Here is a 144,179-nt window from a genome sequence, read left to right as displayed (position 1 = left end):
TTCTAGAATCATGAGGTATCAATCTTGTCATCCAGCCCTAATGAGGAAATGGCAGGAGATTGGGGAGGCAGGGTGAGACTGAGGCAAGTAGCCTCCCCAATTACTGTACTGCAGAGGCCGCCCTATACAAGAGAACTCAGCGCTATGCAGCAACTACACTGAAGTCCTTCATCTGCAGTTAACTTGACCACAGAAACTAGAGCAGGTTTGGGTAAAGTGAAATTTTAAGTGCCAAGGGGCAGATTCAGTTAATGAGATAGGGTTCGATTAGTTTAAACATTGTACATTGGTTTGGAGGAGCAGCACTCAGAACTGGGACCATCTGACGGGCATGGCACATCTCCCCTGGAACACCCAGAGAGTCCAGGGGCTGAGGACAATGCTGTCCCAGGCCCCTCCAGCATTGGGGGAACTGGTCCATCTGACAGGGAGCCACCTCTACCTTCACTAACACAGGGGAGGATCAGCTGCAGATGGGCAGAGGCGATGAGAGACAACAGATCCCCTCTGATGAGGAGTAGCTGCCTCCTCCATGTGATCCACAAGTGTGGTGAGTGGAGCGGAGGGAAGCTCAGAGGAAGTCAGCAAGGCTGTTTGGGAGGAGGCTGCCCCCCCCACAAGAAACACTTGACTTGGGGTGATTTAACCAGAGGCCGGAGGAGAGTCCGTTCGTTGGGAACAACACTTTGTCTCAGCAAGCTCTCTCCTGACTTTTGGAAACCTCGACTCGTGGACTTCAATTCGTGTTTCAGCCTTTGCATTTGCATACCTTGCTTTGTGGACTCTGACTCTGGATTGAGGCTTATGGACCTTGTTTGGCAACCTCTGCACCTGGTTTGTGGACTTAGACTTTTTTTCCTCTTGGGGGTTTGATTCTGGTGACTAGTGAACCCAGCTGATGGGACTGGGTTACATTGACTGCGAGTGGTTGTTTTGTGTGGGTGGGAAAGGAGTGGAGGTTTATCAATACCACTGGTTTCAAGATGCAATAAAAGACTTTATTGGTTACTATATTCGCCTAGGTGACCTGGTTCAAAACATTGTAACTTTAGCCCTTTCTAGAAGATCTTCAGCTTGCTTTGCTGACTGCAATGGTCTTCCATTCCTTCTATATCTTTCTTGTTAACGTAAGCCCTTTTTTTAATCTGGTGTCACTGATCCTCACCATAAGGAGTGATTTATCCTAGCATACAAGGGAACCAGTTTGGTTTAGTGGTTAAGGTACCAAACTAGAAACCAGAAGACTGTGAGTTCTAGTACTGCTCTAGCCAGGAAAGCCAGTGGATGACCTGGGGCCAGTCCCTCTCTCTCCACTCAATTTACTTCACAGGGTGATAGTTGTGGAGAAAACAGGAGGAGGAAGGTGCACTGCCTTATTTGAAAAAATAATAAAAGTGGATGCAATGTATACATAAACAGAAGCCTCTTAATCCTCTGTGGAATCCTCCCACATTTGATGTTCAGCCCCAGCTGTTACCTTCAACAGGTGGCAACATGTAGCTGAGCTTGCTGGAGCCCAGAAGCTAAGCAGAGTCATACCTGGCTAATGTTCGGATGGGATTCTTCCAGATATCTATAAATCTACAAGAGGAGACTAAGAATTAAAAAAAAAAAGAAATGACAAATTACATTGCTGAGAAAACTGTGTGAATGTGTCTATGCTGTCACTAGGAGTCAAGCTGTCAAAGAAAAACTTATCTTATCAGCTGCCTAGTTTCATTTGCTTCCGATTAAGGGCAGCTGTTTGTACATAGTTACATTTATCCCCCCAAAGTTCTGTGTCTAGCAAGCCTGAAATGCAATATTTTGATAAGACCCATCAGATACGTTTTAAGAGAAATGGAGTTGCTTTGGATCAATCTTTGTGGCTCCTTAAAAACAAAATGAAATGCCCCGTAAAGTGACCCAAACCAAATTGGGCGGTCATAAAATGATCTTTGCTAACTGATGTTGCAGAGCACTGTGGAAAAACAAGCCCAGATTGTCAAAAGTTCCACCCATCCCTACATTACCCCACCCCATCCCACCCCACTTCCCACACACAAAAGCAAGCAAGAAACTCAGACCTATTAAAGCTTTTGTTTCTCTATAAAATGACAGGCTGGAGAGAAAAAAGAATTCTATGAACCAGCTGTCTATCTCCTAACCCAAGTTTTGATTCATCATTAATTCTCATAGTGCTTTGAAAGAGGGATATTGTGTTTTACATCATGCTTTGTTTCGCAACAAAATCTAATTCTAGGTCAGTGGTGGCGAACCTATGGCACGTGTGCCACAGGTGGCACTCAGAGCCCTCTCTGTGGGCACGCGTGCCGTCGCCCCAGTCCTAGGCCTTCAGCTGGGTTTTCTAAAACCTTTTTGCTTTAGGCCTCTGTCGCCGTGTGCAAAAAAGGAAAAAAAGGTTCAATCAATTAATTTCAACTTCTTGCGGAAAAAAAATCTCGCAAAGTTGGAATTGATTGATTGAACTTTTTAGTCCCACCCAGCTTGCCATTATCACTGCAGCCATGCCCACCCAATGGGCCACGCCCACCCAGCACTCGACGATACAACAGTGGGTTTTGGGTTGCAGTTTGGGCACTCGGTCTCTAAAAGGTTCGCCATCACTGTTCTAGGTCAAACAAAAAAAAAAGTATAGATACTTCCTGGTTTTTGTTTAATAATAAAGAAGAGTTTAAGGCAGCATAGTTCCAAAATCTCTTCATCTGTTCCTTTTGACAAACAAGAAAGAGTAAAGCAAATATTCCCCATTCAAATCTGCTACGGTCCAGTGCCTTCCTATGTCTACTAATCTGAAATGGAGCAGTCTTGATCTTCAAGAAAAGATGTCCGTTAATTCTCTTCTCAAACAAGGCAAAATCCATTTGAATACATTCCAATGAGCCTAGGTACAAAATTACTATACGAATTTCTCTGACACTGGTGCCTGCAAATTTTATTCTATAACCAAGTAAAAAGTGAACAAAACCTATTATTTCCTCTTGAATAGGAGACAAGAAGTTAAGAGGTAAAACAGCACTAGTTTCTGATCTGGTGCTGAATCTTTCTACAACCATGATGTAAATATGTAAAGCAGTGGTCCCCAACCTTTCTGTCTTGGTGGCCCAGCAGGGGGGGGGCAGGGGAGACGAGATGGTTCCTTGTGAGAGGCAGGAGCTTCACATGTAAGCATGAGCACCTGCTGCTCACGCAAGTGGAGCTATGTGCACGCACGCTCAACCGCCACTGGTGCGGCCTGATTCCAAACAGGCCGCGGCTCAGTTTTGGGCTGTGGCCCAGGTGTTGGGAATGTAAAGTACAGTACTGTTTAAATCAGCGGTTCTCAACCTATGGGTCGCGACCCCATTTGGGGTCGATCGACCATTTTTCTGGGGTCGCCAAAGGCGGCGATCCGCCATTTTTCGCGGCGCCGTGCACGCGCGCCGCGCATGCGCAGAACGTTTGTGTGATAGGGGTCACCGTCACACAAACGTTGAGAAGCACTGGTTTAAATTATGGCCAAACATCTTTTTTTTTTGGTCCTATGAACTGTATTATAATGCCTCTACAGGTAATGAGAATTATAAGTAATCTAACATGGCCTATTAATATATGTGCACAAGTACAAATGTAAGCAACTTGGGATCACACCAGTGGTGAGATTCAGCCAGTTCGCACCACTTTGGCAGAACCAGTAGCTAATTTTTTGTTGCCCAAATCCAGGATGGACTTCTAGAAGCAGCATCCTCACAGAGAACCGGTTGTTCACATATTTGAATCCCACCACTGGAACAAACCCTTCGTATAATCATGCTTCTCCGTGATGCAGAGCAGAAGGGCATTGAGAGAGAGAATTCAAACTTTAGAAAAAGAGGCCTGAAATACAGCAGGGCTGGCTTATTAGATCTTTATAAAAGTAAATTAATCCATGTTAGCAATTTGTGCAATGATGTTCAGAATCTTAATAATGCATTTTACTGCACCCCAAAGGACTTCCAGCTGGTCTCCTTTTCTAGTGCTTTCTAACTAGTGAAACCTTTTAATACCACAGAGAAAGAAGGATCTAGGGTTTGTTCTGAATGTTGATCTAAAGCTTTTTTGATGCATAGGATTAGAATCAATCCAGTATAAATATAACCACATTAGTTTAAACATATAGGTGTAACTAAACAGAGAAAACCCACATTTGTACATAGAGGCACATTCAAGATCCTCTGCCTAAGGACAAATACATTACTGAAGATGATCATTTTGTTGAGAGGATGCCGTGAAATACATATGCAGATTGACTAAACCAATGTTTGTCAATCTCAGCCACTTTAAGATGGATGAACTTCAACTCCCAGAATTCCCTAGCCAGCAACCACCCAGGCTAGCTGGAGAATTCTGGGAGTTGGAGTCCACACATCTTAAAACGACTGAGATTGAAAAAACACTAGACTAAACTCTGAGGGAGAAGATTTTTGTACTGTATTAAAGCAAAGAAACCTAAAAGCTAAAGTGATATATAAATCGGAGTAGATATAATCTGGCCTGTCAGTTATGAAATGAGATTTCCCAGATGTTTTTCCTCTCCCTGTTGAGATTTTTTTCTTGCTTTCTTTTTCACCTTTCATTTTCCCTTGAATGGAATTTGGTTTCATTTAGATCACTGTCACCCTTTATAAAGAAACTCTGTTCTTCCTGAAGCATTGATACAAAATAAAACAACTGGAAGGAATTCAGTTCTGGAGTAAAATTCTTCCTGAAGTCTTAATCAATAAACTGCCCATGAAGTTTGGTGTGAGACAGAGCAGATGTGACCTGACTTCATTTATGGAGCCACTGCGTTGTGTTACTTGACAGCAGCTGTTCCCCGACTATCAATATCCATCCAAGAAGGACTCCCAAGCTGACTATCCCTATATGGGAAGACTTTGGCTCTCCAAAACATTTTGACAAATTGAACTAGGGCTATTTATCTACTTGATTTATACAGCTGGCCATTTCACAACAGTGGCTCTGGCCAGCTAACATAAAATGGAAATAAGACCTCATAATGCAAAGTAAACGACCAAATAAAAAACACAGAATGGCTGCTGAGGACAAGATCAACTTCACAGCCTCCACTAGCTTCCCGGTCCACATGTTCACATTTTTTAAGACTCTGTGAAAGCCAGCAGGACAAAGATTGACCAAATATTGGTGGTAGGTGAGAGGGAGAGGAATGTGTCTCAGAGGACTAGGGACTGTGACAGACAAGGTTTTAAATGTCCCTTCTCTCCTGAGAATAGCAATAGCACTTAGACTTATATACCGCTTCATGGTGCTTGACACCACTCTCTAAGCAGTTTACAGGATCAGCTTATTGTCCCCAATCTGGGTCCTCATTTTATCAACCTTGGAAGGATGGAAGGATGAGTCAACCTTGATCTGGTTGAGATCAAACTCCAAGCTGTGGGCAGAGTTAGCCTGCAATGCTGCATTCTAGCCACTGTGTGGCTCTTGAGTAATGCCATGGAGCAGACAGTGAAGAGTCAGCTGATATCTCCTCTATTTATCTTGGAAGACTTTCAGGCAGGCTGCAAGAAATCAGGAGCCAGGATAGGGTTCAAAAGTACTACAAGTTTACTCCATGACATCTATATACAAGAATCTGATCTACTAACAGGCAAGGCAAATTGGTGCCAGATAAGAGTCAATGAACATCAAGAGGGGGCTGGATTTAGGTCTCTTGTGGAAGCGCAGTGACTTCAAACTGAGGAAGTATTTCACCTGCCCTTGGGCTCAGCCTGGCCAGTCCCAAAGCCCACCCTGAGGCTGAGAGGACCCTCTCCTATAGCACTGGCCCCCTGAACTGTTTAAGGACACTTTTATCACTTCACTGAAGTTGAAAAAACATCCCAGAATAAAATAGACAGCAATAAAATATTTTTAAAATTTTAATTTTGAGAGATTAAACTGGTTTTTTTTTTTGCTTAGCTTCACAGTCACAGTTCAGGCAAGTGTGCGCACACCTACCCACTGATTTTCTTCCTTTGATTATGAAGAAGATAAAATCAGCATTCCCTAGCTGTATTTCTTTATTTAACTTCAGCCAGCATTTTACATTCATGCCTTTACAAGGATCTTTAAAACCTACATTAACCCATAATGAGTATGGATAATGGTTAAATACATTTGATTAGATGACATTATTTATCTTTCATTTCAGTGAATTATTGATAACTACTTTCCCAGGGCTGAGGGAGATCAATCTCAGCCAGAAATTGCAATAAGACGAATGGTGATGTTATGCTGAGTGACCACAGTTTGTCAATACTACCTCATCTAAATGTTGGACTATAATATGAGGTTAGGAACCAGCTCATTTTGCTCATTCTTGCATTGCATTTTTGCCTTTCATTTATATCTATATCTATACCTGTATCTGTATCTGTATATCTGTATATCGTCTGTCTGTCTGTCTGTCTGTCTGTCTGTCTGTCTGTCTGTCTGTCTGTCTGTCTATCTATCTATCTATCTATCTATCTATCTATCTATCTATCTATCTATCTATCTATCTATCTATCTATCCAGCCATCCATCTCACAAAAGTGATTCCCAGAGTATTTCATCTTCCTGTAGAGTATTATGACAAGATGGTATTTGCTTTTTAAACTGTGAACCTAGAGATAGTTGCCATGACAACTTTTTTCCTATAATTGCTGTTGTGATGATTTCTTTACAAATCACTAGACAAATACAATGAAGTAGAGAGATAGGGTATTGGCTGGGTGACATTTTTTTTATGCTTTCCCATTGGTCAGCTGGAGGACCCTCGATTGGCTAACACGGAATCTTCAGCATGGCAATGGTGAAGATCACAATGGGACAACTTGAAATTGTTTATGATTGTTTGGGGAGTAAAAATAATGGTGGAGTGGAAGGAACATTATGTAAATAAACATTTCAAATGACCTCAGAGGGAGACAAAAAACCCCTAAATAAAATCTTTATTTTGTTGTTCTTTCCTGGCCAAAAAATACTGCATTCATATGATATTCTGATGCTGGAGCATTCCATAACATCAAATAGGATAGCTCTGCCTGACTGCCAAACCAATATAATTTACGCTAACAGTAAACCTATTCTCTGAATGTCTATTCTCATGTAGCCAAATCTTTCCTTTCCAGACGGAAGCATCAGCTGGTTTGACATAGCCTTAACCAGCCAAAGAGGGGGAAGGAATAGATGAGAGGGTGATCAGTTGACATTCTGAACAAAAAATACTCTATCCTGTATCATGTTCTTGCAAGTTCCACTCTTTTTATACTAATTCTGAAAAGCACCATCAGGCTATTCCACAACTACCAATATAATCTTAGCCAGAGTATTCTATTTTCTACATATAGCCCAACTGGGTCACTTCTTCCTAAGGCTGTATCCTTCTTCTTCTTCTTGTGCCATATCCATTATCGGACGTTGGCAATCATGTTAGCGATCCTGTTTTTATCAGCAGCCGCACGAAAAAGTGCTGTTGAGTTTTGTTCAAACCAGTCCCTTAGATTTTGAAGCCATGATGTTCTGCCTGGACCTCGTTTGCCTTCAATCTTTCCCTGGAAGATTAAATGGAGTATGCCATATTTTTCTGGGTGTTGCATCACATGTTTGAAATATTCTAATTTTTGTTTTTTAATTGTTTTGATGATTTCCCTTGGCTTTCCCAGGCGGCTGATCACCTCCTCATTTCTGATCTTGTCAACCCAGCTTATACATAACAGCCGCCTGTAAATCCACATTTCAAATGCTTCTAGTTCTAGGCTTCTGTCAGAGACCAACTCTCTACTCCATAGAGCAGGATAGAAAAAAATATAGCATCTGACAAGCCTGATATAGCCTTAAAGAGGCAAAACTTCACTGAGAACTTGGCATTCCTGTAGCACTCTCTGGTTTTCTAGCTAGCCTTCATCTTTTCTAGCTTTGATAAAGCCCACTATCAGGATGGAATGGGACAACTCACTATAGCCAACTCGCCATGGCCGTGGTGAGTTCTTGCAAAGAACAAGAAGGTAATATCCCTCTCATCTTACTGTTTTTCAGTTACTTTATCCAGAGGCATGCTGCATGGTAACCCAAATGGACATTTTACGGTAACCATTAATGCATTTGTAATTCCCTTTTAAAAGCACTAAAAATGATGGCAAGCTTTGTGTCTTGGATTGTTGTTGTTAGTTGCGAAGCTGTGTCCGACCCATTGCGAGCCCATGGACAACATTCCTCCAGGCCTTCCTGTCCTCTACCATCTTCTGGAGTCCATTTAAGCTCATGCCTACTGCTTCAGTGACTCTATCCAGCACCTCAATCTCTGTCATCCTCTTCTTCTATTGCCCTCAGTCTTTCCCAGCATTAGGCTCTTCTCCAGTGAGTCCTTCCTTCTCATTAGGTAGCCAAAGTATTTAAGTTTCAACTTCAGGATCTGGCCTTGGATTTTAAGTCTGTAAAAATGCTTCCTTTTGCCTGTCAGGAGTCCCTAGCAGCTAGCTTTTTCTTTTTTTTTTTTTTAAAGATAAATTGAGTTCTTTACTGTGAGAAATGAGTTGTTCCTTCCAGTACTTAGCATGGCCAATATTGGGGTGTGGAATTATGCATTGTTTTTTTTGAAAATTGTCTTTCATCTCTGAGCAAAGATAGCAATCCCTCCAAAGCACTGAATAAGGATGAAAATGGTCCTATTGCAGATTCTGTTGATTGAATTCGGATGTTCGGCTCCCACTGGATTTTGCAGCAAGAACTTGAAAACTACCATCAAGTGGAGTCAAGTAGCCCATTTCTTTCCATGATGAAATATTCCCACAAGTACTAAATTTGAAGTAGTAAGAATAATAGTTACATTTTAAAGAAGAACTCACACTGGAGAAATTTACACTAAGAAAAAAGGAGGCATCGAAGCAAAAAATTGGGGTAATTTTCATATTTTTTTTAAAAAAAGGTACCTTGGCTATTTTCTGTTGCAAGCCAAAAAGAGTATGAGTTTTTTTCTATGAATTAACACACACATAATCACACAAATACAGTCAGTCAACAAATAGGCTAATTTACCCATTCTGTTCTTGAATTCATTTGGAAAAATACTCTAAAACTTTCAAGCACACTGTGACTTCCAAATCTCTTTTTTCTTACTAGCGTTTTGTCAGCCCCTAATGAATAATACATTACAATAATAGCAAATTTCTCCCTTCAGTGCGCTGTGCCTCTCAGTTTAGTATGCCATTTTTGCTGCTATCTGCAATATTAATAGCTTACATTATGTAACTGTCTTCTTTATAGGGTTATGTGCCAAAGAGGATTCTAGGAAAATTTGTGTGAGTAAAATGTGCATAGGGAAAGGATTTGGGACTTAGTTTTCAAGACCCAAATATAAATTATTGTTTTATTAAAAAAAAAGAGCTATCATTTTTTAACCAGGACATTATTTGTTCAGGGCCTAAGTCATCACCAGACAATTTGAGGAACCTGTCCTTTTCCCAGTTTTATGAGGCATTTTCCTGTTCTTTGCTCTTGCTTTGAAGAGGAGCAGCAAGCCAATGGATGTCATTATGTTCCAAGTGTGAATAGTGAATAATAAATTATTGGACTATAGCAGAAGGGAAGGCCAGAAGCAATGGGTCTGGGGGAGAGACAGGGAGGAGAAAGATCACATAGTCTTGCCTTAATCATTGTTGGTTTAGCACAGTGGTTCTTAACCTTTTCGAATGAATCGCCCCCTTGAGCCAATGAGGAAGTTGTCATTGCCCCCTTCCTCCAACATAACCTCTCAATCACAACATAGCAAATAATTCTTCAATTTATGCAAACCCTTTTTTGTGTGTGTTCTTTAAAATTGTCATCAGGACATATCGATGCAAATAATTTATTTCCAGTCTTTTCCCCATATCTCCCATATTCTGGCCAATGGCGCGCCACTGTATGGGTAGAGGCTGCTGCGCAACACGCATGAAGATAAGCGATGTGTATTCACATATGTATGGTGTTCTGTACTGAAGCTAGCTGGAGGAACATTTGAAAACACAATTCAATCCGCTAATAGCGAGCGATCTGATGTTTTTGTACGACAGATATATAGCGATTCACTGTACGAAAAAGTCTCAAAAGTGTCCCCAAAATTTCTCACTCCATCGCCCCCTTATCGCCCCCTTTTCGTTCCTTCACCCCCGCATTGCCCCTTTTTGTTCCATGGCCCCCCTGAAAAACGAAATCACCCCCTGGGGGGCGATATTGCCCAGGTTAAGAACCACTGGTTTAGCACTGAGAAGAAGAAATCTGGAGCTACTGAATGCTACTTTTTCCTGACAGCCTCTAGGCTACAATCATCCCTTCATCTACACAGAAAATTCTGAACAACTGTTTTACAACGATAGTGTAGGCATATAATATACTAAAAGTTATTGGTCTGTAATCTGGTTCCATCATTCAAGAGCTAATTGTTCTAGCTATGCTCTCTCTCACTGGTTCACCAATAGAAAGAAGGTAAAAGAAGGCAATATGGAGTAATTTAGGACACTGATAAAATTCCTCAATTGCTCTCTTCCCCATCAGATTGCAGTCTCTTAACTGACTGCATAATAAAACTTACAGAGATCAGATATCCCCCAGTTATGCGCAGTTAAGGGACAACTGTGCTATTTGGAGCTGTAGTGATATGTATAAAACCATTTTGGAAGAGGATGGGCTGGAAAAAGAAAAGCCAACAATGTATCTGAGTTCTGAATCATTCCTTGACAGTGCCAATGCATCTATTTCACATGGTACCTAGTCCAGGGGTCTTCAAACTTGGCCCTTTTATGACTTGTGGACTTCAACTCCCAGAATTCCTCAGCCAGGCATGCTGGCTAAGGAATTCTGGGAGTTGAAGTCCACAAGTCATAAAAGGGCCAAGTTTGAAGACCCCTGACCTAGTCATTATATTGGATGGCTTGGAGTTGCTTCCCATTTTTAGGATGGCTGAAATCCCTCATTATTATAGATGCTTTGCACTAGAATCATACAATCACAGAACTGTGGAGTTGGAAAGTACACTGAGAATCATCTAGTTCAGGGATAGGCAACCTTGGTTCTTTTATGACTCGTGGACTTCAACTCCCAGAATTCCTGAACCAGCTGACTCAGGAATCCTGGGAGTTAAAGTTCACGAGTCATAAAAGAGCCAAGGTTGCCTACCCCTGATCTAGTTCAATCTTCTGCAATGAGTATAAAAATCAATCAGAGCATCTTTGAGAGATGGCTGTCCAGCCTCGTCTCAAAAACCTCCAGAGTTCTGTGAACTAAAACATACCCTATTATTAAAATGAGAAAAATAAAATAATATTTCAAATGCTGTAATATTTCAATATTACTTTATACTTCGAATATTAACAGATAAATATAATATCAATGAAAAAAGGAGAGAAACAGAAGGAACTTTTAAAATGTAACCACAGTAGTCCATTCATACTCAGGGCCATGCATCAAGAACCTGCATTGGCCCTGACATTCCAGCATGGATCCGTCACATTAAAAGACCTACCTGTTTACTATGGGAAACCAACTGTAAATAATCTGTTGACTGAGCTAGCTATGTTTCTTTTTATAATACAATTGATGGAGGTTATAATTTTATATATAAGTAATTCAAGGTAGTTAACACACTATACTATCTATTATTTGACAGACTGAGTGAATACACACATACACATATATACATACATATACCATGTTTTCCCAAAAATAAGACTCAATTGGAAAATAAGGCCTAGCATGTTTTTTCAGGACACTTGTAATATAAGCCCCACCCCCCCAAATAAACCCCTATTAAGATTGTCAGCCAGCCGGACGCATTTAGTACCGTATTTCCCTGAATATAAGCCCTAACCGGAAAATAAGCCCTAATGCGTCTTTTGGAGCAACATTAATATAAGGCCCAGTCTTATTTTTCGGAAAACACGGTACATATGCATATATACTGTGTGTATATGTGTGTTTATTCATTCATTCGGTCTCTGGAACACACTGTAAGGTTATATAGAGTTTTTAATTTTATTTATTTATTTAATTTAAAACATTTATATGCCCATCTTTCAGCCAACTCTGGGTGGCTCCCAATCATAAATCCAGATAGATAGATAGATAGATAGATAGATAGATAGATAGATAGATAGATAGATAGATAGATAGATAGATAGATAGATATGGTTAGATTATACAGAATATACATGTACATACATTAACATACGCCATATAAAAGTATAGTGATTGTACAGTGAAGAGCTGATATGCTCATCTAATCATCAAGGCATAAAAAAACCAATAATAGAAAGTTTTCAGTTACAGCATCCAATATATTAAAAAGGTATGCAATCTGTAGAACAATTATTTTTACAGAAGGAGCAAACCATTTGGCAGTTGCAGGTTCAATAGATCAGATAGCACTCAAGGAAGTAACACATGAGGCAGAATGGAGCAACTTGTTACCCATCTCTTTTCTCCTGTTTTCTGTTTTCAGAATTTGTCAATATATTGTTGTTTTGCACTTGAAGAAATTCAGAGTGAATTTTGGGATTGTCTTTCAGACAAAGTCCTCCAAAGAAGCCCAAGATCATGGTGAGAAATTTCTGTACAATACATAAAACTAGCACTACTTCCTTGCTTGGGCCAGTTATATTTAATTGCCATTCTTTAATTGTCATTCTTCCCTCCTATTCCAGACTATCTCATAAAGATGTCATTGTCTCTAAATCTGCTGTTACCTTTCTTATTTCTCCCTATTCTCATTGACTTTTGTATTATATTTCTTCGGCTGCACTCCATTGAACAACTGCTATGTCTTTTAGAAAAGTCATCTCTATTAAAAGATCTTCAGTCAATTAGAACAGAGATGGAAGGGAACTTGAAGGTCTTATAGTCCAACTCTCTGCTCATTTCAGACAAGTGTCTGTTCAGTATCTTCTTAAAAAACTCCAGTGATGTAGCACCTACAACCTCTGAAGGCAAGCTGTTCCACTAGTTAGTTGTCCTCACTGTTAGTTCCAGGTTGCTTCTCTCCTTGATTAGTTTCTATCCATCCATTTATTGTTTCTTGTCCTGCCTACAGATGCATTGGTAAATAGCTTGACCTCCTCCTCTTTGTGGCAACCTCTCAAATACTGGAATACTGCTATCATGGACCCCTAGACCTTCTTTTCTCTAGACTAGCCAAACCCAAATCCGGCAGCTGTTCTTCATATGTTTTTATCTCCAGGTCTTTTAACCATCTTAGTTGCTCTTCTTTGCACTTTTTCCAAAGCCTCAACATCTTTTTTGTAAAGTGGTGACCAAAACTGGATGCAGAATTCCAAGTGTGGTTTTACTAAGGCTTTCTAAAGCAGTACTAATACTTTACATGATTTTGATTTTATGCCTCTGTTTATACAACCAAGGACTGTATTAGCTTTTTTGGCTGCTGCCGCACACTGCTGGCTTATATTTAAGCGATCGTCCACTGGGACTCAAAGATCTCTCTCACAGTTACTGTTTTTGAGCCAGATTTCACCTAATCTGTAGTTGTATCTTTGGTTGTTCCTGCCTTGTTTTTCTCCACATTAAGTTTCATATTGTTGGATAGACCCCATTATTCAAATCTGTCAAGATCCTTTTGGATCCTAAGCTAGTCTTAGCTAGCTGGCTAGGTGTTGGCTATTCCTGCCTGCTTAGTGTCATCTGCAAATTTGGTGAGTTCCCCTTCTATTCCCTCATCTAAGTCATTTATGAAGATATTGAAGAGTACTGGGCCTAAAACAGAACCTTGTGGCACCCCACTGCTTACTTCCCTCCATGTAGATGTAGTATCATTAAGGACAACTCATTGAGCACAGTTTGTCAGCCACTTACAAATCCATCTGGTGGTGATGCTGTCTACCCATATTTTTCTAGCTTACCAAGAAGTAGGTTGTGGTCTACTTTGTTGAAAGCCTTGCTGAAGTCTAAGTATACTATGTTCATAGCAATTTGCTGGTCTACAAATTTAGTCATTTTGTCAAAGAATGAAATAAGATTGGTTTGGCATGATCTGTTTTTAACAAACCCATGCTGCTTTTAGTTATAACTTTATTTGTTTCTAGATGTTCATAGATCTGTTTTTTTATTATCTTTTCCAGTATCTTTCCAAGGATTGATGTTAGGATGATTGGTCTGTAGTTTCCTGGGTCTGTTTTTTTTCCTTTTTTTTGAAGATGGGAACCAATCAGCTCTTTTCCAATTCTCAGGTAATTCCCCGGTGCTCCAGGATTTTTGAAAGATATGGTACAATGTTTCTGAAATAACATCTGCCAGCTCCTTCAGAACTCAGGGATGTAAACATCAAGTCCTACTGATTTATATTCATCAAGATCAGATAGCTGTTCTCTAACCAGTTTCTTGCTTATTTTAATTTTTATTTCTAGTCTCGCTTTTATAGTTAGGTTTTTGGTAATTTGGGCTATAGTTTCTTTTTGCGTGAAGACCAATGCAAAGAATGATTTAAGCAGCTCTGCTTTCTCTCCACTGCTGGTTACTTCCTTGCTATCCTCTTTCTTAAGTGAACCTATTGTTTCCTTGACTTTTTTCTTGTTATTTATATGTTGAAAGAAACGTTTTTTAAAAATTATCTTTTATTGCAAGTCTTTGTTCATTCTGAGCCTTAGCTTTCCTGACTTCATCTTTGCAGATTTGGGCTATATGCTGGTATTCTGCCTTAGTTATATGTCCCTCCTTACATTTTTTGTACTTGTCCTTTTTTTCTTTCAGTTTCTCAGAGAGATCTTTGTGCAACCATGCTGGTTTTTTCTTGGATTTCTTGTTTTTCTTTTTCAGTGGTATTGTGCTGGACTGGGCTTTTATGATCATATTTTTCAGAGTTTCCCATGCTTCTTGAGTTATTTTCTCCCTTAGGATTTTCATCCATAGAATTTTTCTTAGGCTCTCTCTGAGTTTGTTAAAATCAGCTCTTTTAAAGTTCAAGACACTGATGGTATTATGTTCTGTTGCTTGTGTTTGCATTACATTGAATTCCTATATGACAACGTCACTCTTGCCCAAAGTTCCAGCAATTTCAACTCCCTCTATAAGTTCTTCTCTATTAGTAAGAATTAGGTCTAGCATAGCTTTTCCTCTAGTTTCCTCCTCTACCTTTTGGATGATGAAGTTGTCAGCTGGGTTGGTTAGGAATCTGTTTGATCTCCCATTTGCATGTGACTATAGTATAATACTGTACAGTATATAAACTAAAGTACATACATTTGTCAAGAAAGGTTTCCATACATATAGACAGTGCTTTTTTTAAAGGTGCCGGAACTCACACACATCATATAACCCGCCTTGCCTACCCTACAAGGTTCCATCCCAAAAAAGTGCCGGAACTCCGTTCTGGGCGTTCTATGACAATAAAAGCCCTGCATATAGAGATCACCACTGAATTTTGCCTATCTACGAATGCTAAAATGAAACAAAAAATCTCTCCTTCGGCAAGTCAGCTGAGCAACCTTAAGGGCAGCCCTTAAAATTCCTTCAAAACAAAATGTCTAAGAGAGTATCTGTCACAACCCCTGAGGGGGTCACTGGATTTTTTTTAACCCAAACCAAAATTTAAAATAATTAAGAGTAGTAGCTATTGGCAAATCTTCTAATAAAGCTCAAGGGAAGCATTTTGATGAGACTCAATTCATCTCCTTCCTGCTCCTCTACATTTTCTAATAAGGTTCAGGTATTGAATCTACTGCTATGTAGCTCTCCACACCTATTCAATATTGCAACAAAATGTGCTTGTACTAACTAGCTACAGAAACAATGAAAAAAAACACATTTATTTATTTATTTACTTAGTTAGTCTTAATTAGTTTGCATACCATTTAATTCCCAGTGAATTTGGGCAATCCACAAAGTAAAATCAATAAACATTTGCAACAAAGGCAAAAAGAACAAAAGATGGCAAAACTGGTCAGCAACAAAAACAACTTAGAAGAGGCTTCAACTATCCTAGTCAAAGGCTTGGGTAATGAACCATGTTCTCAAGCTTCTCAAAACACCAGTAGAATGGGAGTAGCCTGGATTTGTGGTGGGGGCGGGAACCTCATTCCAGAAAGCAGATGCTGTGACAGAGAAGGCATTCTTCCAAAGTACTGATAAATGGCATTGTTTAATCAAGGAACCCAGAGCACACCAACCCTGCTGGAACAAATTGACCAGGTAGATACTATGGGAGATAGGCAGTCCCAGGTAGGCTTTATAAGTAATTCTTTATAAGAATTGCATTAGAAGCAAAATGACAACCAGTGCAGCTCAAAAGATGATGTTACGTGGGCATATGGAGTCACACCTATCATTTCCTGTGCCAGTTGAAGCTTCTGATGGTCTTCACGGGCAGGCCCATGTAAAGTATATTGTAGGAGTCAAGCACACAAGATAACCAGGCCACGACTGACTGACTGAAGATCCTCCTGATCTAGGAAAGAACACAACTGGCATATCAGATAAAGCTGGGGAACAGCCTTTCCTGCCACAGTTGGGAAGACCCTCATATCTCCAAGAAATATAGAGACTTTGTTGTTTAGTGGATTGCAATAATAATCATAAAATCAATGCAATAGAAAGGACTTTACAATTGTGCAAAAGCTTTTGGTAATTTTGTTCCATGTAGAGCCAAATTTTAAATTCTGAACAAATATTGTCACTTTGAATGTGGGCCTAAATCATAATTTATGATTCAGCAACTAAACAAAATGGACTTAAAACAATTTATTATAGACAAATAGCTAAAAGAATCGTAAACAGAGATTTTACAGAAAATTTTAATGTTAAAAAAGGCACAAGACAACGATGTATCCCCATTATCCCCATTATTATTTATACTAACACTGGAAGTATTGAACAGAAATATTAGGCAAGACTCAGACATGAAAGGAATGGAGATAAAAGATGAAAAATATAAATTACAAACATTCATGGATGACTTAGTTTTTATATTAGAAGAGCCTCAAGCTTCTGAAAAAGACAGAAGAATTTGGAGAAGTGGCAGGACTGAAAATAAATAGAGAAAAGACCAAAGTGATAACCAAAAAACTCACAGATAAACAAAAAAATTAACTGTCAGAATGTGGGCCTACATAATAGGATGTTTTCTCCTTCTTTTCCCTCACAGGTGAATATATTTTCCAATAGTAAGATGCGGCCTCAGAGGATCACCAGCTTTTTACCATGTTTTATTTTAGTTGAGGTAAGAAAAAGATTGAAATGCTTTTGTAGATTTGCCCATTTATGGGGGGGGGTTTGAGGGGAGGGGGATTCCCATAAAAGGAGCACACTGTATTCTTTGTGAACTGAAATAACCGTTTATCTGCAATGACAGAGCGCTATCTATTTTCTGTAATCACCTTACACAGCTATAAATGTTATCATTCATGCCTTATGCTGCAGTCTTGGTAGGGATGAGGAACAAGTGAGCTTTGTTCTCTGGCATTGCCCATTGGCGATTTTGTCATTAATGATGAAAGGAGGTGATTCACTGTAATGTTTATGAAGTTCTTGAAATCAAATGCAGGGAAGCCAAATCATCCCAGAAAAGGACAGGTAAAGCAGGTAGATACACATGTGATTCATTGTGGCAATGTTGCACAGCCCAGCTGTATTATTACCATGCTAGTTAAGGAAGGTACATAAATAAGATAAAAATAATATCTGATATATGACATATAATACAGGCAGTCCTTGACTTACAATGGTTTATTTATTGACTGTTCAAAGTTACAACGGCACTGAAAAATATGACTTATTTTTCACAGTTATGGCCTTTGCAACATCCCCCTGATCACGTGATCAAATATTTATGACCCACTTATATATGTGTCCCAAGGTCATGTGATCACCTTTTGCAACCTTCTGACGAGCAAAGTCGATGGGGAAGCCAGATTCACCTCACAACCGGGTTACTAACTTAACAACTGTGGCAAGAAAGGTCTTAAAGTGGGGCAAAACTCAATTAACAAATGTCTTGCTTAACAACAGAAATTTTGGGCTCAGTTGTGGTCGTATGTAGAGGACTACCTGTAATAGAATCTTGAAAGTCTGACAGAAATTCTGTCTCGTCCCTCTTTATACTAAAGAGAAAGAAGATGGGGCAATCTCCATTTTGTTTTCTTCCCCTTCTCCTATTTATCTGCGGTTACATTGATGTATAGAGATAGCAACTGCTGAATTCCTTCTTCAAAGCCATCTATGCATCCTGCTATAATACAAGTTAAGAATTATACTGCGTTTCCCCCAAAATAAGACCCAACCGGAAAATAAGTCCTAGCAAGATTTTTCAGGACCCTCGTAATATAAGCCCCACCCCCAAAATAAGCCCCAGTTAAGATTGTCAGCCAGACAGATGCGTTTAGTACCGTATTTTCCCCAAAATAAGACCTAATGGAAAATAAGCCCTAATGCGTCTTTTGGAACAAAAATTAATATAAGACTGGTCTTATTTTGGGGAAAACGTGGTAGCTTATTCCACTATGAGCAAATTCTACCTTCTGGGTTTTCCTTGTAAAAAGAAAGGCAGAATTCTTGATAATGCCAACCAAATATAGGTGGAGCCATCTGGGTTTGTTTAGCCAATCTTACTGACAGGTGGAACCAAGTAGGGATTTAGGATCATTCATTTGTCTGATGGCTTGACATCAATCCTTTTTTCCAGGAGCTCAAGGCAGCATAGAATAATGTCTCTTAGGTAAGGCATTGTTCTTAATAACTTTGGCATTTTATTCTAGGCGAAGACAACCAGTAAGTAATACATAATAAGCTATAATAGTACAAATAAGTTATATTTGTTTAGAAAAATACTTCAAAGAAAACAGGACACAATTGAACATTTGCCCTGTTTTTATTAGATTAGAAAAATGTGTATTTTGCTGTTTCTATAAATATGCATTGTTAGCTTCCACCAGACTTTTTCAAACTATGTTCTGGAGAGCCTTCTCAGATGTTTACAAAACAGTATTTATCTGTAAATGTCAGATGAGCATTTCTAGCAAATAGCTAGTACTACATTATCTTTTTACAGAAATGAGTACCAATGGAAAATAATTAGGTTGCACAGTATGTGTTTTTTCATCATACTTTGCTCCATTAAACCCTCAGCAAGCTACAGGGAAGTTTAAAAAACTCCTAACTGGCCAGGCAACAAAACAGGAACATCGGCTCCAAATTCTCTGCTCTTTGTAAGGATTTCATGGTAGATGTTCAGAGTTGCCTGACTAGAAAATTTGCCAACCCTGTCATCAAGTAGCAAAATGCCTACAAAGCACAGTAGCAGAGCTGCCTAGCGTCTGCCCTTCCTTCACAACACAGCAGTTCCAATGCATGTGTTAGGAGGAAGAGGTTGATGGTATTCACCTTAGTTCTTTTGCCTTTAACCTAGTTAGGGGCAAGCAAGAGAGGAATGTGAATTGCTGGCCTTTCCCTGTGAAGTCATTCCTCTCTCTCCTCTCCTTTCCCCTGAACTGATCTACTATTCAATTAAATCCTAAGGAAAGTTGAGTCTTCCAGAAGGTGGATGTCATACAAGACATAGGGTATCTGAGGTGGAGGAATTGAATATCTTCCCCCTTGGTATAAAAAGCCAGCAACCTTATATTGGAAGCTGACATATAAAAGCCCTCTGAAATAAATTACATAACCAATAATCCTACTCTTAGCTCGACAGCATAACTCAAGCAAAAGATGCATCCTTACTTCTTCTTTCTGCCTTTCAAGTGCAACATGAATTAGGCAGCTCCATGTTTTTATTCTCAAACAGGTTAAAATCCTCCCACAAATAGAGCTTAGCTATATGACTTCTCCATAGACCTTTTGGGGCAATAGTACAGAAGTGATGATTTGCCAAAGGAGAGTGCAATTTTTTTGGGGGGGGGGGGAAATACATGCACTTATAGCCACATACCATGATTTTACAATTAAGCTTGACTGGCATCCTACAATATTGGCTAGTGCAATTTCTCTGGATCAAACAGGGATCATGAGATAAACCATGTGCACTCTGGATGGTTGTTCCTTATAAGTAAACTGCAAAAACAAAAATGTTTTTGCAATTGATTCAGAAGTTGAGATGCCAGGAGTCCTGAGATACTATCTGCACTCCTTAATCTGGTGGAGCTGATATGAACATTAAGTCTTGCCTTCCTCACTTCTTAATTACTTTGGAAAGTAATTAATTTACAGATAAAAAGATATTTGCTCTGAGACAAAGATAAAGCTATTTGTGGTGAATGAACCCAGCTTTCAGGATTAAAAGTAAACAACAAAAAGAGAGACTTTGATTTAAAGATTAAAAAATCCTTTGCAAAAAGCTGAACAAGGAGAAAATTAAAGAAAGTTTTAAAACAGATAAGTGGACTATTTTTATTTTTCTATTTTTTTAGTTTTGACAAAAGTGCTTTGATATAAATTTGCACTAAGCCAGTTAAAGACACCCGTTCTGCATGGAGATGCTTGCTATTTATTCTTAAAGAGTGTAATTAATTAGTTAACTTTACATAATAAAAGATAAGGTACAGAATCAAACTTTGAAGTTTAGTTGCCATAGAGATATGATGTGTGTGGTGGCTCCAGCTATGGAGTGATACTAAAATGTCAAAATCACACAAAGATAATAAGTGAAAAAAAGCAGTGACTTGTCTTTTTATTTTGCTTGTTTGAGACACTTTCATTTTGGGAATACTATTAGAGAAATGGCTGCTAGAAAAATGGCAAGAAAGAGCAGGAGTAGCTTGCTAGAGCAACCTGCAGAAATAATTGTTATATAAGATATACTTCAGAAGTTGTTTTAATAGGTAGGAAATACATCGGAAGCTTTGGAAATAAGAATGCATGAAAGATTTGTAAAGTTGAGAAAGGAAATTAAAGAAGATCTTGAAAAAGATGGGAAGTTATATAAAATAAGTGACTGGAGAGATGAAATCAATCAACGCAAAGTGGAAATTCTAGAGAGTAAGACAATCCGGCTTTATTGGAATTCAGAGAAAAAAAAGAATTTTGTTTCAAATTCGGAGCTGTTCCAGAGGTTTTAGAGAATATACTTTTTTTCCCCAGAAAGAATAGACATGATTTGGATTTTGTGATCCGGTTATTAGAATTTCCAAAATTGAGATTTTGCCAAAGAATTCTTCATGCCATGTTCCTGTGAGTCTGGTTTATAAAAGAAAATCTAATATTTCAAATGACTAAATGAAGCATTGTTACCAAAAGAAGAAATGGTTTCTTTGCAATTTGCAAATAAGCCAGATAAATGATTTGATTATAAACTATAAAGAGAAAGAGAAAATAATATTGACATTACAAGAGGGAGATACTGTATTAATGGATAACGTAGCTATACAAAAAACATTGTATCAATATTATTCTAATTTATATAGAAGACATTATATATCATTGGAGAAAATTGATGAATACTTCAGAAAACAAAACCTACCAAATATGATAGAAGAAAGACAAATTATGAATGGACCTATAACAACAAGAGATGTTTCAAGAGCTATTAAAAAGAGGAGAACAGGTTTTAAGTGCCTGGACTAGATGGGTTATCAAGTCTGTATTGTAAATATTTTGAGAATTAAATTTTACAACCTCTAGAAAGTACAATGAACTCTAGTTTATAGGAAGGAAAGATACCAAAGATTTTGAAAGAGCCTGGCCTAACACTAATATACTAATGAGGGACAAGATTTGACGTTAACAAGAAATTGCATTTATTTATTGAATAGTGACTATAAGTTGTTTCTAATGATTATAGCTGAACGGCTGAAAATAATTTTGCAAGACTTTATTAATGAAGATCAATGTAGATTTTTATCTAAAAAATAGTAAAGAGATGTTGTTAGAAAGGTGTTGAATATTTTGGAATACTTGGAACTACAGTACATAATGAAAAACAAGCTGTATTAATCTTTTCTGATGCAGAGAAGGCTTTTGAAAAGTTTCATTGTTTTTTTCCTTCTAAACATCATGACATTCTAGTGCTGCATCTTCTTCTACCTTAATCAATAACAAGTAGCAACGACTTCTCATTTCCAGAGTCATCCAGTTCCAGGAGAAAGATGGTTCAGCAATGCCCACTCTGAGGAGCACAAACTGCCTCTGATAATGTATCTTGCATTTTGTCTTCCTTGTAATTACATCAAAGTAGGTTCGGGTTTTCTTCTGCTATTGCTCTTTGTGTTATTTATAAACTCAAGTTAGACTTCATTCATTCATTCTGTATTTCAGTTCTTTGAAAATATTGATATCTAAACTATTCTGGGTCTACAGATAGTCCATAACTTATAACAGTTCATTTAGTGACCGTGACTTATGACTTATGCCTATTTTTCACACTTAAGACCATTTGCAGCATCCCCATGGTCACGTGATCAAAATTCAGTTACTTGGCAACTGGCATGTATTTATGACGGTTGCAGTATCCCAGGATTAAGTGATCCCCTTTTGCGACCTTCTGACAAGCAAAGTCAATGGGGAAGTCAGATTCACTTAGCAACCGTGTTACTAACTTAACAACTGCAGTGATTTCACTTAACAACTGTGGCAAGAAAGATTGTAAAATGGGGCAAAACTCACTTAACAAATGTCTCACTTAGCAACAGAAATTTTGGGCTCAGTTGTGGTTATACGTTGAGGACCACCTGTATTGATTATATTTGCAATGAAGTCCTTGAAGCTCAGGGCAGGTCATTTTGAATCTTTCTTATCCCTCCAATAGATTCCAGGGAGGAATGTTGGAAAGTTCTATCATCAGAGCATAGTTCACACACTCACATTTATCAATCAACAAATGGTTATGAAATGCCAACTTGCATGTATGGATTGTTCTGCTAAAACTAAAGCAAGCTCAGGTGGCATCAGTCTTCCAGTCTAGCCAGTGGTGGGATTCAAATATGTGAACAACCACTTTTCTGTGTGGATGCCACTTCCAGAAGTCCATTCTGGGCCTGGGCAACAAAAAATTAGCTACCGGTTCTGCTGAAGTAGTGGGAACCAGCTGAATCCCACCACTGAGTCTAGCCCATCTCCTGGAGTGGAATGAATGCATGCCTATGGTTTCCAGCTACCTGGTACACTATTATTCATCCCAATGTATTTATGTGAAATTAAAAAAAACCCAATGAAAGATCATTCGGGAAGATATATTTGAATGGAACTGTAGGGTTCATTTATGAAAAGCACATCTGTTTACTGCACATTTTTGTTCCTTTGCTGCAGGCAATGTACAATACCTGTAAGAAATAATCAAAAGGACAAAAATAGAGAATCTAAATTAGAGAGCTGCTAATAGTTTGCATATTTTAGCTATACATCTGAGGTTACTTGCGCTAGCCAAAAACAGAATAGCAACGATTAGGCATTGACCTTTTCTAGTTATAGACTAGAAAGAGTGACATTGGGATTTTTGACTAAATCAAGGAGAATCCTCCTTGTGTGAAAGAAGATCTATTTTCCAAATAACTGTCTTGCCTGGGTAGGAGGTAGCATTAATTATCCCTGGATCTGTCTAGGGCAGCAGCCCCCCAACCTTTTGGGGACCAGGAACTGATTCCGTGGAGAGAGGTTTTTTTCACAGATGAGAGAGGGCGTGATTTTGCGTGCTGCCTGCATCCCGCGGATGGGGCTTCCCTTGTTTGCGTGGACCTGTTTCTGGCATGCCGTGGACCGGGGCCAGTCCACAGACCATGGATTGGGGACCCCTAATCTAGGGCAGGTTGAGCTATACTAGAATCTGAGATCTGGCTTCAAAACAATTGTATCAGTTTTTGTGCAGCCTCTATAGATACCTCTCTGCAAAGATTGTTTCATTTATTTATTAATGTACACTTAAACGGAGACAGGTATGTGTCCACGCTAAGATGCAGGGAAGGTAAACTGACTTACAAATAGTCCTTGCCTTACAACCACAACTGACCCCAAAGTTTATGTTGCTAAGCGAGACATTAGTTAAGTGAGTTTTGCCCCATTTTACAACCTTTCTCGCCACAGCTGTTAAATGAATCATTGCAGCTGTTAAGTTAGTAACCCAGTTGTTAAGTGGATCTGGCTTTCCCCATTGACTTTGCTTGTCAGAAGATCACAAAAGGGGATCACATGATCCCGGGACACTGCAACTGTCGTAAATATGAGACAGTTGCCAACAGTCTGAATTTTGACCATGTGACCATGGGGACACTGCAACGGTCATAAGAGCGAAAAATGGTCCTAAGTTATTTTTTTTCCAGTGATAGTTATAACTTTGAATGGTCCCTCAATGAATCGTTGTAAATCAAGGACTGCCTGTATTTGACTTGACTTGCATCGCCATACTGGGCATATCTGAAATTTTGCACTACTGCAGAACTACACAAATTCTCCTTTGCAAAGCAGGATTCCATGCAGTGTTCACACATAGGGAAACGCAGGCATTTATTTTTGTAGCTGGTGTTTGCAGGGACAGGAGAAGCAGATGTTCCACATCCTTGTGATACTTATCAAATGTGGGCAATGACTGCCAGATTGAGATGTTAATGCTTCCAGGAAAACACTGAAAGGTCACCTCTCTGCTACACTTAGCTTTTTGTTGTGTATCCATTTTTCACTGAACCTTAAAGAGTTTTTTCCCCCTCCTATGCCAAGAATCAAATTAATTTGGACAACTTAGACTTGATTGAATGGTGTGTAAGGTGATATTGTCCTTGATTTAATTTTGAGTTTCTCTGAATCTTCCTCATGGTGAATGACATCTGGGCAGAACAATTTAGATAAGTTCTCTTTCTGGTTTCAATTCTTGGGCTATTTTTCCTTTTTCTCAAGCTAGAAATGGATGTTGAGGGAGTGGGGGGAGTTGGTCCATATTTTATTCTCCATAATACCGCAAACCACTTCATGGTTTGGAATATGGATTTCTCGCATCATAGATATTTTTGTATTATTACATATTATAGGAGAAGACAAAGTTAATCCTGGTGTAAGCCTTATTTTACCTTCCCAAACTGTCTCATCTGTACTGGGAATGTCCAAAACTCTTATACATACTGTAGTTTTTAATCCTAATACATTTAGTGGAGACCAGGTTATGGAAGGTGAAATAAAAATGAATACCAGAGGAATGTTCAAAATCGGCGATAAAAATTGGTGTACAAAGAAGGAAGCTAATATGTATTAATAACAATATGTAAATTGTTGTTTTATCCCACTGTTTTCAGCGCATTCAAATGTAACTTTTCCAATGAGATGTTAATCTGTAGTTGTATTCATTGCTAAAGCTAATTGAATTTGATAAATAATACCTTTTCTCTCCCTTCCTGGAATGAGTCAGCATAAGATTTAATTTGATTACATATTCCTGCAATTTGTTGATTTGTTTATTCCTGCAATTTATCTGCCACCTGAAACCTGCCAGCTTACCAAATTTGCAATACAGTCTTAATAGCACATGAAATGATAAAACCCAAAATTTAACTCACAATTCAATAATAAGAGTAACAGTTAAAATGTCTATGGAGATTCTCTTGTCCCAAAGGCAAGAGAATTTTTTTCAAAGGCAACTGGATTTTGTTTTTCCTCAAAGATATTTCACTCCTCATCCAAGAAGCTTCTTCAGTTGTGACTGAATAGTGGAGAATGAAAGGATTTATATTCCTTGCAGGCAGCTGGTCATTGGCACTCTTTCTGAGAGGCCACTTAGAGGTTTATCAGTGCCCACAGGGTCACCAGAATAGTGCAAATGGAACCTTCTTGGAACAGCTGAAAGGACTGTGTTGTAAACAGAGGATAGCTGGTGTCATATCCTTCCCCCTCTGTTGAGAGAGGGCTGTTCAATCTTAATGTAGAGATGGCCTCTTTGACCTCCTCTTTCAATTTCAGTTAAAATTTATTTTGAGATGTATTATGGCACTGTTTGCTTGCAATCAATCTCTAAAGGACTTCTTGAAGATATATGCTTTTATCTGATTCTGGAAGGCCAGAGAAGTGGGGGTCTAACTGTTTTTTGGGGGGTCAACTATCCAAAAGGGGGGAGCTGTTACAGAAAATATCCAGTCTTGCCCTCTCCTCTACCGTCTCTCCTTAGCTCCTAGTTGTTTGGGTAGGATGGCAGAAAGTACTGGGAAAAGGGCAGTTTCTAAGATGTGTAAGGACCTGAATCATATAGGGCTTTATACATGTAGGTAATGACCAGTCCCTTGAACTCTACTTGGAAATTACTAATAGCCAGTGTAGCTCTCACAGCACTGTTGTAAAGTGGCAGGAGAGTGACTGATCACTGAACATCTGTATCGTTGCATTCTGGATCTGCTGAAGTTTTTAGGTAGTCTGTAAGGGCAGTCCCATGTATGTGACTGTAATCTAATCTAAGGGTGATAAGGGGGGTGCTTAGCTGCTCTCTTCAAATGCATTCTGTTCCAGGTAAGGTAGCAAATAGTGTACCGGGTGTAGCTTTGCAAAAGCTATCAAGTAGGAGATGTGAATTTAGGATGATCCCACCCCCAAAATTCTAAGCCAATTTTTCTGAAGGATACAATCCCACTAAGAGACAAATATGGAATCAGTTGACTTTGAATCAATAGCCATTCCATCTTCTTTGAGTTGAGTCTAAGTTAGCTTTTCTCCATCCAGACTCTGACAGCCTCCAGACACTAGACTATGAATTCCACTACATCTCCCAAACAGACTGAGATGGAGATATGTAACTCGGTATCATCTACCTATTGATGATATTTCATCCCAAATTGGCACATGACCTCCTTTAGCTATTACATGTAGATATTAAATAGGATGAGGAAAAGAACTGAAATTTGAGGCACTCCATAACAAAGTGCCCATGGGACTGATCAATCTCCAATACAATCTGAACCCACCTGCTCAGGTATAAATAGAACTACAGTTGAGCCATGTCCTCAACTTCCTGCAGATAGTCTGGAAAAATACTGTGATGGACAGTATCAAAAGCTGCTGAGAAATCATTCTTGGGAGATAATCTGGGTTAGAAATGTTAAATTTACTCAAGCACAAAATTTGAGGGAAAACTTTTATAAAATGTTTTATAGATGGCATTTGGATCCTAAAAAGTTATCTTGTATGTATCCGAATTTGGAACCCAAATGTTGGAGATGTGGTTCCTTGGATGCAACTTATTTTCATGTTTGGTGGACTTGTAAAAATATTAAAGCTTTTTGGATTATGATTTGGTGAAACATTCAAAAGGTTTTTAAAAGGAAAATTAAATTTACTCCCCAATTATTTCTTTTGGGTATTTTTGTGGATTTTGATGTTAAAGAAACTATTTTAATGCTGAATTTAATAACAGCAGCAAGACTATTGGTGGATCAGTATTGGAAAAAAGATTCTCTGCCTTCTTTGGAAGAATGGGTGCTCAAGGTTTCTAATTTAGCAGAAATGGCTAAAATTTCTGCTTACTTAAAGGATCAGTCACAAAAGAGATATGTTTCTGTATGGAGAAGATGGATAGAATATATTCAGAAGAAGTATGGAACAACAAAGTTTCATTCATTTTATGAATAATGGATTTTTATTAAATTATGAATTCAAGTTTGCAGAGAGTTAAGGGTTATTAGGATTCCGGTTATTGTATAAGTAGTAAATTTAAGTTGACTATGTTTAGTTTTCTTTTTTTTCTTTTCTTCTTCTTTTTTTTTGTAACCCTGTATGGAGCTCTGGGAAGTCGGGGGGGGGGGAAAGGGGGTGGGGGGAGGGGGGAGGGGAGAGTATGGGTAGTATGTTCAATAGTTCAGATTTTGGTGATAGAGGATTGCTCGGGCATTTTCCCGCAGACCGCATCCGATTGAGAAGAAGAGGAGAGGGACAAGTAAGTAGAAAGATGGAGGAGAGAGAGAGGAGAGGAGAGGAGGAGGTAGAAGGAAGGGGGAAGTGAAGAGATGAGAGGGGGATGCGGTCTGGGGGGAAATGGGTGAGCAATGTCAGAATTTGTGTATTGTATTTTAACTTCTTATGTATCTGAATTTTTTTTCTTATGATTGTAATGAAAATAAAATAATAAAAATTAAAAAAAAAGATGCTGAGAAATCTAAGAGGACAAAGTTGGTCATACCCATCCTATCCAATCCCACAAACAATTGATATGGTTTCTGTCCCATAGCAAGATCTAAATACTGATTGATGAATGTCTAGATAAGTCCTATTTTAGCATTATCTCAATAACCTTTTCCAAAAAGGATAGTAGTTATTCAATTTTGTTCTATTCCAGCTGGGTCTTTTAAGGGCATCTGGTATCTCCTTTTCCCTCAAAGAAGTATTGCCTATAGCCTGAATCAACCTCTCAACTCCTTAGGCACTTTTATTAGCAGGTGGAGCACAGGGAGTGGCAGCATTAAGTTATCAAAGGATACTCTGGGATCCACAGTGTAATGGCATGTGGTATAGTCTTATGAGATAGGAGGAAGAGCCGCAGACTACACAACCACAAAATGGAAAGATTTCAGAAAAGACTCTCCCTAATTTTCTCGAAAGTAAATACAAAGAAGAATAAATATAAATCTCTGGAAAAGCAGAAATATTTATATAAATACAAAAAGCAGGCTAGTTAGAGCCATAGTCTTCCCTAAAATGATGTATGGGTGTGAGAGTTGGACACTAAGAATGCCTGATCGAAGAAGAATTAACGCCTTTGAACTGTGATACTGGCACAAATTATTGTGTATATTGTGGACAGCCAGAACAATCAACAGAGAGATGCTGAATCGTATAAAACTAGAAACATCACTAGAAGCCAAAATCATAAGGTTTGTCTTAATAATAATAATGATAATAATAATAATAATAATAATAATAGTAGTAGTAGTAGTAGTAGTAGTAGTAGTAGTAGTAGTAGTAGTAGTAGTAAAGTTGGAAGGGACCTTGGAGGTCATCTAGTCCAACCCCCTGCTCAGGCAGGAAACCCTATACCATTTCGGACAAATGGCTGTCCAGTCTCTTCTTAAAAACTTCCAGTGTTGGAGCATTTATCGCTTCTGGAGGTAGGTTGTTCCACTGATTAATTGTTTTCACTGTCAGGAAGTTTCTCCTTAGTTCTAGGTTGCTTCTCTCCTTGATTAGTTTCCACCCATTGCTTCTTGTCCTGCCTTCAGGTGCTTTGGAAAATAGCTTGATTCCCTCTTCTTTGTGGCAGCCCCTGAGATATTGGAATACTGCTATCATGTCCTTCTCTTCGCTAAACTAGACATACCCAATTCCAGCAACTGTTCCTTATATGTTTTAGCCTCCAGTCCCCTAATCATCTTTGTTGCTCTTCTCTGTACTCTTTCTAGAGCAGGGGTTCTCAACCTCAGCAACTTTAAGACTTGTGGACTTCAACTCCCAGAATTCCTTAGCCAGCTGAGGAATTCTGGGAGTTGAAGTCCACAAGTCTTAAAGTTGCCAAGGTTGAGAACCCCTGTTCTAGAGTCTCAGCATCTTTTTTACATCATGGTGACCAAAACTGGATGCAGTATTCCAAGTGTGGCTTTACCATTGTAGAGTGGTATTAATACTTCACGTGATCTTGATTCTATCCCTCTGTTAATGTAGCCTAGCACTGTGTTGGCCTTTTTGGCAGCTGCAGCACACTGCTGGCTCATATTTAGGTGATTGTCTACTAGGACTCTGAGGTCCCTCACACAGTTACTACTACTGAGCAAGGTGCCACCTATGCTGTACTTGTGCATTTGGTTTTTCTTGCCTAAATGTAGAACCTTGCTTTTTTCACTTTTTTTCTGATTTACTTTGGCCATGTCGTGTGGGCAAATTCATTGGAGAAATCAATGATGCTAGGAATGCTTAGTGGAAGGAAAAGAACGGGCAAGCAAAGAATTATCTGGCTTAATACCATCAAAGCTGATACAAAGATGAACATCCAACAACCAAAAAAGCTGTGCTTGGCAGGGTAGCATGCAGTGCACTTGCCTATAAAATTGCCAAGAGTCGGACATGACTGAACGGTTAAAACTAACTAAATATAAAGTAGAGGAGAGATACTTTCAGACTTGCAAAATTCTGTTACTGTAAGCTTACAATAAAGGTAGCGTTGTTGCTACTCATAGTGTGCGCTTCATGTCTGGACTATTTTGAAGGGCTGACAGCAGGCTCAAAAACCTTCTAGGTAGCACCACAAGATGTCACCTGTGAAATCTTCATAGATTCTGTCCGTCCAGTTTCTAATTCAGAGTGAATTTGAGTGATTTTATCCAAGAAATGCTCAGCCCAATGATCACAATTCATACTGATTGGATCTTCTAATCCATCCTTTTCCTGTCAGGCTTTCAAGATTCCATTAGTATAGCTTATATCAATTACGTGGACTTCCGAGGAAGAAATGGTAAACTGACGACAGCCCTGCGAAAAGCACAACTGACAACCATAGCGGAATGAAGAGCCATTGTGTAGACTGGCTCATCATATTTCCCTGACATTTTGCAGATACAATTAAGATGCAGAAGTCACGAGGCTTTACCACTTTTCCAATAACTGGGCTGTTACATATGGGGTGTCATTCCAACCTAACAACTATATTTGATAGTTGATAGGGAAAAGGATGAGTCCCTGTTAAGTGCCATAAGTGCCTATGTTCTAGAAGTCAATGCAGTGTCTAATACTGTCATCCTCCAAATCAGGGGTCCCCAATTCCTGGGCCATGGGCTGATACTGGGCCGTGGCATGTCAGAAACTGGACCACAAAGACAAGTGAAGCCCCATCTGTGGGATGCAGGCAGCACATGAAACCAAGCCCCCTCTGGTATGCGGAATAAACTCTCCACAGGAACTGGTCCCTGGTGCCCAAAAGGTTGGGGACCACTGCATCAGATCACTGGGAAACTCCTCAAGTACAATTAGAAAATCTACCAGATCCATCAGATCTCTGGGTGTTTTCATAGGTTCTTCCTTCCTGCGGAGTTTGATGATTCCAGTTAATCCCATCATCCTAAGGAAGGTGATCTGTCCATGAAAATAGACTGATGGAAAAGCCCCGCAGAACCAGATCATGGTACACCTGTTCCATAGTGAACATCAGATCTAAAGCATGGTTAGCTGTGTGAGTCAAGACAGTGATGACCTGGGACAGGGCTACATTATCATAAAATCTGGAACTGCCTTCTCTCTCCCAGAGGAGGAGATTAAAATCAGCCAATAGTAATTGTGTGGAGGAATACATAAATACCCAGCAATAAAATCAAGCAACTTGATAAATATCAAGATCTGTGAGGCTGGAACAAGAACCTCTTAGATTTCTGAAAAGCTCTTTATTGCTTACAATGTAAAAGAAACTTGAAAGCTACTCCTGCTAAACTTACACCTAGCATAAATAAAGCAGAGTTGCTTTGAATCATTTTCTCACTGTTTCCTCCTTTAGACTGAGATTTTCCCTTTGCAATGATCTTGTTTTTTCCTCTACTTTCCTAAAGTCTATTAAACATTCCATCAGGTAAGGGATGTAGCCATGTAGCTAGGATGAATTAAAATAGTGCCACCTCCGTCTTATGCCTTTGGCCCAACTTCACAAATAAGGCCTCACTTCTGGCCAAATGTTGACATCAGAACACCAGAACAACAACAACAACAACAACAATCTTCTCTACTAAATCCACAGCTGGAAACTATCTGGAGCTGTCATCACTCAATGATGTAAGAGTTATGATCTGTAAATAAATGATCATTTTTGGTTTGGAGCAGGAATGTCAGTGCTCATCTCTGCAGAAGGCCTGTGCTATGAATAGATTGGACAGTTCCTCTAAAATGCATATAAAAATTATACATAAATACAAGCATTTTAGCCCTTTAGAAAATAACAGAACTTGATGCTGGCCCTTCCTTCCTTCCTTCCTTCCTTCCTTCCTTCCTTCCTTCCTTCCTTCCTTCCTTCCTTCCTTCCTTCCTTCCTTCCTTCCTTCCTTCCTTCCTTCTTCTCCATAAAACTCCATTCTTCTGAAAGGAAAATCTGAGAAAATTTCAGTTCAGCATTAAATTGGGTAGGTACTTGTTTTGTGCCATTTATCTGCTATACCAACAGACAATCTAGTTGTGCAATTTACTGACAAAATTGTAATAGTGTCAAGCAGCCTAAATCAAAAAGCCGGGAGTTGTTTGATGAATTACGATAAGAACGATGTTCTGCAGTGGATATTAAAGCTAGCAATCTGTCGAATGGCAAATGTGTATGCTGCAGAGTTAGCAAGAAAAACCCATAAAACTGTTGTACAAATAAACATGTTGTGATAATTGATCAACTATTGCTAACAAATGCAGCTTTGCCTCCAATGGTACCCTAAACATTTTCTCATGCAAAATGACAACCCTTTCTTTCCAGATTTCTTATTTACCAAAGTAATGTATAATTGGACTTCAACTTGCCTCCAACATTGGCAGTTTTAAAGAATAGTTTGGACAACCATTTGTTTGAAATGATATAGGGTTTTCTGCCTGAGCAGGAGGTTGGACTAGAAGACCTCCAAGATCCCTTCCAACTCTGTTATTCTTTATTCCACCCTGTGTGAAAAAGACCTTTTTCCCCCAGTTAGAATTGCTTCTTCAAACAAAATGCCTAAGGTCTCCCACAAAAAGCGAGAGGAAAAAGGTGGATTTCAAGGTCTATCCCCGATTTAAAAAATGTCACTCGTTTTAAAAAAGTTTAGACCGATTCAGCAGAAACAAATGTTGTGAACATGCTGTGTCTGAGCAAAACAGACGACCTCTATAAGTATTATACTTATATAAGTATACCTGCATACTCAGATATATAGTACTACCTGAGAAATGTGCAGGATCACCGTACGCATCTTCCTGCAAAGCATAGATTTGCCCTTTACCATGCACTAGCACAGGGGTAGGCAACCTTGGCTCTTTTATGACTCGTGGACTTCAACTCCCAGAATTCCTGAGCCAGCTTGGCTCAGGAATTCTGGGAGTTGAAGTCCACGAGTCATAAAAGAGCCAAGGTTGCCTACCCCTGCACTGGCAGAAAAAAGATTCAAGACTATATGACATTGGAATGTGCTACCCAGAGATACAATGTTATTGCAGCTTATCTGATTTAACCAGTAGTATTGGTCTAATGGTTAAGGCACCAGGTAGAAACCAGGAGACTGTGAATTCTAGTCCTGCCTTAGGCATGAAAACCAGCTGGGTGACTTTGGGTCGGTCACTCTCTCTCAGTCCAATCCACCTCAAAGGTTTGTTACTGCGGGGGGAAAAACAGGAGGAGGAAGTTGTGTTGGTGGATATGTGTTATTTATAAAGGCAGGATAAAATTAAATTAAATAAATAAACACAACATCAGTGACGGGCAAACATCTCCTTCCTTGTATGCAAACCTCAGTCAAATATTTAGCATTTTTAAATAACGTGATCCTTGAATTTTATTTTATTTTTTTAAAAAATGAAGATAAGGCACTTTGGAGACTAATTGTAGAGGTGGTACAAATTCTAGTCTTTCTTGTTCTGGTCTGCTTCTGTACTAGCAAAGAGATAAGAGTTTTAGTGGTTGTGATTGAGTATGAGAAGGTTGTTAGATACCAGAAAGATTTCTGTGAAGTGATAGAAAATGGTGTTCAGATATCTTCCCAGAAATAATGAATCCAGTTTCCTTAGTTACAGCTAGTTTGGTGTCAGACATTTTTCTTCATTTTTCTTATAATTGGTTACGCCTAGGTATCAATTTTTAGGAACAGGGCTTCAGACCTCTGTGTAGGTGTCAGGAATGGAAAGTTAATATGTACCCATAGATGGCTACATTCCGAGAAAGAACATAAATCTGTGCAGCTATTATGGGGACCAATTTTTCACTTGCTGGAAGTTTCAGGGATTTTTTTTTAAACCGATTCTATTTTTGTAACCATGACAAAATGTAGCTGCAAGACATTTATATTCATCTGTATTGTAACTATGTAAGTTGATTAAACTACTTGTTGCATTCATATCTGCCTGTGTATAAAGGGAAAAAACTCTAGTGTGTGAAGGACAAAAAGTGATCAAACTTAAAGGCATCTTTTTTCTAGAATTCCAGTTCTTTTTTTTTAAATAACAATAACTTTATTACGGTCATAGACCAGCAATAGACATCACTTTTTACAATATATTAAGAAAAAATAAAGTAAAAATAGTACTGACATTAATAGTAAATAATAACATCCTTGTTAAGAAAATACATGTTCTCAAAATGTTAGGGTCACTCCCTAGTTTACGTGAAAGAAAGCCGATAAGTGTGTGAGTAAATATAATGTTCCAAAAATTATTAGAGATATCTCCCAAAAATTGGCACAAGTTGACGGCTATAAATCTGTAACCATTTTTTTTTCTTGTGGACATTGCCGCAACACAGTATTTTGCCACTGCAGAATTCCAGTTCTACTATTTGCCTACCAGCCCTCGCCATTGAGAACGGTGATAGCGTTGAAATCAATGTCTGAATGGGCACAGATTCTCCCATCCTTGCCCTATAAGTTGACAGAGTCACTTTAGAAATAAGTTCTTCAAACTCGTATTTTTCTTTCTTAATAAGCATATGGCTTTACTGTTAAACCAGTTGAACTCAATACAGTGATGCTCCAAGAGCATAAGATGATCATTTACACACTAGATCAGTGGTTCTCAATCTGTGGGTTGGAACCCCATTTGGGGTCGAATGACCATTTCATGGGGGTTGCCAAACAACGCAGTCTGCCATTTTTTTCCCCTTTTCCTTAGCTGTGCTACTCCCTTTTATTCTATTGGCTTTTGAATGCCAATATAATAGACTCTCTTGAATAGAGTCCAATTCTATTGGCTTTCAAAAGCCAATAGGAATTGTCCAGGCTGTCTCTGCCCTGCTGAGCCTGCCAAAAGCCCCAGTCTGCAAATGGTGCTGCAAGTTGTCTGCAGCGAAGGTGAGCTGTCTAGAAGCTTCCACCCCTCCCTGCTGAACAACTACTAAAAATGTAAGTAAAAGAGGGCCAGGGGTGGGAGGTGGGAGGTCAGCGGGCGCAGGGAGGGTTGCTGGCATGAGTGGGGCCAGCTGGTAGCCCAGCCGGTGGTCGGCCTGCTCTGTCTCTGCCACTTGCCAGCTATGCCTTGGCTGGCGCAGGGGGCGGCACCATGCATGCACAGCGCTCCTGGGCAGGGAAAGTCCTCGACTTACGACCGCTTTAGTCCTCAACTTACGACTGGTTGTTTAGTCCTCAACTTACGACCGGTTGGGGGTCGCGGCATTAAAAAGGTTGAGAACCACTGCACTAGATGGTAATGGTGAATAATCTGTAAGTTGCACATGTAATACTCAACCAGGCAGAAGCCAAAAACATTGAATTTAGTGCCATATTAGAATCTAGAAAAGCAAGGGACACTTGTTTAGGAAAACATGTTTTTGAAGTATTCATAGCAAGGGATTATCTGCAAGATTTAGCACAATAAGTGTTTCACCCTTTTGGATATAAAGTGGAGTAATTCCATCCTGTTTGTGACATTGTTGGTACATACATACATACATACATACATACATACATACATACATACATATATATATATAAAAGAACAGTGACACTTGCCAGCAAAAATAAATCCAAGATCTATTGGGTAGTCCTATAGGAAACAGATAGGTCCCACCTGTTAACCTTTTCAGTTACACACATTTTATTGAATAAGGCAAGAGTTCTTCCTATGTCAGCTTCCCTGCTACCTCTTCAAACTCAGATAATATGAACAATCCCCAGGCCATTTCATGAATCCCAAGGGGCAAATTATTCAAGTTAAAGTACTTATATGTTTATTCAAAGCTGATGAGATTTGGGCCATTTCTTTTTAATTGCACTGACTGAAAATTCAATTTCTGCCTAACAAGCAGTGCCCAAAAGAACCAGGCTTTGACAAATGCAAAGCAATTTACAGTTTTAAGTCTAAAGCCAATTTCTGAATGTAATTCACTATTAGATTCACCCAATATCTCAGTGATTGGATGGGAATTGCAATAATGTTTCTAATTAATTTTCTAGTATCTTCTCCTTATACCAGACGAAACACTGGCTCCTTCGAGTCAGACTGTGAGAAGGTTAAAAAAAAAAGCAGTCCAGCAATAGTCTATTCTTAATGGCTTAGTGCTGGTTGGGGTTTCTCTTTCACTGCTGCTTAGAAGGGTCTAGAGAACAATTTTGGTCTATCTCAGGGGTAGGCAACCTTGGCTCTTTTATGACTCGTGGACTTCAACTCCCAGAATTCCTGAGCCAGCATGGCTCAGCTTGGAAATCTCTCCCTTTCCCCTCAGCATGGCTGGCTCAGGAATTCTGGGAGTTGAAGTCTACAACTCATAAAAGAGCCAAGAATTAGATATACCCCTGGTCTATCTAATTCAGTATATCAGGGTTTGGTCCTGGAAAACACTGAAGGACTGTGAAGTCCTTGGTTGTTTGCTTGCAGACATTTCATTACCCAACTAGATAACATTTTCAGTGCAAGTGAGTATGATGTTCACTTGCTGTTTATATACAGTAGCTTGCCTTGCCAGTTTTGGTAAGGTATATATGTGTATGTGGGTTCTCTCTGGTTCTTTTCAAGAAGAAAACCACATCCCACACTTGCTTCTACTGATGATGTTACTTAATTGGATAATGAAATGTCTGCAATAAAATGACCAAGCTCAAAGACTAAGGATTCCATGGTTCAGCCTTGAGCTAGAGATACTCTCTTTTATAGGGAGACTGAAGGATGTTCAGAGAGATTGTTTTTCCCTATGTAATAGCCTGGCTTTTTCTAGGAGGGCACTTGGGTTTTTCATAAACAAAATAATGCTCAACCTGTTCAAAATTTAGCATACCTATTTTGCTTCTTAATTTGGGGGAGGGACACATGTCCCATTGCTGCTGAATGTTGGTAAAGGCAATCTGGGTTTCTAAGAGATTTAGGAAAGGGGCTGGGGGGGGGTGTCTCACTAACAATTTGGTGATTTATGGAATGGAGGTTGTCTACCCCTGTTTTGCAGCTGATACCAACTTTCTTCCAAACTATCAGAAGGCATATTGAGATTACAATTTCCTTAAATTCCAGCAAATCTGTGGTGAAGCTGATGTATACAAGTCCCCAGCTCCATCTACAACTGCCAGTGTATAAATCTCTGACTACTTGGCTTACACACGTACTCTTACATTAAATTATGGCTTTTACCTGAGAGAAAGGTCTTTGGTGCTCTTAGATGACGATACTGAATAGCTGTAAAACACATGAATACACAACTTATCTCCTGTTATTATCCCTCTTTCCAATTTAGATGTCAGGAGAAGCTACTCATAGGAAATTGAAGGTGCTGGGGTTTTTTGTTTTTGTTTTTTGTTACGTGGCATAATGCCACTGTCAGTTTGGACCATGCAAAAGTGAGGTATCTCTACAAATGTGGTTTCTGAAAAAAATGGAAACTCTTTTTTGGGGGGAGGGGGAAAATCTGTTGGATTTTTTTGTTCTTTTGAAAACCTGGAAACATAGGAAAAACACAAAAGTTAGGAAAATTTCCCTTTTTTAAAAAAAAATTAAGTTGTTTTTGATGCAGAAGAAATTGCTGAATATTGAAAAATATTCACAGCTGGTAGTATACATGAGAAAACGGCATAGAAACCTGTCCTAATACAGACAAACTTTTAGTTTAAAGAAGTTTGTGAAAAGGATCAGAAGAAGGCAAAGTATTGAAAGTGACACTATTTCAGATTCAGAAAATGAGATTGATTGATTGAATAAAGTTATAGGTGATAAAACATGTCCAGGGATCCCTGTCATTCTTTTTCTTAGCTTTTTGTGAAAACTATTGCTGTCTCTAGCTGATAGAATGGAGTCCAAAATCCAAAATCCAGAACCTTAAACTTTCTTTGTTTAACTACAGTGCTAATGTCTCTGACTCTTTTCACAGCTGACTATATTTATTTATTTAATTTATACATTGCCCAAATCCTAGCAGCTTTGCAAGTGACTTGTTATTGACTGGGGGCTAGAATTCCCATCGTTGCCAGCTTGTTAGTCAATGCAATGAACAACATAACTTATTTTACAGTAAGTGGCCCACTGCCTTTGCGCTTGAATTTTTCCTTTAGCACCAGCACTTTGATATTTTGCTGCTTTCTATGCCACCGGGAGCTCTGTGCCACATTCCATTAAATTAGTTTTTATTCATTTTAAAAGAATAAAAGAATGATAGTCTTAACTGTGTTTGCTTGATTTCTTAATAATAATAATAATAAATGTGTGTGCTTTCCTGTTGTTACTCTTTACTTCCGGATCACCTAAGAAGCTTTGGATATTTTATAGTGTTGATTAATTTAATTAAGTGCTAAACTGCCAATAGATTACACATAGAATTTCAGTTCTGCTCATGGTAACTTTATCCTCCTTCTTTCTTTCTTTGTTATTTTCTCAGTCCTTCCTGCAATTTTATTCAAGGCCTTCTATACAAGATCTGCAGAGGTAATAATACCAGAAGTAGAAGCTGCAAAGGTTTTTTTTTTTAAAAAAAATGCCAAGTTATCTGAAACACTTCCGGTGGCTTCTACTGGTCCCCTAGACCTGTCTTGGAAAGGAAAGGAAAAGGGAATATCTTACTTGTGAAACAGGCAATTAAGAGTGGGAATTTTTGGTTGGTTGGTATCTACAGTATGTTCCTATGCCAATTTCAGATTTTAATAGGCATCACTCTAGATCTTAGTTAATGGTTGATCAGCTTTAAATAGCTTAAGAACTGCCGCTTCAAATCTCCCTTTAAGAATTGCACAGATGTCGATACAGAGGAAGCATAACATTTTTTCCCAGCCAAATGCCACTAAAAAGGAAAATAAATAATTTCACATCCTTAATTCAAAATGACGGCTGTCCTTTGGTTGAAAAATAGACCTTGATTTTAAATCCCATCTTATGAATGTAAAAATTCTTAAATGGGTAGGTTTTCTAACAGAGGAGAACAGTGATTATTTAATTTTAAAGCCATTATGATTACTAATGCATTGAAATGTTTTTTTCCCCATTTATTTATTTATGAGAGGGCTGAGGTGGTGAGAAAGTCCTGTCTTTTACTGGACAATCACCCATCTAGCAGTTTGCATTGTCACTAGCTTCCTTTCCATAAAGAAAGACTTTTATGGAATATCAACATCTTGTATCATACCACTGTCACCAAACCAAGTGAAAGCTAGTTTGGTCTCATGGTTAAGGTATCAGAGTAGAAATTAGGAGACTGAGTTCGAATCCAACCTTAGGCATGAAAGTTGGCAGGATGACTTTCGGCCAATCTTTCTCTCTCCGCCCACCCCATCCCACCATGTTGTTGTGAGAAAAATTAGAGGAGGAAGGAATAACTTTCTTGAGTTTTTTATAAAAATAACCAAGTTGGGAAATACATAAATATATTGTTGAAAGAAAAGTCTTCATCATGGTTCAGTCCAAGCAGAGAATAAACAACATGGTGACTGCTTTAGAAAGAAAGTTGCAGTTTATTGAAGAGGAGAGCCAGACAGAAAGAGGGCTCTGGAAGAAAAGAGAGTGAGCACATGTAGGGAGTGGGTTTTTATACCCTCTGGAGCCTTTTGTTTGGAGTTGTTCCTGTGGCATGAACTTTGACCTAAGTCTGAGTGTGCCCTTTGGTATCTGTGGGTTAATCCTATTATGTCCTGTCTAAGAGTTTGGGTGGGGTATGTAGATTTTAGGTGTCTTTTTCTTCTTAATCTTCTAGCTGGGGGCCTCCAACCTTCCTGGATTATTTACATCTGCATTTCTACAGAGCTGGTTTCTGCTTGGGGGAGGGAGAACTTAGGGCTATTAAGAAAAACTGGGCATGCTTTTCTGCCTCTTTAAGATCCTTTGAGGAAATATATTTTTCTGCCCTTTTAATATTCCCTTCTCTGGGGGGGGGGCTGACTTCCACAATATTAAGGAAAATTCCAAATCCCTTGAAACCAACCAAAAAATAAATAAATTCTAAAGCACATGGGCTTGAAAAGCAAAGCAACCCCTTCCCTCTTTGTTTTACAGGGGATGAAAACTTTCTGGATATTGGGTAGCATATTTTATATAGAGAGAGATTTGGTGGTTTATCAGCCCAGAGTACAGCATTGCCTTTTTCTGCATCAGAAAAGTTCTTCTGGGGAAAATCTCCCAAACTCTGCCTTGATGGAAGTGCCAAATAAATTAACAGAAGACTTGACTGCACCTCTTGCTCCCCCCTCCAGTTGCAGTAATGCCAAGCAACATATTTTTATTTTTCCAAGTATTTGTCTCTTATATCTTTTAGCTGCTGTTTCCTATTACTGTTCCCTTGTGGGCTTTCAAGTTTTCTGCCGCAAATATTTATCATATTTGCTTCCTCTTGATGTAGAATCCACTAGCTATAAGGCAGGCTTAAAATATTTTAATTGTAGGAAGTAAAGTATAGTTTGACTTTATGCCATTCCTCTGATTGGCAAAGGAGTCTGCAAGAGAGCATGTTAGAAAGAACAGTTGATTTAAAGGATTCAACTCACCTGGTTGGTTTATGGTTTAGTTTTATACTAAAACCATCCTTTATTTATTGCAAAATATCTGGAGGCTGTCAGGCTGGGGAAGGATGATGTAAAGAAACCCAAGCAATCTGCAATGCTTCTTCACTGTGGATTTATATCTAAAGCATGTAAAATAATAAAGCAGCATCATTTTAAGATCTGAATGTTTATGATAGCATTTTATGTTTAGTTATTTGTATTGTAGAAAGAAAAGTCTTCATTAGGGTCCAGCCCAAGCCAGGAATAATCAAAATGGAGACTGCTTTAGAAACAAGGTTGTAGCTTATTGAAGAGAAGAGTCAGACAGAAAGATGGCTCTGGAAAAAAAAAGAGAATGGCCACATGTAGTAGGGAGTGGGTTTCTATACCTTCTGGGGCTCTTGAGGTTGTTTCCTGTTCCTGTTTGAGGCTTTATATTTCCTGTGTCGTGTACTTTGTAGACTTTCCTCCTTTCTTTAGGATTGTAGGACTGATTTATGCCAGGTGACCACAAGGAAGGTGAGAAAAACACAGACCTTTTGTTTCAGACATGCTGGGTGCATCTGGGCCATTCACTATCACTACTAATCCTAAATACCTGAAAACAAATCCTCATTTACTTGCTCATTGATAAACTGCTTGGGGTTTTGTTTATGTGTGTGTGTGTTTGTTGGATGAACAAGTGCTTAATAATCATGCTGAGGAACTGGATGCTGATTAAATATACCCTTAATCCACGGGGGTCCATGGATAGATTTCAGGGGAACTTAGATGAAAATACAACATTTTCAATAATCTCTAACTGAAATTTAGCTTTTCTTTTAATAATGAATATAAACTCACAACATAAGATGCTGCGGACTCCAAAACAATAAACCTCACTAATTAAAATGATTGTATGGATGAATAAAAAAAGCACACATATTACTCATTATTTATTTGTTATTTTTAATATTTTGATAACTATCAAATATTTAATATTTTGATAAATATCAAAATTATTATCAGAATAATTGATCTTCTTTTAATACAGTTCATAATTTAGGTAATTTTATGCAATTACATACTTTTTTTTTTCTCAGCAGGCTTCCATAGATTTCACCAGACTTTCAAGGACTCAAAAATATCACAAATTCCTGGCTTAGAAAAATGAGTGACATAATCCAGAACACTGTTTAAGCAAATCAAAATTTGTGACCAAAGTTTAATTCTTCCAAGCTTTCCAGTTGTTCTTGAGCCCATCCTCATGAGCTGGAAGCTTAGAAGAATAAATCTTTGGTCCCAGTGACCGACTCAGATTGGACCCTTCAGCTTCTTTTCTATCCTTCAAGCCTGACTTACCCTAAGTAATAAGTTAATTAAGAACATTTTTTTAGAAATATTAGAATTAGAAATATTTTAGAAATACTTGCTGCACCAGCCTCAATGCATATTTTTTTTCTGCAATAAAAACTTCTTTGCTTTTTCAACACACATAAAGAACCCAGCATCTGTACGTCAGCATCCTGTTCTTCTTGTGATTGCTAAGCACTGTGGAAGTTGACTTAAATAGCTTGAATATTTTCAGGTTTGCCCTTTCTGTTTTGAAGTAAAGATGTGCTGCATAGTAAAATGTGAGAATCTAACAAAACCAGCTGAGATGCTGTTTTTTTTTGGCAGCAGCTGTCCGTGTGTGGCTTCAGAATGCCAGATCCATTTCAAGGAAGAATAACAAGCCACCAAGTTTATTCAAGGCAATCCCCTCTCCCCCTTATCTGAAATAGCCTAGGGGAAACATAACCTCTCTTTATTTAACACATAAACAGGAGCTCCTTATTTGGATATGTTTTCACATTGGATTAATCTCTTGCAAGATTAGATAAGGTTATAGTGCAGCCTTCCTCAGTTTGTAGTCTGCAGAACCTAGTTAATTTCCAACTGAAGATGGGCCCATCCATAGGGTAGTCTATGTAGCATCTGTATGGAAATTCCACAACTTCCGCTCCCACATATTATCTTCCAGTGCCAATTACTGTAAGCAATTGTGTAATAAATCTTCCACTGATTCTACTAGGCAGTATTGGGCTTTTTATTTTTTATTGTTCTATTCAGCTTGCTAGACTGTGTTATTTCTTTTTATCATGTGTGTGTGTGTGTGTGTGTGTGTGTGTATGTGGGTATATGCATAATTTTTGTCCTGTTTATGTAGTGTATATTGGAGATGGTTACCCTTTGAGAACTGAATGCAACGAAATTTCATTTTAGTGTACATTTAAAGCAGTGGTTCTCAACCTTTTTAATGTCGCGACCCCCAACTGGTCGTAAGTCGAGGACTACTCAACCGGTCGTAAGTCGGGGACTACTCAACTGGTGCAGCACTGTTTGCAGAATGGGACGTTTGGCGGGCTCAGCAGGGCAGAGACAGCCTGGACAATTCCTATTGGCTTTTGAAAGCCAATAGAATTAGACTCTATTCAAGAGAGTCTATTCTATTGGCTTTCAAAAGCCAATAGAATAAAAGGGAGAAAGCACAGCTAAGGAAAAGGGAAAAAAATGGCGGACTGCGTTGTTTGGCGACCTCCGTGAAATGGTCGTTCAACCCCAAATGGGGTCCCGACCCACAGGTTGAGAACCACTGATTTAAAGTGACAATAAAGTTCTATTCTATTCTATTCTATTCTATTCTATTCTGTTCTGTTCTGTTCTGTTCTGTTCTGTTCCGTTCGATTCCGTTCCAGGTTGTCTAGGTAACACTACATTTAAACAAAATATTTTCCATTAATCTTCCATAATAATCTTTAGTTGATGCTCTCACATCTAAATAACTCATTGACTGAAAACAATATAAGGCCGAGTCAGGTTCTACTCTTGGAGAATACATACTCAGAGCAGATTTTGACTACCATAAAGCTTTACTTATTACTCCTCACCTTCATTGAGGACGTCTTTTAAACTCCTGAATCTAATCCACAGCACTGGAATTTTCAGATAGTGATCTAAATTATCCAAATAGTCACCAGACCTGATTCCAATTAATTTTTATGAGGTCAGCCAAATTTGACTCACTGCTGCCAGTTGTTGAAGACACTATAAAACCAATTCCTTTTCTTATATAAAACGGACTTTAGAAAACTGATGGGGGGTGGGGGGTTGTGAGAGAGTAACAAAATGGATGGAAAAATTCCTGAGTTATAATCTGACTTTAATGGCAAAACTTAATAGATGGGTTTAGCTAAACCAGTCTCACGGTATTCAGTCTCATTTGCAATCAACAGAGGAATGTGTATAGTGGTTTTAAATACTCTACATCAGCAGTGCCTGGGGAGGAGGCCAAAATAGTCAAGATGGCAGCCAGAGCAGTATGATCAAAACCCGCCTTTTTGCACATGCATCCATTGAGCTGTGATGGCGCAGTGGTTAGAATGCAGTATTACAGGCTAATTCTGCTGACTGCCAGCAGTTCGATTCTCACTAGCTAAAGGTTGACTCAGCCTTCCATCCTTCCAAGGTCGGTAAAATGAGGACCTAGATTGCTGGGGGGTTTACTCTGTAAACCTCTAAAAGCACTGTGAAGCAGTATATAAGTCTAAGTGCTATTGCTATTGCTTTGATCACACAGCTGTGACTGTCAGCTTGCCTTGTTTGATTTCCCACTGCAGATATGCCTCCCCACTACAGGTGATCCTCAACTAACGACTACAGTTGGGACCAAAATTTTAGTTGCCAAGGAAGGCGATTATTAAGTGAGTCAAGCTGGACTTTATGACTTTTGCCACTGTTGTTAAGTGAATCATTACACTTGTTCAGTGAATCGTGCGGTCATTAAGCAAAGCGGCTTCCCCCATTGACTTTGCTTGTCAGAACTTGGCTTTGAAGATTGCAGATGGCCATCGCATGACTCCAGGACATGCCAACTGTCATAAATATGTGTTGGCTGCCAGCCATCTGAATTTTGATCACGCTGGGATGCTGCAATTGTTGTGAGTGTGCAGACTGGTTGTTAGTCACTTTTTATAGTGCCACTGTAACTGAATGGTTGCTAAATGAATGGTTGTAAGTCAAGGACTATCTGTAAATGAAACCACTTTAGTGACTATAGAGAGGAGGTAGTGCTTCCGAAAGGCGTTACTTAACCAGTGCGAAGGTAAGCCTGTGTAATTCAAGGCTTATGTAAATAGAACTACAGGTAATCCTCGACTTACAACAGTTTCTTTAGTGACCGTTCAGAGTTACAATGGCACTGAAAAATGTGATTGGTGACCCTTTTTCACAGTTACGACCACTGCAGCATCCCCATGATCATGTGATCAACATTCAGATGCTTGTCAACTGGTCCCTATTTATGACCGTTGTTGTGTCCTAAGGTCATGTGATCCCCTTTTGTGACCTTCTGACAAGCAAAGTTCAATGGGGGAAGCCAGATTCACTTAACAACCGTGTTCCTAACTTATCAGCTGCAGCAATTCACTTAACAGCCATGGAGAGAAGGAGTCGTAACATGGGGTAAAATTCACTTAGCAAACGTCTCATTTAACAACTGAAATTTTGGGGTCCATTGTCATGAATTGAGGACTACCTCTAGTCAATCTGCCTTCCTCAGGATTGGAAGCTGCAGAGAAATCTCTTCTAAATAATACGGTTAAAGCAGAAGTATGAAAATCTTTTCTTCTTGCCCAGTGGAAAGACTAGAGGTTCTGTTCCTTACAAGGAAACTAGGAAAGAAGGTGACATCCCGCATCAGTGGGAGCAGGAGAGATGATCCATGTGAAATAAGCTTAGTAAACAAATTGCTAATGGAGAGAGCAAAGGCTGGGAGAAAAAAACTTCAGAGGTGGCTAATAACAGTGGCTATAATAAGAGCTATCTGATGTCTAACAACAACAACAAGTTGGAAGGGACCTTGGAGGTCTTCTAGTCCAACCCCCTGCTCAGGCAGGAAACCCTACACCATTTCAGACGAATGATTGCCCAGTCTCTTCTTAAAAAAATGTCTCAGCGTTCCAAACCAGATCTGCACTTCATCACTTGCAGACCAGTCGATCACCTACTGTAATGAGTGGGAAAATTTTGCACACGTCAAAGCTAATATTTATCTTAGAATAAGAGAGACATTACTTTTATATAGGCATAGCTAATGACAGCTTTGGGTTACTGTATATCATGGCCTAGAGCAGGGGTAGGCAACCTTGGCTCTTTTATGACTCGTGGACTTCAACTCCCAGAATTCCTGGCTGGCTCAGGAATCTGGGAGTTGAAATCCACGAGTCATAAAAGAGCCAAGGTTGCCTACCCCTGGCCTAGAAATAAAGGCACTGCCATGGGGAAAAAAAACTGAGTAGAGGTAATCCTTTCAGTTACTGACTGTTAAAAGTCACAATGGCAGCAAAAAAATGGCTTCTACCTGGTCCTCGCACATACAACTGTTGTAGCATTCCCATAGTCAAGTGATTAAAATTTGGGTGCTTGGTAACTAGCAGGCATTTAACAAAAGTTTCTGTGTCCTGGGTGTTATATGATTGCCATTTTTGACCTTCCCAGTGGCTAGGTCAATGGGGAAGCTGGATTTCCTTAACAACTGAATGCTTCGCTTAACAACCATGGCAATAAGGTTGTAAATTTGGGAATGATTCACTTAACAACCACCTTGTTTACAACAAAAATTCTGGTTCCAATTGTGGCTGTAAGTTGAGGACTATCTGTATGGACAGGGCACCACAATGCTGTAGCTAAGTGTAAATTATATACAGATTGTGCATAAACATGTTTCTGTTCAACTGATGCACTAGTTGTCCCACTTTTGATCGCTCTGTGGCAGTTTTAATTTTGCATTTTGCAAAAAAAAAATAATCAGTTTTCTATGGAGTATCTTGAAAGCAGATCTAAGGAGTTGAAGCTGTGGCTTTTGGGGGTTGGGCTGGGGATGGGTGAATAGCCATTTCCTCCTCAGGAAACCACCTTGCTTAAGCCCAGGTCTGGGTTCAAGCAGAAAAGCATGCTTCTCAAGGGTGGCAGCAAGACCAGTGTTTGCAATTGTGTAGTTGTTGCAGGAAGAGGCGAGATCGCGCACATTCCAACTGACGCACGGGGTGTTACCGCTTCCGCTGTGTGTGTGTGTGTGTGTGTGTGTGTGTGTGTGTGTGTGTGTGTGTGCGTGCGTGCGTGCGTGTTTTAAGACTGAAAGCAAAATCCCTTACTGCGGAGGGGGGGGGGAGAGAGAAAGAGACAGAGAGGGAGGGAGAGAGAGAAATTTCAAGCACCCACCCACCTCTCTTCCCATCCCTTCAGCTCCCATGCAGCTTCAGAAACGGCGTCGGCGCTGCCTCCGCAACCGCGTTTCAAACCAAGGGATCGAGCGCGGAATTGAGGGTCGCGGCCGAGGCGAGCCGACAGGTGACGAGGTTTGGCTGCAAGGTGGGAAGGGCTGAATCCGCCCAGGGACGAGGAACTTTTCAGAAGCCGGCAGCGAAGCCTCGCCACCCCCGGGAGAGAAAAACCGGCCCGATTGCCCTTGAAGAGTTGCTGGGTCCCCAATCTCAGGAATGGTCGGAATTTATTATTATTATTAGTATTCATATTTTATTTGGCCTTCTTTCATGATTTCTTGAGAGTGCCCGACTGCCCCCTCCAGGGAGGCGATTTCGCAGCATGGAACCCGAGACCTCGGCGGCACCGCGTTAAGACGGCGGCGGCATTCAAGCCAGCCCCCGCTTTCCCCTCAAAGTCCCACTGAGAGGATCGCGCGGGAAACCGCTGAGTAAGCCGGCCGGCGCCTGGCGTTGCCTTCCCCGCCTTCTTGTCACGCTTGCTGCGCCTGGATCGCGGCGTCTAAAACCCGGCGGAGTTTCGGAGCGCGAGTCCCTCCTTCCTTCAAGCGGTGCGGGGGCTGCCAGCGCCGGGCACGTGCTCGCTGTCATTCCGAGGGCAGCTCTCCGGGGCCGCGTCTGCCCGCCGTCTGCCCGCTCCACGTGCTGCCGGTCCCAGCGAGCGAGCGACCCTCTCCCCTTCCCGGGGACTAGGTTGTACGCCCGCCGCTCCTCCTTCTCCTCCTGCTTTTCCTCGAGCTGCCGTCGCCGCTGCCGCCGCCGCCGCCGCCGCTGCCTGGGACTAGCCGCCGCCCCCTTCTCCGGTGGATGCCGCCGGGAAGCGGGCGGAGCGCGCAGCCGGGGAGGGGGGCTGCCGCGGCCGCCGGAGTACATGCCAGTGCCCTCTCCTCCTCTTCCTACCAGAATGCTCTACTTCCAGATGGTGATCATGGCAGGGACTGTGATGCTGGCTTATTACTTCGAGTACACCGACACCTTCACGGTCAACCTGCAGGGCTTCTTCTGCTACGAGAGCGCCTACCGCAAGCCTTACCCGGGCCCGGAGGAGAGCAGCGCGGTGCCCCCCGTTCTCCTCTACTCGCTGGTGGCGGGGGTGCCAGTCTTGGTGGTAAGCATCTTTGCGAGCAAGCTCGAACGGCCTCTTTTGCCTTCCTCTTCCCTCCGCTCTCCCCTTTCTCACGACCGCTTCGAAAGTGCTGCTTTCCAAGCCTTTCAAGTTGCTCAACTTGTTGCTAAGTCTCCCCCAGGCGGCCCGGGCATCCCGAACTGGGTTGGGCAAGATAGAAAGAAAAAAGAGGCCTCCGTATATCTATATGTCTTTGTGGGTGTAATCTGTCCTGGCCCGATTTTAAAACAGTCGGGTTCATCCATATACGCCTGGGATGATTTTTTTTCCCCCTCCCTGGTTTGATGGTGTATTATCTCCCATTTGCATGACCTTCTTTCCAGCTGAGATCAGCCCCGTTGCCTTTTCCTTATCTCGGGATTGTCCATCTCATTTTACTTGGGAGTTCCCGGCTAAATTGCCAGAGTGGTGGTGGTGGTGGGAGCCCTTTCTGGGTTTGCCTCAAACTGGAAGAGCCATTTTCTAAAGATCGCTAGTATCCTCAGCCTCCTCCCCCTTTCCTGAAGCTGGCAGCACTGGTTTTGGAAAGAAGATAACAGCACTGGATTTTTTAAAAAATGCTATTATTTCATTGCATCTTTATTTTGTTCAGTGCATAGGTTAGTCACTGATGAGCAGGCAGGTTCTGGTGGTGTGTAATCTTGCCACATGAAAATATTTCTGCTAGCCAAAATGACAGGCTTGTCTTTTTCCGGATGGTCAAACAGGAGACAGGAATAGGCATTTTTCTTACTTCTGCTTCAGCCCTTCCTGCATGGTGAGGGGATGCCAGAAGGTGAGGTACAGGCAAAATTTTTGATGTGGGGTTTTGCGGTATCTTTTAAAAGAAGATACATGAATTGGCTGTTGAATGGGAGCCAGCTGGCTTCCCAGGAAAAAGAATTATCAAGGAGCATCTGTCTTGAAAAAGCTCAGGATACAAGTTGTAATGTCATTAGACAAAAGTGTTTAAATAGTCCCTCAGCATATTGAAGCCATGAACAAAAAGGAGAGGGTGTGACCATTCAAAGTGGGATATATTTAGGCACAAATGCGCGCACACACGCTTAGATGTGCAAGACACTGATAAAATGATGCTACTGGGATTCTCCCTCCCAGCAATAAATTTAAGGCAAGAAAAATGGAAAGGGACAATTTGGAATGTGCAGTTTTATAAACACACTGTCCTATAAATTTCGGTCAGACAAATAATGCCACCAGGGCTATGCTAGAAATCTCATTGGTTATTACATCCTGGAGCCTTTCACATTAATTTAAAGCCATAAAGCCACTTAAGCCCTAACGATAAAGTATTTGAAGCTGAGCTGGTAGTTTTTCTTCCCATTGTATATTATGATTTCTCCAGTTGAACACAATGTTTTAGCCTATTCTGGGATAAAAAACAGCTCACATTACAATATTTTTGTTATAATATACATCCATTTCTGGAAAACCAGGAAACCAATGCCTCCATCCCATTGCTTTAGTTTAAATTATCACACCCATATTGGCACATAGGCACATAATATATTTTTACCAGTTACAGTTTGGTATTATGATGTCTTAAGGATGGGCACATATAATTTCTATGCTCATGCTTGGAAAAAAAAACAACACTGAATTCCCAGGCCCGAATTCTGCATAAACAAGCTTAAAATTGTGTTGTAACTTAGTCCTCTGAGTTTATGATGAGAGGTGTTGGACAGTGTCAGGAAAAGAAAGCTTTTTTATTTAAAGATGTCTTGTTTCTGACACATGTAGGCCTTTAAAGAAACAAATAGAAACTTAGAAATGTGCTTTGCCTTTGCAAAATATGTATCAGATTAATCTTGCTTTCTCTAGACAACGCCATTGTTGATGAACACTGCTGGAGAATTGACTGAATTGTACAGAGGGTGATGAGTTTTCTTCATGTTATTTTGTTAGCTTGGCATTATTTTCCCTATGAAATATATATTTTTAAGAAATCCTTTATTTTGGGGGGAAGTCATAATTATTTAAACATGTGCATTTCAGGAAAAATAGAATCCAGAGAATGTTTACAGTGGTCATTCTTTATTTCCCCAGTCCAGACTTTAATACATAATCTCCTCCAATCCCAACTGTGCATGCTCACTAATTCACACTAGATTTGTGGGTGTGGTTGCATCACCTCAGTGTCAACTGGAAAGGAGGAGATGTCAAAAAAAAAATGTTATTTCTCTAGGCATGGCTTTAAGAGAAGATTAAAGATGTCTGTTTTGTGTCTCTAGATTACTATCCCCAACACAGATTTTCTCAGCAACATTAAGTTCATCTCATCTAGTCATTATGGCTATAGATTACCTCTGGTATGTCTGTAAGTACTAGTTGCTAGGGAACATGAATGGAAGAGTGCTCTTGTATTCTTGTCCCAGTTGTGGGTTTCTTGTAGGATTTGCTTGGCTGCTGTGGGAACAGAATGCTGAATAGGTCTTATGGTTTTAATCTGTGTACCCATGATTATTTGCACCAATCTCTTTATGTTTACTCTGATTCAAAATGGCTGACAAACATTGCCTTAGCTATAGCTAAATGCCTCCCATATAGCTGAACATTCTTCATTATTTCATAGCTGTGTCTGTTCCCCCCCCCCCTTTTTTAATTTGGATTGTTCTTTTTGACCATAGAGATGTTCCTCCTGGAATTGGTATCTCAGGCCCAGGGAGTGTTTGCAACAAAAGAGAAGAAAGAAGCACAGAGAAGAGTTTCTCATTAAATAGTTCTTTTCACAAAGTTAAACCATTACATCCCAAACATTGTATTTTCAAAGATACAAGATATTAATTTTTATGAAGATTTGTGGCCAAGTGAAATATTAATAACCTGCTGCTCTAGCAATATTATTTTAAAATGGCCATTAAAATACTTTTTTTTAATTTATCCCCTGAAATGTTTCATTGCAAATAGGTAGCTACATTATTTATGGTTATTATATATTAAACAGATTGCTCTGTTCACTGTGAAGAAGATTAGGAATACAATGAAATTGCTTTGGAAGGGCTTCCATAATTAATATCATCAGCAGTCCAGAGGAGCTTGAAATGCAATAGATTATCTAATTTGAGGTATGCTCTCTCGAAGTATTTCTTTCCGTGCCAACTGACTGGTTTATATTTACAAGATAGAGGTCTGCTACAAATTCTGATGGAGGGAGGGAGGAAGCAGATGTGGAGTTACCCAGTTTTGTTCTTCAGAGCCAGCTCTTGTATATACAGAATCTTTCATATTCATTCCTGGAGAAGACAAAGTGGCTAAATTTCTTTCTCTCAGGGAGTTATGAACTGTTAGTAGATATCTATAATTTTGCTGGTAGCAAGTGAGTTTGTTTGAATGCTCCCACTGGGAGGGGTAACTCATGTTCAGAGACCAGAAGTAGACCTTAAGTGTTATTTTCATGGGATTTGTATCTCTACAGGAATCTGGATAAAGACTTTGACAGTTTAATCTATAGAAGTAAAATCCCCTTAGAAGGAGAAAAATAAAATCAGAGACACCCATTGATGTCATTGTCTTGTTGCCTATTTTTTTGGAAAAGATAAAAAGACCATGTCTTGCTCTGCACTGTGATTCGTTCAGGTTCTACTAAAACTGTTCATTGCAGAGATGATTGAAATTTAGCTCCAACAAAATACAGGTCTAAAGTTTAGGTTCTCCCCTCCCAAGTTTAATATTTTCCCCCAAGAAAATAAATGATAGAAATGGTAAAGGATTGCATTAAGAATGCTTGTGAGGATTAGGAGTGTCTCTTCCTAAAGTACCAAGCCCGCTACTCTCTTCCTAACAGAGTCCCACCTTATATTGTGTTTATTGGCCATCAAGCCTGTATGAAGCACCACCATTAGGTAGCAGGTGCTGGTAGTGGCAGTCCTTTGGCTCTAATTTCTAGCTATTCCCCCTTTATTTATTTTTTTTGTGATGGGGGAAAGACTGACAATCAGTTTCCATAAATAGAATGAGGGAGGGAATGTCAATTTGCCTTTGCCTTAGGCTGAAAGTTTGGTGCAAGCCCAGATTGATCACAGCAGAAAGCAATTAAATGTTGTGAACGTTCTTATTTATACTAGCAAAAGCAGCACAGGTAGAATGCCTGCTTGATCCGAAGGCAGAATTCTGTCTATGGAGTTTTTACATGCAATTCAGATAATAGAGTTGGAAGAAGTTCAATCTCCTGCTCAGCCCGGGAATCCAAATTAAACTATCATTGACAGATAAGTGTCTAGCCTCTGCCCACCACTTTCCTGAGTAATTGTTTCCACTGTCAAACTCGTCTGAGAGTTAGAAGCTGTTTACAAAATGGAACCAGAATTTGCCTTCCTTCACTTAAATCTATTGTTTCCTGCCCAGTACTCTGTCCAGCTCATCTTGACTAGGTATCCGATATATTTCAGGTATTTGGAGAGAGGTATTACTTAATATAACGTTGTCCATGGGGTCGCGATGTGTCGGACACGACTTCGCAATTAACAACAACAACAACAAATTACTTAATATTCCAGTTCCTTTAGTCTCTCTTTGTAGAACTTACTTTTTTAGATACTTGTTGCACTTCCCTGAAGCTCTCTCGGTTTCTCTGAACCCTTTATACAGTATGGTGTCTGTAACTGGACACAATACTTGAATGTTGAATGTTCTGACCTATTCAGAATGAAATAGAACTGAGTGTTCCTTTGTTGCATCAAATCTCTTTCTGTGCTTGAGAAAGCATAATTCTGTTGATGTTACCTGTTCAGTTTTATTCGGTTACAATTCCAGGTCTTTTACACAAGTACTATCCCCAAGTTAGACATCCTTTATGCCTATGCCTTTGAGCTATGTTTCCTAAGTGAAGAATCTTTCATTTGTCTTTATTAAACTTCACTCTGTTATATTCAAACCATAATCTATAATCTCACAACAGTGTTCTGAATTTTACTTTCGTCTTCTAGTTTATTTGCTAGTCAACCTAATCTTGTGTCACTTGCAAATTTGCTAAATGTTTCCTCCTTTTCTTCATCCATATCATTAATAGAATGTTAAATAGTATAAGCCATAAGATTGGCACCTCATTCCAGTTTGAGTTTGATAAATGACCATTGTTTTTCATGTCAGCCATTTATTTACTTCATTGTTATGTTAACTAGTCACCAATCACCACTTGCCGATACGCAACTGCATGTTAATAAATACAGAAAATTATCTGCTCTGCATATAATGCAATCATATAGTATACACTAATTGACTAACAGTGCAATTGAAGAAGTAGGAGTTTGAAATATAATATGCTTTCTCATTAGGGTTTGTAGCAGAAACACATCTATCATAAATATAATAAAATGAGATAAGTGCATGTGCAACTGAAGAACATATAAGAGCACAGATCTAAAAATATTGTGTAGTTATTAAAAATCTGAATGAAATTCTATTTGGAGCTCAGAATGAAATAGTTCCACTAAGAATATCCCTTTGGAGTTGGTTGTGTTCCAGCAGAACAAAATTCAAAGTACCTCTAAGATTCTACCAGAAGAATATCTGGACAGAGAGGAAGAAAATGAATGCCAGTCTATTTATAGAAATAAATTTACATTTAATTTAAAATGGATCTACACTCTTTATTTTGAACTGAGGAACATGCACATGATTTACCAAAATCCAATTTTCAACTATGTTGTTGTTGTTGTTAATTGCGAAGTCGTGTCCGACCCATCGCGACCCCATGGACAATGTTCCTCCAGATCTTCCTGTCCTCTACCATCTTCTGGAGTCCATTTAAGTTCTCACCTACTGCTTCAGTGACTCCATCCAGCCATCTCATTCTCTGTCGTCCCCTTCTTCTATTGCCCTCAATCTTTCCCAGCATTAGGCCCTTTTCCAGTGAGTCCTTCCTTCTCATTAGGTGGCCAAAGTATTTGAGTTTCAACTTCAGGATCTGGCCTTCTAAAGAGCAGTCAGGGTTGATCTCTTCTAGGACTGACCGGTTTGAACGCCTTGCAGTCCAAGGGACTCGCAGGAGTCTTCTCCAGCACCATAGTTCAAAGGCCTCAATTCTTTTGCGCTCAGCCTTTCTTCAACTATAGTGGTGGCCAAAATTGTGGAAACCTTTTGGGAAAAGTGTATGGTAGAAATGCCACCTTTGGTTAAGTTTCCACCAATTTTTCTTCTAATTTCTTTTTAACTATAGCCTTGTTCACTTAATAATACTATTTTATATCGCTTTCTGGGCAACCAGTCAACTCTTTTGCACCATTACTTTAATTTTATTACATTTTACAAGCTCACTAAATGAAAGAACACGAAAAACCCCAACCAATTTGATAGCAATCACATAATACACTGACAAATGTCCTCTCTCAGCTTCAGTACATGACATCAATAACTGAATCCTATTGTGATCTGATTGGCTCATTGCCAAAACAAGATGACACCTGATTGGCTCTCTAAACACTCATGCTCATTGGCTACAATCAGATGAAGAAAAGCTACCTGATATCAACCTGAGCAAGTTGTGCTTCCATTTTCTGGTTATTTGGCTATACTTTTCATAGAATTCAGTATAGATAATTGAACAAACTTTGTTGCATTACATTCTTGATTAAATTATCTTTCCATTGATGTATAATTTTATGGTACTACTCCCCCCAAAAAAGTGATGTTATTAGCCATCAAACTTCAAAAAAACATTTTCCCCAAAAGGTTTCCACAATTTTGGCCACTACTATATCTGCTTTTCTATTTACCTGAAGTACAGTTCCCCATATCAGAGACTGAGCTTTCCCTTAAAATTAAAAAAAAAAAAAATGAAGGAAGTAATTTATATGTAAGATACCTGAAGCAAGATCAAGACCACTGTTCTACCTGGAGATTGTGATTTGCTACTGACCAAAGTGTGTGCAGTATGCAACATGCAAATGGCCTTTGAGGATACCCAGTTTGGCCAAGATAGATTGATGACCAGTACATTTATCATAATATATTGTGTGTGACGGTGGATAGGCCATGGGAAGGATGATGGATGGTACTGATGAGCACCTGAAACAGAAACTTAGTTACACAACAAGAGTGAGCATTTTAAAACTTGGTTATGTACTGAATTTTACAAAGAAGCATTTTTCTTACAGTTCATCTACTTTTCCCTCACTTAAATTGCTTGGTCTCCAGTGTCCCATACTGGACATTCAACCCATTATGTTTAATCTTAATTTATCCATAGAAAATCGGTGGCAGCTGTAAAAAAAAAATTGGTGACAATGGTAATAATATGACACCCTCCCCTGGTGAGCAGGCTGTCAACCCTTAGAAAGGGCATTTGAATACAGTGTATATTCATGCATGTGCATTTCTCAAGATTTATCAACAATTAAGACCGACAATGTGTGTGTTGTATTGTTTAAAATCTAATCTGGCATTGCCCTATTTGGAAATAAAAAAAAGGAAAGACTTGTATATTGGATGAAGAGTGGCTGGGAATCTTAGTAGAAACATCAAGTTGGTGACCCACAGCCTAAGTTAGAGAGGATGACAAGGGATAAGAAAGAATTCAATTTCTTAGGTATGAAAGGGGAAATCTTTCATCTGGTACTGCCTTTTCTGGATGAAAATGTTTTCCTTGAATTTTGTGCTATGAGCCAGGAGTGGGCAATACATTTTGCCAAGGGGCTGCATGGGAAACTGGGACTGTTTTGGAACTTAGTTACATTTGATTCCTGATTGACCTCACACAGGCTGGACAGAGACGCTCAAAGGGCCGGATGCGGCCCAGGTCTGCTACGGACAGTGGAGCTGAGTCAGAGTGTGCAGAAAAATTAGCAGCACCCTTAGAAAAGTAGTGATGTCTAAATGACATGCATGTAGTGACTATCGACTCTTTGTGTTCTGGCACTGAATATAAGTGTATATATTGCAGTATTGACATGGTGACATCATACATATGCCGTCATTTGCTTTCCCTGGCATCAGCCATGCTCACAGCAGTCCTGATGACCCTGGCTATCAGTGAAAGATACAATTGGCCAACAATGAAAGTGGGATTAGTTTAGCAACTTTAGATGTCTATTAGATAAGTTTTTTTTTACAATTATTCTGTGACCTTAGGTGTACTAAGTAACTTTGTGATTGACTTTAGTCACAACAAAATATGCAACAATGTATTTTTAAAAAACAAAACAAAAATGGTGATCCTAAATTCTGTTTTTCATAAAGCCAGACTGGTAAACCAATTACAGTACGTTTATGAAAGGAGACCTTGATTGGTGAGGAAGCAGTCTGGTTTTATTAGCAGACTTATGTAATATTGTTACAGAAGTGATTCACTAACTGCTGGATTTTTTTTCTTAGTTCCAGTGTAGTCTATAGTCCTGAGACAATTTTCCTCCCAGACAAGTACTCCAAGATCTGAAATATTTAGCTGTTTTGAGATTGTCCATAGTTAGCGCATTGCTACAGTCTAACTCAGGGGTCCCCAACCTGTGGGCCACGGCCCGGTAGTGGGCCGTCGCCTAGTGGCCACTGGGCCACAGGACAGGTTGGCCAGTGCGCACGTATGTGCGTGCATACCCCAGTTGTGTTAGTGCTGCAAATGCAAGGTGCAAAAATGGGCCACTGCTGCAAAAAACGGCCGCCGTTGCGCCACGCAAGAATAGGGCAGGGTTAGTATCATGTGGGCGCTAGCTCCGCCCCATTTGCATGTGCACGCACGCATGCAAAATGCTTCCCCCTTACTTTTCCTCTGGTCTAACTGAACCAAAGCCCCCACACCCACAGTTAGCACAGTCTTGCTTTCCTACTTCCTTGATTGTATTCTTCCTCTTTCTTTAGAACTCCAGAGTCCCATCCTATCTAAGAAAGAAGCTGAATGATGGTGACATTCTGTTATAATCTGTACAGCAGGGGTGTCAAACTGCCGGACCGGATGCATCATGCTGAAACTGCGCCCACCCCATTGTCAGCAATAGAAAAAAAAGTCGCGATAAGTCGCGACATGTTACGTGACATTGCAAGTTTGACACCCCTGAAGGTTAAAGAATATAACTGACAAAGATAGGCAGGAACTGGTATCTAAGCAAAAGAGGCTGAAGCATTTTTGTTTTTAAAAAATATCTGAAATGTGATTAATATTTGGAAAATGCTCAGACAGACACCTTCCAGATTCATTGGAGTATAAGGGGAGGAGGTATGGCACAATCAGACTTGCAAAATTCTACTATTGCAGCCAATCTCAATAAAACTAATTTTAGCCTTCTGGTGGAGTTGATTTCCTGGTCTGTTCTACCAGAATGGACTGATGTCATGTTAGATATCTGAAACAGTGTGCTTGCTTGGATGTTGCTCCATTCCATAATTAATACATAAAGTCCTTTTATCTCTTCTAATATATATTGACTTCAAACATATTGGGATAGTGTACTGCCTCTAAGTGCTAATGCGAATGTCTCAGAGGCAGCTGTATGGGCACAACGTAGATGAATGTGGTAGATTATCTTTTACTTTGATCTGGCAAGATTTTTATATTTGTATGGTCATTAGATTTCAAAACCGAACCAATTTATGGGCAATTATTTTATTTTAATTACTGTAAAAGGCCAATTTATTTAGTTAATTTGTATTTAGCCGAATTTATATTCCACTAAACTCAAGGCAGCTATGGTAATAGCAGCCAAAATATAAGAAATAATTATTAGGCCCTCTGATGCTACAAAGGCATTAAATGGAGTCTTGGTAAAATATTGCAATTTTTTAAAGAGTGTGATTTGTTACTTTGCAGGAATTAGTATACCTATTGACACGTACAAGGTTAGTAGCTCTTGATGAAAACACCTAAACTTAAAACAAGAGTGCAGAGCTTTTTTTCCTTGAGATTCCTAATACCTTAGATCAGAGGTCCCCAACTTTTTGGGCATTAGGGACCGGTTACGTGGAGAGAGGTTTTTCTGCGGACTGGAGGCGGTGTAGTTTTGTGTGCTGTCTGCATCCCGCAGATGGGGCTTTGCTTGTTTGTGATGCCTGGCTGCTGGCATGTCATGACTCGGTCCTGGTCCCGGGAGTAGGGGTTGGGAACCCTTGCGTTAGATAAAATTATCAGGGTTTCTATTCCAGTCGAGGTCATAGACCAATTCTAAAGCAGAGTTACTCACTATCATGCTTTTGTTCAGTATGTGCAGGAGGAAAAAAAAGCACTTGCATTAAAATCTTCTCCATGCCAAACTTCTGCAAATATTGTATTTTCCAAAAAACGTTGTTGCTGTGAAATACAGCAAGTGAGGATAGCTTATATAGTTCAGTGGATTAGGACCTGTTAGAGAATGTTGACTGGAGACGGTTTAGAGCAGTGGTTCTCAACCTTTCTAATGCTGTGACCCCATAATACAGTTTCCCATGTTGTGGTGACTCCCAACCACTTATACATCATCGGGTGCCAGGGGCGTGGCCAAAGAAAGGGGGGGAAATGGCGGACAGCCTTGTTTGACGACCCCCATGAAATGGTCGTTTGACCCCAAATGGGGTCCCGACCCACAGGTTGAGAACCACTGGTTTAGAGATTTTGATTGAGAGACCTAGATATCTGCATTTGAAGAAACTACACTTAAAATACTGCATCCAGTTTTGGCCACCATAGTGTAAAAAAGATGAAGAGACTCTCGAAAAAGTGCAGAAAAGAGTAACAAAGATGATTAGGGGGCTGGAGGATAAAACATGAAGAATGGTTGCAGGAATTGGGTATGGGTAGTCTAGCAAAAGAAGGACTAGGGGTGACAGGATAGCAGGGTTCCAATATTTGAGGGGCTGTCACAAAAAAGAGGGGGTCAAGCTATTTTTCAGAGCATCAGAAGGCAAGACAAGAAGCAATGGGTGGAAACTAATCAAGGAGAGAAGCAACCTAGAACTAAGGAGAAATGGAACCAATAGAACGGCTTGTGGATGTTCCATCACTGGAGGCTTTGAAGAAGAGACTGGACAGTCACTTGTCTGGAATGGTGTAGGGCAGTGGTGGCGAACCTATGGCATGCATGCCAGAGGCGGCACACAGAGTCATCTCTCTGGGCACTTCTCTGAACTGCTGGTGGCGGGCTGTGGAGCTCCAGAGTGCGCTGGTCGAGGGGCTGACAGGCTGTGGCTGCTGACGGACAATGTCGGCTCCCATGTGCTCACTGGCCTCTGTGCGGGGGCCGATGGTGTCAGGCAGCAGCTGCCCCGCCCCCTGCCTTGCCTTGCCCTGAGATAATGGCACCCCCATCCTGCTTCGCCTCACCCCGCAGGACGAGCCTCCTACCCACCACGCCACCTGCCAGATACCCCCTGGATCTCCCCCAACCCTGCCTGCCCCTCCACAGACGTCCCTCCCCACAAGCAACATCAAGGTGACAACGCCCACCTTGGCCAAACCCACCCAGTGGGCCATGTCCACCTGGCACCTGACAATAAATAAGTGGGTTTTGAGTTGCAGTTTGGGCACTCGGTCTCTAAAAGGTTCGCCATCACTGGTGTAGGGTCTCCTGCTTGAGCAAGATGTTGGACTAGAGACCCCCAAGTCCCCTTCCATCTCTGTTATTCTGTAAAGAAATAATTCCCTGAGATAGCTTGCAGCCAATCAACCTTGAATGGTTTTCTCTGTTTTTATTTCTCTCCATGCTGTGCTGTTGGTCTCAACATAAAACACACATATGCTGGTAGTTCTTTTTAGTGGAATAAACTGCAATTTGGAAGCCGCATCCATCAATTATGGATGAAAAATTAACCTTCTCTCTCCTCCGCTTTAATCTCTATCTTACCTGCAGCTGTTTTGAAAAGAAATTAAACTAAGTGAAAGAGATGGGAAGTTTTGATCACAGATGTTCCCCTCATTCTCTTTAAGTTGAGAACGCCTACAGGTACATCTGGGAGATGTTGAGAAGCTGGAGGAAATCACAAGGTCTATAGGAATATGAGAATTGTAAGCCCAAAATTTGGGTGAGGTGGGAATAGGTTGAAGGAAAGAGAAGCTGAGAAATACAATGATCGTTGGAATAACCAGGGACATGTTGGTATGGATGACTTATTAAGTGCCCACATAGGGATGTGGTGAAGATGAGTGGAAAATAGAAAGGTACACATTGAAAGATGGCATAACAAGTTGGTTGGCCCGAATCCTGAACACGAGCACTCTATATGGATAGTCCTCAACTTACAACCATTCTTTTAGCAGTTGTTTTGAAGTTACAACAGCACTGAAAAAGGTGACTTATGACTGGTTCTTGCACTTAATGACTGTTGCGGCGTCCACATAGTCATGTGATCAGAATTTGGATGCTTGGTAATCAGCACGAATTTACGATGGTTGCAGTGTCACAGGGTCACATTTGCAACCTTGCCAGCTGGTTTCCGACATGCCGAGTCAATATAGGGGAAGGCAGATTTGCTTCATGACTATGATTTGCTTAACAACCGTGGCAAAAAAAAGGTTGTAAAAATGTAGTGACAGAAGTTCTGGTTCTAATTTGTGGTCATAAGGCAAAGGCTACTTGTAGCACAACATTGACTACATTTTAAACCTTAGCTTGTTTATGAAATCCTAGATGGAGCTGCCTAGCATTTGCAGGTAAAATAGCAGCAACTGAACCTGAACACCAGAAGAGGAAATAAATGATTTGTTGTATTTGTATTTTATAGATAGTTTCACTTTCCCTAGCGAATTATTTCCCCAAGCTGGTATCTTCCAGTTGTTTTCATGTTTCCTAAGCAAACTATTTCTGTTTGGCTCTGTGGGCTGGAAATTATGGGCAGTGTTGTCTAGCACAGAGTTCCCCAACCTCTCTGGCTTTGCGGGGGAAAGGGGATGGTTCCGCATGAGTGGCAGGCAAGTACACGTGCCGCACACGCAACTCCATTTGCACGAGCGGCGGGCACTTGCACCTGCCGCTCAAGCAAACAGACTGTGCATGAATACGCCCACTGCTTGTGCAAGCACTCACCTACACTTCTGCAGCCCGGTTCCGACAGGTTCAAGACCCAGGAGTGGGCCATAGTCCGTGGGTTGGGGACCTCTGGTCTAGCATACTCAGAAGATACCTTTTTAAGGAAGGTTGATGTAGTGGAACTTGGGTGACACCTCTGATGCTCAGGTAAGGTTTTCCTTTCATATGGCAGACAATACCAGAACTGCTTGGGTTAAATTGTATTTCTGTATTATTTTAGCTGCCAAAATCTACACCCTCGTACTGTATTTCACGTTCCATCAACATTGCTTAACATAGTTGTGATTATGTTTTATTTGAAGCAATCATTGTTTTCTGTTGAGATAATGAACAGTTGATTACAGGCTGCATTAACTGAGTATATACAGTTTTTCTTGCCTGGACAGATTCTTGTAAAACTGAGATTTTATAGATCCGCGTTTGAGCTCTGATGATGTTTTCAGGTTGTTTAGGACTTCTAGATCTGTGCTGTAGCCTTCAGGGTTTGGATAATTATTTGACTAATATGAACAGTGTGGCTTTCAAAGATATGTCAATAACATAAAGATCATAAAGTGAGATTTTATTTCTCATAAATATCCGTGCTGTTGTCTTGGCTTTATTAGATTAGCATTGTCTATGTGGTCCTTTTCTTCAGATGCCTTATCGACGTATTGGGAATCATTTTAAAAATACAGCTTGGAAATAAAAATAAAGTTTTACAAGCCTTACCATCCCTCTGTGTGGTGCTTTGCCTTAATATAGAAATTGTAGAAGGGGGTGGAATATATTTTCTTCGGTTTCAGAATTTATGCTAATGAATTCTTTCATTATGTTATGAATTTTTCTCTTTGATTCACTGACTGTCTTTCTGGTCCTCTAGACCAGTATTATATAACTTACTATATTTTCAGAAACATCAACAAAGAGAGATTATATTCTGCTGTTTCCAGGTATTGCCATACCCATTATACAAACTTTTTTTGTCTTTCTTATTGGCAATTATTAAATCTGGTGTGCATGTCTGTTTTAATTCTAATGTCCCAGAGCACTTTAGCCTTGTCGTTGTCCATTGCTTTGTCTATTTTGTAGTCCCATCAGTTCTTGCCTGCAGACAAATGATATTTCTTGCATCTATTCCAATGTACCATTGTTGCAACCTGGTAATGCTGTTGTTTGTAGTCAGTCTATGGCAGGGGTGTCAAACTCCCAGCTTGCGGGCTGGATGCGTCATTGCCCACCCCATTGCCAGCAATGGCAAAATTGTCCCAATACGTTGCGTGACGTCACATGACATTGTGAGTTTGACATGTCTGGTCTGTGGGATATTCTTGCAGCAGCTGTCTAGGTGGTCCACTGTTTCATCAGCTTATTTGCAGAGGCAGCATTTGCTGTCTGTTGTCTTCTCAATTGTGTCTTTGTATGCATGTTTTCATAAGGCTTGGTCTTATGTAGCCAGAATTAGCCTCTCTGTCTCTTTCTTCAATTTTCCATGCTATTACCCATTGCCAGGTCGTCTTATTATTTGCTTTGCCTGCAATTATCCTGGTGGTTTGGCCATTCCATATTTCAATTCCATTACTGTTTGTGATTTTATTGCTACTGTAGCACATTTCCCTGAGCCAAAAACTAGGCTAGGAAAAAAAACCCCATTATTAGTCAAATAGAGTATTGTGGTCCTTACAACTGAGAAATCCATCATAGAAGATTTTTTTCTCCCAGTCAAGGCAGTAAAATTTACCTTTCTCGCTTCTCTCACCCCGCTACTTGCATGTACTTCTTCATGACTAGTCCTGATTATGTTATCTAGTTGGCTAATGAAATGTCTGCAAGAAAACAACCAAGCTCAGAGAGCACCACTCACTTCTTCATTCTTTACCTGGAAAGAAAGAAAAGACACAGAGATAATGACAATAATCTATGTCAGGCTGGTTAGGGAATAATAATTTTCTTGTAAAGGATATGCTTAGAGAGTATCTAAGATGATACTGGAAAATGTAAATTCATATTTTGAAGCTTAAGGTTAGACGTGCCAGTTAATGCCTCTTTGAGCAGAGTTTATTAAGTAGATAGTCTGTTGCTTGATAATCTGTTGGAACCAGTAGAAATATGGTTTTGGAAATCACAATCTAGTTTCTGGGTTGTGAATTCCCTCCCCCCTTCCCTTCCCTTTTCTTTTTCAATTATTTTTTCCCTCCATTCTCTTGGCAGTGTTAAACACAATAAATATACTTTCACCATCACAATTATAAATGATATTTCTTGGACCCACAGACTGCAAATCCTTTTCAAGCCGCAATTTGAAATTGATGCTTGGGTTCACATATAGCTCTAAGTCATGTTTTATTTTAATCATGATTTGTTGAGCAAGAACCTGACTCACACTTACTAGTGAACTGTAAACCATAGTTAATAAATTGTAGAAGCCTGGTTTACCCATCGTATTGTGCTAAAAGCAAGCAAATGCCATTCTATATTATGTGTAACGAAGGAATTATAGTTAAAACTTCCACTATAATTAGTGCTGGAGTACATAAGGGCTGGCTTGTATTTACAAGGGGGTGGGGAGAATCTGCTTGCTTGGCATCTGAGGAATATGGAGAAATTACTTTCCCAGACTGGTTCCATCTTTTGCAAATTGCCATTCTAAAGGTTAACTTGTTTTCACAAAAGAGCAGAAGCAATACATTCTCATGTGGTTCTCATGCAAGTTTCATACTTTATTTACACTGTAAAAACTCTGGGCATTTGCTTTTTCTTGTACAGCTGATATAAAAATCAGCTAAATAGGAAGGAATAAATCTATGGGCTACTGAACAAACAAGTGGGCTTTATGTTATGTGTTAGAAAAGCTGTAAATGCAGTGACAGTTACACTGCAATCTTTATGTAGCTTGAAAAACTCACTGATCCAGAAGTCCCATCAATGTACATAATATAACATTAAAAATATATGTTTTCTGTTTTCATGAAATAAAAAAATGATGTTAGGATTACTTTTATCCTTCTCATCTGTTCTACTACCTTCTCTATTGATATGGTAGAGAGAGTCTCCTGCTTGAGCAGGGGGGTTGGACTAGAAGACCTCTAAGGTCCCTTCCAGCCTATGACTCTGGGAAGGTGGAAGGCTTGAGGTGAAGGTTGGACAACCATTTGTCTGAAATGGGTATAGGGTTTCCTGCTTGAGAAGGGGGTTGGATTAGAAGTCCTCCAAGGTCCCATCCAACTCTGTCATTCTGTTCTTCTGTTAAGGTATTGTTATTATCCTTTGTTCTTATGTTTATTATTACTCTGTTGCTTTGCATGTACGCTGAGAGCTTATGTACCGGAGAGAAATTCCCTGTGTGTCTATCACATTTGGATAATAAAGTACAGTATTCTGTTTTGTTAGGATGATTTTCTTATGTGAAACAATGATCCAAAGACACTAGGCATAGGTGTCTGTGAGAGCAGGCAAAGCGAACAAATGACAAAATGTCCATTACAACATTGCGATACCAGTTCCACCCCTTACCTGCATATGTACAATATCATTGCAATGCAAGTTTGCAATATAATGTCATGATGAATCGTTTTGGCATCATTGTAGTTAGGAATGGATGCCTGTGATCAGGCAGAATCTTTGATAGTTATTCAAGTTCACATGATATCTCAGTGGAGGTGTTCACACACTTTCAGATGCTAGTTGATGAATGTATTATGGAAGACACAAATTTCTGCCAGCAAGCCATTATTTTTATGCAATGTAATGTGCTGTTTTCAAGCCATGTCGATTTTCATTTGGACAGTATTTTCAGAAATGTTTTTAAAATGTCAATCATTAAGCAGGCCAAATGGGCACCATAATTTATACAGACAGTTATTTTGTTGCTTTTTATATCCCATTTCTCATGCCTTCCTTGTCTGATATATATTTAAGATGTAATGTTCCAACAGAAACATTATATTCTTTTGGGTTCGAAATCAGTGCAAGGATGAGCCAGTCTTCCCCAACCTTGTGTGTTCCTACAACTTCCATAATTCTTATCATAATACTTAGTAACATTTCTCTCTGAAAATTATGATAATCGTAATTCTAAATTTCTGAAGGAGGGGTGTTCCACACTAGGGATTTTCAAAGGTTTTCAACCTGTAGAATTTATTAGAATTTTTTTCCCCCAGAACCCGAAGATCTGCAAAATGGCAGATCTAGCATTACTTCATGGAACAAGAGGCCATGTTTTTTTCCATTGCATCTTGGAAAAATTGCCGTGAATAGCTCTCCTTGAGTGAATTTTCTTTCTTTCTTTTTTTGCCCTTAATCTCTTATAAAACTCCCATCAAATTCTTGTGGATCCAGAAAAGCCATGTTCAAGCCACTGTAGAAGTATATAGTCAGTGTGCCTACTAAGAAGATTTCATATCATACATCATTATTGTATCCATAATACAACACAATTTTTAGTTGGTCAATCTACATCCATGTAAAGAAGATGGGAGGTTAGCCATATATTAGTAATTGTATTGAGATTCAGTGTGGTCCTCCAAATACATAAAGCAGAGAAGTCTTCTATGAAGATTTAGTTCAATTCACCTTTATTCTACTGAAGTGAATGAATTTGCTATAAATGATTATTATAACTAAATCCGTTTTTACATCAAAGAAAGAAGTGTTTTGAAAGCTAGAATGTAATTATCAACCAGTGTTAGCTAGCATCCATCTCTTTTGGCAGAATGGGACTACTCGCCACAGGACAACTCGCTGTGGGACAATTTAACAATTCAATTTAATTATTTAAAATAAATAAAAAATATTTAAATTTTTGTCATTCACATTTCATTCTGTTCCTCCTTTTTCATACTTTCTTTAAAGATTCTATTCCACTGTTTCTTTGATATTAGTGTAACTCTTGTCCCGCAGTAAATTGGCCGTGACAAGTTGACCGTGTTGAGTTGGCCATGGCAAGTTGACCGTGTTGAGTTGGCTGCGGCAACTTGTCATACACCCCTCTTTTGGATTCAGTTGCTTCAGGCACCTTTCAAAGAAAAATTACTTTTGTCCCCTAAAGAATTTAATAAAAGATTTGTTTATGTAAGCAACACAAGGGAAGAGGAGAAAGAGAGAGATTGTCTGCCAAAGAAATTTGTATTTCTAAAAGGAGACCGTAGGTAACTTCTGCAGTTTCAATTGAACACAACAGTATAATTTTATTCCTAATCTACCATCATGGAGAAAATATATTGATTGCCAGATACCACCAAGCTGAAATCCTGAGACATAACTACTGTCAGTTAAACAGATATACTTTAGGAGGCACAGAATTTCTTACCCCAAAAAATAAAATAAATCGGCATGTCTAGGTGCAAGTAATATGAGCAATTTGGATTTGCAAACTGGATGCATTTGTCTTTTGACCATGCAGATTTTACTTATGAATCAGTGCATCTGCTCAATATTTCTTGTTCTTTCTCTATTATTTCTCCCACCGTAAAAATGTCCCCTGAGAAATACTGGTCTTCCCAGATGGTTTTAAAGGGACAAATAAGACACAGGGAACTTCTCTAAAGAACCAAATTTCTCCTGCCATGTGTGAACATAAAAGAATAGAAGCTGTAGATGCTTTTGACTATAACTGGGAATGTCTAGTACAGGGGTAGGGAACCTTGGCTCTTTTATGACTTGTGGACTTCAACTCCTAGAATTCCTGAGTCAGTATGGCTGGTTCAGGAATTCTGGGTACTGAAGTCTACAAGTCGTAAAAGAGCCAAGGTTCCCTACCCCTAGTCTAGTATATACAGTAGGGGTCTTCAAACTTAGCCCTTTTATGACTTGTGGACTTCAACTCCCAGAATTCCTCAGCCAGCGTGCCTGGCTGAGGAATTCTGGGAGTTGAAGTCCATAAGTCATAAAAGGACCAAGTTTGAAGACCCCTGATATACAGCGTGCCTGGCTGAGGAATTCTGGGAGTTGAAGTCCATAAGTCATAAAAGGACCAAGTTTGAAGACCCCTGATATACAGCGTGCCTGGCTGAGGAATTCTGGGAGTTGAAGTCCATAAGTCATAAAAGGACCAAGTTTGAAGACCCCTGATATACAGCGTGCCTGGCTGAGGAATTCTGGGAGTTGAAGTCCATAAGTCATAAAAGGGCCAAGTTTGAAGACCCCTGATATACAGCGTGCCTGGCTGAGGAATTCTGGGAGTTGAAGTCCATAAGTCATATAAGGGCCAAGTTTGAAGACCCCTGATATACAGAGTCTGATATACAGCATGCCTGGATGAGGAATTCTGGGAGTTGAAGTCCACAAGTCATAAAAGGGCCAAGTTTGAAGACCCCTGATATACAGAGTCTACAAAAAATAAAAATGAATTTCTTGGCAGATTTATTGGCCTGCAAAAGTTCCAGCAAGTATCCTGTGACACCAAATTGGTCTTTACATACACATGTTACTGGGAATCCCAGTCTCTTCTAAATATTCCTGCAGTGTTATCCCAAATTCAGAGTTTGACTCGCCAATGAATCAGGATAAAAAAAAACACTTTTTTTTTTGCGACAACTGAATGTTATTCTAACACTTTTAACAATGCAGCATTTCTGTTGAAGAAAAATATATACATCCCACATTGCCTTGGAAATGTTAGATCAAGTAAAAATATTCTGACAACAGAAAGCGTTTTTCTTGATATCTGCCAGTGATGTTAAAAGTCTCAATGTAAACAATTGAATGAAACAGGCGTATTTTTGCTGTGGGATGTTTAAATATATAGAGGTGTGTGAGCTGATGAGTTATTATGCTTTCATTTATGTACCAATTGCTGAAAGATTGTATTGATTAACACATTTTAGAGACCGTGTTCTCTTTTATGCCACCCAGAAAAGAGAAATGAATTATGAGTTAGGTATACTTTCTCTGCCATCATTTCTGGTGGAATGATGTGCATGTCCCTATGGGAAAACAGATTTTCTACCCTCATAGCATGCAGGTATCCTTATCTTAAATGAAATGAGAAGAGAGAAAGCACAGATCCCTAAATCTTCCTGTCTCATTATTTTGTTGGAGCCTGCAACTCCATTCTCCTATTGAAGGAACCACTTCTATATGCCATCAGGTTTCTGCATAAACAGCCATCTGGTTTTCTTAAATTGGCAAACCAGTGTGAAGAGAATTGAGTTGCATGTAAAGAATTTCCTTCTCGTGCAGACATACCTCACGTAGGTAAACGGGCTGCATGACTTCGCATATAGGGGAGTGAAACTGTGAACGAGATATTTTCTTAATTTTAGCTGAAATCATTTGTTGTAACCTAATTTCTTCCAAGTAATGACTTGTGAGAGTTTAAGCCACAGTGAGCCCACCTCTCTGTAAGTAAAAGTTTATTAAAAAGTACAAACAGTGCTGGATTCTAGCATTTTAGAGACACTCTTTTGAATGTCTTCTGTTGATCAGCATTGTCATTTTTCTTGTTTGTTTCCTGTAAAATGGTCTTTGATACTCAGCTGTCTAAGAATTGATTCAGTAGACTGAATCTGCATGGACAAAATTGCAATGCTAGTACCATTTTGCTCATCATCTTATTTGAAGAAGGCAGAGTTATATTCAGGCTTAATTGATGCAAAGCATTTGATATTGCAGAGACTTTTATTAACATGGAGCCGAGGTGGCGCAGCAGTTAGAGGGCAGTACTGCAGGCCACTTTAGCTGATTGTGTTCAGCAGGTCAGCGGTTCAAATCTCACCGGCTCAAGGTTGACTCAGCCTTCCATCCTTCCGGGGTAGGTAAAATTAGGACCCAGATTGTTGGGGGCAATGTAAATATATACATATATATACATTGCTTACTGGTGTACACCGCTTAGAGAGTGCTTGCACTTAAAGCGGTATATAAGTCTCATAAATAAATAAACAAATAAACAAATAAATAAAATAAATAAACATGATGGGCAGAGAGGTGAATGTTAGCAAATGCTACCAAAGCTTAGTTCTAACTTTCATTTTGGGACTGTTTTTATAAAGAAGATGTTTAGAATAGAATAGAGCTGGAAGGGACCTTGGAGGTCTTCTAGTCCAGCCCCCTGCTCAAGCAGGAGAACCTGTACAAGTGACTGTCTAGTCTCTACTTAAAAACCTCCAGTGATGGAGCGCCCACGATTTCTGGAGGCTAGCTGTTCCACTGGTTAATTGTCCTCACTGTTAGGATGTTTCTCCTTAATTCCAGGTTGCTTCTCTCTTTGATCAGTTTCCAGCCATTGTTTCTTGTCCTGCCCTCTGGTGCTTTGGTGAATAACGTGACCCCTTCTTCTTTGTGGCAGCCCCTCAAATACTGGAATAGTGTTATCATGTCACCCTTTATCTTCTTTTCTTTAGACTAGCCAAACCCAAGTTCTACAGCCGTTCTTCATAGGTTTTAGTCTCCAAGCCTTTGATCATTTTAGTTGCTCTTCTCTGAACTTTTTCCAAAGTCTGAACATCTTTTTGTAGTATGGTGACCAAAATTGGTTGCAGTATTCCAGGTGTGGTTTTGCAGAGGGAAGTGTTATAACTCACCACTGAACCTCATCATGATTCTTTAAACAGGTGGAATTTGTTTTATTGCTTCACTTGTTTTGAACCCCCTGCTGAATCTTCTGGGTTCTCTGCATATTACAGTAACAAAAATTGCCATAAATGTTGCACAATAACATCAAAAGTAAAATGTACTACTCAAGAAAACATGACAATAAATCCTAATGCCTAATGATAGTTGAAGACTCATGCAAGCAGATGCAGCAGGTAACCAGATCCTTCCTTTTGATTTTTAAAAGCTATCACAGGCTGTCACAGAGGAGACCAGCCTAATACCAGGCATTTCTCGACTTACAACAGTTCAGTTAGTGACATTTCAAAGTTATAGTGGCACTGAAAAAAGTGACTTATGACGGTTTTTCACACTTATAACATTCAGCGTCTCCCACGGTCACGTGAACAAAATTCAGATGTTTGGCAACTGACTCATATTTATGACAATGGCAGTGCCCTGGGGTCATGCAATCCCCTTTTGCTAACTTCTGACAAGCAAATTCAAAGGGGAAGGCAGATTCGCTTAACAACCAGATTACCGACTTAACAGCTGAAGTGATTCACTCAAGAACTGGGGCAAGAAAAGTGGTAAAATGGGGCCACATTCACTTAACAAATGTCTCGCTCAGCCACATAAATTTTTGGGCTCAACTGTGGTCATAAGTCGAGGACTACCTGTATCTAGATCAGGGGTGACCCTCCTGTAATCTTCAACTCCCAGATTTTCCCAGCCAGCAAAGCAAAGCAAAGCTGGCTGGGGAATTCTAGGAGTTGAAGCCCAGAAGTCATAAAATTGCCAAGGTTGGACATCCCTGATCTAGGGGGAGGCTATTTTGTAATCGCCATGATAGAAAACAAAATTTATGATCTTAGTTCTCTTCACAGAAGTGGGATACCACAAAGCAGTTTTTCCAAGGAGAACCTGCTTGGATAGATCAAATCTGGCTAGACTTGCAGTGTTTCTCAACCTTGACAATTTTAAGGCATGTGGACTTCAACTCCCAGAATTCCACAGCCAGCATTAGAGTAAGTGGTTTGGCAAAGACCGGGGAACCAGGCCATGTAATGCTTTTTATAAGTCCAGACTAGCTCTTTGAATTGAAATTGATTTCTTCCTGCATTGCCTACCCTAGCATGATTCAAAATAGCAGCTGGGTTAATTGAATATGCATAAGATGAACTCCCCCTCCCCCTAAAAGAAAATGGATTGATAAAGTTAATAACGGGTAGCCCAGTCTAATTACTGAAATAATTAACTAATAAATCCAGCTCATACTTAGGATGGGAAATAATTGATCTTTTGCAGAAAATTAAACCTTCACTCTCTGTTTTGAAGTCTGGGAAATGAATTGCAACTGCTCGTGTTCCTGAATCCACTTACCTCTAAGAAGATTGGACAGAATCTCTCTGACTTTAAATTTTAGTGCAGTACTTACTGTAGCCTTTGTTTATAAAGAAATCACCAAGGGAGGAAAAGAAGATACGTGGAAATCATTCCATTCTTAGCTCATAACACCAACCATCCTGAGCCACATACAGGTAGTCCTCCACTTATGACCACAATTGAGCCCAAAATTTCCGTTGCTAAGTGAGACAGTCGTTAAGTGAATTTTGCCCCATTTTACCAACTTTCTTGCCATAGTTGTGAATCACGGCAGTTATTAAATTAGTAACACAGTTGTTAAGTGAATCTGGCTTCCCCATTGACTTTGTCAGAAGGTGATTACAGGGCACTGCAACTGTCATAAATATGAACCAGTTGTCAAGCACCCGAATTTTGATCACATGACCAGTCATAAGTATGAAACACAATCCTAAGACACTTTTTTTCAATGGTCACCACATGAACCGTTGTAAGTCGAGGATTATCTGTATTGTTGGTACCTTTTCTGAAAAGAGGCACTAACTCTGGACCCCATAAATAATAGTCATGGGCAATGTTGAAGATACGTGGACTTCAATTCCCAGAATTCTCCCAGCCAGCATTCCCCAGCTCAAACTCTGGGAGTTGAAGTCTATATCTCTAGGTTGCCAAGGTTGAGAAACATTGGTCATAGGTGTCTTCAGGAGGAGTTAATGGCCAACTGATGAAATATGCATGATAATACACTATCCTTTAATGTACTTTTGCCACATTGCTATGATGTCTGTCACTGTGGCATCATTAGGTTTAGGAAGTTACTCATGATAGCGGCAGCTTTTCCAAACCATGACTTCAATTTGAAATAATCAGACAACTCCATATTTTTCTTTTAAGGTAGTGAAAGTAATGATTAAAATAGAATTTTAAGAATTATTTCAGAACTGTGTGTATATTCACACGGTCTTGTTTACATACCGTTGTGAGGAAAAAAAAGTGTAGTGTGTGTCAGTATCCAGCTCGAGAATCCAAATAAAACTCCAGGTTCATTCTGTTTCTGAAAATCTTACTGTTTATTAACTACACGGCATGGTAATGTCGAAGCAAGACTAACTTTGAGGTTCCCAGACACCAGTTCATAGAATTAAACAATAATTTCTTTGGCCAAAATCCCCCACCCTCTCACGTAATCCATGTAAACAATTTCACTTTGTTATGGGAACCGTCTGCTTCCTCTCCACACCCGCTGCAGTGTCCTTGGAAAGTTCCCAGGCTCTCACAGTCTTCAGTGGAATCGTAGAGGTTTTCTTTTTCCATCTAACCCATTTTAAAGCAACACCTCTCCCCCCCCTTACTCTAATGGCAAGTTGAAACGAAGAGGCACGTAGCTGCCAAAGTTTCATTCTTGACAGAGTGATTCAAATTGATGTTTTGCCCCCTCCCTTTCCAAACTGTGTATCATTGTGGTATTGTTGTCTGTTATTATTTGTTCTTGTTCTGTTGGTTTTTAATCTTTCCTTGGCCACTCGGAGTTGGTAATTGCAAGATGAGTGGCTATATAAATTGAATGTCAATCAATAAATCTTACCAAGATGTGCATATAGAAAATTGTGTTTAGCAGATTTATTGTTATGGTCTCTACTAATTGTCTTTACATGACATACTGAACAACAAATGAACAAAGTACATTTTATCTTAACACATCTTAAGATCCCAACCTGTATCCTTAGTTTATAATTCAGGATAGCAGTAGCTTTCTTAGATTCTACAGTTAGAAATCTGGAAATCTTTTGTAAGCAGCGCATGATTACATATTATCGCTGAGTTACAGTATAGTTTTTTGATCTGCTTTCATGGCAAGTAATACAACGCATTCTCTGTAAAATTCAAAACTTGTAAGGCATAGGTAACTGAAGAAAAATCACCATTCAGTGCACACAATATATGTTTCAGAATTCATTTTATTGTAAATTTATTACCATCAGGAATTCTGTTTATAATCTGAAGTAACAATAAAACCTGTTCATTTCTGGATGCATGGCCACATGTGTTGAAGCTGACATCATGAATTGGCTAGTTATTCCTTTCTGGGTTTTTTCCTCTCCATTACAGAGCAATTTTGAGAGCTTGCTGGACAGCTTGTCATTTAATAGGACACCACTTACCCAATTCTATTGTCTTTTTTTGGTCATTTAGAATGAAATTCTGTACTTGTTGCTCTATAAATCAATAGTTAATATTTTCTAAAACAAACATTTAATTCTGAAATCTAGCAGTATCACTCAATTCCTACATGTGCCAGGACTATATTGTCCATGATCAATGTTTGCTCCAAACAGGGCAATTTCTACAGTTTCTCAAGATAAGACAACATCCAGTTGGAATGCTTATCTATGTACAATTTAATTTACCCCTTTAAGGCAGTGGTCCTCAACCTTTCTGGCTCCGTGGACTGGCAGTGGAAGCGGGCGGCAGTGGCAGGGGACGAGGGAAGGGTTTTGCATGCACAACCTAATCCTGCACATACATAAATGAAGCTTTGTACACTTACCCGCTGCTTGCACAGCCTGGTTTCCAGTGGACCACGGACTAGTAGGAGTCTGTAGACGGGGGTTAGGGATCCCTGCTTTAGGGAAGGGAATAAGCTGATGGGGAGAGGGAATTGGTGGCAGTTGTTTTTAATTCAGGTTCCACTGCAATTCTGCATTCACTTCTTGCCTTTGTCTTCATGAACTGGATATGACGGAATGAAATTAGAAGTTAAGTTGGCTTCTGCATCTGTTTTGGATTAATTGCAAATAACCGGTTATCATAGTTTCGTTTTGTTTGTTGGTAAAGATGGTAAACTGCTTGGACAACTTTTTTGTAAACTAAAAATTGAAGATATTTTTTTTTCTGGTTACAGAAGTAAATAAGATGCCTGCTACCAAATATTCCTAAATCTATCAGTCTCATCAGTGTTTTATTTTTAATTTTTAGTATCTATTTGAAATTCATTCTTAAATTTAGTTACTTTTAATAATCACAAAGTATAACCCATAAGCCATGTGATCTCCTTCCTAGCAAAATTAATATTTTTTTAATTGATAAAATAATACACAGAATCAACATGGTGAAAGTTCTATACAGTTATTTTCCCTGCTCTAATGACCAATTTCTTTTTTTTTATTGAAAATTTTTAAATTTTACAAAACAATACGGTTCCCTTCTCCAACCCTCCCATGCCCTCCCCCGACCTTCCCAGAGCTGAATACAGGCTTAATTAATATTTTTTCAAAAAGTCTTAAAACAAATATAAACCATAAACAAATCTAAATACATTAATTAAACAAATTGTAAACTAGTTAACAATAATATATATATAAAAACAAAAATACAAGGAAATACGAGGAAATAGGAAGAAAGAAAAAGGAAAAAAGTCTATAAAATATCTTAAATTTTAAGTATAAGTTATTGAAAAGCTAAATAATATTTTTTTATATCCAACTTATATTGTCTAAAGTCTATCCATTTTTTCCATACCAAAAAATACTTCTCTTGCGATTGGTCTTTCAAGAAAGCCGAAATCTTTGCCATTTCTGCCAAATAAGAAACTTTAAAAAACCACTCTTGCAAGGTAGGCAAAGATTCCTTCTTCCAACATTGCCCTACTAACAACCTTGCCGCTGTGATTAAATTTAACATCAATATAGTCGACCAATTTCTGACATCTATGAAAGGAGAGTGAAATTGTGTCCATTGATTTGGCTTGGTTCTGCCTTGCATATTTAGTCAAGTGTTGGCAGATCTTAATCTGTATAAACTACAGTTGCCCTTGACTCCCTTGTTTAGCAACTGTCTGAAGTTAAGATGGCGTTGAAAAGGCAACTTTACAACCAGCCCTTGAATTTCACACTGTTGCAGTGATCCGCAGACATGTGACTGCCATTTGGGAGCTTCCAAATCAGCTTTCAACAAGCAACATCAATGGATTATATTTTTCACTAGCTATACCCAGCCACGCATTGCTGTGGCTCAGTGTGGTTAAATGGAAAAGAAAGAAAAGAGAAAACGCACATTTGTAACATGTTTAATTTCACAATGCTTGTGGGTATACAATATTTTTTGTTGTTCCATTGTGTATGCAGATATAGAGATTACGTCCAACAGATGGCGCTGTTTTTCAAAAAACATGTTTTTATCTGTCATAGGTGTGACATCTATATAATATAGGTATATAAGAACATGCGCGTATTCAAATGCAACGTTGTTTCAAAATTTCAAAGCAATCGGTGAAGAACTTTTGGAGATTTAAGATTTTGAACAAACAAACATTTACATTTTTATTTATATATAGATTATTTTAATATTGGGTTGTTCCTGGAGTCTGTGATGATAGTTGGGAATGACCATATATTCTCCACTCTCCTGGAAGAACATAGTCTCTATTGGTCTTTGCCAGCCAGCTTGCTTTGTGGCCCAACTACTGAATATCTTTGTCAAACTTGTATTTTCCAGTTTTTGTATTTTGGGTTCCTAAAAAAACAAATTAAGAGAAATGGTGATACTTTAATATCTTATAAAGATATTATATAATCTAGTACTGCAAGTTAGTCCTAACCATTTCAGCTTACAAGAAGATATATATGTTTTTCACACAACAAAAAGAACAAAAAAGTGACATATGGAATTACATCAGCTGGATTCAAATCTATTCTTCTCTGATACAAAGAGAATATTTTTGTTTGCATTTTTTTTAAATTTAACTATTGAGTCACACTATATCAAATGCTGATGTCCACAGCAAAGTCTATATTTATTTATTTAAAAGATAAATAAATAATTCTTACACCAAACTCTGGGCAGCTCCCAATCAAACTATCTCACAGATTGGCAGAGAAATAAAATTAATAAGATGTATAGCCCATATCAGACCTACAACATAATCTGAGCACATAGTCTTATAAATATCTAGAGAAGCTCTGAATATCACTTAAATGTCATTGATGTCAGCAGATAATTTTCTCCATTATATTAGCAATATATTGACCTTTAGATTAGCTAGTGAAATGTTTCCCAATAACCAGATCTGTGAAATATATGATTCTCACAACACCATTCTCTGTGGTGCCATATTTTATATTAGGAATTCACTGATTCAAAAATATTTTTCATTTCAATTCATATTATAAATTGCTCCGGTAGACCAAGAAACAGAATTCTATACAATGCTGCAACAGAGCCCATAAAGTGCTGTGAAGAAAGATGCATGACAGGAATTACAAATTTAACACAAACCTTTGGAACCTCAAGTCAACCAGAAATAGCTAGGCACGTTTAAAACATATTTTATCAATGTACTCAACAATGGAAAAGTCATAAGGAAGGTTTGTAGCTCACATAAGCTATTTAGAACATAAAGTAGACGTTAAACCAAATACGACAATGTTACAAAGACGGGGGGAGGGTCTCTGGGAGGGTAGGGAGGCAGTGGGAGAGGGATTTTATTGTAAAATTGCAAAAAAATTTAATTAAAAAAATGTTACAGAAAAGCTTTAGAGAGAAGTCTTTGGAAACAATCAGTTACTATCACCCAAAGACCATTGCTTTCATTGTTTGGGTTCTAATAGGGATGAAATTGAGGCTCAGCAATAATCTGAAGTTTGACCCTCCTCCTTTAACTGGCCTAATAAAGATTTGAAGTTAGTGATCCTTGTGCTTCAGAAATTCTTATTTATAAATAATATGAATGAGGGTCTCCATAGAAGTGCAATCTATGCACACAATGAAACAGTGAAGAGTCTCCTTGGGAATCTTTTGGGAGATTGGTGGTAATAAAAACCATGAAAATGTATGTGTGTGGTCTTCATAAAAACATACTATCAGGGATTCACATTATTTTCAGAGGAAAACAAGACCAGCTATAAGAAAACCTAAGGCAACACCTTTCACAGAGAATTGAAAGTTTATGGATCCTAGCTACTCTTGTGCTGGAATAAGACAAGTCACCATAGCCAATTCATCACGGCCAACTCGCTGTGGGACTACTTGCCATGGCCAGCTCAACGCCGGACAGGTCGCTGCAAGATAATTTAACAATTCAGTTTAATTATTTAAAGTAAATTAAAAAATGTTTTAATTTTTGACATTCACATTTCCTTCTGTCACTCCTTTTGCATCCTCTCTTTAATATTCTATTCCACCATTTGATATTAGTATAACTTTTGTCCCACAGCAAGTTGGCCATGGAGAGTGGCCGCACAGCAAGTTGGCCATGACAAGTCGGCCGTGTTGAGTTGGCCACAGTGAGTTGGCTGCGGTGAGTTGTCATAGACCTGCTCTGTGCAGTAGCTATGCTGTTCCATGGTTACGTTTCTGAATGGGCCACATGATGTAACCAAGGAAATGTCTTTTTATAGATGAAATACAAAGGACTCTGTTCCTTGAAAACAGAGAACCACGTGTGCATTATTTTTATGCAGTGAAATGATGGGTAAGCATATGTCAAGGGAAAAAAGTAATGAGTTTCCATCTGTTTGTCTTGGCATTCATCTTAGCAGAATGTAATGATAGTTTAGCCTGTTTAAGGAGAGCTGATCGATGTTCCAGGCTGTTCACAGTGAAACATGGTTGATAGGAATTTTTTGTTTTTAATCATAGACAATGCCTGTGCAATGAAAGAAGTATAAAACTGGCCAGCAATTCCTTCTGGGCATACTGAGTTTGATTCCACTGTTTGGTGTCATCACCATAACTAAATAAGTCAATGACAACTTTTAAAATGCAATATTCAAGATGTCCTATTCTGAACAGAACCATATGTTACAAATCATAATGCTGTGGGCAATAAACTGGGACTTCCATTCTTATTAATAACGATGCAATTGAATCACTCCGCAATACAACATGAAGTCTAAAGAACAGATGGAATCAGTATGTAGGCATCTTGTTGGACTGGAACTACGGATGAACGGCTACTAGGAACTCATGTTTATGGTCACTAAATACTTATTATTTATAAACAAAAAAATATTGTACACCTGCTAAGAAGATTTATATAATGCCAATAAGATAAGAATTATTAGGACTGACTAAATTATCCTAGTGGGAAATAATAACTTTTAACTTGGACATGTTTTAAAAAATTGATGACTGTAAACATAGTGCTTGTGTGATGTTTACTCCCTATTTGAATTTGAAGGCCTGGTTGTAGAAGGGCTCTAAGTAACACTGCCTCATGTGATAGACCCAGGGTTCTTCAAACTTGGCATTTTTATGACTTGTAGACTTCAACTCCCAGAATCCCTCAGTCAGCGTGCCTGGCTGAGGAATTCTGGGAGTTGAAGTCCACAAGTCATAAAAGGGCCAAGTTTGAAAATCCCTGCGATAGACTGAAGCTTCAGTAGCTCTAGAGGAGGGGCTCTGAATCTCTTGAGTTGGAGAAGCCATACTCTGCAACATTTTCTACTCGCTCATCAGCTCTGTTTTATTGCTAAATATAATTTATGTTGTGGATTAGATGTAACTGGAAGTTTGAAAGAAGGATGAGAAAGATTGAGAAGGGAATTTCTGAATTCAGAAATCTTTTTTTTTTTTCTGAAATGTCAACCAAACAGGTTTTCAAATGGAAAATTAAAATTTGGAGGATTCTTTTTTAAATGTTATCAACTATTTTGTCTTTTCCTATAAGGCTTAGAAGTATTGAAGTTGCATTAATCATGAAATAACTTATACAAGACAATGTAGCATACTGTATTAAGCCATTAGGACTGTTTGCATCAACAGGGAAGCCTTTCTTTAAACAATGAATCATTAAATAGGGTGTTGCAGAGATTTACTTAATTGGCATGTTTAGATTATCTTGCAGGCTATGCAAATCACACCATTTGCATTATTTTATATAATTTGAGTTATGTATGGCTTTCTACAATGGTTATATATCACAGTGGAATTTGGTCTACTATGCACATTGTAATCTAAGTCTGATATAATTGGGCTTCGCTGAATCAGTTATTGTTTATATAAAATGAGGGCCGATGTGTATGAGTTTTAAATCAATAAATACAGCAAATGATGTATTTTAATGTAATCACAAAGGAAAACTTTGTGATTCTCAGCCCTTAAAAAGAACTTGCATTAAATGTAGTAATTGTATTTTCACAAAATCTATTTGATTAATTTGCTAGAAATCCTACCTGACAAATGAAACAGTAATACATCTATGATATCATTTGTCTGAGTCATTCCTAGAAGTAGATCAAGGAGGTAACAGAATGACTAGTGTGCTTCGTATTAATTTTAATATAGCAGCTGTAAACTTGGTTTTACAGTTATGCTAATTTATTATAACTTGTTTTAATGTCACAAAAATAAGCATCAAAGCATTGTTAAGTAGCACTCATATTTTTTCCATCATTACTAAACCTTAAAAATTTCATTTTCCTTTTAAAAAAAATATTGATTGCTGTTGAGAAATTACTGAAGAAACAAGAGTGGGGATTTTGTTAGAAATTTGAAATGCAGTTATAATGTGATTCGTGGTTTTAGTGTGCAATTAGCAGACTCTTTGTTCTGTATTAATTCATTTATATTTGACTACAACAGACAGTTATGAGAGCTTTCTGTAAGAAGGAGGTTAATTAAATTGAGGGTATCTTAAAGGAAATTTTTGTGCAAATTTTATGCCACCCATCCAATACATTATACATCATCTTCTACATATGAATGTTAGATAAAGGCAGGTATCATATAATACAGTAACTGTATTTTAATAATGGAAATGTGGAGTTTTATGAGTATGATGATATCTAACTGATGCCAGTTACATTTGTGCTATCAGATACTTTGTGAATTGTTGTAATATACTTATTTGGCTTTACATTCTGTAAGTTTTTTTTGCTCACTGTTGCAACACATCAAATTTACAGGACTACAGGTAGTGAAGGGAATATGAAATGATCTGCTTTCTCCAGTACCAAGGAAGATTTTAAATAGCAAGAGCAGACTCCTAGATTTGCACAGAGACAGAGAAACTAGTTATTAGCCCAAAATGATATAGTACCTGTGAGGTGGCATCTTTTTAAAATAAATAGTTTTTACTCTCTGCATAGTAGCCGCCTGTGAATTGCATAATATTTATATTGTGACCTTGTGAAATATATCTGTGTCATTTCTTTTTGTTAAAGATTCTTTGCTTCACCCCCCCAAAAGGCCCGAATGATCTTAATATCCAGATATTTTAATAAAAAGTTGAAAATCTTGTTCATATTGTATACGCAAAAATAAATTGCAAAGTTATTTTTTTCCCCCTTGGAGAAACATTCAGTAATGCACAAGCAGATTTCTTGCCTTGCTTTCCCTCTATCCAGTAATGTTCTATGTTCCAAAATGTATTTTAGATTTTGACAGGATGTAGAGATTTCAGGATAAAAGCAAGAATTGGTTGGTGGAGAAATATGATCAGCATAATACAAGCCATGAAAAATCTAATGCTCATATTATTTCCAATTAAGGAGTAATTCAGTTTAGCCCAACAGTCTGGATGTGAGAAAGTTCATTGTGTGCTTGATTTATAGAAGGCATATGACTAAATGAATAGACTCGAATTATGGAAGCTTGTGCAGAAATACAGAGCTGAAGGTTGTTTGCTGGTTTTAATAAGAACGGAATATGATGACACTAAAGTGTGCATGAAACTCTGAGGAAAGCAAAATGTTGAAAATGGATCAACAACAAGCAGGAAGCTAGATAAAGATGGATAATAATATCCTTCTAGTTGTTCAGTATATTTATAGATAAATGTAGAAGGAATGCTTCTGGTGAGGATAGAAGTGTGTTGATTGGAACCAATAAGGTGCATATATTTTTAATTCAGACACTGCCAAGTTGTTGACTGAGAATCTGAATGATTTTCAGCAAATGCTAGTTTGGTGAGGAAAATGGGTCTGAAAATTAAGGTGTCAAACTGCAAGCTGGAGAAGCAAGAACTAGTACAAATAGGTGGATTAGTGTGTGATGTTTTTCTAAAGGTGGGGAAATGAACAAATCTTAAAGTGTCCAAATGCTGATAGGAGCATAGTAGATTATGCCTTTTCTGCCCTTAGTCTAATGTGTTTTACCCCAAAATGGAACAGTTCCCAGTTTCAGTCTGGCTGAAACAAATTCTACTTTCAGTCTTAGTATGTATTCTAATTGGTAATATAACTAGTTAAATTTACCCACAGAGATATTGTGTTCTTTTCCCTCAATAGGAGGGAAAGAACTGCTTACAAGGAAATTAAGCAAGGCTTTCTGTATTTGTTGAAAGCAGCAAGGAAGGATGAACAAGGAAGTGCCACAGAAATGGCCTCAAGGGAACATTCAGCATAATGCACTTGGAATTGCCATGGATAGTTGCTTTGTTACTTTGCTAACTTCCTAGTGCTCTCACCTCACAAATCAGTTTCATTGTTTTACAGAAAACTTAATTCTCATTTGCAAGAACGTAAGCAGCCATGGAATATGCTATGATGGGTTTTTCTTCCAATCAACACCTGTCAGCATTTAGAGTGGATTTCTTTGAGGTGGCAGGAGTAACCAGAAGGGGCAATGTTTTCTTTGTTCCTCTTGGATATCCAGAGATCAAGTCTTCAGGGTATTCCTAGAAGGCATTCCTTCTGCTCTTAACCAATCCTGCCCAATCACTTCAGATGTCCTATTGTAACACACTATACATGAAGCTGTCCTTGAAGAGTGTCCAGAAACTTCAGCTGGTGCAAAATGCAGCAGTGCAGGTAATCACATATGCCTGTCGTTCAATACATGTGACACCTTTGCTCCACTAACTGCATTGGTTGCCAGTAGGCTTGTAGGTTCAGTTCAAGATGTTATGATCTGTACAGTCCTACATGCCATGGGACCAAGTTACACTTACTTATCCTATCACAGACCTGGACATTTTATGTCCCCTGGACTATATCTGGCCTTTTGGTTGTCCCTTTCGGGCCCAGGTGAGGTCAGTCGAAGTTAGAAATCAAATGCAAATGAGTGCACTGCAGGGGACAGGAGAAGAAGCCAAGTTGGGTCCTGTCTGCACAATTGGTCTTCCAGACGGCCCCAAAAGAATTTCCTTGACTATGCACTCATCCAGCATAAGGATGGCGTTACTCGCCCAATGGGTCTGTGCTTTCATTAGCAGTGTATGGATTGATGATATTGATGACTTGCTATAGAGAAAACTTCATTTTTTGAAATTTTACGTAGTCATTGGATGCCTAATATTCTGTGAAGACAAGTCGTGTGGAAATGGTTAGGTGTCTTGCCTCTTTTGATACACAGACCATATTTCACAGGCATACAGAAGGATAGTGAGTATCACAATTCTATCAATTTTGCTGCTGTAGTAATCCTTGATGTTCCACACAATGAGTCTACCAAAAGTAGAACTTGTCTTTGCTATTCTGCAGTAGACTTCTGTATCTGTGGTCAATAGTCAAGAGAGGGGCTGCCAAAATAATTGAACTGGTCCACTGCCTGTAGTTTCTGTTCTTTAATCATGGTTTGGGGTTCTGTGTATGGTGTATGAGGACTAGGATGGTGCATGACCTCAATCTTTTGATACCAATGCCGAGTCCAAAATTGTCACAAACTATAGAGAATTTGTCTACACTGGTTTACTTCTCTGGCTGGGAGCCAGCATTTAGAACGCGGCCACCGGCAAAGAGGAAATCTCTCAGTTACTTTCACTTTGGTAATAGCATTAGGTCTCTTCAGGTTGAATAACTTCCCATCCACTCTGTACTTGAGGCTGATTCCAGCATCACTGTCATGAAATGCATCATTCATCATGGCAATAAACCATGCTGAATAGGGTGGGTACAAGCACACAACCTTGTTTAACACCATTGGTGACTGGGACTGTCTTAGAGCAGGAACGTCCAACTTTTTGGCTTGCCTGGGCCACATTGAGTGAAGAGTATTTGTCTTTGGTCACATATAAAGTTTACAATATAGTTAATGTGTACACACACACACACACACACACGCACACACACACATAGTATATATGTATAAATAGTGTTAAAAGTTTATGACTTATCTTGTGGGGTTGCACTGCTAGCTGTCCAGGGCTGCATGTGGTCTGCAGGCCGCGGGTTGGATATAACTGCCTTAAAGGGATTTTCCACCATCCAGCACTGTGTCCACTATGGCAGGGGTCCTCAACCTTGGCAACGTTAAGACTTGTGGACTTCAATTCCCAGAACTCCTGGCATACCATCTGAATTAATTTGGTAGGGCAACCGAACATTGACATGATGCTCCATAGGTTTTGTCGGCTGACGGTAACAAAGGCTTTTGTGAGGTCAACAAAGACTGTATAGCATTCAGGGTTCTGCTCCTGACCCTTCTCCTGAAGTTGGTGCACAGCAAAAATAATGTCAGTAGTTCCACAATCTCTGCAGAAGCCTCACTGTGACTTTCCCATAAGCCCAGCAACAAATGAGTGACCAGACGTTTCAGTGTCAGTGGTGGATTGAAGTTGTTTCAGAGAAGAAGGAAGTAAAAATGATGCTAGTGTGGAAAGGATCTAAATGTATGCAGTGTGAAACACTGGTGTTGAGTTGATGTTCAGTCTGCCTCTTCTATCCTATGTCAAGATGCTTCAGAAGCTCAGCTATTAATAGTGAAGGAAGGACTATTGTGTGGAGCTAGATAATAATAATTTACTGAAGTATCTACATTTTTGGAAACATTGGAACCATTCCCAGAACCACTGAATTCACTTCTTCTGTCTTTTAAAAATATCCTTTTTTCTGTCCTCATCAAAGGCAAGATGTTTCTTCTTGATCCTGAATTTTTCCATATTTTGAACAATCAGAGCTATAAGTCCATTTTTTATGTTTTTCGTAAAACATCAATAACTCTGCTAAGCAGAAAAACAGCTTTTAAATAATCCTATGATTGCAGATGCTCACCCAAACGAATAAAATTATCAAGATGCATTCCAGAACAATCCAAAAGCAAGGGGATGTTGCAGTCTTGTGTGTAGAAAGATTAATAAAATGGGTGGTTGCAAAATAGGTAGAGGGAAGGGAGAAAATAGAAATAAAGATTGAATGTTTGATTTCTGCAGATGGAACATACTGAGCAAGATGGATGTGAGCATCATCTGACAACTTGGCTATTTCATTTCTGTGTAAACTGTTACGTGTTTGAAATCAGAGTGAGCTAAAATGTAAGATTTATAATTTAAATGCGTTAAGATGAACCAGAAATACTTTTTTAATTGCCTTGTTTTGATTCTTGAAAATTAGTGCTGACCCATAACTCTGCTCGACCTGTTTAATGACAGTGATGCTGTTTACATAAATACTCAATTTAGGTCTTCAATTTATTTGTAAAGGTTCTGTGTCTGAACAGAGGAAATAGGGACAAGTATCGTAGATCTGGTCCTCCTTTCTCATTTTCTAATAGTTATAGAAAAAACATATACAGAAAAAGGAACTTTTATGTTACAGTTAATCATCCACATTACCTAGACCAGGGGTAGGCAACCTTGGCTCTTTTATGACTCGTGGACTTCAACTCCCAGAATTCCTGAGCCAGCATGGCTCAGCATGGAAACTTCTCACTTTCCCCTCAGCATGGCTGGCTCAGAAATTCTGGGAGTTGAAGTCCACAAGTCATAAAAGAGCCAAGGTTGCCTACCCCTGGCCTAGACACTTTTCAGGATGCCCAGCTAAAGTTCTAAAAGGGCATTGATTGCACTTGTGGACGATCTGTGATGGGTTCAGGGTGGGGTACATCCATCTGATCATCCTTCATCTCTCAACAAATTTTGATTCTTTCATCATGGTATCCTTTTTGATCAACTTATGGATATTCAGGAAGATACAGTATTGCAGTTCTCCTTCTTCTTCCAAGGTTGATTCCAGCTGATGTTGTTGAGGGAGAATGCTTAAGAGTCAAGTCTCTTCCCTGAGATTCTACTCTGACCCCACTCTGTCTCCATGCTTCTTTAACATCTTCATGGAACTACTGGTGAGATTGTCCGCTGCCACAGGATGAGGTATCATCAATATACTTCTCTGTCCCGACTGATAAGTAGTGCCATTTGTGTTTTCTCAGTGTCTGGAGGCTGTGGGAATTTGGATGGTGGGCTTGTTGTTTACCAGTGGGTATTGAAGTAATCCCTTTATGGATTACTGCCTTGTCGTGGCAAAGGGGCTTGTGTAACTCAATGAAGCTATAAGCTATGCCGTGCAGGGCCACCCAAGACGGACAGGTCATAGCAGAGAGTTCTGACAAAATGTGATCCACTGGAGAAGGAAATGGCAAACCACTCCAGTATCTTTGCCATGAAAACCCCATGGACAGTACTAAAAGGCAAAAAGATATGACGCTGGAAGATGAGCCCCTCAGGTCGGAAGGTGTCCAATATGCTACTGGGGAAGAGCAGAGGGCTAGTACTAGTAGCGCCAGAAAGAATGAAGCGACTGGGCCAAAGCCGAAAGGACGCTCAGCTGTGGATATATCTGGTGGTGAAAGGAAAGTCCGATGCTGTAAAGATTTTTTCTCCATAGGAACCTGGAATGTAAGATCCATGAATCAAGGCAAGCTAGACGTAGTCAAAAAAGAGATGACAAGACTGAACATCGACATCTTAGGAATCAGCGAACTAAAATGGACAGGAATGGGTGAATTTAACTCAGATGACCATCAGGTATACTACTGTGGGCAAGAATCCCTCAGAAGAAATGGAGTAGCCTTCATAGTCAATAAAAGAATAGGAAAAGCAATACTGGGATACAATCCCCAAAATGACAGAATGATCTCAATTCGAATTCAAGGCAAACCATTCAATATCACAATAGTCCAAATCTATGCCCCAACCACTGGTGCTGAAGAGGATGAAATTGACTGGTTCTATGAAGCCCTACAGCACCTTATAGAATTAACACCAAAAAATGATGTCCTTATCATCATGGGGGATTGGAATGCTAAGGTAGGAAGCCAAAAGATAACCGGAATAACAGGCAAGTTTGGCCTTGGAGTACAAAATGAAGCAGGGCACAGGCTGATAGAATTTTGTCAAGAGAATACGATGGTCATAACAAACACTCTTTTCCAACAACCCAAGAGACGGCTCTACACATGGACATCACCAGACGGTCAACATAGAAATCAGATTGACTATGTGCTCTGCAGCCAAAGATGGAGAAGCTCTATACAGTCAGTAAAAACAAGACCAGGAGCTGACTGTGGCTCAGATCATGAGCTTCTGGTTGCAAAATTTAGGCTTAAATTGAAAAAAGTAGGGAAAAGCACTAGGCCACTCAGGTATGAACTAAATCATATTCCTGATGAATATACAGTAGAGGTGACAAATAGATTTAAGGAATTAGATCTGATAGACAGAGTGCCTGAAGAACTATGGATGGAAGTTCGCAACATTGTACAAGAGGTAGCAACTAAAACCATCCCAAAGAAAAAGAAATGCAAGAAAGCAAAATGGCTGTCTGAGGAAGCTTTGCAAATAGCTGAGGAAAGAAGGGAAGCGAAAGGCAAAGGAGAAAGAGAAAGATACACCCAATTGAATGCAGAATTCCAGAGAATAGCTAGAAGAGATAAGAATGCCTTCTTAAATGAACAGTGCCAAGAAATAGAAGAAAACAACAGAATAGGGAGGACCAGAGATCTCTTCAAGAAAATTGGAGATATGAAGGGAACGTTTCATGCAAAGATGGGCATGATAAAGGACCAAAATGGCAGAGACCTAACAGAGGCAGAAGAGATTAAGAAGAGATGGCAAAACTACACAGAAGAACTATACAAGAATGAGCTTAACATCCCAGATAACCACAATGAGATGGTCACTGACCTCGAACCAGACATCCTAGAATGTGAAGTGAAATGGGCCTTAGAAAATCTGAGCAACAACAAAGCTAGTGGAGGTGACAGTATTCCAGCTGAGCTATTCAAAATCTTAAAAGACGATGCAGTAAAAGTGCTACACTCAATTTGCCAGCAAATTTGGAAAACTCAACAGTGGCCACAGGATTGGAAAAGGTCAGTTTACATTCCAATTCCAAAGAAAGGCAATGCCAAAGAATGTTCAAACTATCGCACCATTGCACTCATTTCACATGCTAGTAAAGTTATGCTTAAAATCCTACAAGCTAGACTCCAGCAGTATGTGGATCGAGAACTACCAGAAGTACAGGCAGGATTTCGAAGAGGCAGAGGAACTAGAGATCAAATTGCCAACATACGCTGGATCATGGAGAAAGCTAGGGAGTTCCAGAAAAACATCTACTTCTGCTTCATTGATTATGCTAAAGCCTTTGATTGTGTGGATCACAACAAATTGTGGCAAGTTCTTAAAGAGATGGGAGTACCAGACCATCTTATTTGTCTCTTGAGAAACCTATATGCGGGTCAAGAAGCAACAGTGAGAACTGGACACGGAACCACTGATTGGTTCAAAATTGGAAAAGGAGTCCGGCAAGGCTGTATACTGTCGCCCTGCCTATTTAACTTATATGCAGAGCACATCATGAGAAAGGCAGGGCTAGATGCAAAAGTTGGAATTAAGATTGCCGGGAGAAATATCAACAACCTAAGATATGCAGATGATACCACTCTAATGGCAGAAAGTGAAGAGGAACTAAAGAGCCTCTTGATGCGGGTGAAGAAGGAGAGTGCAAAAGTTGGCTTGAAACTCAACATTAAGAAAACCAAAATCATGGCATCCGGCCCTCTCAATTCCTGGCAAATAGATGGGGAAGAAATGGAGGTAGTGACAGATTTTATTTTTCTGGGCTCCAAGATCACCTCAGATGGGGACTGCAGCCAAGAAATTAAAAGACGCTTGCTCCTGGGGAGGAAAGCTATGGCAAATCTAGACAGCATACTAAAAAGCAGAGACATCACCCTGCCAACAAAAGTGCGTATAGTCCAGGCCATGGTTTTCCCAGTTGCAATGTATGGCTGTGAAAGTTGGACCATAAGAAAGGCTGAGCGCCAAAGAATTGAGGCCTTTGAACTATGGTGCTGGAGAAGACTCCTGCGAGTCCCTTGGACTGCAAGGCGTTCAAACCGGTCACTCCTAGAAGAGATCAACCCCGACTGCTCTTTAGAAGGCCAGATCCTGAAGTTGAAACTCAAGTAATTTGGCCACCTAATGAGAAGGAAGGATTCACTGGAGAAGGGCCTAATGCTGGGAAAGATTGAGGGCAATAGAAGAATGGGACGACAGAGAATGAGATGGCTGTATGGAGTCACTGAAGCAGTAGGTATGAACTTAAATGGACTCCAGAAGATGGTAGAGGACAGGAAGAGCTGGAGGAATGTTGTCCATGGGGTCGCGATGGGTCGGACATGGCTTCACAATTAACAACAACAACAATTGAAGGTGTTGTTTATCAGAGTGGTATTGATGGAAGAAACGTTTACCTCTATAGTAAAGCGAAAGGTTCAGTCAAAATATCACTTAATAAATAACACATCAGTTGTTCTTGATGAAAACCCAGGACTTGCAAACAACTTGTTACTGTCAAATCATTCTGTTTATTTTTCCTTCTAGATCAAATTCCAGTTATATACCTTGTTTGAGTCCTATTCTCATAAAAGAGTTTTGGATATAATTCTTTCAAATTATTGGGGTTAGACAGTCTGTACTAGTCAGGAATTCTGAGGATTTATTTCTATATATTTTTTTCTGGCTATAACTGGGATTCTGAATTAGAATATTTAAAAAAATTATGCTGTCAATGAAACATATATCACCCCATTTCTTTATTTTTATTTGTGTGTATATATACATGTATTAGTTTTAAATAGCTTGGCTTACTTAGAAGTATATAATTGCCTCAAGGTTCAAAGTCCTTTCTGGGCAGCTTATAGCACCTTGCAATAAATGTAAAGATGTTTTACATATGTGATGATCTATTAGTCTTTTTCAAAACAGGCAGGCTTGAATAAATGGCTTTTCCTCTGAATGTCAAGGCAGCTGTGTTGTCTGGAAGGCTTGGCACAGCTGCTTCAAAAGTTTGCTACAGTTCTCTGCACATTATGTGTAAACACAGGGAAGGCTTCTGTTGGAACAGCTAGCGAAGCAAAGGAGGCATGCATGCATGCATGCACAGGCAGAAATGACCCGAATCTAATTCAGAATTTTTTAAAAAACAAATCAACCAATCTTTTCAAACCTGAAAAGTGAAGGAAAAATACAGATTTAAAAACTGTTTAGATTTTTGAGAACCCCGTGTTGTATCTATGCTTTGAATATAAAAGCAATATAAAGGCCTCTATAAATAGGCTAAGCCTGCACAGAGGCAAAGGGGTCATATTGATAAATTAAAAATCGTCACAGGCTGAAAAAGCAATATGGTGATCAGCTGCTCTTTGACTAGTGGAGAAAAGGCAGCACTGGAGCCTGGTGATAGATATGAAGCTTGGGGGCATCAGGTAGCCTGTCTTTTGGAGTGGTTGTGAATTTATTACTTTAAAAAAAAAAAAAAAAAAAAATCAGCGGGCCACATAAAACTGCTCAGTGGCCTACATGCAGCCCAGAAACCCAACGTTCCTGAAACAGATTCCTTCTGAATCTGTTGGATTATAACTTGTATACTTCCATCACTACTGCCAATCTATCCAGAGGGCATCTGGTTGAAAAATACTTTACTGCCATTGTCTGTATCCTTAGAATAATTTTCTTTATAAATCTCTTTAAGCTGCTAGGTTTTTTTTTTTTAAAAAAGGCTTTCATTTGTAAATACAGTGTGGTGCATATTTTATTGCTTTTATTCATTTGCCTGTATTACTCTATTAAGTTTTATTGCCACATTCTTCTATTTTCATCATGCTCAATGTTGCATTATGCCCATTATACTAACATGCTATAAAAAATCTTAAACTACATCTAACTTACAGTTCTCAAATTTCTCTACAAATGTCTGATGGTCTAAAACAGTCGTTCTTAACCTGGGTGATATTGCCCCCCAGGGGGCGATTTCATTTTTCAGCCGGGCGATGGAATGAAAAGGGGCGATGCGGGGGCAAAGGAACAAAAAGGGGGCGATATGGGGGCAATGGAGTGAGACGTTTTGGGGACACTTTTGAGACTTTTTCGTACAGTGAATCGCTGTATATCTGTCGTACAAAAACATCAGATCGCTCAATATTAGTGGATTGAATTGTGTTTTCAAATGTTCCTCTAGCTAGCTTCAGTACGGAACGCCGTACATATGTGAATACGCATCACTTATCTTCATGCGCATTGCGGTTTGTTCTTATGCCCTTTTTATATTTCTTTTTGCGTCTTAAATTTCACTTGTAATTCAATCATTAAATGTTACTGTTTTTCTTTTCGGGCATTTCACTTTCTTGCAATTGAATTTTGTTTTCAGTGGTCATTACATTTAAGTGTCTTGAATAAATAAGATAATAATGAAATACATGTATCACGAAGTTTGGGAATAAAGTGACGGGTGGCGCCAAAATTTTTCACACAGTTGAGATATGGGAAAAAGACTGGAAATAAATTATGTGTCATATTATATGTCCATATAACAAAAAAAGTTTTTGCATCAATTGAAGAATTATTTCTTATGTTGTAATTGAGAGGGGGGCGATGACAACTTCCTCATTGGCTCAAGGGGGCGATTCATTCAAAAAGGTTAAGAACCACTGGTCTAAAACATAATTACATTGGCACGTGATGAATAAAGTTCTATGAAACAGATCAGTTATATGGTTTCAAAAATAGGGGAATGTTATTCTTTTCTTTTTTTATTCCAGTAGTTTTCTAGCACTAGTTACAATACCAGCTCCAATTACTTCTCTCAGTGATAATGGTACAATGGTTATGATGGACCCCAACATAGGTTTTTGCCAATGATAGCAATAGCAGTAAGACTTATATACCACTTCACAGTGCTTTACAGCCCTCTCTAAGCGGTTTACAGAGTCAGCCTATTGCCCCCCCCCAATCTAGGTCCTCATTTTACTGACCTTGGAAAGATGGAAGGCTGAGTCAACCTTGATATCATCTTCTGTAACACATCCATGGTGAATGATGCTCTCATTAATTGTACTCTGCGCCGACATCTCCAGTCTGTCATGACATTTGTGAAGTGCCATTAGCCAAGAACAGTTCAATCCACATCCTTTTCTCTATTCCCACATAGTTCTTTTCTCATCCTCTTCACTTTAAAACAGGGATAGATGCTGGGCGACATTCAAAAACGATCTCACCAACAAATGGAACCTAATGATATTTTTCCACATTAATTTTTAAGAGCATAATTAAATGAAGACTTGATGGCTTCGGTGGTGGTTGCTTTTTTCCTCTCTTGCCCATGTATTTACTATTTTGTTTTACTAGTTTTGTTTACCGTCTTCCCTCCTGAAGTACTTTGGAGTTCTAATGTAATAAAGGCATTGCCCTCTTATAAAATTCTTGATTTTTTTCCCCTATAGCTTATGCAGGATACCTTTGCTTTCTTTATATGCCCTTATATAAAATTCTTGATCCCCCCCCCCAGAACATATGTAGGCTATATTTGCTTTCTTGGTGTTGCTCCTCCTTACTGAAAGCAAGAAATATCAGCAGTACTTAACTGAACCTTTTCCACCATCCCAGCTGGAGTTGGTTATTTAACAGTTTGAGACTCCTAAACCCAGCAGACATGGGCATAAGTGTAAATATAGTTTGAGTTCAAGGGGACGTTCAATGGGAGAAGGCAGGGGCAAGGATTCAAGGATGTTTCACAGCCAGACTAGATAATCAAGAGCAGGCTACTAAAGAGTTCAAAGGAAAGTTCAAGGTGGGTTGTTGCATAAGGAAAGTGCAAGGTGGGCTGTTATCCAAGGTGGACTGGACAATGAGACCGTGGCTTTAGCCACAGTGGTTAAAGTTGTGGGTGGTGGGGTCTGATGCCTTCTCTGCACTCTAGATAAACCCATTGGGTTGTTGCAGTGCTTCACATTTGACTCAAAAGAGATGCTCCAGAACAGGGGCGTCAAACTTGCAACGTCACGTGACATGTTGTGATGTATCGTGACTTTTTTTCCATTGCTGGTCTCAGCATAACGCATCTGGCCCGCAGGCTGGCAGTTTGATACCCCTGCTCCAGAATATACACCAGCATGAAAACAGATCCGGCAGTGACTTACTGAAGCAGCTGTATCTTTTTCTACAATCAGTTAGCTGCAGCAGAAGCCTTCCTGCAACAGCTGAGTGATCCAAGGAAAAAGTGCAGCTGCTAATCTGCACCACCATGTTCTAAAACTCCTCAGTGGAATTGAACCATTGCATAGTTTTACTCCCAATTTTCTTCTTTTGGTCCTCTTCATCTTCTGAGGATCACTGATCAACTGGGGGGGGGGGATGAAAAATTATGAACAGTCCTCATTTAGCAGTCATAACTAAGATCAACTCAGTCACTAATTGAAACCATTGCTAAGTGGGGAATCACATGACTGTGACTGTGCTTTCCTTTCCCCCACTCTCATGCCCTTTGGAATGGCTATCCCTGTGCTGAGATAATTAGCAAGAAGAGAATTAATCTTTGTGTTGACATTAATTGGAGGGGATAGGATTACATGACAGTAAACAAGCACACAATGGGGAATACATCAGGCTGTTTGCATAGTGCACTTGGCTCTATCAATATAGAGGGGGGCTGCTGATGCCACCGTATTCCTTCCAATGTGTATTCCCCGTTGTGCGCCTGCTTACTTTCTTATAATCCCTTTCTCTCCAATTTCTCCACTCTGCAAGGGGCACAAAAAAGAAAAATAACAAGTCAGGCATAGGAGAACCCATATTGACCATAAAGGCAATTGTGTGAGTGAGGGATGTGGCAAAGGTTGTAAATGTAGCCAGTGGTTGTAAAGTTACTTTTTTTTTAAAGCACAGTCATAATTTTAAATGCTCATTGAACATTGCAGCCACTAAGTAAGGATTATCTATGCAATTCATTTCTAATCTACAAAATCCTTGTTACAATATTTACAAGAGCAAAGCAGTAAGCTATCAGGTGAGTGATGATATGTAAAAATTTCCATCGCTTCCAGTACTGGCATTATGCAATGTGCAAAGTTCAAACTTTTTTTGCAGTCAGAATCTATCATGAATACTAGGATTCCATAAAACTCCATTTGAGAAAGAAGGCCCAGAAAATAATTTATAATCCAGTATCTCATTACTAGAGCTTGTCTGAATGGATTTAAATGTATCTTTAGTGTAGTGTTGCTTTGTATGTATGGAATCTAATGCTTCCTCTTCTTTTTATTGTTTCCAGATTATTGTTGGAGAAACTGCAGTGTTTTGCTTACAGATGGCCACACGGGATTTTGAAAACCAAGAAAAAACAATATTAACTGGAGACTGTTGCTATATAAACCCACTGGTGCGCAGGACTGTCAGGTTCCTTGGTAAGAATATAGGGTGTTGTTTTCTAATCTTCACGCATTAGGATGTGTAATCCAGTTATGGAAACCTCCTGATCAATTGAATTGTCTCTGGGTTCTTGAGGTTCCCATATAAAACTATAATCTTAACTCTCATCACTCCTTTAATAATAAACTCTGCTCTTGAGTTTATAAGATTGTAGCCCCAAATGATGCCATTGAAAAACCAACATTCTCAGTTTGTATCAGTTCATTGCATCTACTGTACTTCTGTATTGCTGAGATGCAAGCAACAACGTGTGGATTAGCAAGGTGGTCCGTAGAGTAGAGATCCTAGCTTGCATAGAATGGCATGACCATGGTTGAAGTAAAAGTGGGTTTGGATTGCATTTGTGGCATACTGGCTAAATATGTCAGAAATGACTGATATTTTGTTTACTGGTGCCAGGGTACATGCAGGAAAGGGGACAGATAAGGTTTGCAATTAGTCCGTAGATTCTCTACCTTATTAAAATTAGAGACTGCTAGATTTGACAGGCCTGGCCATTTTCATCCAGTCTCTTACCTTTCTCTTTTTGGGGGGGAACATTGTTGAGAAGGTGGCCAGGCTGCAGCAACAGAGGGCTCTGGAGATGACAAACCATCTATAGCAGAGGTGTGAAACTGGTGGCCCATGGGCCGGATGCGTCATGTGCAGGCCACGCCCATCCCAGCTCCACAAAGGCAAAAAACTTCGAGATATATCATGATACATCGTGTGACATGATCGAGTTTGACACCCGTGATCTAGACTCTTTCCAGTCAGATTTCAAATCAGGACATAGAATTGAGAAGGCTTTGGCTATATTTGCTATTGACTCCTGATGGAAACCAGAATGGTATAGTCATAAAAGAGCCGAGGTTGCCTACCCCTGGTATAGTGCAATCATCCTGGTTCACCTTAATCTCTAAGTGGTTTCTAATATTATCCTTCTGGACCATTTGTGGGAATTATGAGTGGGAGTCACAGTACTATGGTTCCCCTTCTTTCTTTATAGTTGGATCCAGACAATGTTGGCAAGGAAAAAGAATCAAGCGAGAGATCTCTCATATAAGGGGTGTCTTAGGGTTCGATGCTCTCACCCCCACCCCATTTAACATTTGCATAAGGCTGCTAGGTGAGGTATTAAGCAGTTTGGAGTCACCTCTCACCAATGCATTGATGACATCTCGATCTCAGTCCAACCAGATCCTTCCGTCAAGGACTTGTCCCAGTATTTAGAAGTTGTGCAAGGGTGGATAAGGAAGTACAGGTGCAAGTTTGAGTAGTTACAGGAACTTGGATCGTACGAACCTGGGAAGAGGAATAAAAAGCTCCATGGGTTGAGATTACACTTCCCTCTTTTAGGACTGGTGCACAATTTGTGGATGTCTTTGAACTCACGGCTCCTGCTTAGAAGATATGTAGCAATAAAACTTACAAATTCATCCAGCACACCAGTTGCACCCATATCTGGATCGGGACAATCACACACACTTGGTGACCTCACATGGACTGTAGCAATGAAGACCACTTGGAAGCAGCAATTGATCCAGAATGCAGCTGCTAAGGGAATTAATTATGAGTATGCATACCACAGTATGGCAACAGAACATTTCATTATCATGAGTTGAATTCACTACCAATAAGATTCTAGATGTAGTTCAGAGAAGTAGTTACCATCTATAAAGTCCTTTATGACCCAGGAGGAGTAGGGCACAGACATTTCATAGGATTTACTAGTAAAGAAACACACACACCCCAATATTCACTGGCACTCCAAGAGAGAGGAGCAATGATTCTATCTGTTACAAACATAACACACCTAAAATTAAATCAAGATTATAAATTAGCATGTCTGCACTGTTATGTTCAAAGGCAGGACAAGGTTCTATATTGTTTTCATTTTCTCTTAGCAGTGATTCCTTTCACCAAGCTTATATGCAAAATATTTTATTTATTAATATTATTGATCAGATTATTCATTTTATTGCACCACTGTAATAGCCAATCAATTATTTCTTTTCCTTCCCTTTCTTTAGGCATTTATGCATTTGGACTTTTTGCAACAGACATATTTGTAAATGCTGGACAAGTAGTAACTGGGAATCTTGCACCTCACTTCCTTGCACTTTGCAACCCCAATTACACAGCTCTGGGATGTCAGCAGTTTACAGAATTCATCAGTGGTGCAGAGGCTTGCTCTGGAAATCCTGATCTTATCATGAAAGCCCGAAAAACTTTTCCTTCCAAAGAAGCAGCTCTGAGTATATATGCAGCAACATACATCACTGTAAGTAAATCAGGCAATTGTATTCGGGTTATTGACTTTCTCCTCAGGTGACTCCAACTTGTAGATGTCCCCACAGCCATTGCCCAGTCACCACTGCAGCAGTATGAAATCCACTTTCATTCTCGTTTGATAGCTGCAGCAATGATCAGATAATAATATAAGTCACTTACGAAGGAATGGCCTACATCAGGGGTCCCCAACCCCCGGTCCGTGGACCGGTACCGGGCCGTGGCATGCCAGCAACTGTCCGCACAAACAAGCAAAGCCCCATCTGCAGGATGCAGGCAGCATACAAAACCACACAACCCTCTGGTCTGCGGAAAAACCTCCATGGAACCAGTTCTTGATGCCCAAAATGTTGGGGACCTCTGGCCTAAATCATTACAGGAATATCAGGCATGTTGACTTGGGAACAGTTCAAATTGGTTTTACGCGTACAAATGTTCCAGATTGTGATGTGATGTGATGTGATTGACATTGTGGCCATTTATTTCTCTCCTCCAGGGTTTGCATCTTGGCTTGTTTAGGCCATCCACAGAATCTCTGACCTTACTTTTGAGTTCCTGCATGGCTCTTTCGGTATTAACGTTCGCTAGATTCATAGCGTAGGTAACATCATATATCTTAAGAGTCAAATGATCATTTTTTTAAAAAAAAAAATCAAATTTTCTTTTTTTAAAATCTTAAATTTCCAATGTGTGCTCTTTGGAAGGGAGAATTAGGGCAATACCGTTCCACTTCTCAAATGTATCAAAGGGCTAAACGCTGCTTTTTGATCGGACTGCCTGCTGTTTCAGCTTCAAATGATGTGTAATAATTAACTTGGTACGAAGTGGCCTTTGTTGGTCTCAGTGGGGCACTTCACATTGGGGAGGCGATGTTGGATTCAGCAAGGCACAGAAGCGATGCTGTTGCTTGAGGCTGGATTGAGGCAGTGTCACTCACCCTGCTGGGACCCCAAGGTGATGTTCTTCTTACTGAGGATGCTTTGTTTCTCCCTGACAGTTTCCTCTGTCCCTTACATTAAGCAGATGAAAGGGGTACCTTCAGAAGCAATGCAACAGTTCCTTTTTGCTTTGTGAAGGAGCTTCCAAAGGTGGCTTCAAAGCTTTTCATAACCGTTCTTATGTTATCCTTCCAGAGGGTTACACAGCACCGCTACAGAAATACATTAATATTATCAAGACAAGAAGCATAGCTAGAGGGTATTTTGATATCCAGCCCTCTGCTTGATATTTAGAGAAGGGAGAATCCCCTGTGAATATTTCTCCATTCTTAAAATAAATCTTGGTATCTTGTGTGTTGGGAAATGGCCAGCTAGGCAAGAAGGATGACTCAAGCAGGGAAGTAGCCTGGAATTGTTGCACAGCCACAAGAGACCCAGGACTGCTAAGCTCTATAGAACCTTATCTATCTGTTTCTAAGAGGAGGCAAATAGTCAGAGGAGATTCTTGTATTATAAGCAGAATACAATAAAATAGTTAGCTTGTACTCTACACGTCTGGATCTGGTTGCTTGCCACTGACACTGAGTCTTTCTAATATTTGATGGATGGATTATGTGTGGCCCTTTATGATTGCCCTGTGTCCTGTTGCAAATAGCGGTGCAGTCATCCCAACTTCATGGTAAGCTGCCTGACTGCATATTGTTGTGTTGGGGAGGGAAGCTTCCCCGCTGAAATAGAAGGCAGCCTGTCCATCAGCTGAACAATGAACTGACAAAGTGAGTGTAATAATAATAATAATAAAGTTGGAAGGTACCTTGGAGGTCATCTAGTCCTGATGAAAGGCTATGTGTATAATGTGTGTCTATACAAAATACTGAAAGTTCAGTTGAATGTGTTAACATATCTCCTTACTGTTTTAAAATGTTAAAGGCTATCTTAACTGCCATTGTTCTTCCTTTTGTTCTTACATTTCTACAAAAAGGTAGATTACCCCTCTTTAATTAAGCCACTTGTTTATTTATTACTTTTAACAGTTGCGGTTTATGATTTTGGCTGGCATTGGTATCTAAGCAAATTATTGTCAATGGCGGGACTTGGTGGTTTGGCAATCAGGCCGTTCAGTTGATTAAACAAGATAGAAAACTTTTTCTTGTGACTTTATCCTTGCAGTTGCATTGTGGGTAAGGAAACCTTTTAATTCCCCCCCCCTTCTAAAGGAGTAAAGAACTGTTGTTGTTTTACCACTATGCTGGCTAACTTGGCAATCTAGAATGAATTCAGGAAGATTTCTTTGCAATCTTGGAAGTAGGAGAAGATGTCTCCTTAGCTTATTGTGACCACCTATCTGGGCATTCTCAAGGTTGAAAGGAAGGCTGCAGTTCTATAAGAGATTTGTGGAGTCTTTGGTAAGCTATCAAAATGACCGATAGTGTGACAGAACAGGTCAGAATTCATACAGAGCAGCCCTTGATGCTTCACTAACAACTACATTATTGAATTCACTATATGTAGAATAATGGATGAGTAAGATTATGTCCAAGTCCAAAGATATGATCTGAAAACCCATGCTGTAACAACCTTGCAGATGTAAAATAATCTAGATTGTCTCAATACCTAACATTCTGGAAACTAAAGAATCATAGGATATAACTACTGGTAGTAAAGACTGATAAAAATATCCACAGTTGGTAATAAATTCCTTACTAATGTTTCATCCCACTTCAGTTTCAATGAGCATATAGTTTGGAGAAATACAGAATGGGAAATCTTACCTTGGAGATATAAAGTCAAAAATCTTTTGATGGCCATGAACATTTGCTGAAAGAGAGAGAATGTGTAATAAAAGTTTTAGATTTCTTTGGCGTTAGAAAAAAATCTGTTGTTCAAGAAAGTCCAGCTAGATATAGTCTATATAGTTTTGACATATGCAGCTGTTCCTGTTTTAGAGCATAAGTTGCCTATAGCAGGTATCTGTTATTTTAAGTCTGTGCTTTGTGTACCAGAGGCAAGCAGAAAATGCTCAGTTTATTTCAAGAATGGGATTTGGTACAGTACATTGGATCACATGTAATTAAATCTATTGTAACAACGTGCAAAAAAACTTGCTTAAATTACTTATCATTGCACCAGGCTTCGTTTTTGAATTAGTTTTTCATACGAATTTAAATAATTGGCCAAAATACATAAGGAGAGATAAGAACATGCATTTGTTGCAAAATAAGCAGGGAAATGTTTTATCCGGTCAGAGAGCATTTTCTTCCCTTAATGCTCACGCTTGGCTAGCAGAAAAAAAAAGAGGCAATGTCTTTTCCTTTTTTACTGCTGATGTTTTATGTGGAGTCCCAGTTGTCATCTAATTCTTCTGCATGAGTGAAAAACAGCCTTGGCAGGCTGACTTGACCACATTGATGTTGACATCAGGGGGGCGTTTTAAATATTCAGAGCAACATGATTACATGTCATTAGTTTTAACACATGCTTCATTTAGATTTGTAAGTTGAAAAATCATACATGTGAATTAGTTAACATAACAATTCCAGAGAGAGAGAGAGAAAGAGATCTGTATGTTAAATTAGATGCATATAACAATATCTATATACATACACATACACACATAATTACTTAGGATATAAAAGCAATGGCAACTTTGGCATTTACATGGTATAAACAATCAAAACATGATTGAAAAGCAATAAAGAGCATGTGCTAGCTTTTATGGCTCTCTGTTCAAAGATTCATATAAACACCATATATTAAATGATGCATTAAAACACATTTATTAGACAAAGTTATACAGGGAAATGAGACTTATACATGACAACAGATGTGGATTTTGTAGAGATAAAACACATTTATTAGAAAAAGTTATATAGGGAAATGAAAATTACACATGACAACACACGTAGATTTTGCAGGGTTTTGAATTCCTTTAAAGAAAAAATAATATGCCGAACATTTAATGGAAGGAATACCATAGTAACTGTGACGTTAACACAGACTACATTTAGAATGATCCATATGCTTTTTCATATCTAGATATAAAATGCTTTTTCCCCCCCTTGAGAGGGAGAATAAAAACAAAACTATTCTTTGATAATTCAAGACAGGAAATAAAATAAAATCAACAGCTAATGCCCCATTAAAATTAAAGATAATTTCTAATATTTAAACAAAGAAAGAATGGTTGGGTCTTAGAATTCTTTTTATACTTATCAATAGAGCAACCAGAATTATTTGGGATCTCTGATACAGAGATATTTATAATATGAAGAAGATAACTATCCTATATCCATAAACAATGGATAATATTCAACCCTACTTGCATCACAAAACCATCTTAATTTGCAACGCATTGTGAAGTTGGAGGTCTATTTATTGTACATTGTGATGTATCCATGTCATGGTTTGCCACTTCACTCAGTTCATCATGGTCCAAGGCTTTGTGCCTAAGGCAGGACTAGAATTCAACAGTCTCCCAGTTTTTAGCATGACGCCTTAATTACTATACCAAACATAGCACCCTTAGTAGATGGTTAAAAATGTGTGTAATTATACCTCTTATGCCAGTTAGTGTTGCAGCTCAACCCCAAACTATAGATACATAACTTAACAAATTGTCTTTTAAGAGGTACTTTCAGAAGTGTATTGCTTCCTTAGCCCAGATAAATTGAAATCTCTATTGTAGATTATTATAATTCTATTTTTGTTTTACACAACTAGATTCTTCCTGCTCAGTTGTTCTTAATCTAAAGAACAGAGCTGTATTGAAAGCTAAGTAAATGTAATACACACACACACACACACACACACACACACATTCAATGTATTGCTTAGACATTTTTTGATATCTCAAGGTAGCTTACAATATAAAACATACAATTCCATATCAATCACAACATAAATAATATTTACATTTGTTTAAAGAAGTAGTGAAAATAAGTCACGTTATAACTGAAATATTCAATAATAACAGTGTGAATAAAATAAATGTATGGCAGGTTAGTAGGGAGATAGTATTACAGGCCCTTGACTAAAGTTTATTCCAGAATTTTGAGGTGAGTTTAAAAACACACCAATAGTCTGTGCAGCTGGCACAAAATTGGTGAACCTTACTATGTATCCTCAAGTGAATATCAACCAGTGTTTCCAATTATTGGTAGAAGAGACTATTTGTACCTCAGGGTTGAACTGTGGGGTTCTTGGTGCTCTCTGAGTTTGGTTGTTTTCTTGGGGATGTTTATTTACCAAACTTGGTAACAACAATGCTACCTTGTAAGGAGACCTCTGCAAGAAAACAACCAAGCTCAGAGAGCACCAAGGAATCCACAGTTTCCAGCTGTGGAAACTGTCTGATGCTATTAGCATGCAAATAATGCATATATAACTGGGAATAGATTTCTTTCTTGGTTATGAATTTCAATGGGAAGTGTTAGCAAAATGGATGAAACAAAGTTTTGCTTCCACACCATAGTTTTGAATCCAGAAAGATTTCGTAAGTTCCTTTATTTTATACCTATATAGCTCTTTACATAGATCAGCAAAATATCCACCTTTAAGTGTTTCCATCTTATCCGAATTAAACTGTCACCTTGATATAAATCAGGAATGGGTGAAATACACTCCTATCAGCCCTTGCAGTGACAGTGGTGAGAGCTAGTAAGAGTTATAGTCCAATAAAATCTATCTGCCCCTGATGTAGATAAGGTTACTGGCATTTCAAGTCTGCCTGACTATTAGTGACTCCGGGCAGCTTTACAGTTGAAAAGGGAAAGGAAAGAAAAAGGAAAGGAAAGTACAACAAAATAGAGAAGAAACCATGACCCAAATGTATAAAGAAAGAAAAAACGCATCACCCTGTCACAAAGTCTTGGGAGAATAGCCAGGTCTTTAATAGCTTCCTGAACATCAAGAGGTGGGGGCCCCTGTTTCCCAAAATGTTTTTACTTCATTGAAGAGAATATCGAACAGTGCAGTCATTAAATAAACAGCATTAATTTCTGTATGGTGCTGCCCATAGAACTAAAGTCCCGCTATGCTACAAAGGCTTTTATCCTGTCAACTCATTTTCCTTACCCGTGACAGTTCTTTACTACTGATTACTTAAGGAAGAATGTTATAGTGAAAATATTTCCCCTTTTCTGACATCAGGTAAACATAAAAATGGAAGATGAGTCAGATCTAATAAAGCAACTTTGTCATACGTTCTTTATTAATATTAGCCCTTCTTATAAATTAATTATTCCAAATTTTATGAAGGTGGAGACAGGATAAAGTGGCAGGCATTTTTGGGGGGGGTGTTATTTTTGTGGTCATATATTTTCTAATGTTTAGGAAGACTGGAATGATCAAATAGTTATTTAATTCATGTGAGTTTTTTTTTTTTTTTAGAATGTGTATTTGGCTTCGTGGGACTACTAGAGAGCTGGATAAAGATACATATTTATTTTATTAAAACTATTTACATGGCAGATCATCTCACATAGTAACTATAGGTGACATACAAAATTAAACATGGGTTAAAACAATTGTCCCAAGGTCAGCAAACAAAATCATACTAGCTATCAGAGTTGGTTAACTTCCTCACTCAAATGCCTGGGCAAAAAGCCAGGTTTTCAATGCCCTACGAAAAGCAAAGAAGGGTGGGGTCTTCTGGATCTCCGGTGGAATGCTGTTCTAGGGGAAAAGTGCTGCAACTTACAAAAAATGGCCTGTTTAAATTATGGGAAGCTGGACTGAGACCAGCTGATAGTCCTTCAGGGAGAGAAGAATGATATGGTCATAAATTTTCCGAGGCTGCCAGGAACACTGTGGAGAGAACAGGAAAGTTGATTGATATGAGTTGAAGCAGATAGGGTATGCCTGGTCTCCTAATCTTTTAGGACAGTGGTTCTCAACCTATTTAATGCCGCAACCCCCAACCGGTCGTAAGTCGAGGACTAAACCGGTCGTAAGTTGAGGACTACCCAACTGGTCGTACGTCGAGGACTTTCCCTGCCCAGGAGCGCTGCGCATGCGTGGTGCTGCCCCCTGTGCTGGCCAAGGCATAGCTGGCAAGCGGCAGAGACGGAGTAGGCCGACCACCGGCTGGGCCACCAGCTGGCCCAGCCCAAGGGAGGTAAGGCACCCGCTGGAAAAGGGGGAAAAAATGGCGGACAGCCTTGCTTGGCGACCCCCATGAAATGGTCGATCGACCCCAAATGGGGTCGCGACCCATAGGTTGAGAACCGCTGTTTTAGGAAAACCTGGAATTTGCTAGAATTGTTTCTTGGATGAGCTTGGGAGACCTGGCAGTGGACTCCTGCTGAGGCTTAAAATTTCGAGTCTTTGGCCAGGAACATTTTCACTCTAGCTAATCTCTCAGCTGTTATGAGATGAGTCACTGGAAGCCTGTTGGACGATGAGTGTGATAGTGGTGAAAATAAATACATACCCTTTTCTCTTCCCTGCCCAGGCTTCTGTCTATATTTGCCCCAAACCTATATGGCCTTCAAATGAAGAGAGGTGTTTATTGTGAAAGGTTTTGAGTGCCTTTGTCCTTCTTAACTGTTTCTGGCATCTATTCTAATTCTTAAAGTTTTAAAATATCTTAGCATATTGTTTTTATTAATAATAGATTCTCCCCTTTTTTGTGACTTCTTAATGTGGGTGGCTGCTGCTATGGTAACTGACTTTTTTTCGCCTGCTAATCAGCCTTTCCTAACAGCTTAGATGTTGCCTATTTGTGAAACTTTATTATTATTCTATATTAGCCTTCCTCACCTGATAACCCCAGTTTTCTTTCGTCAGTCCAATACAGTGGCCAGGTTTGTTGAGATCTTGGCAGCTATAGGCCAAGATATCTAGAGGTTGCATACTTTATGCTATTGTTTTAACCAAGTACTTCTTAGAAAAGATGGAACCGTTCACTAAATAACACTCTAAATCTCATTTTCCCCCCAGTAAGTTAATACTGACAAAATACAGTGGCGCAGTGGTTAAAGTACAGTATTGCAGACAAACTCTGCCCACAGCCTTCAGTTTGATCCTGACAGGGCTCAAGATTGACTCATCCTTCCATCCTTCCACAGTCGGTAAAATGAAGAGCCAGACTGCTGGAGGCAATATGCAAATAATGCTTCTACCTTATAAACTGCCCAGAGAGTGTATAAAGCTCCATGAAGCGGTATATAAATGCTATTGCTATATGAATGTTGCCCTCATTGAATCTGACTTAGATCAGCCTTTGAATTTCCCGCCCTCTCTAATGTGTCTTATCAAGGTTTTCATCCCAACCTCATTCTCTTAAATTTGAATGATCTTATCCCAACAATGCAGTTTGGTAATTTGAGGGTTTGCAGATGTTCTAGTTGTCCAATAACAAACATCTTCCCACCCACCTAGCCTTTTACACGCATATCCATTGCATACTTTACAGTTGCTTCTACAGCAAGAAGTGGGTAAATAAAGTGGAAAGCGTAAATGGAAAAGAGAAAGGAAGTGAAGAATCTCAGAAAGTGATCAGTTCACACCTGTGGCAAAAGAAAAAAAATATTGAAAAAAGAAAGAGCAGTCAAGAAATGATCAAATATCTATTTTTTTTTTTGTAGCCCAGATCTGGTAACATTATTATGAGGACAGACACACCAAGCAAGAGGTCCAGAGACGTAATGTCACATGGATATAACACTGGGAGAAGGGGAGAAGAGATGCAGCCAAGGAAATGATCAGATAAAAGATAACTTAGCCCACAATAGGAATGTGGATGTGTTAGTCAGCTCAGAGGCGACCCTCCCTAGTTTTTTAGGCTGTAAAAGGAGCAGAGGGAGAAATGTATTTTCAGACTTGCAAGATTTTGTTAACTTTACAATAAAGTAGAATTCTGCCTGAGCTTCCACTCTATTTTGCAAGGCTGTCAGAGGGATACCTCAAATTCCCTGCAGATTCATAAGAGAAGTAAAGTAGATGGGACACGAGCCCGTAGACGCCTAACCTGGCTTTGCTTCTTTTCTGAAACTCTTGATTTATTATGGTTGGTCACATAGTCAGCAAAATACTTAGATTGGATTTTGCCGTTTTGTCCAACCATCAAATCCTTTCCAAGAATTTGATATAGGCCAGTGGTTCTCAACCTTTTTAATGCCGCAACCCCCAACCTGTCATAAGTCAAGGACTACTCAACCGGTCATAAGTCGAGGACTACTCAATTGGTGCAGCACTGTTTGCAGAATGGGACTTTTGGCGGGCTCAGCAGGGCAGAGACAACCTGGACAATTCCTATTGGCTTTTGAAAGCCAATAGAATTAGACTCTATTCAAGAGAGTCTATTCTATTGGCTTTCAAAAGCCAATAGAATAAAAGGGAGTAGCACAGCTAAGGAAAAGGTGAAAACAATGGCAGACTGCTTTGTTTGGCGACCCCCGTGAAATGGTTGTTCGACCCCAAATGAGGTCCCGACCCACAGTTTGAGAACCACTGATATAGGCAGATGTTGTTTAATAATATCAATTATTTTATATAAATTAGCTTTTGCAATTGACTGAAGGTGATTTTGTCAAGGCTGATGGTGTTCAAGTGGTTGATCCAGATGTTTTGGAATTGGATCCAAGGCCCCTGTTTACTACCGTACTACCTTTGCTTTTTTTTTTTTTTTGCCAGTCATCCTACTGTTATTGGTAAGGGTGGCATATATGTCCAGTCCAAACTCTATTACAATATCTTGGCTGTATATATGGGCAGTGCTGAACTATTCTATTTCAGACAATGTTTTTCCATATAGCTTCAGATTGTCCATGTAAAGGAGGTAGGATAGCCTAGCCCAGGGGTGTCAAACTGCCGGCCTGTGGGCCAGACACGTCATCTGGAAGCCACTCCCACCGCATTGCCGGCAGTGGCAAAACTGTCCCGATACATTGCGTGATGTCACGTGATGTTACGAGTTTGACATGTCTGACCTAACCGATGTTTTTGATGTTTGATAGCGATGACCTGACTTGTTCAGTATTACTGACAGAGGAATCAAGTGGTGATAGTGAATCTCCTTGAAAGATTTCTCTCTTGATATTAACCTCTCTCAGTCTTATCACCGTTGATCAGCAACTGTGTCTTCCAGTGTGCCATTGATCTTTACACAAAACTTAACGATATTTCCACTGACTCCTGTTATTTCTAGGCACTTGATGATCTAGTCACGCGGCAGGGAGTCGGATGTCTTCTTGTAATCAATCTAAGCTACATTCAGGTTAGAGTTCCTTCTCTTACAATTTTTCAAAATTGTTTTGCCAATCCGGAGCTGATCTTTTGTTTCTCTGCTGTGTGGACAGTTTCCTTTCTGCTCAAGTGGAAAGGACTTGTTTTCAGCTAGATGTTTTGGACCGCATCAGCTATCATGTCAGTTAGCAATCTGAAAAATTGTTGGTGAGGAGTTGGCCTGTAGTTGCCTGGTGCAGCCCCTTTTGTTGAATTTTTGCCAGATGTTGAACAACCTTCAATTTCACTTCCTTGCCGTATGTCATTAAACTCCTTGGCAATGAGTGGGTGTAGACCAGTCAGATGTTTCAATCAAAACCCATGCAGTTCACCTTTACCTAGTGCTGACCAATTCTTAATCTTCCTTGCCTTTTTCTCCACCATTTCTGCTGTGATTAAAAGCTCTTCACTTCAACTTCTTTTTTATTCTTACTCGCATCCTTTATCCATGCTGCATTCTTGTTGTAATTTTTTTTTTGAGTTGTCGCTTAGCTGTTGCCCAGAACTGCACTGTTTCTTCTTTGTCAGGTGTTGACTGGTTCACTGCAGTCTGTCCATTGGTGGGTTGATAGCAACGTTTCTGATTCGACTGAAATTGGAGAGTCTGCCTGTTGTGTGCAGTTGAAGTTTTATAGTACTGATCTTCTTGGCTCTAGCTGTTATTTGCTGCTTTATTATTTCTAGTGTCTCCTTCCTTGATTATAGGTGACATTTCTTAATCAGGTATTCTTTGGTCTTTTTGTTCTTCAGCTTCTTTCTTTAACCTGGTCTAGCTTAACTTGCATCTGATATTAGCATGCCTGATCTTATTTTTCAGCTTGATCTTTCATTCCGGTGATGCATTGTTTGGCTTTTTTCTTCTTCTTTGTTGATTTGATATTATAGTTTTGGCATTTTTTAATACTTGCACAAGCTGTTTCTTTGCAACAAGCTTCAATGCAGGCAACCTTATTCTATTGCATTTGCACAATTTTAGATGCTCAGTTATTCTTTATTTCAATTCTTTTTTTTGTTAAAGGACTTTGTTTTTTCTAAGGAGGAGGCAGAGGAGATGGTAACCTGGTTAATTACAGTTACATGGTTGTTTGAGCTACATTTTGCATTTCTGTAAATGTCTTACTTATAAAAAAAATCTGTAACACTGGGTGTAAACAATAAATAAATAATGTAAAAGTTAAACTTCTCCCTCCCATGAATCTATGAATAAATGAAAGACCAATCAATCATTTAAGTCATGAACACATGACTAAATATGGAATTAGAAAGGGTGGCTGTATTACAAATCCATTAGGATTATTTGATACAGCAATATTTGCATATGGAAATTAGTTCAGATTAGTTTTTATATATTTATAATGTTGTAAACATGTTTTATTGGCTAGATTAATTCCTTCCTTCCTTCCTTCCTTCCTTCCTTCCTTCTCAATGGTTCAAAAACATTGATATTTCCCTTTTCTCAAAACAACCTTGTAGATTAGGTGAGAGACAAGTAGTCACCAAGACCATTAGCAATCTTTTTTTTTAAAGTTATTCATTAGGGATTAGAACCTGGGTTTTACAGTTCTAATGCAATACTCTAATCATAATATAGAAATATTATTTATTTTAATAATGTTTTTCTTGAGACCCAGTTTGGCGTAGTTGGCAAAAGCTAGAAACCATAAGTTCTAGTCTTACCTGGAACATGAAGCCAGCTCTATGACCTTAGGCCCATCGCTCTCAGCTCTTGGAAGGAGACAGTGACAAACCATTTCTGAAACACCTTGCCAAGAAAACTGCAAGGAGTAGTCTCGGCAGTTGCTAGGAGTAAAACACTGACTCAAAGCACAAATTAAGTTGGATCTGGAAGCTGAGAATTGTCAACTGGAAATAATTGGTGTGCTTGACAGTGAGAAAACAAAATCTACCCGAAATATTACTTGCATGGATATGGAAGTAGATTCATTTATCCTATATAAAATAACTACCGTATATTCCAGCGTATAAGATGACTTTTGAGAACGTCGAAACAGCCTCCGAACTCGGGGGTCGTCTTATACGCCGAGTCGTCTTATACACCGGAAATAAGGTAGCTTCTGGCATATAAGACGACTTTCTAGGCATGCGACTCGGCGTCGATCGTCTTATACGCCGGAAATAACGTAGTTTCCGGTGTATAAGATGACTTTCTAGGCATGTGACTCAGTGTCGATCGTCTTATACGCCAGAAATACCGGTAGTTTCTGGCGTATAAGACAACTTTCTAGGCATGCGACTTGGCGTCTATCGTCTTGCGACCCGGCATCGAACTAGGGGTTCTATACGCTGGGTCGCCCTATACGCCGGAATATACGGTACATAATTATAACATCTCTTAGGATTTTAATGTATGTTCTGACAAGCAGCCCAAATATTGAAGTTAAATTCTCATCAGAATAAACCACTGCAGAAAAGATTAGAGCTAAAGAAGAGAAACCACACCCTGGACACCCATAGAGCTAAAGAAGAAAAGCCACACCCTGGACACCCAATGCATGACAGTTCTATCAGCCTGGCATTGACACTGTATCTTGGTGCAGCTGTGTACACTTAGAGATAAGCTTGCTTTGATTTTCCCTTCCTATCTAATCTGGGCTCCAGGAAGCCATTCCTTCATCCATATAGAAAGACATAGATATTCTACCCTGTAGACCATAGCCAAGAGCCAGTTTGGTGTACTGGTGAAGGCATCAGGCCAGAAACAAGGAGACTGTGAGTTCTGGTCCCACCTTATGAATGAAGCCGGCTGGGTACCCTTGGACCTGTCATTCAAGAAAACTACAGGGACTTGTCCAGGCAGTCATCAGGAGTAAACAATCATTCAAAGGCACATAACATAATGCAGTGGTCTTCAAACTTGGCCTTTTTATAACTTGTGGACTTCAACTCCCAGAATTCCTCAGCCAGCGTGCCTGGCTGAGGAATTCTGGGAGTTGAAGTCCACAAGTCATAAAAGGGCCAAGTCTGAAGACCCCTGACATAATGTGTCAGTAATGAAAAATTGGTGGGAAAATATAGTTGAAAAAGTAGTTGAAAATGTGCAGATTAAAATATTGTGGGATTTCTGCATATAGACTGATAAAAGTCTTGGATCCTAACACAGCAGAGATAACTGGTTGAAAAGAAGAAAGTGTGGATAATTGATGTAGCAGTACCAGGAGACGGTAGAAGACAAAGAATTGTAGAAGATCCAAAAGTATCAAGATCTGAAAATTGAAATTGAAAGATGATGGCATAAATTGGCCATGGTGGTCCAAGTGGTTATCTGCACACTTGGTGCTACACCAGAAAATGTAGGATGCACTTAGAAAATCTGAACATTGACCCAATTTCCATCTCTTGATTACAAAGGGACAAGCTTGGTTTTGGTTTTGGACTCGATGGGGTTGGACTCGATGATCTCCAAGGTCCCTTCCCACTTTATTACTATTACTATTACTAACCTTGGCTCTTTTATGACTTTTATGGCTGGCTCAGGAATTCTGGGAGTTGAAGTCCACAAGTCATAAAAGAGCCAAGGTTGCCTACTCCTGCCCTATACAATTTCAGACAAGTGGCTGTCCAGTCTCTTTTTAAAAACCTTTAATATGGGTACAACTTGATATTTGATATGCCCACAACTTGATGCATACGAAGATCAACACCAGCTAAAAAAAATGGCAACTACAATTTCCTGCAGTATGTGCTAAAGAAGAAAGATAATCCAAAAGTTTTCAATTTTATTTTTACTCCTTTTCTGATCAAGTTTAATTAAGAGCATCATTAACCTATGTATTAGTAAGCTTTCCCAAGGATTTAATAAATTTTACAAAACCAAAAAGCTGACGTATTTCTTTACTTTTCATGCCTTTAATCTTCTTTCCTCCCTTGAGAGATATTCTCTATTTATATATACAATGGTCAGTTAGCTGTCTCTCAAAAACATGAAAAAAATTATTGGAGATTTGTGTTGTGTGCTGAGATTTGGCAGCTGGAGCTGGGGCTGTTCTTATACAAATATAAAGTTGGATTGTAGTGTTGAAGAGACCAAGCTAGAAACTGGGTGACCATGAGTTCTAGTCCTTCCTTGGACACAAAACCAGCTAGTGTCCTTGGGATAGTCCTTCCTCTCAGCCTTGGGAAGGAGGCAATAGCAAATCACTTCTAAAAAACCTTGCCAAGAAAACCGCAGGAACTTATTGAGGCAGTTGCCAGGTGTCAAAAACTGATTTGAAAGCACAAATTAAAGTTGGATCTGGCATCTGAGAAGCGTCTTGACAGTTAAAAGTGCTTGACAGCAAAAAAAGTGGTGCTTTCTAATCTTCCCTGGACCCAAATCCCAGTCATATTTTGAGTACCTTTTTAAAAGCCCGCATTTTATCTTTACCTTTACTTTTAGGTTTAAATCTCTCCTTGTTTAAAATACTGTGTTATGATTATGGTCAACTTTTTTAGGTTTAACATACACTTGTAAGAAGTTACTCTGTGATAGTTTCCTTCTAAAAATTCACGGTATCACATCACTATTTTCTATCCATTTTTCCAGCCTTGCAGGCTACAGATCAGAATCAAATTCAAAAAAGATCAGCATCTTTTCTAAAGTGATGAACCAGATGTCCATGAAAAGATTACAGAGAAGTTTAGTTTTGATCTGTTTAAATCTTTGTGCGTTTGGAGAGAGAGTTGACATCAAAAGTGTTTTCAACGGTTTGTCTCTTTGGGAAATTTGTATATAAAAACAGGTGCACAAAAATACAACGGATTCGTTTTTCCGTGAAAATAGGGTGGAATGGATTTGTTTTTGTGGGAGTTATCAGTATAGCTGGTGAACTATCAGGCATGAAAGATCTGGTCTGTGCGTGGTCCAATTAAACTGCTTTATTGCTAAATGCCTATACACAGGAATCTTCTCAACTAACAGTTGGCAGCTGCTTGGAATTAGATAAGGGTTAATGGAATTCAAAGGGGTGGTGGTGGATATGATCTGCTTGTGGCTTCATAAGGATTCGTAACTCTGTTCCCAGGTTCCACTATTCCTTCTCCTACATGAACCTCATGATTTAAAGACATTTTTAAAAGGGAAAATAACCAAAGCATCTTTCTTTGTCATGTGGGCAAAACAAAAACCCCTGAGAGTAAGTCTGTTGATACAGCCCAGAATTGGGAGAGAGAAAAAAAAAATCTAAACACAATGGAAAAAAGACGCTTATAATGGAGCCCAGTTAACTAGCTGAAGTCTTCAGACATCTTCATGCTCCAGTGCAGAAGTCCCCAATCTTTTGGGCACCAGGGACTGGTTCCGTGGAGAGAAGTTTTTTCGCAGACTGGAAGGGGCGTGGTTTTGTGTGCTGCCTGCATCTTGAGGATGGGACTTTGCTTGTTTGTGTGGACCGGTTACTGGCATGCTGCGGCCCGGTACCGGTCTATGGACCGGGGGTTGGGGACCCCTGATTTATTAGATGCATAGAAATAGATTTTTTTTTTAATTGTGACAAAAGTAGTTTGACTGTGGATAGGAAAATCTTTGCAGGTTGTTTTCTGCAGATTGCAGTCCAATCTACTGCACGCTGCTCTGTAGCAAGCCGTAGAGTAGAATTTAGTCGTGAGACAATAAGCCTTTGTAAGTGTAAAGAGCATCAGACAACTGTGGATAAGTCAGCAGCTGGAAAAGTATTTTCACAGGCTGTTGCTTTTTTCTTTTGTATTGGCTGGCAATTACTCCTCTATTACTTCTACTGGAGAGGTCATTGATTACCTAATCCACATTTGTTTGCTCCTGCAATATTTTAAGGCATGGACAAAACAATCCCTGAGCAATAGGGAACAGCCAAGGGGCGTCAACTTTATACAGAGAACGTTTAAAAACAAAAAATTATTTTCACACTTGTTTACTTTGCTACAAGATACCATGGTGAACTTTAGCTGGTGTGATGTCTCCTTAAACTAGTATGGAGTTGTCTTAAAGTCAGACCTTGAGCAATCCATCTCTAATGTGGTTTGAGAGTTTATTGGTAGACGAGCTGTTTGTGGAGATGAGAACCATTTTTTTAAATCATCAGTATTCCAACCTAACCTGGCAGAGAGGGAGTGTCTGCTGCAATTTGAACAGAAGAGATGAAAGAAGAGCTGTGAAGTGAAAATCACGTTGCCTTCCAAATGAGGGGAGGAAGATGGAAGGGTGTGATTTAGGATGCAGTCTTTTTTTAACCACTGATTTATTCCGGCAATTTTAGGCAGACTTATTTTCGATAGCTTGCTGTTCATAAAAAGCTTTATTTCACAAGCAGGTGGTGAGCTTCAGCACTTTCAGACAAGATACACCTAATTTTTCTCTCTTTCTTCCCCCCTCCTTTTTTTTAAGCAAAAATGTTATAAGCAGGATGATTAGGTGTCCTGCCCCTATAAGGGTCTGGAATTTTAACATTAATTACCATTACCTGTCTCCTCCTCCCTCTCTTTCTCATGAATATTTTTAAAACAGCCTTGCAATAAAGATAAAAATATTAAGGGAGTTTCCAGCTTAGCTGTGAGTACTTTGCATAGGAAGCAATAATAAATTGCTCTATGACTGGGTCTAACTCCATCACCTTTTCTCCAGCAAACCGGGAAGAAAGAAAGAAAGAGATCTGAAATGAACATTAATGTGCCTCTATTGCTATGTCAAGCTTCCTATTTGGCTTACTAGTAAATAGCTATAATTTCAGGAGTGTATAAAGAGTGATGTCAATCATGCCGCTGGAAAACCTTGATTCAAATTGCAGTTTTTAACAGATCTGGACATTTCTCTTATCCCCTTGGCAAAACTGGCGGGCAACCATTTCTGGAGGGCAGAAATGGATATCACCTTTTATTGATTTTGCTATACTTTCTCTCCCTACATTGGCTTGAATGTTCCCATCCATTTGGATTAGAGCATTTCCAGTTGGCCGCACATAACTTCAGCAAGGCATATCTGCCACTTTGTAGATGGAGGATTTCCTCTTCAACCAAACTAGTCTTACAGCACCCTTTTATCCTGAGTGGAAGAATAGCATAATCCACAGGCCTTTGGCTTTAATAACCCAGGTATGGATGGTCTGAATTTGAATAGTTTGAATAGAATAGAGCTGGAAGGGATCTTGGAGGTCTTCTAGTCCAACCCCCCACTTAAGCAGGAGAACCTATACCATCTTAGACAAGTGACTGTCTAGCCCAGTGGTTCTCAACCTGTGGGTCGGGACCCCATTTAGAGTGGAACGACCATTTCACGGGGGTCGCCAAACAACGCAGTCCGCCATTTTTTTCCCCTTTTCCTTAGCTGTGCTACTCCCTTTTATTCTATTGGCTTTTGAAAGCCAATAGAATAGACTCTCTTGAATAGAGTCTAATTCTATTGGCTTTCAAAAGCCAATAGGAATTGTCCAGGCTGTCTCTGCCCTGCTGAGCCCGCCAAAAGTCCCATTCTGCAAACAGTGCTGCACCAGTTGAGTAGTCCTTGACTTACGACCGGTTGAGTAGACCTCGACTTACGACCGGTTGGGGGTCGCAGCATTAAAAAGGTTGAGAACCACTGGTCTAGCCTCTTCTTAAAAACCTCCAGTGATGGAGCGCCCACGATTTCTGGAGGCAGGCTGTTCCACTGGTTAATTGTCCTCACTGTCAGGAAGTCTCTCCTTAATTCCAGGTTGCTTCTCTCTTTGTTCAGTTTCCAACCATTGTTTCTCGTCCTGCCCTCTGGTGCTTTGGAGAATAACGTGACCCCCTCATCTTTGTGGCAGCCCCTCAAATACTGGAATACTGCTATCATGTTGCCCCTGTTTCTTCTTTTCTTTAGACTAGCCATGCCCAAGTCCCGCAGCTGTTCTTCATATGTTTTAGTTTTCAGGCCTTTGATCATCGTAGTTGCTCTTCTCTGAATTTTTTCCAAACTCTCAACATCTTTTCTGTGATATGGTGACCAAAATTGGCTGCAGTATTCCAGGTGTGGTCTCACTAGGGTTTTATAAAGTGGTACTAATACCTCTCGTGATCTTGATAGTTTAGTAGGAACTTGTTTTTTAACTACTGTTTTGCTTTCCAAGCGGCCTTCTTTACAGTGTGCTTGCTTTATTTTTTTTCTAATGGTGCAGTTCCATCATTTACCTGCTTTAACTAGTATAAGCTGTTAGTAGTTTTTGCATATCAAGTTTATTCTTTTAATTTTGAGGTGGTTATCTATTTGGTATTTCCATTATTCCCTTAAATATAGTTGCCTACGTTTTTTTTAAATATGTCTACTTTGTGTATATTCCTTTATTTCTGTTCCATGTTAGGTTTTAAGTGTGATATAAATATTGTAACTAAAAACATCTGCAATGCATCTGTAGCTTGTTTTCAGTTTATCATATATAAAACTGGAATGATAGTGTCTTTCACTGGATTTTTATTAGAATTAAGCAAGTATCTGGGCATAAAAAAAATAATCAAAATCAAGAAAGACAAATTTTGTACTTATGTTCCATCTGGTGACTGGAAACAGCAAACCACCAACATGTATCTCATAGCACTTTGCTATTTATTTTTAATTCTTGCCTACAGTGAACACATTTTTGCCAAACAATAAAGAAAAGAGTTAAGTTCTAATTTAATGGAATTCTGAGCTTTCAATCTATTCATTTCGCTTTAAAGTGCAGCAGTGTTGGATGATGGCCATAAAACTCTGACAAGATTGCTAGCTAGACTGTGTCTTGCGAGATATTTAGCCAGCATAAATATTTTTCATTAACTGAACAATTTCAATCACACTTGTCTGCACACAACATGGTTTGCCTAATGTTAATTGCACCGAGTGTACATGAAAATGCAAGTAAAAAAGTGCCTTTCCTGTCCAGTATTGCTAAATGTGCCTCAAAGGTATTAGATACAAAAGCAGGATTCGTTTTTCTTGTTATTTTCAGAATTCCTTGTTAGTTTATGCGGTCAAATTATTCAAGGAAATTATCTGTTTGTGTGGTATTATTTTGGCCATGTACATAAATAAGCCCAGATAGGTATAACTCTTAATCTCTATGCACTGAGAACTGTGCCACCAAATGCATTGTGGGAAGTGGGAGGAGTCTAACACAAATGAGGAATGCGATAACCATACAGGCGGCCCTTGAGTTATAACCATTCATTTAGTGACTTTAAAAAGTTTTTTAAAAAACAGCACTGAAAAAAGTGACTCAGTACACTGTTTTTCACACTTAACGGCTGTTGAAGCATCCCTGTTGTCACATGATCAAAATTCGGTCGCTTGGCAACCAGCATGTGTTATGAGGGTTGCAGTGTCTCAAAGTCACATGGCCCATCTTTTGTAACATTCTGACAAGCAAAGTCAACAGGGAAGCCAGATTCACTTCAACAACTAGGTTAATAACTTAACAGCTGCAGTGTTTTTCGCAACCTTGACAATTTTAAGGCATGTGGACTTCAACTCCCAAAATTCCACAGCCAGCATTGCTGGGTGTGGAATTCTGGGAGTTGAAGTCCACATGCCTTAAAATTGTCAAGGTTGAGAAACACTGAGCTAGAGGGATTCACTTAATAACTGTGGCAAGAAAGGTCATAAAATGGGGCAAAACCCAGTTAACAACTTTTTTTTTTTGCTCATCAGCAGAAATGTTGAGAATTACCTGTACCTGGTTCTCACTCATCGTGGATTGTGTCCGTTTCTGTATTTATCACCGGTCTCAACCAGGGGGTGGGAGTGGGGCCCAAAAAGCATCATTTTCAAGGTTGCAATTGATTTCAGTCCGAAAGCAGGGTAGAAATCCAGTAAATAAATCAATAGCTTATTTGGATTCCTGGTGTAAATGTTAATTTATATGATTTTTTTAAAAATCATTACTCTTCCAAAATGGGGACAGTTATTCAAATTCCTCAATAACTAGATGAAAACTGATGGATATTGCGTTGCATTTATTTTTGTTATCTTTTTTTTAATTTTTTTATTCCTAGATGTACATCACCCACACGATAAAGGCTAGAGGGACCAGGCTGGCAAAACCAGTCCTTTGCTTGAGCATAATGTGTATGGCATTTCTCGCTGGTATCAACAGAGTAGCAGAATATCGAAATCACTGGTCAGATGTGATAGCAGGATTTCTAGTCGGTATTTCAATAGCTGTGTTTTTGGTATGTATAAGCTTCACATTCTTCTACCTGTTACCTGTCTGACTGTCTGTAGGATCCACCATTTCATTAATCCATCAGAATACAGGCTATTCGCACAATGACAAATTTCAATAAGTACAACTGTTTATTACGCCTTACCCAGCTAAAGTAATCGTATGGTATTGCATTATTCCATCTATGAGCTTTTTACTATTAGACCGTTCTATTCAGAGAGTAATTTTTAAAGAGCTCTTTTTATTACTGCCATTATCATTTCCATGTGGACATGGCTTCTTTCTCTTGCATTTTTGATTCTATCTTCAATGAGTTGTTTCTTTCCAGGATTATCAGTCCCTTAATTATAAAATGACTTTCTCGGGCCTGAGAATCCAGAATTCCAGCATCATCGGTATTCTTATACTGACATGTTTCTATTTTAATTCAAAGATGTTCAGTTTTTAAGGTCACATTCTATCAAACTGCATCCTCTGCAAGTATATTAGTTTGGAAATATCACCTAAGTATTTGAAAACTTTGTTTTAAGCACCAGGAATAACATGGAGAATTCCACTTCCACTAGACTGGCTTTATAATTACCTAAAGTTACGGTGTATTTAAATTACAGCTTTTGGAGGGATGAATATATTTTGGAAACTGTACAGTTTAATTATAATGGTATTTCTGTCAAGACCCAGATATCATAATGGCTTCATAGTATCTAAGAACTTTCTTCTCTTTCTAGGTGGTATGTGTGGTTAATAATTTTAGAGGTAGACAACCAGAACATGAACAGTCACACTTGGACAATCTGGGACAGATGTCTATGATCAGCATCCCTCGGGTAGAACATTCTGTAGTAAAGGTAAGGCCTGTGGTGAATTGATAACTTTTGTGGTGAATCTGAGGTAGAATGATTGCCTTGCTTAGTTTTTGTAAGAGAAACAAATCTTCAAGTCCACATCATAAACTATGGTGGTCTGGAGACTAGGAACGCTTTTTATCTTCTCAAGGATTGTAGGAGGCCATGAAGAAAATGCAGTATAAAGAAAAAAGGCTAAATTTGTATCGTGCTGTTAAATCAGTTTGTCACAAGAGGCAGCCTTCTTCCTCTCACAAAATCATGAAGTCGGCATGGAAACATTCTCTTCAGTTAATTAATTTAATATCAGTTAAAATTCTTCAGTGTGTCCAAACTTCTCAGTTCAAGGGATACATTAGTTGCCCAGTGATGGTTTTGTGGCTGTATAAAAGACTGCATATACACAAATGTACTTTTTATATGCGTTTAATTGTTCAAATGACGTGGAACGTATGTGGAAAGGACTAATAAGTAAATTGATGTAATTTTATCACAAACTGGATATAAAGACTGTCTCTTTAACTTGTTTCCCTTTATTCTTAAATGTACATTAAACATATTGAGGTGTGCCCTAAAACATCCTAGCTGTGCGTTTATCTAGAAGGCTTCTGTTTGAGGAGTGTTTGCAGGAGGCTATTTGCATAAAATTAGTGATTGCTTTGAACACTAATATGCACTTTGGAGTTTTTGGTTTTTTTTTTTAAACCCCAAATGCCCCTGGCCATTTGACAGACTTGAGTGGTTGTTACATAGTAGGATGTGGGCATCTTGCATGAATGCCTGAGATTGCTTGTGTGTAAATTGAGCTTGTTCAGTTTAGTGGTTAAGGCATCAGCCTAGAAACCAAGAGGGTGTGTGTTCTAATCCCATTTTAGCTATGAAAAACTGCCTGTCACTCTCTCTCAGCCCAACCCACCTCACAAGGTTGTTGCTGCAGGGAAAATAAGAGGAAGAAAGATATTAGGTTTGTTCACCACTTAACTAAGCAAATAATAAATAAGGTGGGAAATGGATAAATAAATGGCATAGGGCTGGGACGTAAGAGATTTTGTTTCTTGGTTTTCTTTTCTCCTTAAGGTAACCCCCTCAATTTGCTTTACCTAAAAACCATGGCAGTTATAGCAGAGTATGAAATGTTGTCAAAGTCTTTATTCTATTCAGTTTCATCTCGGAAATCAACCTGTTTCACCATCTCATTTGCTCAAGCAAGCATCTGGTTGATGGGTGTATCTTTTTGTATAATCCATTCTGTTAGCTTCCTATGAGATGTCAAAATAAAGGCTTTTGTTTGCTCAAATTAACATTGTAGGGCAGCTAAATGTTCATTTTTTAAAAAAAATGCATGAATAAAAGGAACCAATTCATAGCCTGTTTTCCCTACGTAGGCATCATTACATCAGACACTTTATTCAGAATCCAAGTCAATCCAATTCTGTTGTTGCTATTATTATTTTTATTATTACTTCTTTAGGTTGCTATCTCACATTTCTCCTAGGAACTCAATAGTGGTACATGTAACAGTTACTCCTCCAAATTTTCCCTACAACAATCCTTAGTGTAGGCTAGGCTGAGAGATAGGCATTGGATCAAAGTAATCAGTGAGCTTCCATGGCTGAAAGTGGATTCAAACTTGGTTTTTCTCAACCCCCTAGAGACAAGATTCTTGTCAAGCACTGGGGAAATCAGGGGATTCAGGCAGTTCAAATGAGTATAAAGATTTATTGCAAGCTTAAGCTTTCTACAAGAATCTGACCAAGTGGCCTTTAAGGGAAATAAGCAGAACTAAGAGAGGCATTTAAGGTGGGCTGGACTTAGATCTGTTGTGTGCACACAGGGACTCGTGACTTATGACATGTTTAACCCCTGCCTCAGGCTCAGCCTGCTCATCTCCTACATCTTTGATTCTGGATGGGGTTGCACTATCCCAGACATGTGCTATGTAGGCTAAGGTTCCTCCTGGACTTGTGGATCCTGCTGAAAGAGCAGGTGGCAGTTGTGACTAGGAGGGCCTTTACACACCTTTGGGTGGTGCACCAGTTGTGCCCATAACTGGACTGGGAGGCCCTGCTCACAATAACTCATGCCCTTGTAACCCTTGGTTTAGAGTCCAAATGAGATTGCCCTTGAAGGTCATTTGGAAACTTCAACTGGTTCAGAATGCTGCTTGTAGTAAATGGTGCCAGATACACCGCACATGTAATACCACTTCTGCGTGAGGTGCATTGGTTACTCGTGTGTTTCTGGATGCAATTCAAAGTTCTGGTGGTTACCTTTAAAGCCCTACGTGGCTTTGGATCAGGGTACCTGAGGGATCACCTTTTTTCCAAGAGTCTCTACCTATCCGACCAAATGGAGCAGAATAATGGGTATGCTGCAGATCCCATCAGCCAAAAAGTGTCAGCTAGAAGGGACCAGAAAATGAGTTTTTCCTGCAGTGCCCTTGCTCCATGGAAGATCCTCCCGTCAGAGATTGGCCAAGTACCTTGCTCCTAGGTGTATTTAATCTGGATGTTTTTTTTTATTTTTTTCCTGTTGTTATTATTTTTAAATGTTTTTAGTATTTTTAATTGTAATGTGTGTGTGTGTTTTTTTTTTTAAATTGTAAGCTGCCTGGAGTCATTGACTGAGACCGGCAGCTATAGAAATTGAATGAATGATTGAGCACCTTACAGGATTGTGATTTCTGACTTCAGTGGGAAGGGAAGGTCACGAATCACGAACATGTGACCTCAGGATATGATGGCTGGAACTTTGAGGACCTGTTGTAACGACTACTTGTTCACTGCTATCATAAGCTTGAACAGTCACTGAATGAGTGGTCAGTAAAAGAACCACCTGTACTTAATTGTACATTGCTTGATTTATAACCGATATTAAACCAGTGAGTTAACTTGGTTACCTATTTATTGTTTATTTAATACCCATTTATATTCTGCCTCAGTCGACTTAAGGACAATAAGGCAATGGTGTCAAAATAGCAACTTTAAACAGATAAAAATAATGACTCAGATAGCAAAATCTTCCCTAAAGTGTGTATTATAAACATGTATGAACTGACAGAATTAGTTTATTAATCTTGCTTTTCAGAAATCAAATCATAGAACAGCTCATTGACATGAAGTGTAACATAGGGGCACCAATCTTTTTTTGTAGTACAGTGTAGTAAGGCATAATTTTATCAGAAATCTATTGGTTCATCCCTCCACAGACACTCCCTTTAACATTAGCACTTTTTCCTGACTTTGTGGACTATACTCGCAAACCTTTTAAATTTTGTGGGTGATTAAATGAGAGCCACTTTGGTTTAATGATTAAAGGCACTGGGCTAGAAACCAGGAGATGGAGAGTTTTAGTCCTGCCTTAGGCATAAAGTCAGCTGGGTGTATTTGGATCAGTCACAATTTTTCAGTCTCCATGCCCCTTCCCCCCTTTTTTGTGCTGTCTAGTCACAGAATGCTTCCTTAGGAATGTCTTGATAAGTCCTTGCAGTTTACTTGGCAAGATTTTTCAGAAGTGGCTTGCCATTGCCTCCTTCCCAGAGCTGGGGGAGGGTAACTATCCTAATACTTTGCCCACCTAATGAGAAGGAAGGACTCACTGGAGAAGAGTCCAGTGCTGGGAAAGACTGAGGGCAATAGAAGAACGGGACGACAGAGAATGAGGTGGCTGGATGGAGTCACCGAAGCAGTAGGCATGAGCTTAAATGGACTCCAGAAGATGGTAGAGCATAGGAAGGCCTGGAGGAACATTGTCCGTGGGGTCACGATGGGTCGGACATGAATTCGCAACTAACAACAACAACAACTATCCTAAGGTCTAGGGGGCTTTGTGCCTAAGGGAGGACTAGAATTCACAAGTCTCCCAGTTTCTACCCTAATGCCTTAACCACTACACCAAGCTGGCTTTCAGCCTTAACTAAAGCATACCTGTGGTTTGGGATTTTTCCAAATCCAGAGAAATGCTGAGAAATAAAGATGATGATTTATATGCATATATGGAAAAGATAATGTGGGGCTGGCAGCATGGCGAAAGGAAAAGTCCATATGGACCTTTGAACCCCTGAGCGCCATCGGTCATATCCAGTCTGTTTGCAAATGAAAATGTGTTAGACCGGTGAAACATGTAATTCTCAAATACATTAATCTTGGTGGATATGCATAAGTAAAAAATAATTCTACCAACACTTTTTAAAGGTGACATTCAGTTTGCATTGTTACTTTCCTACAAATAAACAAAATCTAAATGTTTTACACGCCAAGTATAGGATAACCGTATTGATTATACATAGCTCTTGAACTCCTACTCTTTTCAAATATATCTGTCCTCCTTCAGTACTGATCCTCAGAGAGTAGCCTATATATACTTTTTATTTATGTTAAAACTAAAAACAAAGCCCTCCTCATTCTATGTTACCTGCTGGTAAGATGAAGAAAAATGAAAGCTGTCCAGACATGATTCAAGTGATGCAATTATTGTACATGTTACAGAACCCAGGTACTAATCGTGGTCAAGAAGAACCTTTGCAAGAACACTCTTTTAAAGCCCAGCTCTTTAGGCTATTCTCCTGGATAACAGGAATGGACCAGTTTGAACATCTTCATATAAGGCAATAAAGTTATGTGTGCAAACAAGCGCACTGGTGTGTTTAAACGCTGGCTTGCAAGGGACATATCTGAACCTTCAGTGCAGGCAGGGGTCTGTCTAAGAAACAGAAGTTTGTGAAATGGCATTTTTATTCTGTGCTACTCTTTATCTCCTGCAAAGTCGGGAGAAAAATATTTTACACTATTTTAAAAACTGAGATGACATGTATAGTCAAATGCAGTTTAATGCTGCATTTTAACGAAATGCACAGACTGTAACATGACTAGGAGTACCAGATAAATTATATCCTGTGTTCTGTATGCTTGTCCATACTCAAAATGATTAGTAAGTTGTGCATTACTGAAGATTTATATTATAAATTACTAATATTGTCAAAATGTACTTTACATGAATGGAATGCTATTTCAAATAGCAAGAATCATTATTTGGCATATTGCTATAAGTATGGTTTCTATTTTTAAAAATGGAAACCAGCACTTAAGGTTCAGTTTCAATATATTTTGTTATTTTAATAGTGATATTTTATAGTTCTTGCTCTTCCAGTTTGCTCTTCATACCAGTGGATCACAGGATCATCTCCAGTGATATATTGGTTGGAAATAACTATTGCTGTGCATGTTTTTTTTTTCTTGTTGCTCTTACTAGTAACAACTTTTGCTGTTACAAAAATATAAACTTGTGCATTGCTTGTTCACAAAATTAAACACAACATTGTGGTGAATTAATAGTGAATGCTTGTGCCAACAAACATTCACTGAGGAATTTGATAATATAATCTGGATTTTTTTTTTTTTTTTGCATGGGTTTCAGCGTGTCTGCTCTGACTGCTAGATCAAAAGGTGTTATTGAAGGTTTCATACTCAGAGAACTCCAAAAAGCTTTACCATATAGCTCTACCTATATGGAGATATCTTTTACAGTTCTGGAATGAGGAATGGCTGACTTAAAAATAGATTCCTTGAATCTCCCAGTAGATCAATGCAAAGCATTTGAAAAGGTGCTTCATGAAACACACCGTTACAAAAAAAGCACTTTTGTTCATAGTGGAGACACTTAACATTCTGCAGAAGAAAAGCTGCTTCAGGGATTTTCCCAGGTTGTCTGCACCCAGAACTTCCTTGTGAACCAGAATACCTCTGCGTGCGCATGTATACATATATGGGAAAGCTCTTGAAATGAGCTGCACTGAGTCTCTAAGGAGAAAGAGTTTGCTCCACTTAGCACATTTGCTGCAATGTCCCTCTGAGTGCTTTGTGTATAGCATTTCTTCTACCATTTTTTTAAAGACGTGTATTTGATGCAAAAATGGAGCCTTGTGTTTTTCAGAAGAGGTAATTCTGTGGCCACTGCACAAAAACGTACCACGGAATTTACTACCAAGAAGAAAAGATGCAGGCTCAATTTTTCACTCGTTAAGAAAGAAATTGGGACAAGCTGGCCACAGATGTAAAAGATGCGTTTTAAAATAAGGGTGTCTCCCCCAATCTCTGGGCTTCTGACGGCTGAAAATCCCATCCGTCCACTCCAGTGGCTTCATTACAATAGGCTCATGTCTGTTGCACTGCTTGGTGGCTTAATATATCCAAAAGTCAAGTGTACGACCACAAAAAGGTTTATATTGCCTGATCAATCGTTCGGGAAGTATTATGGTCACGATCAACTTCAATTAAAACAAGAGAAATCTACATCTCATTATGCTGATTTTTTAATTATGTTACAGGTTCAGGAACCTTCAGCATGCTCCTTTAAGGAACTTTAGAATTACACAGTTAAGACTACTAGATATGAATGGAATCCTAAGGACACAGACATTAGCCATTGGAGGCATTTTCAAGCCTAGATCAATAGTTGTCCTCAATGTTCCCGACAGGAGTCTCTACAAAACAGTTCTTTCTAGACTGAAACATGGGGTTTCAAGCACGGAAGAGTGATTGAAGACATATGGCTGAGGGTTAGGGGTGTCTGACCTCCCCCAAAATTTAAACAGCCAGAATTGAAGCCCCACCCTTTTAAAATGTGCGGCACGTGTAAAAATTATGAAGTTGCGGGCACCTTTTTTTATTTCTCCTGTCAGGTAGAATGAATGAATGAAACTTAAATTTCAAACGCTACTATTTTAATTGGCATTTTTATTGTTCCTAAATAAATAGCAAGAATCAATGGAAATTCATAATGATGGAAATGATTATTTGAAGGGTTCTTCAGATACCCAAGAGCTTTCACATGAAAGAGGGAAAAGATATATTCTGTGCAGCGCTAAAGGGCAAGACGTGATTTAAAGGGGACTAATTTATACAAATGGATAGATTTTATAAGTTACAGTAGAACCAGTTATTGAAATGAGTAACGAGTTATTGAAATGAGTAACTATCATTCTCTGAAGCTCTTCAAGCAGAGTCTGGACAAGGCTGGACAATCATTTACAATCCCCCCCCCCAATTCCATATCATTCTAAAATAGGGTTTTTCTTGTTGCCATTCAGCCTCAAACAACCAAATACAGTGTTTCTTTATAGCAAAATGATAACGTCTGGTGCCTCTCAAATGTTTTTAGTGGTTTTGCTACTATGGAATCATAATGAAAACTTTTGAAGATCCCTAGATTGCTTACCACAACTTGAGAGACAACTAGCAGATTGTTTTTCTTTACCCCAAAAATAGACAGGGAACCCAAATGAAATAAGATTCTCCACTTGAGGTTTATTAATCAGGGCTTTATCTCTGGCTTCTGTGGGTATTTCTATGAATTTCCAATCCAGATCAAGGCCCTTTGGAGGCAAGAAATCCTGATTAACCAATATCCAGAGGGTATTCCTGTATATTTTGATGTAAGGGGGGAGGGAAAGTTCATATTTGCTTTAAGTTAACAGGAGATTTGATTTAGATTAGAATCCCTAGCAAGAAACCTGAACCTATTATCAATAAACCCTAATGCACGTTTATAAGGAAGTTCATAAAAATATCTATTAATTTCAATGAATCCTGTTTTCATAGATCAAATCCTCTGTTCATCCCTGTTCAGTACTTTAAGTAGCTATGAAAGTTACCTGCCTACGTATTACATATTATCTTTTAAGCCAATTTAAACTTAAACTTGGCCCTTATAAGAATGACCTATTACCCCTTTAAAATGCTTTGTATGCATGCATGTATTTTCTTATGAACATGTTTACACAAGAAATATGTAGATGCATCCTGCCGAATGAAACAGTGGAGAGTAGATTGAATAAAGAAGAAATTTTAATTAATGAAAGAGGACATGTTTGCCTTCTGCTGGATAGTAAATACAATTTTTATTTAAGTTTCTCCTGTTTCACGTTACATCACTTTCAGGAGTTATGAAACTTAAAAAAAAAAACAAATGCAGAATTAAAATAGTATTAATCTGATTTACCAGATTTTGCCATGTTTGTTCTTAAAATTTATATTGTAGTTACTTATTATAAAATAATTGTAAAATTTGGCTTGCGTTTTAAGTGTATGAAGAACTTAGTCATTTAAGAATGGTGATTCAATTAATGTATGTGGAATATTTTGTAAAGCATTTTAGATTTTCTTGAGATACGTAGAGGTGAATCTCTGAAGGGCTACTAAAGTCTAAACTGTGGGATCTTCTGTGGTAGGTGCTGGTGGGAAAATGCATCTCTCATCTTTATAGTTGAATGACTTCCATGCTTTGTTCTTTTCACCTTTGTAGAACCACATCACAGCCTTTGCAGAAGTCACATGATGGAGAAAGGGATGTCTACTCCCTACATTGGACGTCATCTCTTTTCACAGTTCACTCGTAATGACTGAAACAATTTCAATATTAAAGAAAAAACCGATTTGGTCTTAGAATCTGATCTCACAGCATTAAAATTTACAGCAACCTATGAAGAATATGCCTGAGTTAAGAATATTTTCCAACTCCAATCAAAACCATTGTACCATTTAGGGACTGGGTGGGAAAGGGTGAACCTCAGCATGTCATAAAAACATACCATTTCCCCTGTTCTGGCATATTTATTTCTTAACACGGTCATGTAAGTATTAGACTGTATACCAAGGAGATCTGGTCTTCAAAATTCAGCATGACACTCCCATTTAAACTGATTTCAGTGTACACTTTTCTAAAAGAATCTTATCCAGAACTCAGATGCCACTGGCACTTCCTATTACATATTTCTCATACCACATTTCTTAAGACTGGTGCTTCTGTTTTTGAAGAAAAAAAATGCCATTTATACTCTAATAAGTATTCTATAGTTATTTTAAAACAAATTATTTATTTCGATATTTTCCTGACTTCATGTGGTTGAATAGTTGATTTTGTAGTTTTTCAATATCTTCAATGTACCCTGTTGTTAGGATTAGAAATGAGAACATGTAGACATTGGGGTAGATTATTCTTTTATTATCAAACACTAACTGAAAGTTTATAACTCCAAACCTGTTGCCAGCATATTCATATACCTATTCATTCGTAACATACCATTGCTATTCGTGGATAATAGCTAAAGGTTAGAAAACATACATAAAAGTAGTTTCAAAGCCCTTAATTCTGTCCTTTACATATTGGGAGCAATAATTAGAATATTTTTGTTCCCAGTGGGGGCAGAGGACCTTATATGCTTTTATTTTAAATTGATACCATTCTCCACTCCTGCTTAGTGCTGAAACAGCAATCATTCTCCCCTCCCATTGTTTTTTTTAAACCTCAGAGAATAAAGATTCACAGAAAAGGGTGGCAGGTAAAACAAATGACAGACATTGCTATCTTGTAACCAAGGCTTCCTCTTTGACCAGTAGATGAAATAGAATTGTGCAATATTTCTCTGTTACCCAGGATATCTCTATAGTCTCTACTCTATAGTAGGTACATTAGATTTAGGGACAAGAATAAGTTACAGATCATGTGCAGTGATCTCAACCCATTCGCCTCAAATAATGTGTGATTTTTGAGGAGCAGTTCACTTTTTAATAGTCTAAATTCACAGCATTTGAACACTCTCTTTATATGTTGGCTTCCATTTCATTTCTTCCATTTCCTATCCCCCACCCCCACTCAAAAAAGTTCCATTGCTGTGATCCACCTTAAATATAGTCATGGTGCAGTTATCACTTTTAGTATAATAGTTATAAAAAGGTGTCCTATAATATTAGTTCCCTCCTTCATTGACATGAATCAAAATGGAATTTTATCATGGTAAGATCCTATCCCAAACTCACCTCTTCTACTAATACATGGAAAATTCTCTAGCCAAATCTAGCTTCATTGTATATAATGGCCAAAAATTGCTTATGCCTTTCTTGAAAATAAGATATAGGCTCCCAAATAATAATAATAATAAAACAGTAGGGAAAATAAAACTGGGCTGTTTTACATCTTGAAAGGCAGAAGATTTAATGTTTTATAATTTCATTAGTTTGGGTTCTGTAGGTAATAAGAGACTTTTAAAAGGTTTTTTTTAAAAAAAAAAACGGTCTTCAAAATAGTATCAAGTTGAACCAAAGTGTTACCATCCTTTCAAATATTTATTCTGTATCTCAGGTAATCTTTTTGAATAGGCCAGGAAAGCATCAGACAAGAGAATTAAGAGAGAGAGAGATAAGTCTAATGCATAACTGTATATATGTTCTATGTTTTTTTAAGACTCAGTGATTATAAAATTCAACACACTTTTACAGTGTGTCACCAGTCTTATTAAAAATCAAATATTAATGCCTAACTCACCTTGGCGATCTAAGATTGAGGGGAGATGCACAGCATCACCTATATAAGTTACATTTTCAAAATTACTTACTTTTGGAAGAATTCCAGCATAAATGAAATATTTTAAAATACCTATTTTACTAAAAAGTTAAGACACACACCTGATTTTATTTCACTTAAAACAATACTACTTAAAATGCTGTGCTTTAGTTGGATCAGGGCGTTTTCTGTCTATTCATTATTTGGAATATGCATACAAGCAAACCCAACAGAGAGAGAATCCTGTTTTTTGATGATCATTGAAATGCTAACTGTACCGTGAAAGTACAAATGTAGATAGTAAAAAGTAACAAAAGGTTGCAGTGTGTTTGAGGCATAGCTATCCATGTTTTACCCTTAGAGAGAGTGCTTTACCCTAGACAAAAAGATGAAATCTGTGTAGTACAACTGCCAATTTAAAAAAAGATGAATACCCGTATGGCAATCTGTGATAATCTACAATTATTCCCATTTCATTTTTTTTTCAATAGTACACAAATCAGTTAAATGATACCATGAGCAATTAAAAAAAAAATCTACAGTGTTAGGACAATCATATGGCGCAGCCTTTTCCTGATACTGATACCACAGAATATAGATTGGTACAAATATTGTTTGCAATTTTTTGCAAATTAAAATCTCTCTGAATATAAGAAACAAAGGTCACAAAAAGCAGTTGCTGCAATATTTCTGATAGGCATAGGGCCATTGACTTTAAAATTTGGTAATAACTGCATTAAGACTGAATTTTTCCACCTAGTCAACTAACATAGCTACAATTCCTTTCTTTTTTTTTTTTTTTTATTGAAAATTTTTACATTTTACAAAAACAAATCCCCTTCCCATACCCCCCCCTACCTCACCCCCCCCCCCTTCCCAACCTCCCAAACCCTCCCCTGGACTTCCCAGAGCTGAGTACAGGCTTAATTAAAAAAAAAAAAAAACTTAAAACACTTTTAAAACCTAAACAAATTTAAATACAATCATCATTCTATATAAACTCCCTCCAAAAACACAAATTTAAACATTACTTTCTTTGAATATCTATATCTATAATATAAAATCTAATTTCTCCCTCTTTCTTTATCCTAAAACGAAAAAATAAACATACAAATCTTTGTTATACCATTAAAGCTAAATACTCTTAAAGAACTTAAAGTAAGTACATATTTCCTTCAATCTTCATAATCTTCTCTCCTATCCAAAAAGAAAAAAAAAAAAAAAACAAAAACTTAAAAAACCTATAAGTCCTAAACAAATCTAAGCACATTTAATTAAACAAATTATTTTGTCTTAAAAATATTAATAATAATATTTAAAAACTAAAAACACTTTTAAATCCTAAACAAATCTAAATACAATCATCACTCTATATAAACTCCCTCCAAAACCACAAATTTTTAAAATTTAAAACATTAGAATCCACTCACTAAAATAAGCAAATTATAATCCCTTCAAAACACAAATTTAAACAATATTATCATTAAAGGTTCAAAACTTAAAACAACAAAGTTAATAAACACATTAAACATTTCAATCTTCACCAATAACTAATTCCATCCGTAAAAAACTACATCCTTATCAATCTCAATTATATTAGTATTATTAATTATTCACATTCCAGTTTTTTCCATTCTCCATTCTTCCATTCTTCCATTTCCCTTCTCCATTCTTGTATCAAACTCGTAAGAAATGCTGCAAGTTCTGCCTTAGGAGACTGCTCCAAAATTCCTGAATCTCCCATCGACTCCGAAGCCAATAAGGGTTCCTTAAATTCCTCCTTGTATTGATCTTTACAATTGTAAGTTGTACAAGTTATCCTCTGCCCGTTCCTCTCTTGTTGATGCCCCTCAGACTGAGATTTCCCAGTTTCCATTTCAGGCAACAATTCCACCCTTAAAGATTGCTCCAAAGACTTTGTAGGTCTAACATCTCCCAGAGATTCAGAAACCACTAAATATGAAACTTCCTTAACCTTCTTCTGTTGCTGCTTTTCTTTGGGATTATATACTGCACAAGTTGTCTTCTGCTCCTCAACCTGGACTTGTTGAGGCCTCTCACACAAAGATTCTCCAGTTTTCATAAATATAGGCTCTTCAAACTGTGATTCTACATTCTTTTCTTCCAAAGCTTTAAACTTAATTGATGGCGATGCACATACCCCCAGGACCGAAGTATAAAAATCTTTTGCTTGAGAAACAGTATTAAGTCTATAACATGTCCCCAGGTAATTCACCACCATTCCAATCGGAACATCCCATCTGAATGAAATTTTTCTCTTTTTAAGTTCATTTGCTAAAAAAGCAAACTCCTTTCTTCTTCTTAAAATTTTAGATGGGATCTCTTTAAAAATTATAACATCTTGTGAAGCAATTTGAAATCTCTTCTTATAATAGGCTTGCACAATTTCATTGCGTAAAGATCTTTTACCAAAGTAAATTACCACATCTCTTGGCAGATTCTTCTGTGCTGCCACCACAGAGTTAACCCTAAATAATTTTTCAATTTCATTAAGTATTCCCTCTTTTTCTTTATTCAAAATCAATGCAAAGTCCTTTGCAACCATCTCCTTCAGATCTCCTTGCAAAGACTCTCCCAGGCCTCTAATTCTTAAGGCATATTCCATTTGTCCATATTGAAGCATAAGAATCTCATTTTCCATTTCTTTTTCCATACTTTCAATTTTCCCCTCCATTATGTCCACTTTTTCAGCTACCTCTTCCACATGGGAGTTCACCTTTTCAAGAACAGAAGCAACACCTTCTAAAGCCAAAACAAAATCTTGTCTCAAGATCTTATTGTTTTCCTCTAAAATCTTTTTCATTTCTGCCCTAATTTGAATTATAACATCTCCCATCATGTCTTGCAAGTCCTTCATAGTTATTAGCTGACCCCCAGAAGAGGGTGAAACTGTTGATTTAGAAACTGTAGAAATCCCTGGACGCTTTGGAGCCATCTTAAAGAAAAACCTTTAGTCCTTCTTAAGAAATTATAAAAATTCCTTCAAAAATCATAACTCCCTCCAAAGAAGGTCATTATAATAAAAAGAAAAAAGGGAAAAAAAGGAAGAGAAAAAGAATTAAAAAAAAGTTTTACTCCTTCTTAAAAATTACAAAAAATTAAACAGAAAAAAAGTCCTTCAAAAAAGGGTCATTACAATAAAAAAAAAGGGAGTTCAAAGGAAAAAAAAAGGGAGAAGAAAAAAAAAAATAATAATTAAATAAAAAAAGTCCGTTCCAAAAAAAATACTTAGAGATACCAAAAACAACCATTCCAATCATAAGGAAATAAAAAGAGAAAGGGAAAGGAAAGAAAGAAAAACACCAAAAAGCCTGCCGGTCAGCATTCTAACTTCCAGAAAAAAAAACACCGAGGAGTTTGCCGATCGCCATTTTACTTTCCCTTTCAACAAAGAAAAAAAATAAAAAGAGAGAATAAAAATAGAAACAAATCTTAAAACTTAAAATCCAAATAAGTCAAAGAAAGCAAAAACTAAATCCTCTACTCAGCTCTGTCCATTTAAAAAAAAAAACTCACCAGTTCTCTTTAAGCACGGAGGTGTTTGCGGCGGCTCGTTTTGTCCCTGAGGACAAAAACAGCTGGGAAGCGGAGACAAGTCTGAACTCCGTGGGAGCACTCCTTTCACCCCCCCAAAAAAAAAAACTTGGGGGTGCGAAAGAGGCTCTACCACTATTCAGACACTCTCTACCCCCCCCCTTTGCCCGGGAGGGGGATTTTGAACCGCTGAACAGCTGATATCTGCTGTTCATAGCGGTTCTTACACTTACCCAGGAGGACGGCTACAAAGTAGCCGCCATCACGCACGCAAAATCCACCGGAAGTCCTTAATTCCTTTCTTTCTTACTCATTGAAGTGATTTCCTGCCTGCAATCTGAAGTGAAGGAAGCCTGGTTCTGCTAGATGTTTAGATCCATGATTTTGCTGACCACGTCATTTGGCTCAAATACACCTTTGCCACATACTGCCATCAGGAAATGCAAATGCACAACTGAGGTGGCTTAAATTCTTGTTTTTTTAGGGATATTAAAAATGCCACACTTCTAGATGTGTAATACCAAGTACTATTATAAGCATATGCAGCTGACATGTGGATGTTTCCCAAAGATTCTGTAAAACTGGATAATTTAAATGAAACAAACACATTTACAAAGTGCTTATACAAATGGAAGAATCAAGTCCTTTAACTATAAAAGTGCAGGGGTATTACAACCATCACCACCTATTAAAGCAGTGTTTCTCAAACACGGCAAACTTTATGATATCTGAACTGCAACTTCCAAAATTCCCCAGCCAGCATGTTGGCTGGGGAATTCTGGGAGGTAAAGTCTACATGTTAAAAGTTACTGGGTTTGAAAAACACAAAGTATCAAATATGTTTGGTAAATCACACCATATCCTATGTGCTCATTACACTTAATATGTTTCTACTTCTTGGTATAGTATAGCAATTTAGAATCCACTTTACTTAAAATTATTCACCATGAGGATTTCGGGGAAATCCTTGGCTGGTCATTGCAGCACAGTTATTCTGCAAATTTTATATCTGATTCATAAGTTCAGGAAGAGACTCTTTTATGTTAAAAGAAAGATTATTCTTTTTCAGCATATTGTCTTATGTAAATCAGCATGTAACTGAGTCACTCTCAGGATTTATAACAGCCTAGTATTGGGGTTAAATTTATCATGTTATCTTTGTGAACCAGCAGTAACAGGGTGGGAAAGAAACACACTGCTGTGTACTGTATTTTTAAAGAAAATAAAATAATTTTTTTTCAAGCTACCTTGTCCTTCCTTTCTTCAGAAGAGACTGTCAAGAGATTGAATGAATTGTAAAAACCGTGTGATCAATCTAAGATGCTGGAATTTGACCAATTCTTGTTGGCTATCTAGTGGGCTACCATATATGAGATACAGGATGGGTTTAGTTTGGGTTTACAAGGTGCCTGGACTGGTTTGGAAGGTCCTTTGTTTTGTGCATTTTCCATTTTGCTTTCTCACTATTTTGTTTTATGACTGATTGCTCCCTGAATTAAGACAGCCCACATTATGGAATCTCCCCATAGGTTTTTTTAGTAGATTACATGGCAGAATTCTTAAATTGCTTCTCAGTAGTGGAGATGAACTTGTTGAATCATCATTAAGCACCTTTGAAAAGCTTTACTTTTAGAACCCTTTTCTTTACCTATTGTGACTAACACGGGCACCCATAGGAGGGCAGTGGAGAAAGCAAATGCTAACATGCATCGTGATACAAAAATGGAGTTATTCAGATGTCAGGACACAAATATGTGAAGGTAGGGTTACCATGGTACTGCATCAGTGTTATTCAACACAACTTCTGCAACAGATACCCATGACAATAAATATTGTAGTTTTTCTTTCTTAATAAATCTTCACAAGCTTGCTTAAAAATTTCAAAACAAATAAGTATAAGCAAGATAGGCAGCAGAAGAGAAAATGATGAAGCTATACCAAGAGAACCTTCGGATCAGAGGTAGAAACTAAACTGAATGCCAATCAAATTCAAGAGACCAAAAATGAAATGATAAGCATTGTTACGACACTGAAAAGCTTAAGGGGACAAGTAGGTTTTAAATGTTCAGATAATAAAACAAGGTGCTTGTTTTAGTTGGTGGATGCTCTCCTTACATTTCAGTAATAAACCAAAACTGAGTCTCTGATGCCCCATTAAGTTTAGGTTGAAACTTGAAGACTGCTGTCTGGTCTCGGATGGCTGATAAATTTTAGTAGAAATGGAGGGAGGGAGACTCATATTTCAGAGCATCTGATAGAATACGCCATCAATGTCCTGTGGATTTATCACTATATGTTGCCTAAATAGAGATGAAGGCAGACACCGGGGTTCTGAAACATAAGACTACCAAGGGAGAAGCACTCTGCCAACTCTGGAATTTTATTTCACATTTATGTCAAAGAAGTAGGGAAAGTTTTTTCTTATTTGGACCAAAGCAAACCAAGAGAGTGCCATTTCTCCCCACTTCAGTAGAATTGCTTTGGTCATCTTTCATCATTTCAGTGGGAATTGCCTAATTTATTATGCCCCTTCTATTTACTTTTTCAGCAACAATTTCTGATTGTTCTTGTTTATGAAAGATACATTTATTTCTAATACCCGATCACGGTTCACCAAGTTGTTTCTTACCCCTATTCGCATATTATCTTATATTTGGCTGCTGAATAAGTCTAGTTAAGAGTTCCCTAAATTCATGTCTTCTAAATTTATCAAGTTTACAACTGTCAACGGCGATTATTTATTTAATCCATTTTACTTGGATGACTCTGGATGGTGAATGCAGTTCAAAACATCAATATAATGAAAAATAGTAATAAATGGGAAGTTAATTTATTATTTATCCATAATAAGTCTTGGCTTGAGGTCTGGAACCTGCATCTCTCATACATCTGGAGGCTTCTTTAGGAAAGTCTAGGTTTACCTCATGAATTAACCAGTGAATTAAGCAGGATTTATGGGCCATTCCTACAATAATATCCATGCCATTGTAGACACTACTAGATGCTGAATATGACATGTGAATAACAGACTATCTACTCATAAATGTTTGCCAACATTTGCCCTTCATCTTTTTCTATAGCTGCCTATTGCAGAAGACATGGAATGCCACCACATACCCTGAATATCTGTTGGATGTTGATGCTATTTTAAACCATACAGACAGATTATGATTTAGAATACTTTCCATATCTCCAGTAGAAACACATTGTAGAAATTACTTCACAAGAGCTGTCAAACAGAAGAGAATCTAGGGATTTTTTTCTGCAACACAACTGCCTTAATGCTTCATTTACTATAACACAGCGGTTCTCAACCTGTGGGTCGGGACCCCATTTGGGGTGGAACGACCATTTCACAGGGGTCGCCAAACAATGCAGTCCGCCATTTTTTCCCCTTTTCCTTGGCTGTGCTACTCCCTTTTATTCTATTGGCTTTTGAAAGCCAATAGAATAGACTCTCTTGAATAGAGTGTAATTCTATTGGCTTTCAAAAGCCAATAGGAATTGTCCAGGCTGTCTCTGCCCTGCTGAGCCCGCCAAAAGCCCCAGTCTGCAAACGGTGCTGCAAGTTGTCTGCAGCGAAGGCGAGCTGTCTGGAAATTTCCACCCCTTCCTGCTGAGCAACTACTAAACATGTAAGTAAAAGAGGGCCAGGGGTGGGAGGCCGGCGGACGCAGGGAGGGTTGCTGGCACGCGTGGGGCCCGGTGGATGCCTTACCTCCCTTGGGCTGGGCCAGCTGGTGGCCCAGCCAGTGCTTGGCCTGCGCCGTCTCTGCCGCTTGCCAGCTACGCCTCGGCTGGCGCAGGGGGCAGCACCATGCATGCGCGGTGCTCCCGGGCAGGGAAAGTCCTTGACTTACGATTGGTTGGGTAGTCCTCGACTTACAACTGGTTGGGGGTCGCGGCATTAAAAAGGTTGAGAACCACTGCTATAACATGTTTTCCTTCATATCTTTTTATCACATGAATTAAATAATTTTATTATGAAACCTCACGTTTCTATTACGGAATCCTACTTATAGAGTGTCCTCTACATTAGGTCAAACCAGAAATCAGCTTGAATCCATTTCTACTTCAGATTTCTCTTATGTAACATTAATTCAAAAATACACCGCTTTCATTTATTTTGCTGAATTTTATTTTTATTTTGAACCAGACAAAAACAACATGGCCCATTAGGCAATTGTTTCAGAGACATTTCTTTACCTAAGCATAGGGACAGAATGATCACAAGTGGGCAAGGAGTCAGTGGGAGTGGGATCAATTTCTGAATTCTTGTGGGGTTTCCCATTAATTTTCTTTTTTAAAAAGCTGGCAAGGAACATTGGAAATGTCAATCATGTGATCACAGCAAAGTGGCAGCATGGCAGCGCTGAAGCGACAACAACTTTGCCAAACTTTAATCCTGTGGGGGTCGTGGGTTCTGGATTCTGGGTGTATTCTGTAAATTAGCCCATTGGAGTATGTTGATTCAAAATCTGGTGCCCTGTGATGCACTATTTTGCCCAAATGAAGATTACAAACAATAAGGGTTTAGTATTGAGGATTTAGATATAGGGGTTTTAATAGTATATAAATGTTCAACTTTGTCTGCTTTCTTGTTGCTTTATATGTGATTGTATGCACTATGGTGGTTTGTGATACACCACCCTGATTCTCTTCTGAAGGGTGACCTGTACATAAAATTAAAGGGGGTAAGTAATAACATAGATGCATATTTTAGGAAATGTTCTCCATTATTGCTGGTCTCATTAAAGAATGTTGATACTTTTGAGAAATCCAATGAGAGTTTAAGAAATCTATTGCTACATAAAGCATTCAAAAGTCAGCTTTGATGCTTCCTTCCAATCTCTATCTTTGAAACAGGAAATAATGACATGACATAAGGGAATACCAATCGGGTACATATCCATATTAATGCCCTCATACATATTCTCTGGCAGATTTATAATTATGGATTCCATACAGCATGTGGAATAACCATCTCAGCCTGCCTCAAAAATTTGTTCTAACAAATTATATTAAAGGATAGAGACACAACGAAGCTATTTATCGACTGCAAATCCAATGATGATTCATATTTTTGTAAAGAATATGTTTGAAAAGTATCCTTCGAGGCCACTTTTCTGTTAGTTTTCAGTTTGTACCCGCAATGAATTTTGCATGATATAACAATGACAACAATATTACTTACAAGGCAAACATTATTATTATGGTTGGTTGTGCAGTCATCCAGATGTTTAAACTATATTTGGCATTTTTACCCACCTATCAAGTTGTCCCAAGGATCTAGGATAGGGAAATGTTCTGATAGTGTTAAGGGTATCGCTGCAGGATATAAACAATTTCAAATAAAGCTACCTTTTGCAATTGACTGATGGGGAATTTGTCAATGCCAATAGTATTCAAGTGGTGCTCCAGATGTTTTAGAATTGTACCCAGGGTGACTGTCTTTGTTTTCTTTTGCCACAGTCATTCTATTTGCAGAGCTTTTATATTTTGTGATTCTTTTCTTTTATTATTTTGTTTCCATCCCCGCTTCAAAAATCCAAGTAACTGGGAAATCATGATCATACTATTCTGTGCAATGAAAGTAGAAAGTGTTTGCTGAATCTTATGCTTCAATGGATTTGCACCCACACTTTGCATTAGACAAGGGTATGGAGAGGAAAAGTTCTCCAATCACTTGAGATGTTTCTTAGGAAATTTTGCCTAATGCATTTACATAATGGTTCCTCAAATTCCACTTACCATAACTAGCATGCTCACAGAAATTCAGCAGTTCCCCAGCCCATTCATATTTCATAATCTCTTCTTACGGCTACACCTAATGGATTTTTGCTTGATGCATACCAATATAATTCACGTTACAGTGAATGTAAATGACAAGCACTAAAAAGTCTGTTTATATGCAGTCACCATTTACAGAACCATTGAGGGACGTGATGCTCCCTTTCTTTCATGGGTGAGGTAATTAAGATACGTAATTTGGCTAATTTGTACCAGGCTATTTAAATCAGAGGAAAGGCTGGAACACATTCCCAGCTTATTCCATTTGCTGAGGCAGAAACCTGCACAGCTCTGTTCATGTTTTTGTGCGCCATTTCACTGAATTGCCTTTAGCTGTTCCTCCTTTGTGAAATAGCTTGTGGAAATGCAAGAGTATATGGAGACAGAACGTACAAAGATGTGGCATGTGGAATACAGAGGCATGTGCGAAATCAAATCTTCAGTTCAAAAGAGTTTTATTTGGATGTCAATCCCTGTTCTCTGCTTGAACTGGCCACTACTACTTGGCTCTGATGGAGACATGGGAGCTGCTTCCATAGAAAAATGCCTTTAGACGTTTTAATACGTTTAACACATTTTTAAACAAAAGGAATTGCAATGTAGTATTTCAACAGCTCTTGTTATGGTTGGGAAGATGGATGGGAATTCTGAACTTGAATGACTGAATGAAATGGAATATAAAAGATATGCACAATATATTACCCATCTTAGGACGTGACAGAAACACATCTCATGAATATACTTGCAATGGAGAGATGGGCACCAGTGCTCACAATTGATCAATTCTCATATCTTAACCAAATCTGAAACAATCTGCCTCACAGCTGGTTTGCTATGATCCTGGTAAATGATTTCACCTACTCTGTGAGGCAGAAAACATGGTCACCAGTAATAAAAGTAACAATGAAACAATACAGCATTGAATTGTCCCCCGGCAAATTGGCCATGGTAAATTGGCCATGGCGAGTTGCCGTGGTGAGTTGTCCTAGATCAGGGGTCTTTAAACTTGGCCCTTTTATGACGTGCCTGGCTGAAGAATTCTGGGAGTTGAAGTCCACAAGTCATAAAAGGGCCATGTTTGAAGACCCCTGTCCTAGATCCCCTTAACCTGACCATTGAGGGGAAAAGCTGCATAGGCAAGGTGAAATCATCTGGATTTCTAGAGGAGTGGGTGTGGTTCTAATTACAAATACAACAACTTCCTGACTCCTGCTAGATGGCATTGCTTAATAAATGGGATCCACGCCAAGTCAACTCTACCAGAGTACTTAGGATGGGTGAACATTCTGGACAAAAATGGTCTCTCAAATAGCTAGGCCTTCCTGACCCTGATAGCACTTTTTTGTTTCTGGTTACGAATCTATTTCCAAACTAACAGAATATGCTAATTCTTAAACTTTTCATCTGAAAAATATCATCTTATGTGAAAGATTTGTTTTTACAAAATCTTTAAAAATTTAATGGATTCAAGATAGGTCCAAACAGGTTTCTAATAGTGGTATTTCTGAGACAGAAGCTTTAGATGTTATGACTGTGATTGGCAGTCAGTATCCCCCACTGATCGGATTTGTTCTTACTTAAAAGTAGCATTAAAAAGATGTTGATATTATTATTTCAAAATCTACTTTATTAGAAGCATCAGGGGCAGTTGTGTGCTGCAAATTTGTTCAGGAGCTGGCCGATTTGTTACATGGGTCACTGAGAACAAAAATGGATCTTGAAAGCGGAAGAATTAAGTTACCCAAGTGCTATTTAGATGGTATCTTTATCATGTGGCAGGGCAATTTGGATTTATTTATCTAGTTTGGAGATTTTATTAATACTCTACAGGAAAGCTCAATCAGAAATGCTTTATAATACCAACTCAGTGATTACTTAGATATTGAGGTCAGCCTAATAACTGGAGTATGAGCTACGAATACAGGAAACCTACAGATGTTAATTCCTTGTAAAGGTATGAAAATCACCATCTGTTAACAACTTATGAAAACCTTACTTTATTATCAGATATATATATATACACATACATTAAAACACTATAACACAAAGAAAGATTTCCTTGTATAGATGGACAAATAAATAGCAAATAAGTTACGCAGGAAGATTCAAATACACATACTGTGGGAGTAGAGTGAAGAAAGAATCCAGGGAAGGCACAACCAGGTGGACAGTGAGATAAAGGGACAGTTAAAATGGAAGAAAGCAGAGGCAGTACATAAAAGAAAGAAAAGGATGTTGGAAAGCATAGAAGGTATCTCTTTGAGTCTAGCTCATCTCCTGGTGACTTCATAGACCACCCATGTATTTTTCTTAGCCTCAACATGGAAGCAGCTTGCTTTTATCTTCTTCTAGCATTGCTACTTAAAACATTTTTTTTTTCTCAGTAGAATCCCTATCTTTAGTAAATTTATCATCCAAAAACGAAGCATTCCCAAATCTGCTTGGCTTAAAGAGCAAGCAAAGTATAATTGGGTGCTACCATTTGGTAAAGATTAGTAGGGGGAGGAATCAAAGGGAAGCATGATGGAGAATGTAAATATTGAGGCTGAATATTGAAATATAGAGCTATTGGAGGAGAGAGAAGAAAGGATAGCTCGGGGGGGGGAAATGGATGGGAAGCATGCTGAAGAGCAAAGCAAGGAGTTAGTTGAAAGGTATAATGAGTCATTAAAAAGGTATAATGAGACTTGGGAGGGAGAAGAAGGAGGGACTGCAGCTTAGACAATCATCAGATAAAGCAGCAGTTCTCAACCTGTGGGTCGCGACCCCATTTGGGGTCGAATGACCATTTCACAGGGGTCACCAAATAACGCAGTCCGCCATTTCCCCCCCTTTTCCTTAGCTGTGCTACTCCCTTTTATTCTATTGGCTTTTGAAAGCCAATAGAATAGACTCTCTTGAATAGAGTCTAATTCTATTGGCTTTCAAAAGCCAATAGGAATTGTCCAGGCTGTCTCTGCCCTGCTGAGCCCGCCAAAAGTCCCATTCTGCAAACGGTGCTGCAAGTTGTCTGCAGCGAAGATGAGCTGTCTGGAAGTTTCCACCCCTCCCTGCTGAGCAACTACTAAAAATGTAAGTAAAAGAGGGCATGGGGGGGTGGGAGGCCGGCGGGCGCAGGAAGGGTTGCTGGCGTGCATGGGGCCCGGTGGGTGCCTTACCTCCCTTGGGCTGTGTTAGCTGTTGGCCCAGCCGGTAGTCGGCCTGCTCCATCTCTGCCGCTTGCCAGCTACGCCTCGACCAGCACAGGGGGCAGAACCACGCATGCGTGGCACTCCCGGGCAGGGAAAGTCCTTGACTTACGATCGGTTGGGTAGTCCTCGACTTACGACCGGTTGGGTAGTCCGTGACTTATGACTGATTGGGGGTCGCGACATTAAAAAGGTTGAGAACCACTGAGATAAAGATATCTTAGCGGAGGGAAGGAATGGAACTCTTCCTAGTTCTCTAGAAGGTAAAGGCAAGGGAGGGGAGAAGGGCTTTCAGATTTGGAAGATTCTGTTATTGTAACCTTACAACAAAAGTCACATTAGAACTCCGGGTTTTGTTTTCAAATCTGGACTATCTCGAAGGGATGAGACTTGGTGAAAGCAGGGAACGACAGGGAAGGAATGAAAAAAATCCCAGTCCTAAATTATAGATATAGATCATCTTCAAGCTGCACAGAAATGTAATACAACAGGAGATGTATTGTTGAGTCTGCCCTGGGAGAGTTGCCTGGCATCCGACTTGCCTAGAGCTCCAGAAAATGTATATCAGCACGGTTCTCTTCTACATGAGAGGAGAGAATGAAATTTCTGTGGGACACACACTCTCTTTCTGGGTGATTTCTTACAAAAGGAGTGGCTCACTAGGATAAAGATGCAGAAACGGAATATAATCTCTTCATCAAGTAAATAATCATAACCCGCTTGTTTTATTACATGACAATACCCAGTCTGCTAATAGCGTACAGCATTCAGAAGCAGTCATTATTCTTTCCTCCTCATACCTTTGTGCTAACCTTCATGTTTTAGAGCCTAGGGGAATATTTTTGTGTCTCAGCTCAAAAATGCCTCACTAAAATCTGCTAATTGGAAAGCTGCTGAAAGTGCAATAACAACATAGGGCTGTACAACTGACAACTTCTGGCACAGTATTCTGGAAGAATACTGAAAGAAAAAGGCTTTAAAAAGAAGGCTTAATAAAGACTAAGTTCTAGGGAGATATGGGCTAAGTCAGTTTTTCTCAACCTTGACAATTTTAAGGCATGGGGACTTCAACTCCCAGAATTCCACAGCCAGCGTTGCTGGCTGTGGAATTCTGGGAGTTGAAGTCCACATGCCTTAAAATTGTCAAGGTTGAGAAACACTGGGCTAAGTGGTGATGAAGTATTGGTGTGCTGATGTCATAATATGGCAGGTTTCAGTGGCTGGAGAGTTGGAGACGGCAGTTTGGGAACTGATAATGATTATCAAGGAGAATTCCGAGAGGTTAAGAGCTTTGTCTGTTTTATTTATGTCATTTATATATTTCGTTTTAGCCTGACGCAGAAAGTTGAATCCGAGTGGATTATGATCAATAATTTGCAATGAAATGGCTACAGTCAGATCAGATGGTCAAAAATGAAAATCACAAGATAGAACCATAAACACCAGGATGGTTGCACTCAAATATTAAAAACCCTCTTAAACAAATATGTTTTGTTTTAACAGAACAGAAGTGACTGAGAAGCTGAACACAATGGGGAAAGTCAACAACAAATGCCAGTCTAGTGTCCATCTTAAAAAGTAACTTTCATCACCACCACCTCACTAAAAAAAAAATTCAGCCAGAGCTATCAGGAGCTAGGAGTATGTTGATAAAAAATATGAGGGGAAGGGAAAAAGCCCTAGGCGAATCCCTCTGGGCTTATTACTAAATAATTGCTAAGGAAAGGGACCTGAAAGAGTTGGGGTCAAGGGACAAGGGTAGGGTGATTGCAAAGATCACTAACAAGGAATTCCAGAAGAGCGGAAGAAATCTTCAAACATCATGATCTCCAGTTGAGAACAAAAGGAGGGAAGGGAAGGGAAGGGAAAATCTTGGCATAAAAAAGGAGTAGCTTATCTTGTCATTTCTTATGGATTTTGTTTGGGAGGTGGATGGACTCTTATTGTCTAATTAGAAACAGTTGCTAGGGCAAAGTTGAACAAATTCCCCAGAACTTAAAAAGGAAAGATTCAACTATCTGGAAACATTTTTTTTTCTTCCAAAATATCTCTGATTGTAAATTATGCTTCTTAAAACAGTAAATCAATCAACTGAACAGAAAAGACTTTTGCCTCATCCTTCAGAATGAATACCCTAAATCTCCAGGAGACCAGAGTTGGTGAACTCAACTAGTTCTCCACTTTTGCGTTCCATCACAGAACAAGGCACTTGGGAGAATTGCCTTCCAGATTGCTAGAGAAATCTCCAAGCACCTACTGAAATCCATTTGGATTCATTAGGCTTAATAAGTCCTCCCACCCTGCAGAGGTTTGAGTCAGAGGATGATCTGACTAAGGCAAGGAATTCACCACCACACCATCCATTTTTAGATTATCATGCACCTACTCTAAAGTGAAACCTGGAGCTAATAAGGGCCCAAAAGGACAAGCCTTCCTTCTTACCAGCTCCACTTTCTCTGTCCTCAGATCTGTTCACCCTATTTCTTCCCACAAGGACTCTAGCCCTTTACTGCAACCTTCTTCCTCTGCTTACTTAATGTCTATACTTTCTATCCCTGCCTATACAGACTGACCATATTCAGACTTGGTTGCAAATGTTTATTTTTATAAGAAGCTTTTTCACTTTTCTTTCAGCTAACAGAATGAAGTCATCCTCTGCTTATCTCAGATCATGAGTAGTTGGTCCTCCTGTTTGACTTCCGCTATCATCTCTTCCAGCCCTGCCACACTTTTAGTATATCTACTGTAAAAATATAAGCCGCCATGACATTCATTCACATTCCTATTCTCAGCTGCTCTGCTTCTCCAGTTTCACTTCTTACGCTGTTCACTGTAAGCTTCTTTAGAAGCATAATCAGGTGTTCTGGTGTACTCATGAGCCTTAATATATTTCACACTCTGGCATGATCTACACAATCAGCTATGTCAGTAAGCAACTGTAAATAAACCTTTTGCATTTTTCTGGATTGCACGTTAACTATCTTATGCTACTTACCTGATTTCCTGTGCCTCTCTTGAAAACCGTGTCATTTCTTTTTTCCATTTATAGTTCCATTGGTGTTTTTTTTAAAAAAGAGTTGAAGCTAATGTTTGCTTATATGAGAAATTTGTGCAATCTGCTTGGATCCTAACACACCAGATATAACTGTGGCTGAAAAGAAGAAAGTGTGGATAATTGATGCAGTGATACCATGGTATAGTAGAATAGAAAGCACACGCACGCACACACACACACACACACACAGAATAGTGATTTTCACTAGATATTTACTAGTTCTAACAGGTTATGATCTTATCATGGCTCATAACATACAGTGTCCTTTTTGAATAAAATTATTATTCCATTTCTATATATGGCTTCATACTTTAGATAATATTCTCACAATAATCTGATTTAAAATGTTCCCTTTCAATCTACCTAACTTGACTTATTTCTAAAATATCTGGTTTACAGTTGTGTGTGTGAGATGGAAAGTAGAGGAGATGCACTCCCAGGAGTGTGTTCCAGAAGAGTGAGAGGTAACGTAGTCTAGATACTATGTATGACAGAAAGAGGGCGAAAACAGCCCCTCCCTAATAGTTCCCAGAATATATTGTAGATACAGATAGTAGAGTGCTCAATCTGGCATGATTTTGTCTACAACTGTGAAACAATAAAAAAAAAACTCAGTTTGGAAGAATCGTTACATGTCATTCTTGGTTTTGGACTCGCCAGTGTGCTTCATTTCTGCTTTGACAATTTCAAATGTTCCTCATCTCATGTTTCTGAAATTCCACCTTTCAATTCCAATGTATGATGAAGAACTGCTTTTTGGAAATACACTGTTAGTGATCAGACTTGCCTTTTGGTGTGTCCATGTCACCATCTCCAGAGCTGCTCATGAAAGGTCAGCCTTTTCTCCAAGACACTGGAAAGATTCTTAAAATCTGACACTTTGTCTAAATGTTGGCCCAATCCAGGCAGTTTTCTGGCTTTATTTAGAAATGCCTTTTTTCTTGGTTTGAACTTCTTTCACAGAGGTTGGCTTCTTTTACACCTGCGCAGCTTACCCTAAGCCTCATCCTTCTTCTCCTGACTTTATCAGCAAAGCTCCTCTTCTCACCATTACTCTTAGAGTGACTAAATTTGTAGAGCCTTTGGCAAATTCAGTGCCCTACATTTTTATTATTTATGGGTTTGTTTGTTCCACCTCATTAAGGAATGACAATGGTCACCCCTCTTGTAGAAGTACGGGGCACTGAGTTTACAGGTGCTTGTGTGTTTTAATAGCATCTCACCATCCGCTCCATTTTTAACACATCTCAAGTCGACCATCCCAGAGGGAAGGCAGTAGCACAGCGCACTTCATTTTTGCCCTACGTGTGAGCAAGCCTCTGTTGAAATCTCTATAAGACGGATAAAAGCAAATAATCAACTATTAGGTGAGGAGAGAGTAATGAGGAAACACAGTGTCTCCCAAACGGATACTTATAAGGATGTTGAAATACATCTCCCATCATCCAATGCCAGATAACATGCCAACATAAGTTGCATAAAGAATACTATAAATAACTATTAATGTCAGCTCAGATATTTTAGATTGTATTGTATTACCCCATCTCATCCATTCCTTCTCTAAAGAGTTCAAGACATTGTTAATTATTTTTCTACTACAGATCAAAATCACCCATGCAACGTTATAAAACAGCCTTTAAAAAAGCTATCATATATATTAGTAGGGTGAATATTATAAATTCCCTATCAGGAACTCTTAGGAAAATGTGCATGTAGCTCAAGATTATCTACTTTGACTGCATAAAGCAACTGCCTATT

At 38.9% G+C, this 144,179-nt stretch overlaps 1 protein-coding gene across 4 annotated transcripts; it reads left to right on the top strand.

Annotated features, from left to right (window-relative positions):
• The first annotated feature begins 46,716 nt into the window (after window positions 1–46,716).
• Window positions 46,717–127,651, top strand: PLPPR5 (phospholipid phosphatase related 5). 4 transcript variants are annotated; one of them, XM_039352259.1, is made up of 6 exons: window positions 46,717–47,855; window positions 92,935–93,067; window positions 95,105–95,355; window positions 115,481–115,657; window positions 116,379–116,498; window positions 124,797–127,651. In XM_039352259.1, the coding sequence occupies exons 1-6, from the start codon at window positions 47,619–47,621 to the stop codon at window positions 124,827–124,829; spliced, it is 951 nt and encodes a 316-aa protein (XP_039208193.1). In that variant the 5' UTR covers window positions 46,717–47,618; the 3' UTR covers window positions 124,830–127,651. The 4 variants fall into 4 exon arrangements, with proteins under 4 accessions (XP_039208193.1, XP_039208192.1, XP_039208195.1 ...); XM_039352258.1 differs by lacking the exon at window positions 124,797–127,651 and adding an exon at window positions 120,983–121,183; XM_039352261.1 differs by lacking the exons at window positions 46,717–47,855; window positions 124,797–127,651 and adding exons at window positions 60,817–60,943; window positions 120,983–121,183.
• The last annotated feature ends 16,528 nt before the right edge of the window (window positions 127,652–144,179 follow it).

This window comes from Crotalus tigris, unplaced genomic scaffold (assembly GCF_016545835.1).
Source record: "Crotalus tigris isolate CLP2741 ecotype Arizona unplaced genomic scaffold, ASM1654583v1 scf7180000018419.1029430, whole genome shotgun sequence".
NCBI classification, from domain to species: Eukaryota; Metazoa; Chordata; class Lepidosauria; order Squamata; family Viperidae; genus Crotalus; species Crotalus tigris.
Note: the sequence above shows the minus strand (reverse complement) of the source record. Positions and strands in the feature narration are given on the sequence as shown.

What these genes read in the sequence shown, in the direction of transcription:
- PLPPR5 (XM_039352258.1), top strand. Translation starts at nt 47,619, where the DNA reads ATGCCAGTGCCCTCTCCTCCTCTTCCTACCAGAATGCTCTACTTCCAG. An exon ending in CGGGGGTGCCAGTCTTGGTG is followed by an intron (nt 47,856 to 92,934) that starts GTAAGCATCTTT and finishes TATTGTTTCCAG; the next exon opens with ATTATTGTTGGAGAAACTGC. An exon ending in CAGGACTGTCAGGTTCCTTG is followed by an intron (nt 93,068 to 95,104) that starts GTAAGAATATAG and finishes CCCTTTCTTTAG; the next exon opens with GCATTTATGCATTTGGACTT.